Source organism: Pristis pectinata, chromosome 33 (genome assembly GCF_009764475.1).
Source record: "Pristis pectinata isolate sPriPec2 chromosome 33, sPriPec2.1.pri, whole genome shotgun sequence".
Lineage (NCBI taxonomy): Eukaryota > Metazoa > Chordata > Chondrichthyes > Rhinopristiformes > Pristidae > Pristis > Pristis pectinata.
This window is the reverse complement of record NC_067437.1, coordinates 613,544-757,722: the sequence shown is the minus strand read 5'-3', so window position 1 is coordinate 757,722 and position 144,179 is coordinate 613,544. Positions and strand designations below refer to the sequence as shown.

Genomic DNA, 144,179 nt, shown 5'->3' with positions numbered 1-144,179 from the left:
TGGTCTTTTCTCAGAATTCTTCAAATTACTATCCCTTCAAGTGCACATGCATTTCTTTCTTCCTTATTATAACACGTGACCTTTCAGCCCATCGGTCCATGCTGGATCTCAACACATCAATTCCATCAGGCTTACCTTCCTGTGGCCCTGTGACTTATTCTCTCTCACATGCCATCAATTCCTCTTTGATTCTTTTGTCACTTAGCTACACTGAGGGTCAATTTACAGTGGCCAATTAACCTGCCAGCAAGTCTTTGAGATGCGGGAGGAGACTATAGGAGAAACAAAGGACTGCAGATGCTGGAATCTAGATGAAAAACACAATGATGCTGGAGGAACTCAGCAGGCCAGGCAGCATCTGCGGAGAAAAGCAGGCGGTCAACAGTTCGGGTCAGGACCCTTCAGGACTGAAGATAGGAAAAAGGGAAGTCAATATATAGGAGGGAAAAGCAGAGCAGTGATAGGTGGACAAAAGTGGGGAGGTGGGATGGGCACAAGGTGGTGACAGGGAGGTGCAGGTAAGAGATAGTGATAGGCAGGTGCGGGGGAGGAGGAGAGAGCAGGTCCAGCAGGCGATGGGTCAAAGGTAAGGTGAGAAAGTAAAAAAAGGGTAGGAAAAGAGAGCTAGGCCAGGAAAGGGAAGAAAAGATGGTGGGCGGGTGGGGTTGTGGGGAAGTGGGGTGGGGATTATTTAAAGTGGGAGAATTCAATGTTCATGCCATTAGGCTGCAAGGTTCCAAGACAGAAAATGAGTTGCTGTTCCTCCAGTTTGTGTTTGGACTTCTCCCAGCAGGAGGAGGCCGAGGACTGACATATCGGTGATAGTGTGGGAGGGGGAGCTGAAGTGACTGGCAACAGGGAGATGCAGATCGCAGTTATAGACAGAGCGCAGGTGTTCTGCAAAACAGTCACCTAGTCTGCGTTTGGTCTCACCAATATAGAGGAGGTCACCTCGTCTCCCCACCTCCCCTGCACCTGCCTATCACTGTGTCTTACCTGCATCTACCTATCACCACCTTGTGCCCACCCCGCCTCCCCTCTTTTGTCCAACTATCACTGCTCTGCTTTTCCATCCTATATATTAGGGTCTATATTTCTCCACGGATGCTGCCTGGCCTGCTGAGTTCCTCCAGCATCACCATGTTTTTCATCAGGACCTGGCATAAACCTGCACGGTCACAGAGAGAATGCAAAACTCCTCACACTGACCCCAAAGTCAGGATGTAACCCAAGTCCCTGAAGCTCTGATGTAGCCGTGCTGACAGCTGAAGCAACTTATTGTCCTTGTGAAGCCTCGCTGGCTTTGCTCCCACCAGCGCCAGAGCCAGTTCACTAATTTTATAAAAAGATACAAAAAGGAAATTACACCAACAACTATTCACATCCCCTTGTATTTTTATCCTTCATTTTAAAATCTGTCTTTTCTGAGGAGAGACTAAAGGAGCTCGGGCTTTACTCATTGGAGAGAAGGAGGACGAGGGGAGACATGATAGAGGTGTACAAAATATTAAGAGGACTAGATAGAGTGGACAGCCAGCGCCTCTTTCCCAGGGCACCAATGCTTAATACAAGAGGGCATGGCTTCAAGGTAATGGGGAGGAAGTTCAAGGGAGACGTCAGAGGGAGGTTTGTCACCCAGAGGGTGGTTGGTGCATGGAATGTGCTGCCTGGGGAGGTGGTGGAGGCTGATACATTGGTCAAGTTCAAGAGATTGTTAGATAAGCATATGGAGGAATTTAAGGTAGAGGGATATGTGGGAGGAAGGGGTTAGATAGTCTTAGGAGTGGATTGAAGGTCGGCACAACATGGTGGGCCGAAGGGCCTGTATTGTGTTGTATTGTTCTATAGTTCTATGGTTTTCTGGTCCTTGAAGCATCTGCTGGTGAGAAAATCCTCTATTTACCCCATTTCTCCCTGTTTATTTACATGAAGATATAAGATTGATGTTGGAAAGACGTTAGCTTTTCACTAGTTCCTCCCTAATGGACGCTGACTGTTCATCGGTAGTATTTTAGTGAATGGAAAAGGCGAGGGTCCAAATAAAAAGACATATTTTGGGTGTAGTTGGATCCAGGAGGTTTACAGCGATCGGACAGTTTGTGGCTCACAGCTATAAATTAGAGGCATAGAGAGAAACAACACAGAAACAGGCCCTTTGGCCCATCAAGTCCATGCTGACCATCAAGCACACACTTTAAATATCTATCCCACCTTAAATCACTTTCTCACCACATTTGTATCAACTCCCCCAGATTCTACCATCCCAGGAGCAATATACAACGGCCAAATAACGCAGCAACCTGCACGTTTTTGGGATGTGGGAGGAAATCGGAGCATCTGAAGGAAACTCATGGCATCACTGAGAGAAAATGCAAACTCCACACAGACAGCAACGGTCAGGATTGAACCCAGGCCACTGGAGCTGTGAGTTAGTAACCCTATCAGCTGCGGCAGTGTTCCATCCGAAACAGAGAACTTCTGCTAACTATTGGTGTGCAGTGGAATGCAGAAGTTTTACACAGAGTTTGGACTGATAGGTCTGCTCTGAATATTGAAAATTAATCAAGAAATAAACAAACACAACTTTGAGAAGGTTGATGCAAGCCATGAACTACCCAAACATCTCCGTCATCATCCCTTACACGAAAAACAAGCTGAAAGATTGGGATTGGTTTATTATTGTCACATGTACCGAGGTACAGTGAAAGACTTGTCTTGCCTACCGATTGTACAGATCAATTCATTACACAGTGCATTGAGGTAGTACAGGTAAAAACAATAACAGAATACAGAGTAAAGCGTCACAGCTACAGGGAAGTGCATTGAGGTAGACAATAAGGTGCAAGGTTACAACAAGGTAGATTGTGAGTCAAGAGTCGATCTCATCGTATAAGGGAACCATTCAATAACCTTATCACAATGGGATAGAAGTTGTCCTTGAGCCTGGTGGTACGTGCCCTCAGGTTCCTGTATCTTCTGCCAGATGGGAGAGGAGAGAAGAGAGAATGACCCGGGTGGGTGGGGTCTTTGATTATGCTGGCTGCTTCACCAAGGTAGCGAGAGGTATAGACAGAGTCCATGGAGGGGAGGCTGGTAACCGCGATGTGCTGGGCTGTGTCCACAACTCTCTGCAGTTTCTTGCGGCCCTGGTCAGAGCAGTTGCCATGCCAAGCTGTGATACATCCAGATAGGATGCTTTCTGTGGTGCATCGATAGAAGTTGGTGAGTGTCAAAGGGGACATGCCAAATTTCTTTAGCCTCCTGAGGAATAGAGGCACTTGTGAGTTTTCCTGGCCACAGTGTCTATGTGATTTGGCCAGGACAGGCTTTTTGACAGACACTCCAAGAAACTTGAAGCTCTCTACCCCCTCGACCTCAGCACCGTTGATGTAGGCAGGTGCATGTACACCGCCCCCTTTCCTGAAGTCAATGACCAGCTCTTTTGCTGACATTGAGGGAAAGGTTGTTGTCATGACACCATGTCACTAAGCTCTCCATCTCCTTCCTGTACTCTGACTCATTGTTATTTGAGATACGGCCCATGACGGTGGTATCATCTGCAAACTTGTAGATGGAGCTAGAGCAGAATTTGGCCATGCCATCATGAGTAGAAAAGGAGTAGAGTAGAGGGCTGAGGACGCAGACTTGTGGGGCACCAGTGTTGAGAAGAATCATGCTGGAGGTATCGCTGCCTATCCTCACTGATTGCAGTCTGTTGGTCAGAGAGTCAAGGATCCAGTTGCAGAGGGAGGTGTTGAGTCCCAGGTCTTTGGGTTTGGTGATGAGTTTGCTTGGAATTTTAGTATTGAAAGTGGAGCTGTAGTCAATAGCCTAACATAGGTGGGTTTACTGTCCAGATGTTCCAGAGATGAGTGTTGGGCCAGGGAGATGACATCCACTGTAGACCTGTTTCGGCGGTAGGCAAATTGCAGTGGGTCGAGCTTGTCTGGGAGGCTGCAGTTGATGCATGCCATGGCCAGCCTCTCAAAGCGCTTCACGATGGTGGATGTCAGAGCCACCGGTCGGTAGTCATTAAGGCATGTTACCTTGTTTTTCTGATGTACCAGGATGATAGTGGTCTTCTTAAAACAGGAGGGAACCTGAGATTGAAGCAGGGAGAGGTTAAATATGTCTGCAAGTATCCCCGCCAGCTGATCTGTGCAGGATCTGAGGACACAGCCAGGGACACCATCCGGGCCAGATCCTTTCCTCAGGTTCAATCTCCAGAAGACTGATCTTACGTCTTCGATGGTGACTATGGGTTCAGTTGCACTGAAGGCTGTCAGGGTGGCTGGTGACAATCCACTCCCCTTCTGTTCAAAACGCGGATAGAATGCATTAAACTCATCAGGAAGGGATGCACTGTTGTTGACTATGCAGCCTGTCTTAGTTTTGTAGCCCATTATAGCATGTAAGCTGTGCCATAACTGACTGCTGATCTGGGACTCTTATTTTGAACCGGTATTGTCTCTTGGCATCTCTGATAGCTTTACGGAGGTCGTATCTCAATTTCTTGTAAAGGTCAGGATCACCTGATCGGAATGCAGCAGTCCTCGACTTCAGTAAGGAGTGGATCTCCCAGTTCATCCATGGATTCTGGTTTGGGAACACTCGTATTGAGCTCTTTGGTACACAATCCTCAACACACTTGCTGATAAAGTCCGTGATGGTGGTGACATACTTGTTAAGGCTGACAGCTGAGTCTTTGAACATGGACCAGTCAACTGACTCAATTGTGTAGAAGCTCATCTGTTTCCTCAGAGCAGCACTGTACAACGTTCTGTACCGGATCCTCCCGTTTCAGTTTCTGTTTGTATGCAGGGAGGAGGAGCACAGCCTGGTGGTCTGATTTACCAAAGTGAGGAGGAGGGGTGGCTCGGAAGGCACCTTTGATAGTTGTATAGCAATGGTCAAGGGTGTTAGGACCCCTGGTGGGACAGGAGATGTGCTGGTAGTACTTTGGTAACACAATCTTGAGGTTGGCCTGGTTGAAGTCACCTGCAATAACGAAGCAGGCCTCAGGGTATCCTGGTTCAAGGTTGTTAACCACAGAGTACAGTTCACTGAGTGAAAGCTTCATGTCTGTCTGATCACGGCCAATTTAAAAACTCAGATGCACAAGCTATCAATTTTACCCAAGAAGTGAAACCAAATTGAACAGACAACTTCAACAAAAACAGAATTGGTAAATTGGTTTATTATTGTCACATGTACCAAGGTACAGTGAAAAACTTTGTTTTGCATGCTATACATTCAGATTATTTCATTGCAACAGTGCACTGAAGTAGTACGGGGAAAACAATAACAGAATAACAGATTGGTATTAACTTGTTGATTCAGTTGAATTATAAGTGTCAAGGTCTGTATCTGATTCACAGGCAGAGCTCTGGCAAGCAGTTCCAGGCGAAAGCAGAAACTATTCAAGTTCCACAGATGAATCATCTAAAACCATGCCACTGTACAGAAATATGTCAAGTCCCATCAAATACTGTTATCTATATTTCTGCTCAAGAAGGTGTTGGACGTAAGTTGGTAGCTGCACTCTTAATTTGAGAGCTTGTCCTGATCCAGAGACCAGATTCCAGTGCACCACCAACAGAGTGCTGCATTGCAGAGACGCAGTCTTTCAAATGAGATATTAAATCGAGTTGAATATTACCTTCAGAAATAAAAGATTCCACTACAATATTTTGAAATAAAAACAAAAGAATGCTTTTCAGTGAATAAACACCCCTCAAACAACATCACATTGAAATTTTTGGGGAGCTTACTGTACACTCACTGTGTCTCACCCATTGGAATAATGGCTGTCAAACAATTATTTGATAAGGGTTGTCCTGAGTTCATGAATGCCACAATCTGAAAGTTTCTTTTCCTTTTTTCAGAACAACAAACAATAAATCTGAAACATCAATAGGTTAGAAATTCAGACACAGTGCCGTTTTCATCAATGCTATGCATAAGATTATATTTTTTCTGGAGTGGAACATGATCATGGTAATCTCCTGGCTGAATTGCACTAATCCGGGAGCTCATCCAAGCAGACATGGCCACATATCACACTTGCATGGATGACAAGTTTTCAGTGTCAGACACACATATAATGATGTCATTCTCCGTGCAATGGTCCTGCAGAAAGTTGCCAGGGAAATTTGTCGGCATTGCTCCAAAGCACATCTGTCTTCTGGAACTCTCAGTCCAACCAAGTTTTAATAACGCTGCAGCAGTGTGATTTAAAGGGGCCTCCTTGAACAAGTAACAATTTGGCACTGAGGACCAAAGTCAGGTACATCCCCTTTAATTTATCCATTTTCCTCAGGCACTCCACTTCCTCTAACCCGTATCCACCATTCCTCCCCACCCATGCTTACAAAGCCCAGGGCGAAGCAGGAACTTAAGAACTACACACAAGAGTAGGCCACATAGTCCCTCATGCCTGCTCCACCATTCATCATAGCTTATCCTTCATCTCAGCTCCACTTTCTTGCACTCACCTCATATATCCCTTGACTCCCTTAATATCTAAAAATCTATCCACATCTATCTTGAACTTACTCTGTGATTGAGCCTCTTGGGTAGAGAATTCTAAAGATTTATTACCATCTAGTTGACCAAATTTTTCTTATCTGTCCTTATGGGCACTGTTTTACTTTGAGATTGTGATCCCTGGTTCTGGACACACCAGCAGGGGAAACACAATCCACATATCTGTCCCATCAAGTACCATGAGAATTGTGTATGTTTCAAGAGGTCACTTCTCAATCTTCCAAACTAAAGGAAGTACAGGATCTACCTGCTTAACCTCTCCTCATAACAAGCTTGACAACCAAGTAATCAATCTGGTGAAGCCTCATTGTCATCTCCATCACAACCATGTACTTGGGGCACAGGCTTAAGATGAGAGGAGAGAAACTTAAAGGAGATCTGAAAGGCAGGTCTTTTGCCCAGAGGAGGGTGGTGATCTGGAACGAGATGCCAGGGATGGTAGAGGCCGATACAGTTATAAAATTTAAAATGCATTCGGACAGGTACTTGGAGAGGAAAGGGATATAGGTCTAATGCAGGGAAACGGGACTAGCGTACTTATGCATCATGGTTGGCACAGACGAGATGGGCCAAAAGGATATGATACCATGCTGTACAATCCTATGATTCCAAGGTAAAGAAACTAGATCTCCATGCAATATTTCATGTCTGATCTCAACTGGAGTGAGGCAACTCTACTCTGCCACTCTTGCAACAAAGGCAAACACACAACAGTCTTCCTAATGCTTTCCTGCAACCATTCCCAGGCCTTTTTGTCCGATGCCACTTGTCTCCTCGTCCACCAAGTGTAGCGTTTGCAGGTTTCTTACCTTCGCTGCTTGAATAAACAAATGAACAGAAGTAGAGCTACAAGCCAAACATCACTCAAGGTCGTAACTCTCAACTGAACTACAGTGTCTGGGTATCAAAATGGATCAAAAGTTGTATACAATATGATATGGGGTAACCTTCATATATATTTATACACATCCAGTCACCACCCTAGCCTGATGACCCAACCCCCAATTGCTAGTCCTCTCTCCCTCACCTCCCATGCCCACTCCCACTGTAGATGTATGTGGGTCCATTCAGTAGTGCCCAGAGTTTGGGCACTGTTGAATTTTTCAGTGGTGGCCCACAATCAAGCTCATCATTTGTCCATTGCAGAGCATTCATTCACCAATAAACTTCTTCACCAAACTATTTTCAACATGCATTTCTCTATTTATCTCGAAGGCGGTAACATTTGCTCAGCATTCCATTGGGTCCAGCACCTCATCAGGCTGTTCTTAAATAATCAGCGTTGACAATCGTGGATGAATCAACTCAGCCTCTGATAGACAATTCACAGAGGGTCACATCCACTCTCTCCACATTAGGGCACTTGGACCATGCAAAGCAACACTGGCTCCCAATAACTCACGGGCAGTAAGCTCAGGAAATGCTGGAAACACTTAGCAAGTCAGGCAGTATCTGTAAGGAGAGAAACAGAGTTAATGTTTCAGACTGAGTACCCTTCAGCAGAATTTGGAAAATTATGAAATGAAGCATTTTATATTGCAGAGAGGGAGGGGGAGGGGGAGGGGGAGGGGACAGAAAGGACAGAATGGAAGATCTTTGACTGAATAAGGATGGAAGAGGCTGAATGACAAATGGTAGTAAGACCAAAGATGGAGGACATGCAAGTAGGAAGAGCAGGCAAGTCACCCAGAGGTTTAGGGAAGAACTCCAGTTTCTCCTCCTATTTACACTTCCTCCAGATTAACCTTTACCAGCAGCACCACTTGTGTCCGTCACTCACTCCTGGTCTCCACCACATGAGACACCTTCACTGTTGCTCTCCCTTCACTTCTGTACTCCCAACGCCCACACCTTCCCTGCAGTTTAAAACTTATTTTATTTCTAACTTTTCCCAGTTCTGATGCAACATTAACTCTGCTTCTCCCTCCACAGATGCCACCTAACCTGCTGAGTCTTTCCAGGATCTTATTTCGAATTTCCAGTTGCTTCAGTTCAGCTTTAATGTTAGCTCAGTTGTTCCTGATTAATTAGAGTATCCAGAGGGGTTATGTGACAATGTTGGATATTCAGCTTAAGTAACACCTGTACCACAGTAAATGTCCCAAGGAACGTTATGTGTCACCAAGCCACAGAAGGAGACATTAGGACATAACAGAAGACTTGGTCATGATGATAAGTTGTAAGGAACATCTTAAAAGAGGAAGTAGGTAGGAGATTTAGTGAGGAATTTACAAAGCTTCTGCTCTCGCTAGCTGAAGGCATGGCCATCATCAGGTAATGATTACATTTGTGAAATTGCAGGTGGTTTAGTTGTAAAATCCAATGTTTCAGATCAGTGGAGTCTTCCGCTCTCTGATAATGTCCAAAGAACAACTGACCCATTCGCAATTGAAAGAGCACAGGAGCTCTGAACCAACTTAGGTTGAATTAGGGAATATTAAGACATGACACAAGGGCTTGCTTTTCCAATGAGATGTCAAACTAAGGGCATTTGCTGTCTCAGCAAATGTGAAAGATTCCATAGCACTTTTATTCCCACAATCCTGGCCAATATTTATCCCTCAGTTAGGATTTCTAAAGCAAGTTGTCTGTAAGTTTCACATTGCTATTGAGAGAGTATGCTGTGTGCAAATTGTCTGCCTTGACAACAGTGATTAGACGTCAAAACGTGCTTCATCAGCACTTTGGAAATTAATGAAAGGTGCTACAGCAATTCAGTTCTCTTCTCTAAGTTAGACCTTTTAAAAATAATCTTATTTACTCAAAGATTGATAAATATTTGGGATAAATCTTCTATATAATAGTAATTGTGACAAATGAATTACTAGCATTTGTTATAGAGTTTGGGGGTTAGAATGGAAGTGATGGGGTGAAAGAGAGGTGAACATCAATGAACTGAATCTTCTAATGTTTATCCTTTCTTAGTAAGCTATGAATCAATTTCCACATGGGATTTTGAATAATTGTCCCAGTGCTTTAAATTCCTGGGCATTAACGTATCTGATGACCTGTCCTGGGGCCAGCACACAGATGCAATCATAAGGAAGGTGCACCAGTGTCTTTATTTTCTTTGGAGGTTAAGGAGGTTCGGTTTGTTGCCAAACACTCTAATGATCTTCAGCAGATGTACTGTTGAAAGTATCCTGAGTGGTTGCATCACGGTCTGGTATGACAATTTGAATGCACAGGGACGTAAGAAGCTGCAGAGAGTAGTGGACTCAGCCCAATACATCATGGGCACATCCCTCCCCACCATTGGGAGTACCTACAGGAGGCGCTGCCTCAAGAAGGCAACATCGATCATCAAAGATCCCCACCATCTGGGCCATGCCATCTTCTCGCAGCTACCGTGGGCAGGAGGTACAGAAGCCTGAAGTCCCACGCCACCAGGTTCTTCCCTTCAATGACTGAGTTCTTGAAATATCTGACAAAACACTAATCACTACAGTTTAGCAACACTGTGACCACTTTGATCACTTTGCACTAAAATAGATTTTTTTTGTTCTAATTGTGTTCTTTCTTGTAAAAATTGTGTATAATTTATGTTTATGTTTTTCTTGTGAATGCTACTTATCTGATGCCATGTGCCTGTGATGCTGCTGCAGGTCAGTTTTTCATTGCACCTATGCACACATGTAGATGTGAAGATGACCATAAACTCAACTTTTATCCTCCAAAGCATTTTGTTTCCATAGTGGGACTGCTGCCTCAGTAATAACGAGGTACTGTAAATAATAAACATCCTGAAACAATTTGCTGTTAACTTTGGAAGTGTGGTTAGTGCTGCAATACAAGAAAGAGACACGAGCCATGCACTATCTTCTCTACTTCCAGAGCAAGTATCTGGATTTTCCCAATTGTTGGCATGGTACATCACCACTATTGTCTCCACCAGCACCCAGCACACCTTCAATGCATCTCCGTCAAGTTATTCATTGCACACAAAGAACCTGGAATTGGAGACTGAACAAACTTTATAACTAAAAATGCAACCATTTCCTTTTGACTCCTTATCAACCACAGAAGTTCCATCAAAAGTGGATCTCCTTCCATGATTCTGATCCCTGTTTAATTACCTCCCCACAGCACCATCAGGTTCAGAAATCCCGGAGCAGAGTTGAAGCCAAGCCTCATCTTCCCATTCTTTGGGAGAAGAGAGATCAACATTTTCCTCCTGGAGCATTTGTAACCATGCAAGGAAACCATTAAATAAAGAACAATAAACCACAACAGCTCAGCACATCACAAAAACCAGCCTCCCCTCCATATCTACATTTCTCGCTGCCTCAGTAAAGCAGCCAACATAATCAAAGACCTGTCCCACCCTGGACATTATTCTTATTTCGGTTTTAAATGGCCTACCCTTATTTTGAATCTGGCACTACTAGTTCTAGGCTCCATAGTCAGAGAATACTTGCTCCCTGCATCTATCACATCCAGCGCTCTAAGAATTTAGTCCAGTTTAATGATATCACCTTTCACTCTTCCACCCTCTATTCTCCAGAGTTTTCTCTCCCCTTTTCTCTCCCTTTGCCTCTAACCTATTCAATCTGCCCTTTGAGCTGCCAACCAAGGAATCAGTGTGGTGAATCTCCCTCTCCTTTATACAAGGAGACCAAAATTATATGCAGTGCTGCAAGTATGGTCTCAGCAAAGTCAAAGATAATTGTAGGAAGGCATCTTTACTGTTGTACTCAAGACCTTACGATAAAGACCAATATACTATTTACCTTCCTGATTGCCCACTGGACCTGCCTGTTAGCTTTCAGTGACATGGACATGGGCCTGAAAAACATCAACATCTCCTAATTCTTCACCAATTAAAAAAACTCAGCATTTCTGCTTATTCTACTGTAGTGGGTCACCTCACATATAGCCACGCTGTTGTCCACAAGCTTAGCTTGTCTATAGCCCCTCTTCTAACCCCCATCACTATTCACGTTTACCCTTGGTGTCATGTCATCAACACGCTTAGGAACATTATATCCGAGACTCTCAGCCAAATTGCCCATATAGATCGTGAATATCTGGGGACCAAGCACTGATCCCTGCAACATCCCACTATCCTCAGCCTTCCAGCCAGAGAAGGACCCATTTATTCCTACACTAGGCTTGCTCATTGTTAACCACCACTCAACCTATGCTAGTACATTACACACCGCCATCTTCTTCCCCCCAATCATTTCACGTGCTCCAACCTTATTCAGCTTCTTCCTGTGTTGGATCTTATCAACAAACTTCAGAAACATCACATCCACCTTTCCCCTTCATCGACTCTACCAGGTAATCTTCAAAGAACTCCAATAGATTAGTCAAACATGATTTCCCTTTCAGGAATACATATCCACCCTGCTTACTCTTATTATTATTTCTAAGTGTCTTGCTATCACATCCTTCATTGTAGATTCCAGCATTTTCCCTAAGGCTGACATCAGACTAACACATCAGTAGTTTCTGGCTCCTTAAGCAGTGGGGTCATACTTACTACCTACAATCTGCAGGAGCCATTCTAGAATTGACAGAATTTTGGAAGATGATTACCAGAGCATCCATTACCTCTATTGTAGCCTTCCTCAAAACTCTGGGATGTAGATCAAAAGATCTCTGGGATTTATCAACTTTCAGACATCAACTTTTCTAGTGGTATTTCTTTACTTGGCACATTTGCATTGGACTCTTTATTCTCCATTATTTTTGAGAATTTTATTTGTATTTTCTTCCAGGAAGACAGACAAAGTATTTGTTTAATTTCTCTGCCATTTCATTAGGTCTAAAATAGCTGGTTCCCTAGCAAGTTCCTCAACATACTGATCTAGGAATCCATCTTGTATACATTCCAAGAGTTCATTCTCTACACAGTTTGTATTAACTTGATAAACCTGGGTCAGAATACAGAATAAAGTTCCTCATGTTTACTGTATGCTCCCAGTACAAACACCTCTAATTTCCTCACTTATAAACTGCCTACATCAGAACAATAATTCAGAGAACTATAAACAGCTGCCAGCACTGTTTTCTGTTATCTGATACTTCCTAGCTTCACCCAGACTGATTTTAATTCGATATCACAATTGCCAAGCCAAGAAGCCAAGATCCTTTCCGACCACTGCACTGATTTAATCTCTTAACCACACTACATCACATCCTTTTCCTTTCAGCCAGTCCTTCTCAAACATCTAATAAACTGGAATATTTTGTGTACCCAGCTTTGGACACTCTTTGACTATGTTCCCACAATGGCAGCTGGACCCTGCCCATTTACGATTATTTGTGCTGTTAATTCATCCATCTGATTGCAGATGCTGCATGTGCTAAGATATATGCCTCTGATACTTAACCCTGACTTTTGCCTTTTCTGTTGCTCACCTAGGGGTAACTCGTGGATGTGATGTACTTTGCTTACTAAGTTTCTAAAATCCACTTCCAGCTTAGTTTCTTTCCTTCCTGGCTCTTCTCTCAGATCCCCATTCTCCTGCCACACTGTTTTAAACCCTTCCCAAAAGGACTAGCAAACATCCCCGAGAAGATATTAACCGCAGTCCTGTTGAAATGTAACTGTCCCAATTTGTACAGGTCCCGCCACCCTCTAAAACAGTTCCAAAGCCTCTGCATCCTTTCAAAGATACACTTAACAGGGACAGGAAAATTGTTTCCACTGGAACTAGGGGATATCGCCTCAAGGTTCGGGGGAGTAGATTTAGGATGGAGATGAGGAGGGATTGCTTTTCCCAGAGAGTAGTGAATTTGTGGAATTCTCTGCCCAGGGAAGAGGTAGAGGCTATCTCATTAAACATACTTAAAACATAGTTAGATAGATTTTTTCATAGTAGGGGAATTAAAAGTAATGGGGAAAAGGCAGGTAGGTGAATCTGAGTCCACGGCCAGATCAGCCATGATCTTATTGAATGGCGGAGCAGGCTCGACAGGCCAGATGGCCGACCCACCTTTTATTTTCTTAGCCCAGGGAGGCAACATGCTGTCCTGCAGTCATGGCCATGCCACAGGAATGCCTGTTGGTATTCTCAACTGCTGAATCCCCAACTCTATTTGCTCTTGCATACTTCTTCTTCCCCTCCAGTGCAGCTGAGCCACACGGTAACACACTCACCGGTCTGGCTGCACTCCTCCAAGAACCATGATCTTCCGTTATTCAAAAGCAAGATGGACTCAGGGGTCCCCTGGACTACCTGCCTACTCCTGACGAGCAGTCACCCATTCCCTCTGTTTGCATACTCTTAAACTGCAGTGTGACCAAATTCCCCGGGTATGCTATCTCCAGCCTTGTGGATGGAGCACAGTGGCTCCAGCCATTAGTCCAGCATTGAACCCCAGAGTTCAAGCTGCTGCAACTGGAGACACCTCCTGAGCACATGGTGCCTTGGACACTGGAACGGTCCATAACTTCCATATGGCATGTTCGACTCTGCTGGGCTGTCCTGCCATTCACTGATAACTTTATAAAGTAGAGTTTTGCCAATTCTCATCACCAATCAGCTACCTGCCTTCTGCCAACAACACTTTTGAACTGTAGCATACTCTCAAACCGATGCCAGTGTTGTTGCTCCTTCCAATCCCATGTACCGTCACCCCATATCTCACCCAAAGTTCACACTCAGGAACGTGCACTCACAGGAACACTAGACTTACACCAAGACGTCCTCCAGCAGCTTTCTGCTTTGTGCATCCAAGTACCGCAAGCTGAGTCAGCTGACTTCAACTAATTGATAGCCAATAGGAACTGGGTTCCAAGGTACACCCCACCAAGGTTCCTTGCCTTGCTTAGCACCTCAATTAAAAGTGAAGGGATGTCACTTTAAAACTACGTTACCTTGCTTCAACTATTACATTTAAAAATGATGTAAACACAAGCCTTTATTCCCGAAAGTGTGCATTCAGATGACCACTGAGTTGAATTGTGACTAAACTGTATAAAATAACTTTGCAGAACTTTTGACAGGCCCCTGCCACAGGTTTGAATCAGAGATCAGTTCTTTATGAGGCTTGATTACTTAAATTGTTAAGAGGCAAGTACAATTTATCCCACACAAGTGCCAGCCATTGGCCATTTCCAACAAGAGAAACCTAAATAGCTATCCTTGACATTCAATAGCATTACCAATTTTCTACACCGTCAGAATCCTGTAGACCAGAAACTCATCTGGACCCATTATTTGGATACAAGAGCAGATCAGGGGCTGGTATCCCATGGAGAGTGATTCACCTCTTGATACCCCAAACCCTTGCCACCATCTACAAGTTCAAATCGAGTGCATGGTGGAATAGTTTCCACTTAATTAAATGATTGCAGCTCACCCAAACATTTATTCCCACACCACCAATGCACCGTGGCTGTTGTGTGGACCATAAAGTGTCCTGCAGTTGCTCATCTAGGCTGCTCTCCAAACCCACAACCTCTACCATCATGGCAGTATGCAAGTGGAAACACCACACCTGCAGGCTCCCCCCGAAGCGCACACCATCCTGACTCGGAAATATATTGCTGTTCCCTCATTGTCATTGGGCCCAAGTCCTGGAAGTCCCTACTCAAAAGCACCGAGTATCTGCATCAGACCCAGTGCTTTGGTTCAGGCTCACCACCACCTTCTCAAGCACCATCAGAGACGGGCAGTAAATGCTGGGTCTTGCTAATGATGGCCATATTCTATAAATGAATAGACACAAAAGGGAGATTTTCAGCAATAAATGGAAATAAAAAAATACTTCAGATGGTGGAAACACTCATCAGGGGAGGCAGCATTTGTGGAAAAGGGAACCAGTTAACGTTTCAGATCAGAGCTGGGAAATCTGATTGGGTGACCACTTTGCAGGGCACTTACAGTCTGCAAGGGCTTGAGCTTCCAGTAGCACATCACTTCAACCCTCTGTTGTTTATTTTCCCTATCTACAACAACCCATTTTCCCACAGATGCTGCCTGATAGCATTTTCTACTTTTATTTCAGATTTACAGCATCTGCAGTTTTTTTCCTGTTTCCACCTCCCAACTTTGCTATTTCTCATGCTCACAGCTGCAGTGTTTCAACCTATGGGTAACAATATGTATCTGAAAGATACCCAGGATGTCTCTCATATCCTTTCTGATCTCTCACCTGATATCCAAGACCACCCAATTTACCTCCTTGGCATCCACAGGCGATGTTGATCAGTGGGAATCAACCTTTCAAATGGGATTATCTTCCACGCAGTTAGGATCAGTTTACTGATCTAAATACTTACTAAAGTTCTTGAAATGCACAACATCTGATAAGGTAAAAGAGTAGGCAATGTTTTTGATGGAGATTCTTGACATGGAGGTCCAAGAAGCCTATTAAAGTATTATTTCATCATTTCTGTGTGTAACACTTCAAGATATTTCAGAATCAGAGTTAGACATTATCACTGATTTATATGATATGAAATTTGTTATTCTGCAGCAGCAGTACAGTACAAAGATATAAAATTACCATAAATTACAAAATAGATAAATAGTACAAAAGAAAATGAATATCAGGGCAGTGTTCATGAACCGTTCAGAAATCTGATGGCAGAGGATAAGAAGTTGTTCCTGAATCACTGAGTGTGGGTCTTCAGGCTCCTGTACCTCATCCACGATGGTAGTAACGAGAAGAGGGCATGTCCCGGATGGTGAAGGTCCTTTGTGTCAAGGGTCTGAACTAAGGAGGATTATTTGTAGGTTCAATACACAGAAATGTTATTCCAAACTAAAAGTAGATCGATGAGAAATGAATAGAGCTTAAAATTCGAGACTATTTTTTTATGTGGATCACCAAAGGGACAGACAGATCAGATGGAATATCTTTATTTCACTTTTTTTCTTAGCTTGTAGCAGCACGCAACGTGCTACTCAAGGAACACACGGAGGCAGACAGTACTGAACTCAAAAAAACCTTTACTCATTCCACAAAGCATGCGAAACTCCATACCCAGGGGCCCCTGCAACCCGCGGGGCAGAAGTCACGTCCGACTGTCCCCGGAGGGTCCGCCCCAAGCGGGTAGTTCAAAACGCACTACCGCATGTTTGCCCGTGGCTCCCGATGGCGGTTCGAGTCCCGCGTGTGCGGGCCACCACACCAACCGCCCCCCAGAAACGTCCATCGGGGGAGTGGAGCCCCCAGTCCATGTGGCTTGCCTGGGTGGCCGGCCACGCCGGCGTGGTGCGGGCACCCTCACTGGTTGCTCAATGTCCAAGTGCGCCGGTTTGAGGCGGTCCACTGTAAAAGCCTCTTCCCGGCCACCCACCTCCACGACACACGTGGATCTATTGTGCCGGATCTCCTCGAAGGATCCTTCGTATGGCCGCTGTAGAGGTGACCTGTGTATACCCCTGCGAATAAAAACGTACTCACAGTCTCGGAGGTCTTTAGGGGTGAAGGATGGCATGGAACCATGCCTGGAGGTCAGGACTGGTGCCAGCGTCCCTACCTTGTCCCGCAGCCTCGTTAGTACCACTGCTTGAGTTTCTTCCAAACCTCGGGCCTCTGGTACGAACTCGCCTGAGACCGTCAGGGGGGCGCCGTAGACCAATTCCGCCAAGGAGGTGCCCAGGTCCTCCTTGGGGGCTGTGCAGATGCCCAGTAGGACCCAGGGAAGCTCATCTGTCCAGTTGGAGCCCCTGAGGCGCGCCATCAAGGCCGACTTGAGATGCCGGTGGAATCGCTCTACCAAACCGTTGGACTGGGGATGGTACACTGTGGTGTGATGCAGCTGGGTGCCCAGGAGCCGCGCCAGTGCTGTCCACAAACCAGACGTGAACTGCGCTCCTCTGTCGGAGGTGATGTCCGCTGGGAAGCCAAACCTGGCGATCCAGTTTGCAATGAGCGTCCTGGCGCAGGACTCAGTGGACGTGTCTGCGAGCGGTACGGCTTCCGGGCATCTGGTGGACTTGTCTACCATGGTAAAGATATACCCCTGCACCCCGGGAGACCGGCAGGGGGCCGACGATGTCCACGTGGATGTGTTGGAACCTCCTGTGCGTCGGCTGGAACTGCTGGAGGGGAGCCTTCATGTGCCGCTGGACTTTGGCGGTCTGGCAGTGTACGCAGGTCCTGGCCCAGTGTCCGACCTGTTTGCGCAAACTGTGCCAGACAAATCTGTCCGCTACCAGCTTGATGGATGCCCGGATGGACGGGTGGGCCAGGTCGTGCAGCGTGTCGAACACCCGGAGCCTCCAGGCTGCTGGTACCACGGGTTGGGGTTTGCCGGTAGACACGTCGCACAGGAGTCGATCCGCTGCCGGGCCGATGGGGACGTCCTCCAACTGGAGCCCCGAAACGGCGGTGCGGTAAGCCGGGATCTCGGTGCCCAACCGTTGTGCTTCTGCCAGTGCTGCGTAATCTATTCCTGAGGACGATATGCCCGCTGAGTGGAGGCAGGGACGAGACAGTGTGTCGGCGACGACGTTGTTCTTCCCTGCGATGTGGCGGACGTCCGTGATGAATTCTGAAATAAAGAACAGGTGCCTCTGCTGCCGAGCCGACCATGGGTCCGATACCTTGGCCAGTGCGAAGGTGAGGGGCTTGTGGTCCGTATACACGGTGAACTCCCTTCCCTTGAGGAAGTACCAGAAATGCCGGACAGCCAGGTAAAGCACTAGCAACTCTCTGTTGAAAGCGCTGTACTTCACCTCTGCTGCCGTAGGTGCCGGCTGAACAAAGTGAGCGGTCGCCACTGGCCCTCGACGAGCTGCTCCAGGGCTCCGCCGACTGCCATGTCGGAAGCGTCGACTGTGAGTGCCATGAGCGCGTTGACTCTCAAGTGCACTAGGAGGGCAGCCTTTGCCAGCGCCTCCTTGGCCTGCTCAAACACCTCCATGGACTCCGCGTCCCATGCCACCTCTTTGGCCTTGCCAGCCATCAGACTGAACAAGGGTCTCATGACGCGTGCCGCCGCCGGCATGAACCGATGAGAAAAGTTGACCATCCCTACGAACTCCTGCAGGCCCTTGACCGTGCTGGGCTTGGGAAACTGGCAGAAGGCCTGGACCTTGTCCGGTAGGGGAACTGCACCATGTCGGTTGACTGTGGCCCAAGAAGTCAATCTCCGTCAGCCCGAGCTGGCACTTCGCCGGATTGATTGCCAGTCCGTGGTTGCTCAGGCGTTGGCAGAGCTGGTGCAAATGTGCCACGTGCTCTTGGTGCGAACTGCTGGCCACCAGGATATCGTCCAAGTAAATTAAAACGAAATCCAGGCCGCGTCCCACCGAGTCCATGAGCCTTTGGAAAGTTTGGGCTGCATTCTTGAGACCGAAGGGCATCCTCAAGAATTCGAACAAGCTGAACGGGGTGATGAGGACTTCTTTGGGCATGTTGTCAAGGTGCACTGGGATCTGATGGTATCCCCTGACCAGGTCGATTTTCGAGAAGATGGTTGCCCCGTGCAGGTTCGCCATGAGATCCTGGATGTGGGGTACCGGGTATCTGTTGGCGGTTGTGGTGTCGTTGAGCTTTCCGTAGTCTCCGCAGGGCCTCCATCCTCCTGCGGACTTGGGCACCATGTGCAGCGGGGTTGCCCACGGGCTGTCCGAGCAGCGTATGATTCCTATCTCTTCCATCTTACGGAACTCCTCCTTGGTGAGGTGGAGCTTGTCGGGTGGGAGCCTGTGAGCTCGGGCATGCAGTGGCGGTCCTTACGTGGGGATGTGGTGCTGAATGCCGTGCTTGGGGTCGGCCGTGGAGAACTGCGGGGTTAATATGGAGGGGAATTCTGCCAACTCCCTGGCGAATTCGTTACCCGAAAGGGTCACGGAACCCAGGTGGAGGGCCGGTAGCCTGACTTCTCCTAGCTGGAAAGTCTGGAACACCTTGGCGTAAACCAAACGCCGGCCTTTTAGGTCAACCAGGAGGCAGTTGGCTCGTAGGAAATCTGCCCCTAGTAGTGGCTGTGACACCATTGCCAACGTGAAAGTCCAAGTGAAACGGCTGGACCCGAAACACAGTGGGATAGTTCGCGAGCCGTACGTCCGAATACTGGTGCCATTTGCAGTGGTGAGTTCGGGGCCTGGGACCGCGTTACGAGTGTCCATGTTCGAGGGGGGAAGTACGCTGACTTCGGCTCCAGTGTCTACCAGGAAGCGCCGCCCAGAGTGTCGGTCCCAGAGGTACAGGAGGCTGTCTCGGTGACCAGCCGTCGTAGCCATTAGCGACGGCTGACACCGGCGTTTCCTGGAAAAGCACATGGCGGACGGCAGTGGCGCGTGCCTGAACCCCATCTTTGGTGATAAAAGCACCATTGTTCCGAACCTTCGTCCTTTTCCCCCGTGGGTCTCGACGGCTTTGGTTGCGGGGCCTGGGCTTTGGGGCGCGCGCTCGTGGCTAGGTCGATGGAGGCTGCTCCATGTTGCTTACTCTACCAAAGGACGTCTGCTTTAGCCGCGACCCTGTGTGGGTCACTGAAATCCTCACTCGCGAGGAGTAGGCAAATATCCTCTGGCATTTGCTCAAGGAACAACTGCTCAAATAAAAGGCACGGCTTATGGCCGTCCATGAGTGCCAGCATACCATTCTTGAGCCTGGATGCCGTGCGGTCGCCCAGACCGTCCATGTGTAGGAGCCGCACGGCTCATTCGCGGCAAGAGAGTCCAAAGGTACGGATCAGGAGCACCTTAAGCTTAGTGTACCTGTCCTCCAATGGTGGCTGGTGTAGGAAGTTGATGACCCAGCCTGCCGTGTCCTGGTCGAGCGCGCTTACCACGTAGTAGTACCACATGGCGTCGGCTGAAATGTCTCTGATATTGAACTGGGCCTCAGCCTGCTCAAACCAAACGTGGGGCTGAGTGGCCCAGAAGGTCAGGAGCTTCAGAGAGACCGCGCTGTGCGAGTTGCTCGAACTCATGGCTGGTCGCTAAGTCGCCAGCTCCAGATGCCGTCTGGAACGTCGGGGTCACCAATGTAGCCGCACGCAATGCGCTACTCAAGGGACACACAGAGGCAGAGAGTACTGAACTCAAAAAAAAACTTTACTCATTCCACAAAGCGCATGAAACTCCCTACCCAAGGGCCCCTGCGACCCACGGGGTGGAAGTCACGTCCAACTGTTCCCGGAGGGTCTGTCCCAAGCTGGTAGTTCAAAACGCGCTACCGTGCGTCTGCCCGCAACTCCCGATGGCGGTTCGAGTCCCACGTGTGCGGGCCACCACGAGCTCTAAAAAATGCCAACCTTACAACTTGTGCAAGAAATGAACATAATCAATCAATATCTATTGCTATCAACTGTTTTTCCGAAACAACTTAATTCTTCACCTGATTTGTTTACATTCCTCTAACAAGTTTTCTCTAGAACAAATTCATGCCCGCACTTTTGCCTGAATTTCAAGCTAATGTGTCACATTACCAAGAAATTGATGCAGAACATAATGCCAAGTTAAACAAAATTTCAAAATATTTTACTGCAAGCAATTATGAATAATTATATTTCATAATCTTCTGGACATCTTAACATAATATTTCAAATTAACAAAGACGTTGAAACACTTCCATGCACACCTGTGTACTCATTTAATGAGATTTTCATATGCAAGAATTGGCTGCGCATGCAGCCATTGAGCACATGCAAGGATTTTCTTTTTCAGAATGGCACATTTCAAATGCACTTTGCTGTTCAGGTAAATCCTAAAATCATTCAGAGGAAGGCAGGATCAAGGGGACATAATCAAAAGTAGAACCAACCTACAGCATATCAGGGAGCACTCAGCTCAGGGAGAACGGTTGTGCTGCTAGTAAAGCTTCTGCCTCACAGCTCCAGTGACCCAGGTTTCAACCTGATGGCTGGTGCTGCCCAAGTGAAGTTTGCACGTTTTCCCTGTGACTGTTTGGGTTTCCCCAGATTCTCCAGTTCTCTCCCACTTCCCAAAGATGTTCAGGTGGATAAGTTAATCGACTGTTGTAAATTCCTCTAGGGTGCAAGTGTGTAATAGAATATGGGGAGAGTTGATGGGAACACGGGGAGAATAAAGTTGGATTAGTATGGGATTAGTGTAAATGGGTGTTTGAAGTTCAGTACAGACTATAAATTGAAGGGCCTGTTTCCAGGCTCTACGATACTTTATGCAAGGCATTCATAAATCAAAGTATTGAGTATAGGAGTTGGAATGTTATGGTGAGGTTGTATAAGACATTGGTGAGGCCAAATTTGGAGTACTGTGTGCAGTTCTGGTCACCTAACTATAGGAAGGATATCAGTAAGATCGAAAGAGTGCAGAGATTTACTAGAATGTTGCCGGGACTTCAGGAGTTGAGTTACAGGTAAAGATTGAACAGGTTGGGACTTTATTCCTTGGAGCAGAGAAGAATGAGGGGAGATTTGATAGAGGTTTACAAAATTATGAGGGGTATAGACAGAGTAAATGCGAGTAGGCTCTTTCCACTTAGATTAGGAGAGATAAGTACGAGAGGACATGGCTTTAGGGTGAAAGGGGAAAGGTTTAGGGGGAACATTAGGGGGAACTTCTTCACTCAGAGTGTGGTGGGAGTGTGGAACGGGCTGCCATCTGATGTGGTAAATGCCGGCTCACTCTTAAGTTTTAAGAATAAATTGGATAGATACATGGACGGGAGAGGTGTGGAGGGTTATGGACTGGGTGCAGGTAAATGGGACTAGCGGAATAAAGTTTCGGCACAGACTAGAAGGGATGAATGGCCTGTTTTCTGTGCTGTAGTGTTCTATGGTTCTATGGTTCTAAGGGATAGAAAAATCTTGTACTTCCCAAAAATGCTGGAGTCCGGCGCTCAGCTTACAATTTAAAAACTGACTTTGGTAAGAATTTTGTTTGGGAAATTATACTGAGGATTACGCCCAAAGAACGGTAAAATGGAGTTAAGATGCAGATAAGCCATAATTTAATTAAACAAGAGACAAGGATGGGTACATGACTGCTCCTGACCCTATGTTCTAACTACACAATTTTGTTTTTGGGATCTGGGCATCGCTGGCAAGGCCAGTATTTATTGACCTTTCTTGATTGCCCCCAAGAAGGCGAAGCCTTTTTTGAAGCACTTAAATTCATTGGATGTACTGGTTCTCGTACAGCTGAGTGGCTTGCTAGACCACTTCAGAAGGCCCTCAAAAGTCAACCTCACGGGGTGGATCTAGAGACACAGTCAGACTGGCCCAGTATTGCAGCTTGAAGGATATTGGTGAATCACATGGATTTTTAAATGATCATTATCACTAGTTGCTTTTGTCTTCCAAATGACAGATTATTAACTGAATTTAAATTACCATTGTGGGATTTGAACTGCGGTTTGTTAGGCCAGGTCTCTGGATTACTTGTCTACATATCTGAGAACTGTCAGTGATGCAGTAATTACCATATATAATCGACATTAACTATGGGGTTTCAGTGAATGCACAGCAAAAAAAGACATGACCCATCTCTTACCTCGAGGTTTGAGTTGAAGGAGACACACTATTGGTACTTCCTGTCTCAAACTTAAGTTATCTCAAAATTGAAAGTGGAATCGATTTAGAAAAGTCTACCTTCATGCATGGGTAACAAATATAATTCAGAGCAAAGTTCTTCAAGTCTGGGACTATGTTTAACTCATAACATCTGTAGATTAGGGAGGAATTCTGATTGCAAAAAAAGATTTTATGTAAATATTTACTAATACCAACCTGAACTTAATAATCCCCTCAGCTGACTTTGAATGAATTTATGGAAATTCTTACCTTGTGGCAAAGTAATAAATCTGCCACCTGGAAGTTGAAGGTGTCACCAGGTTTAATCTTCATTAATAAATGTTCACATAACCTTATTTAACAAGCTCTTTCATCGTCCCTTGACAGGTGGTGTTGAAGTTGGAAGACCCCAACTTCAGGACCAGGGTTGTGTTGAACTTGTTATGGCCTCAGTAAGAGTCGTGGCTTATTCAGAGCAGCTTAGCCTGGAGGGAAAATAAAATCAGCCTAGTTTCCCACTTTTTAAACACAATCCATGAAAATGTAGAGAAACTTGGTCATGCTTAGCTGACAGATATATAAACAGGCTGTCAGCATACAGTCTAGATTGAATATGATGATATTTTAGTGGTTGTTGACCTGATAACTCCAAATCTTTCCTCCCTCAGGCCTTGAATCCATCCATTCCAATGCCCATTGGTGTAATTCCAGACGAAATATTAACCCTCTTGTGAAGCTTCTTATGATAACTTACAATACTGAAGGCACCACGTAAACATACTGGAAGAAAAAATTGAGAAAATTAAACTGAATGATTATACATTAATCCAACTATGAGTTTATTACTTTCTTTATAACAACTGTTAATATTATGCTTGATAAACTCTACAGATCGACGTCTGCTGAGATCTCAATTTAGAAGTGTTTTTTGTAAACTCTCTATAGCATCATACCTCGCAACCTCTGTAACCTCCTCCAGTTCCTACAATCCTATTAAGAGCTCCTCCACCCCACCCTCCAGCTTTCCCAATTTTAATCATTCCACCACCATGGCTGAGCCTTCAGCTGTCAAGACCTAAGCTTTGAAATTCCTTCCCTAAACCTCTCCATTTCGCCTTCCTCCTTTCAAACCAACTTCCATCCATATCTTCTAATGTGCCTCAAGCTAAAATATGGTTTGTCAAGTTTCCTGTGAAATTTCAGATGATGGTTTGAATCTTTAAAGATGCTATATAGATAATTCTTAATGCAGTGAAAGAGGGGCTTCATATATCTAGGGACAGATTGGGAGTCAGAGGCCTCGTGGATTTAAGGGCAGCACAGGAGAGAGGCCCTGTGAAATTAGGGTACTTTGTACGCCAGGTGAGATGGCAGCAAAGTGAGATGGTCAGGAAGAGCACTCTGGGCATACCAGCCCACGCGCAGAGCACCAGGAGGCTGCTATCTGACATTATTCAGCAGCACCAATTGGGCAGCTCCTTAGATTTACCAGGACAGGTTCAGGGGTTGGGACCAGAATACAGGTTTAAGTCAACACTGCTGCTGGGACTGGCGATGGGGTGCAGAGGGAGGCGGCACTCAAGGGATAGTGAGAGTGGCAGTGCTCTTGTCTGTTGACTGCTAACAAGCAGCTGCTGGAAAATGGGGGAGTCTGGGGTGGGGGGGGGGAAGAACAGGGGAACCAAGAGGGAAAGGAAGATGGGAGGGGCTAGGAAGGGTGTGTGTGAAAAGGGTCAGAGCTGAAGGAGGGTTTGACTAAGGGAGTGGGTGACAGAGATGGAGAAGCAAGAGAGGGGTGGCTGAAGTATGGAGGGAATAAGGGTAGAGGCGTGAGGGAAGGTAGCGAGGAGGAAGATGGGGACAAGATGGGCAGGCACGGTTAGCATAATGCCATACCAGCACCAGCGACCCAGGTTCAGTTCCGGCCGCTGTCTGTAAGGAGTTTGTATGTTCTCCTGTGACTGTGTACTCTACTTTCCTCTCACATTCCAAAGACATATGGGTTAGGACGCTGTGGGCTTGCTATGTTGGCATCAGAAGCATGGCAACACTTGCGGGCTGCCCCCAGAACATTTTACGCAAAGGTGCATTTCACTGTGTGTTTTGATGTACATGTGACTAATAAAGAAATCTTAGATTAAGTGCATCAGTGTGTTTAGTTTTTGTGTGTGTGTCAAGTTTGTGCAACAGAGTCTGGTCTTCAGTCCACAACCACGTCTTAGCTGGTATGTAAGACCACAATTAAAGAATTCGTGCTCGACAGGCATCTTTTCTCAGAACTGGAGTGGAAACAAGTCATCCTGGATCCCGACAGACTGTCCAAGGTGACGAAAAGTGAAAGTTGGGGAAGGAATGATAATGTGATAGTATAAATAAACTAAATAAAAATACAGAAATCTGCAAAAGTAAACACTTCTAGTTCATTACAAAAATCTGTGTCACGTAAGGAATGAATTTAGTATTCATATTACTGAGTTTCTGTGTGATGTGTCATTAGGATTGCATACATCACACTTCCTGCTCCTAAACACAGGTTTGGTGTCTGCATGTCAAACATTGCAGAAATATTTTTACACTTTGCATATTATTTCTAAACTCCACTTTCCTGAGGGGCAAACCCTTCCCAAAAAAGTCAAACTGGTTTTGTTACTATTTGGAATTCTAGGCTTTCAGGTCAGGCTTTTTGGACTTTCCCAAATTTCCCAAAATCAGCAACAATTCAGAGAATCAAAGGTGACAAAGAACTTTCTTTTGTGTCCCTAGCCCTTGTCGTGTGTGCATTGCTGGATGGGCCTGCATTTATTAACCATCCCAGCAATTTCTCTCTCTCAGATTGAGTGCCTTTCTGGGCCATTTCAAAGCACAAGTTAAAAGCTAACTGCATTGCATTGGGTTTGGGTAAAGGCAGATTTCCTTCCCTGATGAACATTAGTGAATCAGTAAGCATGTTATTAGATGCGGCGTTATGCCAATCTGAAAGTTTCACGATTTTTGATTGTGATCCTACCTTTTTAATTTCCAACTTATTTAATTACCTGATTTTATTTCTCCTGGGGGCCATGGTGGGATTTGAACTCGTGCTTCCAGATCAATACTTTAGGCTGTCAATGCAAGTCCAGTTGCAAAACCACTATGCTACTGCACCATGTTACCACTTGCAGATTTTCAGCAATATTTTTGAACTGTGTTTTATACCTCTCCAACAAGTTAATTTTTACTCCTCCAAGATTATCACCACATTACTGCAGACCTGATGAGAGATATGTTGTCTCATACCATCACCAAGTTGTTGAGTCCAAACACTGAAATGACTAGTTACAAAACCTATATTTTCCAATGAGTGGCACCTCATTAAAAGAATACCAGATACCACACAAAATACACTTTCCTCGGATCAGTGCCTCTCTGCAGATCTAAATCCTGTTTGAAATTCTGAATGCTTTATACTGCTGATAAACATCAGTGCACTATAGCCAAACAATTCCATGTAATACACATATCAACAATTTGATAAAATTAGCATTCAGTAGATAGGGAGATGCACTGGGAGCTAACATTTCAAGTCAATCACGTCCACAACCATTTATCAATCAGAGATGCCTCACGAGACTCCACACTGGGTTCATTTTAAGCCAGTGCTCCTATTGACCATTTCAAGATGCACAATGTGGCATATCTGTTGAAACGTCAGTGGTAGAAGCACAGAGATTCATTCAGCTCTCAACAATTTGATCTGACACTTTACTGCATAAGCCATCAATTTTCACTAAAGTTTTCTCCGTAATCCTGCCCCTTTCAATCCTTCCCACAGCAGGAACTCCCGAGAAAAAGGGCAGAGTGGAGCAGGTCCATGTTCTCTCTCTGTTCTAGGAGTCCCTCCCTCAGAGTAGACCAAGTGGGGAAGACAAACTACAAGATAATAACGAACTCTGCATTAGGGACACATGCAATCATTGATTGAACAACATGGCAGCAATGTAAATGGCCTTCTCAGGGCAGACCGTGAAATATGAACTAAGGAGGCAATTAACAGTCAACTACATTGGTTGGTCTGGATTAAGGGCAGCTGATTTTTTTTTCTTGACAGACATTAGTGAATCAGATTGTTTTTTTACAAAAATCTAGTCTTATGTTTACCATTATTGAGTATTAATTACTCAAATTTAAATTCCTCAGCTGCCATGGTGGTATTGGTGGATCAGTGGTCCAGTAACAAACATTATGCTACCATACTCCAGGGATGATGGATATTCCTACTTTAGGAGGGACCACACAGAGAGCAAACTAGAAATGAGCCAAAACAATTACAGCTTTAAATACTTTAAGACCCATTACTTTCTTTCTCACTCATCAAACTGTTCAATTTAAGCATGGAACTGCCACACAAATGAGCTTTCAGAAAAATATCATTCTACACTCTCAAAACTAAGTTTTATGCAGTAATTGTGGGAAATTTACATCGACCGAAATCTCCAAAGTTATTAATGTACCTCTCTGTCAGCATCAGTAGCCTTACAGGCTGGACTCTGGTGACAAGGATTTTCTGGCCTCCAGATAATACTGAAGGGGAAAATCTCAGATAACCATGCTGCTCCAAGAGCCAAGCACATTCAGCTGCACAAAGGGAACCCCTGATGGAAGCACAGTAGTGCCCCCAGAACACTCTACGCAAAGATGCATTTCATTGTGTGTTTCGATCTACATGTGACTAATAAAGAAATCTTAATCTTAAAAAGGCGTTGATTGCATCCTGTTGATACGGCTGAATGGCCTTCTGTGTTGAAACAATTTGAAGTGAACATGTGTGGAACATGGCTGGGACAGTGTGATGCAGCTCAATAAACTGAGAGCTGGATTGTAAACCTTCAGGTACCAGTAATATTACAGGGGCTGTCTCATGTTCCGTCTTCCAGCTCAGGTTTCTCGTTTGCCTCCTTAAAGGAGATTATGAATATTAATCGATTTCTAATCCACAGTGTAAGTAAGTGATATCTTTGCCTCAGCTGTTCATTGCAACACACAATAATGTAACAAGAGATCCTTAAATTCAAATTTTGTCACAGTTTCATTGTCCCAGATGGTCTTTGAAGTTGAAATATTTGAAATGAATTGATAGCAGTGATACCTGTGAACACCTGGACACTGCTGGGATAACCTTTTAAAAGAAGGTATCTATTTTCTGACAATGAATAGCGTGGATTTACAAATATTTTCCTTTCTCTTTTGTCCACCGCATGGAAGTTCTGGGGAAAGATTTTTTTTCCTTCATTTTCCATTCCAGAACCCAGTGACATCACTACTCTGGGCCAGATGTGGCATGCCACTATACACCTGGATTGTAGCTTGTTTAGTGATGTGCTTTGATTGGCTAACACAAGAGCGCTCCCTCTTAGACAAGATGTGTAATCAATATTCCAGCACGCTTGATCTCAGAAACTCTCACAATATGCATTAAATACCACCATTCATGGAATTGGGGAAATGTAAAGCACCAAAGGAGACTGTTGGACCCATTGTATCCATGTTGGCCAATCCAGCTTTCCATCTCTTGCGTTACAATTATTCAAGTGTCTTTCAATTATGTCCCAATCTGGTTTGCAGGGACATAATCAGAGTAACCTTGACTGGGTAAAAATAGAGGAAGGCTGTTCCATCAGTGGATGGTTCAAGGACTAGAGAGCACAGATAGCCAAATTGTACAAGGGTGATGCGAGTACCTACTTTTTTATGAAGGAAATGTTTTTAGAACAAATTCACTGCCTGTAGGGGTGGCAAAACAGAATCAGTTCCAAAGTTCTAAGATTTGTCACTGAGATTAACACGAAGATATGAGGCCAAGTGAGCTACAGTTTGTCAAATTAGGTTACCTGGAGAGACTTAAAAGGAACAAACAGTTAGAGAGGGAACTCAACTACTTATGACCTAGACTTTGGAAAGTACATCCTCTGTGATGCGAAGAAATGCCAGAGGAGCCAAAGTCAAATGAAAGCTTTAATCTCGCATCTGTAAAACCTAGTACAAGATCGATTCTCAGCTAATAGTCGTGAATCAAGTGCCACTGTGAAGATGGGTACATTGGGCTGTCTTGAGAAGCCTTGCCAACTCCAAATCCATTCATTCCTTACTGTTAGAACATGAACTAGGAATCAGCCTATTGAGTCTGCTCTGCCATTCAGTAGGGTAATTCCCTCTTCTCGGGGTAATTTGCTATTTTGCGGCAGCAGTGCAGTGCGAAGACTTAAGATTACTATAAAATAAATAAATAGTGCAAAAAAAAGGAATAACGAGGTAGTGTTAATGGGTTCATGACCGTTCAGAAATCTGATGGTGGAGGGGAAGAAGCTATTTCTGAATCGTTGAGTGTGGGTCTTCAGGCTATTTCTGAATCGTTGAGTGTGGGTCTTCAGGCTCCTGATGGGAGTAACGAGAAGATGGTATGTCCTGGATGGTGAGGGTCGTTACTGATGGATGTCACCTTCTTGAGGCACCACCTCTTGAAGATGTCCTCGATGGTGGGGAGGGTTGTGCCCCTGATGAAGCTGCCTGAGTCTACAACACTCTGCTGCCTCTTGCAGTCCTGTGCACTGCCCCGAGGTTGACATTAAAAAAATTGAAATCTTAATTGAAAATCTTAATCCTTCAGCAACCTGACTGTGGCAAAATTACATAGTACTGTCTTAATGGTCTGATTTCATGGATGAATTTCTCAGCCTTAATTCATTTTTGTTGGACAAATAGATTTACTTTACAGATTTCTAATTCCCTTTATAATTTCAAGGGAATAACTACGGTAGCGTAGTGGTTAGCGCGACGCTATTACAGCACCAGCGATTGAGGTTCGATTCCCGTAGCTGTCTGTAAGGAGTTTGTACGTTTGTCCGTGGGTTTCCTCCAGGTGCTCCAGTTTCCTCCCACATTGCAAAGACGTACGGGTTGGTTAATTTGGGTTTAAAATGGGTGGCGCGGACTCATTGGGCCAGAAGGGCCTGTTACCACGCTGTAAATAAAATTTAAAGAAACAATTTAAAAATTTAAAAGAAATGAACACCAAATATCTCCAGGGTAGTTGCTTCATGGCAACCATGACACAGAGTTCAGAAAACAGATGTAGGAGTAGGAGCCACCCAAACCTTCTCTGCTATTCAACAAGATCACAGCTGATTCCCATAACCTCGATTCCTCAGCAGTCCAAACATCTATCCAAGCCTTTAATATACATGATTCACAGATATCTAGGATGGAGAATGCCATCACACTTATCTGAGGAGCTCTCCTCAGCATCTGGGCCAGTACTTATCCCTCAGTCAACACCACTTAGGCTCAGTTGCCCTGAAATTCCAGGGCAGCCTTCACTCTTGGGGGAGGACACCATTCTAAGGGTGTACTGGTGGGAGATGGTCTGCCTTTCTTTGGTTGAGGAAGGGGAGTTAATCATATTAGCATTGTTGGGTGATAGGAAGGGGGATGGAAATCAGAGTGACGTTGTTTGAAGGGCATTTTTTGTTGGATTGGGGATGGGTACCAGAATGTGGCCATCGGGATGGAGGAAGGCAAGCAATGGAATTGGGAAGATTGTGGATCAGGTTGAGATCAGGGTGGTGGAAGAGTGTGTTGAAGATTGGTGCACAAGGGATTGCTGATCCACACCATCCTCAAATAGGATAAGACTGTTACTTACACAGCAGGGGATGTGCTGGTAAAACTGTGTCATCTAAATTCCCCAGCGGTGCTCCAGTGCATGCATGGGAACTACATCATCCTATACCTCGATGTCACAGCAGGGGTGCAAAGGTGACTCACCCAGAAGCACTTACTAAAATTTCTGCAGTACCTTGAAGTGACCTAGAAATGGTCATCACTTCTCAATCCAAAAAAAAGCTTTACATTTGCGTAACGCAGGAAAAAATAGCTACAGAATTTCTAGGCAATGATGTTGATGATTGTAGGGCATCAGAGGTGGCACAAAGACACAGCTGGTAGAGCTGCTGCCTCACGGCTTCAGTGAGTCAGATTCAAGCCTGTGTGGAGTGTGCACCTTCTCCCAATGACTGCATGGGTTTGCTCTGGCTACTTTGGTATCCTTCCACATCCCAAAGATGTGCATGTTGGTAGGTTATTTGGTCACTAGTGTGTAAATTGGTAAATTATCCTCACATGTACCAAGGCACAGTGAAAAACTTTGTTTGGCATGCTATCCATACAGGTCACGTCATCACATCAATACATTGAGGTATTACAAGGGAAAACAATGATAGAATAAAATGTTACAGTCACAGAGAAAGTGCAGGGTAGGCAGAGAATAAGGTGCAAGGTCATAACGAGTAGTACGTGGGTGAGTGATAGAGTCTGGGGGGGGGGGATAGGTTACAGTGGGGAGATAGGATTGTTCTGTGAGGCAGCATCCACTTAAGGGGCCAACGTGGGCTCCTGAGGAAATCCGAAGCCATGCTCTGCATTCCTTCCACAAAACCCACTGGAGCTGCAAGTGTAGGAAGTGGAAGCTATAACCAACCAGAGGGACGGTCACCGTGGCTCCAGTGTGGAAATTATGAAATAAATCCAGAGACTGCTGAAAACACTCAGCAGGTCGGGCAGCCTCTGCGGAGAGAGGAACAGGGCAGCCGACAGGTTACGGGAGAGCCCGAGTGACGCAACCTCACCCCGCCCACCGCCACCCTCAGCCCCGCCCACCGCCACCCTCAGCCCCGCCCACCGCCACCCTCAGCCCCGCCCCGGCTGCTGGCCCCACCGCGCGTGCGCAGGCACGGGACCGGCCGGCAGCCGTCGCGCGCACGCGCGGTTTCCGGGTCCGTGTCTGGCGCATGCGCCGTTGTCGAGTAGCCGAGGGGCCGTCAGAGCGCATGTGCGGTCCGAGCCCGCGGAAATTTAAACCGTCTTCAGGAAGTAAATTCAAAGAGCGGAACAACACGGCGATATCGGGGGCTGGGCGGGGAGTGTGACGGCAGTCGGTAGGTATCGACACCGGGGCCGCCTGCTACCGAGGAGGCATCAAACATCGGCCGGGCCTGTGTGCTAGGCCTCGGGATGGGGGCCGTTGGCCCCGGGAGGCGGCGGTTCTCCCGCCCGGGGCCGGGCTCAGGGACGGCGGGCCGGGCCGGGACCGCACCGGGACCCCAGTGATCCAGCATCACCTCAGCCCCGGGAACTAAATGTACGGCTCTCGGCGGTGACGGTGACCTGGTCCCAACGCCCCGCTCAGGGCGACGTCTGTCACCTCCTCTGTGCCCACTCACGGCGGTGTGGCTGTCCCCCCCCCCCCCCCCCGGGCGGTGTGGCTGTAGCCCCCCCCCCCCCCATTTCCTCCCCCCGGGGGCGGTGTGGCTGTAGCCTCACAACAATCTGAAAGTGCCTGAGCAAACCCCTCGTCCCAGGAACGAATAGACTTGGGGAGGAGGCACAGGAGCCTGAAGACCCACACTCAACGATTCAGGAACAGCTTCTTCCCCTCTGCCGTCAGATTTCTGAACGGTCCATGAACCCAACTTCATTATTCCTTTTTGCACTATTTATTTTTGTAATTTACAGTAATTTTGTCTTTGCACTGTACTGCTGCTGCAAAACAACACATTTCATGTCATTTACGTCAGCCATAAAAATTCTGATTCCTAAAATAATCAGGTTGCCTGATGCTTGTCTGAGATTCTTTGCAACTGCTTTGCCGAGCTGAGCTTCCGGTCTTGGTGATGTTGTGACCAGGCCCAATCCACAATGTATTGGTTTATTATTGTCACTTGTACTGTTGTACAGTGAAAAACTTGTCTTGCATACCATTTGTCCAGGTCAATTCATTACACAGTGCAGTTACATTGAGGTAGTACAGAGTTCATTGAGGTAGTACAGGTAAAAACAGTTACAGAATACAGAGTAAAGTGTCACAGCTACAGAGGAAGTGCATTGCAGGTAGACAATAAGGTACAAGGTCACAATAAGGTAGATCGTGAGAACATAGACCATCTCATCGTATAAGGGAACTGTTCAATAGTCTTATCACAGTGGGATGGAAGCTGTCCTTGAGCCTGGTGGTATGTGTCCTCAGGCTCTTGTATCTTCTGCCTGATGAGACAGGAGAGAAGAGAGAATGACCTGGGTGGGTGGGGTCTTTGATTATGCTGGCTGCTTCAGCAAGGCAGCAAGAGGTATAGACAGAGTCCATGGAGGGGAGGCTGGTTTCCGTGACGCACTGGGCTGTGTCCACAACTCTCTGTAGTTTCTTGCAGTTCTGGGCAGAGTAGTTCCCATACCAAGCTGTGATGCATCCAGATAGGATGCTTTCTATGGTGCATCGATGAAATTTGGTGAGTGTCAAAGGGGACGTGCCAAATTTCTTTAGCCTCCTGAGGAAGTAGAGGTGCTGGTGAGCCTTCTTGGCTGTGGCATCTATGTGATTTGACCAGGACAGGCTGTTGATGATGTTCACTCCCAGGAACTTGAAGCTGTCAACCCTCTCGACCTCAGCACCGTTGATGTAGACAGGTGCATGAACACCACCCCCTTTCCTGAAGTCAATGACCAGCTCTTTTGTTGACATTGAGGGAAAGGTTGTTGTCATGATGCCATGTTACTAAGCTCTCTATCTCCTTCCTGTACTCTGACTCATTGTTATTTGAGATACGGTCCACTATGGTGGTATCATCTGCAAACTTGTAGTTGGAGTTAGAGCAGAATCTGATCACGCAGTCATGAGTGTATAGGGAGTAGAGGGCTGAGGATGCAGCTTTGTGGGGCACCAGTGCTGAGAATAATCGTGCTGGAGGTATTGCTGCCTATCCTCACAGATTGTGGTCTGTTGGTCAGAAAGTCAAGGATCCAGTTACAGAGGGAGGTGTTGAGTCCCAGGTCTCAGAGTCTCAGACGAGTTTGCTTGGAATTATAGTATTGAAGGCGGAGCTGCAGTCAATAAACAATAGTCTAACGTCGGTGTCTTTACTGTCCAGATGTTCCAGAGCTGAGTGTAGGGTCAGGGAGATGGCATCTGCTGTAGATTTGTTTCAACGATAGGTGAATTGCAATGGGTTGAGGTTGTCTGGGAGGCTAGAGTTGATGTGTGCCATGACCAGCCTCTCACAGAACTTCATGATGGTGGATGTCAGATCTACTGGTTGGTAGTCATTAAGGCACGTCACCTTGCTTTTCTTTGGTGCAGGGATGATAGTGGTCCTCTTAAAACAGGTGGAAACCTGAGATTGAAGCAGGGAGAGGTTAAATATGTCTGCAAATAATCCCGCCAGCTAATCAGCATAAGATCTGAGCACTTGGCCTGGAACACCATCTGGGTCAGATGCTTTCCTTGTGTTCACTCTCCAGAAGACTGATCTTGCGTCCTCAATGGTGACCATGGGTTCAGTTGCATTGGAGGCTGTCTGAGTGGGTGGTGACAATCTATTTCCCTTCTGTTCAAAACACACATAGAATGCGTTAAGCTCATCAGGAAGGGATGCACTGTGGTTAACTATGCAGCCCGTCTTCGTTTTGTAGCCCATTGTAGCATGTAAGTCCTACCACAACTGACGGTTGATCTGGGACTCTATTTTGAATCAGTATTGTCTCTTGGCATTCCTGAGCTTTCCAAAGGTCATATCTTGATTTCTTGTACAGATCAGGATCACAAGATTTGTGTGCAGCTGTTCTCTACTTTGGAGGTGAGTGGATCTCCTAGTTCATCCATGGTTTCCGGTTTCGGAATACCCGTATTGTCCTCTTTGGTACACAGTCCTCAACACACTTGCTGGTAAAGTCCATGGTGGTGGTGACGCACTCATCGAGGCTGTCAGCTGAGTCTTTGAACATAGACCAGTCCGCTACCTCAAAGCAGTCGTGTAGAAGCTCATCTGTTTCCTCAGACCAGCACCGCAGGACTCTGTTCGGGATCCTCCCATTTCAGTTTCTGTTTGTATGCAGGGAGAAGGAGCACAGCCTGGTGATCAGATTTACCAAAGTGAGGGCGAGGGGTGGCTTGGAAGGCACCTTTGGTTGTATAGCAATGGTTAAGGGTGTTTGGGCCCCTGGTGGGACAGGAGACATGCTGGTAGTACTTTGGTAACACACTCTTGAGGTTGGCCCGGTTGAAGTCGCCTTCACTAATGAAGCGGGCCTCAGGGTATCCTGGTTCAAGGTTGTTGACCACAGAGTATGAGGGAATGACAATGTAAGAGGGAAAGGAGCTTGGTTTTACTGGGGACTGCCGTTTAACTCAAACCTGAACACAGGAGATGTCATTCATTCCAGATGGAAACAAATTATGTCCTGAGTTCTCAGCATTTCGGCACAGCTGGGGTATCCCAATGACTCTATCTTTGGTTTGGCCTATCACTTCTGATTCCAGAGGGCTTTTTTAGAATTGTAAGTGTCCCAGTGAATGTTATCAAAATTTGACACCAAGCCATATTCTGATATGGACTTTGTATTTTCCGTTTGCAGGTGTGGTCATTGAGAGTTTTTCTTCATGGTGGATTTAGACAGCAGTGTGCAGTAGCAGAATGGCAGCTACTGAAATAAAATTGTCCCACTTTGTGTGCAAGCCCCTCTTGTTGTAGGAGAGATAAAATGGCCTTTCCAGTTTCACTTGTGTGACACGTCAAATTAAGTTTATTGTCATATGCACAAGTACACGTCTGCACAGATGCAAAACTTATTTGCAGCAGCAGCATCACAGACAAACCCTTCATCAACCCAATAGCAGCATCGGATTTATTATCACGAGATAATAACATGAAATTTGTTGTTTTGCAGCAGCAGTACTGTGCAAAGACGCAAAATCTACAAATTACAAAAACAGATAAATAGTACAAGAAAAAGGAATAGTGAGGTGGTGTTCTTGGATCGTTCAGAAATCTGATGGCAGAGAAGAAGAAGCTGTTCCTGAATCGTTGAATTTGGATCTTCGGGCTCCTGTACCTCTTCCCTGATGACAGTAACGAGAAGAGGGCATGTCCTGGATGGTTAGGGTCCTTAGTGATGGATGTCACCTTCTTGAGGCACTGACTCCTGAAGGTGCCCTGGATGGTGGGAAGGGTTGTGTTTGTGATGGAGCTGGCTGTCTACAACACTCTGCAGCCTCTCTCAATTCTGTGCATTGGAGGCTATATACCAGGCTGATATTCAACCAGTCAGGATGCTCTCCACCATGCATCTATAGAAATTTGTAAGAGTCTTTGGTGACATACCAAATCTCAAACTCCAAACAAAGTAGAGCTGCTGGCATGCCTTCTTCATGATTGCATCAATTTGTTGGGCCCAGGACAGATCCTCTGAGATGTTGACGTGGAACTTGAAGCTGCTCACACTTTCCACCGCTGACCCTTCAATGAAGACTGGTGTGTGTTCTCCTGACTTCCCCTTCCGAAAGTTCACAGTCAGTCCCTTGGTCTTGCTAACATAAAGTGCAAGGTTGTTGTTGTGACACCACTCAACCAGCTGATCTATCTCACTCCTGTACGCCGCCTCATCGCTGTCTGGCATTCTACTAACAGTGGTGTCATCGGTGAATTTCAAGATGGTGTTTAAGCTGTGCTCCGCCACACAGTCATGAATGTAGAGAGAGTAGAGCAGTGGGCTAAGCACACATTCTTGAGGTGTGCCTGTGTTGATGGTTAGCAAGGAGGAGAAGTTATTGCTAATCTACACTGACTGGGCTCCTGAGAAGGAAGTCGAGGATCCAGTTGCAGAGGGAGGAACAGAAGCCCAGGTTCAGAAGCTTGGTTATTAGTACTGGGGGAATGATGGTGTTGAACGCCAAGCTGTAATTGATGAACAGTAGCCTGGCGTATGTCTTGCGGTTGTCTAGGTGCTCCAAAACAGTGGAGAGCCAGTGAGGTTGCATCTGCTGTGGACCTGTTGTGGCGGTAGGCAAATTGCAGTGGGTTCAGGTCCTTGCTCAGGCAGAAGTGAATTCTAGCCATAACCAACCTCTTGAAGCATTTCATCACAGTGGATGTGAGTGCTACTGGGCGATAGTTGTTGAGGCAGTTCACCCTGCTCTTCTTGGGTACTGGAATGATTGCTGCCCTTTTGAAGCAGGTGGGAACCTCAGACCACAGCAATGGGAGGTTGAAGATGTCCTTGAACACTCCAGCCAGTTGGTCGGCACAGGTTTTCAGTACCCAGCCAGGTACACTGTCGAGGCCTGACTCCTTGCGAGGGTTCACCCTCTTGAAGGACGTTCAGGCAGCAGCCTCCGAGACAGATCACAGGGTTGTCGGATGCTGTGGGGATTTGCACAGGCGTAGTGTTATTCTCCCTTTCAAAGTGTGCATAAGAGGCGAAGAGTTCATTGGGGAGTGAAGCATCACTGCCATTTATGCTGTTAGGTTTCGCCTTAGAGGAAATAATGGCATGCAAACCCTGCCACAGCTGTCATGTATCCAATTGTGTTTAGCTTCAATCAGAATTGCCCTTTCACTCTCGTGATGGCCTTTCGTAGGTCATACCTGGGCTTGTAGGATTCTGGATTGCTGGTCTTGAACGCCATTAATCTAGCCCTCAGAAGACTGCAAATTTCTTGGTTTGGGACAATTCAGTATGTTCTCAAAGGCATACACTCGTCCACGCAGGTCTTGAAGTCAGTGATGGCTGTGGCATATTCATTCAGATACGCAGATGAATCCCTAACTATGGACCAGTCCACCGATTCAAAGCAGTCCTGTAAACGCTCCTCCGCCTCCCCCGACCTTTTGTGGTCCTCACCACTAGTGCTGCGGTCCTCAGTCTCTGCCTACGTGCTGGGAGTAGAAGTACAGCCAGGTGATCGGACTTGTCAAAGTGCAGGCGTGGGATGGCACATAGGCGTTCTTGATGGTGGTGTAACAGTGATCAAGTGTGTTGGCTCCTCTGGTTCTGTAGGTGATGTGTTGGTGGTAGTTGGACAGAGTTCCTCAAATTAGCCTTGTTGAAGTCCCCCACGATGATCGGGAAGGCATCAGGGTGTGATGTCTCGTGACTGTTGATCACGTTGCTCAGCTCCCCCAGTGCCAGCTTGACGTTTGCCAGGAGTGGAATGTACACCGCCAGCAGGATGACGGCAGAGAACTCCCTCAGCAGGTAGAATGGACGACACTTGACTGCCAGATGTTCCAGGTCAGGGGAGCAGGATTGAGACAGAACCACCACGTCTGTGTGCCATGAAGAGCAACCTCTTCTCTCGTCTTGAAGTTAGAGCAACAAAGAGCAGTAGTAACTGCCATTTGTCAAGAAATCTTTCAGTTTACTGAAATGATTGTGGGGTTTGACTGAGGAACAGAACCCTTAGATATTTAAAATTTGGGCATAAGAACTTAAGAAATGGGAGCAAGAGTCGGCCATCTGGCCCGTCGAGCCTGCTCCGCATCGTGGCATATCTGGCCATGGACTCCGATCCACCTACCTGCCTTTTCCCCATAACTTAATTCCCCTACTATGCAAAAATCTACCTTTGCTGTATAGATGACCTAAAGGAAAGTAAACTCTCTTAAATATATTTAATGAGGTTGCTTCCCTGAGAGGAGAATTCCACAGATTCACTACTCTCTGGGGAACAGCAGTTGCTCCTCATCTCCTTCCTAAATCTATTCCCCTGAATCTTGAGGCTATGTCCCCTAGTTCTAGTCTCACCTACCAGTGGAAACAACCTTCCTGTCTCTATCTTATTTATCCCTTTTATTATTTTATTTGTTTCTATAAGATCCCCTCTCATACTTCTGAATTCCAGCAGGTATTGTCCCAGGCAACTCAGTCTCTCCTCATAGACCAACCCCCTCATCTCTGGAATCAACCTGGTGAACCTCCTCTGCACCACTTCCAAAGCCAGTGTATCTTTCCTCAAGTAAGGAGACCAGAACTGCACGCAGTACCCCAGGTGCGGCCTCACCAGTACCCTGTACAGTTACAGCATAACCTCCCTGCTCTTAACTTCAATCCCTCCAGTAATGAAGGCCAACATTCCATTTGCCTTCTTGATAACCTGTTGCACCTGCAAACCAACCTTCTGTGATTCACGCACAAGCACTCCCAAGTCTGTTTGCACAACAGCATGCTGCAAGCTTCCACCATTTAATTTTTTTTTTATTTATACAGCACGGTAACAGGCCCTTCCAACCCAACGAGTCCATGCCACCCATTTAAACCCATGTTAACCTACCTGTACGCCTTTGGAATGTGGGAGGAAACTGGAGCACCCAGAGGAAACTCACGGGGAGAACATACAAACTCCTTACAGACAGCGGTGGGAATTGAACCTCAATTGCTGGCACTATAATAGTGTCACATAACTGCTACACTGCCATGCCATCCTATAATAATATGATCTTCTATTTTTCCATCCAAAGTGGATGACCTTGCATTTACCAACATTGTACTTCATCTGCCAGACCCTTGCCCACTCACTTAACCTATCCACATCTCTCTGCAGATTCTCTGAACAATTTGTTTTTCCACTCAGTTTAGTGTTATCAGCAAACTTAGATAAGCTACACTTGGTCCTCTCTTCCAAATCGTTAATGTATTTCATGAACGGTTACAGGCCCAACACCAATCCCTGCAACACCCCGCTCATCACTGATTGCCAACTAGAGAAACACCCATTTATCCCAACTCTCTGCCTTGTATTTGTTGACCAATCCTCTATCCATGCTAATACATTACCCCCCAACTCCGTGCATCCTTATCTTATGGATGTCTTTTATGCGGCACCGTATTGAACACCTTCTGAGAAAGAGTTACTGTATGTTTCAAGTTGTAATGAATAAAGTTTATTGGAAGCCAGATTATCTTTCTCCACTTCCTACTTTGTTGATGGAATCAACCTTATTCTGAATTTGAGCAATGCCATTCAAGATATTTCCAAACAAAAAAAAGATTATTTTGCATATTATCAAAAATAGTGAAATTATCATGTCTAACCAGCGATTAACTATTCTTGATTATGTGTTATTTTGATGATAATCTCTAATACTAAAATTAAACAAGAAGTATTTCCCCACAAGGGCGAAGTTGACAATCTCTAGATTGTTTGACTGTATAAAAAGTACAGTTACATTTATAAAATTAAGAATTTTTAAAAATGTTTTACTAAAGTAAACAATTCTTATTAAGAATGTTTTTGGGTGTTTTCCATTGCGGGTTATGAACAATCTGCTACTGCATAAGGTCTATTCCCCAGATACTGACTTCATTCCTCTCCATCGTACTGTCTGTAAACTGAACTAGATTGTTTGTAACCTCCTCAACCTTGAGCTGAGTACTTGATTCTACATTCTATCAAGCACTAAGGCTTCGACCTGTGTACCTTATCATCTCCACCCAAACTCAGTTCATCTGCTGCTGATACGCCCTCTTCTAGGACATTCTGACCTCTGAATGACTTTGTGATCTCCTGGGCATCCACTGGTTAGGTAAACACTGTGAAGCAATGAGGTTTTAAGCAGACTCTCGGAAATGTCATCCAAAACTTGTGTGCTCAGTTCCTAAATTGCACCAACCCCAATTCACTCATTGATCACTGAACTGAAAATGCTTTCAGTTTAAAAATCTCATTCCTATTCTCAAATTCCTCTGTGACCTCGTCTTCGTCTCCCCCTCCCTCTGTAATTTCCTTCAACCCCACAACTCAGTTATCTACTTAGTCTTGGCTTCTTGCATATCCCTGATATTCATTATCTCATCAATGGCACCTTTGCCAAAATCTTGGTTTCTGAAATTCCTTATGAAACCTCATCAACACACCTCCTTTTAAGGCTCTCCTATCTTAAAGTTTCATCAAGCTGCTTACTTAGGAATGTACATATGTAAGAAGCACGTGGCTTTAATTTATTTTATTATACTTTTGTGAAGATCTTACAGGTGCTTTACTATGTTGTAAATGTTTTATAAGTGCAAGCTTTATATAAGATGAAATTATTCATTAATTCTGACAATTTTTTAAACTATGGGCAGTGATTCTGCAGCTCTATAATTTGGTGCTTCAAAGTATCAAACCAACGATTTAGTCAGAAGGGGCATGATTTAGAATAATGGTCAAAATATCGTTGCCAAATCCACAGATGAGTTGATTCAATCAAATGACGACCTTGGCGTGCGACAGGGACAGTATTGGTATTTCCATTGGTATGACATTTTTGATATTTGTTTCTCATGCTCAACTTTTCTGGATGAAATAGATGCATGGATTACTTGCAGTATAAAGCTCCTTAATGGTTTATCAGGTTTTAGCTTTATGTTTCTGCTGTAGTCAGCCTTGTGTTTTGTCTTAATGAGACTTAAAATTAGTCTGTCTTGCTGTGGAATTGATGCTCACTAAGATTCATGTTGCACTGTTCTTGAAGTTATTGCAGAATTTAATACATTCCTTTTTGGATATCAAGACTGCTTGCCTCATGTTCTTTGATTAGATTCCCTCTGCCATATTTCTTCCTGGAGGGAAGCTGCAATAATCTGGTTGAAATGTTAATATTATCCCCTAATTATAAAGTAAAAGTTATTGTTGGGTTGAGGAACTGTAATATTAAGCCTTTGTAAAAATGTTGGATGGCCAGTTAAAGTAATTAAAAATGAAATATGACAGGATTAATGCATGGCACATTTATTTTCTGGTAGTCAGTCCTTGATGGATGAAGTGATGTACGATGGAAAGTAGTCAGAACACTCTCTCTAAAATATGGTGTTAAACTAGACTTGCCTGGAGAATGTAATGGAGTTTGTTGCAAGTCAGCAGCTGTTTAATGAGAATGGTTATTGTGGAGTGTAAATGCATAATGAGGATGCCCTATTGGTTTAACCTGTACAAAGTCAAAATGGTCTGAAAGTATGGAAACTTATTGTTGGTTTATTTAGAGTGAGATTGTATAATGAATATAATTTCCTCAAAGTTCGGGGGAAAAGGTCAATTGGCTTTTGCTGTCTAAATACTACATACAGGAATGCTATCATTTATTTGAGAGCAAAGTAAATGAATGGCAAGGCCACATTTCAATGTCGTCTCATTTGAAAGATTGCCAATCTTATATGAAAGAGGTAAAACTTACTTAGGAAGCTTTACCTGTCAGAGGAGCATTTTGCTTCAGTAAAGGTAATTATATGCCTAGTTATTGCATTATTGATCTTGCTATAATTATTGGTGAACCAAAGGACTGTTGGCTTATTGTCATTACCTGAGTTAAAAGGATAACACAAAGGAGCTAGTTTCCAGTGCCACATCCTGAGTTTTTTGTGGGTACATTGGTTAAAGAGAGTAATCACTTTGATTTTCAGGCACTTGGTTGTCATCTCATTCTGATCCTGTGACCATTCTTCAGTGAATGATTGAAACATACAGAGTGCTTCATGAAAGAAGTGAGCTGTAATTGTGACTATACCTTAAAGCAACTGCAGATTAAATTCTAACCCCCTTTATGTTGTTGAGGCCAAGCCATATCTTTCCCAATAGTTAAAGGATTGTGGTGATCCATTTTCTCCACAGCAGCCAGATGCCTCCTTTTTTCTTTGCTGGTGTCTTTTCCTTTTCCATCATGAACACACTCTCACACTCACCCTACTGAGATATGGATATGGACAGTCAAAGACACAATCTCATATTGAGTATGCTATTATTGACTGGATTATAAATGTATATGCTGTCCTGTACATTCAAAGTCTAAATATTCATTCCAGTTTCTTTTTTTATTACATTTGCTTCAGCTGCAAATACAAGAGGAGGCAGGCCCAGAAGGAATTATAATCTATGAATGTGAATCATGCCAGAGGAAGAAGGAAATGTGACTGTAGTTGTCCGAATAAGACCCCAGAATCGTCGGGAGTTGGACAGTGAAAACCACATAGTTGTGCACGTGGTGGATGAAAATGTCCTGGTCTTCGACCCAAAGGAAGAAATTAATGATGATGTGTTTTCGGAAGCTAAGTTCAGAGATCGGGATGTAACACGTCGAAAAAGGAAGGACCTGAAGTTCGTGTTTGACAGAGTTTTTAATGAAAACTGTACACAGCAAGAAGTGTTTGAGTACACAACTAAACATATTTTGGAAGGAGTTTTGAATGGATACAATTGTTCAGGTAAGAGTTAAAGCTGCAGGTATTGTTTGAAAGCATTGAACCAGTATAGCTCCAATGCTGATACGAATCTGTATTTGTACTGAGTGAAGTTATCCAGCTGAAGCTCATTTATACAGAACTGCAGAAAGGCTTTTTTTTGATGTGAACAATTTGCAAACGTGTTTGTGCAAAGTGTATATATTTCTTACTTTACTGTAAGCAATTGTCCTCATTATTTGACTTCAACATTTATTATGCATTGTAAGAGATAATGGCTTAATATTATAGTTTGTCATTTTAATTCCAAGGATAATGGTCTCTTCTACACTGAATTTTTGTTGAACCTTAAATTTGCATGCAGTGCAAAATATGGTATGATGTTGTGTAGTCTAGAGTAAATCAAGTTCTTTGTGGTTATCTACAGAAGTCTTGCAATTGACCTGTTAGTGTGTCTGGGCCATTTCCCTCAGGGTTGGAAAATCTTTGTAAATCAAACCAAAATACTGAGATGCAAAGTGAATACAGCTGAATAAACCATAGCCATATTGAGTGGTGCTCAGAGCATTCTGCGTATTACCAGAATGATGTGTACAACTAGTACTTTTATTAATGATACTTCAGGAATATCTATTAAGGCCTTTACCTGCTGAAGGTCACCATAAAATTGATGTGGAACAAAAACATAACTATGGAAGAACTCAGCGGGTCAAGCGACATCTGTGAAGAAGTGGGTGTGGGAGTGGTTACCTGAAATTGGTAAATTCAATATTTGTATCATTAGTTTGTAAGCTATCCAAGCAGAATATGAGATGTTTATCTTCCAATTTGCGTTTGGCCTCTCCGTAGCAATGGAGAAGGCCGAGGAGAGACAGGTCCGAGTGGGAAGGAGAGTGAAAATGACACAACTGGAAGCTCAAGATGGCCGTTGCTGACAGAGTGCAGGTACTCTGCAAATGGTCGCCTAGTCTATGTTTGGTTTCACCAGTGTAGAGGAGGTTGAGAACACCAATTGCTGCAGACCAGGTTGGAAGAGGTGCAGGACTGTTTAGGTCCCTGGATGCTGATGAGGAGGGAGGTGAAGAGACAGGTGTTGCACCTCCTTCGGTTGCAGCGGAAAGTGCCAGAGGACGGGGAACTGTGGGGAAGGATGGGCAGACCAGGGGTCCCGAAGAGAGTGGTCCCTGCAGAAAGGGGAAGAGGCTGGGAGAAGGGAAGGGGTGACCGGTGATGGGATCATGTTGGAGCTGGAGGAGGTAGTGAAGGATGATGTGAATCAGAGTCAGATTTATTATCACTGACACATGACAAGAAATTTGTTGTTTTGAGGAAGCAGCACAGTGCAAAGACATAAAAATCTATACAAAAATAAATCACGCAAAACAAAAAGGAATAATGAGGTGGTGTTCATGGATCGTTTAGAAATCTGATGGAGGGGAAGAAGCTGTTCCTGAATAGTTGCGTGTGGGTCTTCAGGTGCCTGTACCTCCTCCCTGATGGTAGTAATGAAAATAGGGCATGTCCTGGATGGTGAGGGTCTTCAGTGACAGATGCCTTGAGTCACCACCTCTTGAAGATGTCCTCAATGGTGGGGAGGGTTGTGCCCATGATGGAGCTGGCTGAGTCTATAACCCTCTGTAGCCTCTTGTGATCTTGTGCATTGGAGGCTCCAAACCAGGCTGTGATGCAACCAATCAGAATGCTCTCCACCGTGCATCTATAGAAATTTCTAAGAATCTTTGGTAACATAACAAATTTCCTCAAACTCCTAACGAAGTAAAGCCGCTGGCATGCCTTCTTTGTGATTGCATCAATGTGTTGGGCCCAGGAGCGATCCTCTGAGGCATTGATACCCAGAAACTTGAAGCTGCTCACCCTTTTCACCGCTGACCCCTCAGTGAGGACTGGTGTGTGTTCTCCTGACTTCCCCTTCCTGAAGTTCACAATCAGTTTCTTGGTCTTGCTGACGTTGAGTGCGAGGTTGTTGTTGTGACTCAACCAGCCGATCTATCTCACTCCTGTACGCCTCCTCATCGCCATCTGAGATCCTACCAACATCAGTGGTGTCATCGGTGAATTTATAGATGATGTTTGAACTCAGAATCAGGTTTATTATCACTGACAGATATCATGAAATTTGTTGTTTTGTCGTAGCAGTACAGTGCAAGACATAAAAATTACTATAAATTACAAAAATAAATAGTGCAAAAGAGGAAAAACGAAGTAATGTTCATGGGTTCGTGACCACTCAGAAATCTGATGGTGGAGGGGAAGAAGCTGTTCCTGAAACATTGAGTGTGGGTCTTCAGGCTCCTGTACCTCCTCCCCAGTGGTAATAACGAGAAGAGGGCATCATCCAGATGGTGAAGGTCCTTAATGATGGATGCCGCCTTCTTGAGGCGCCACCTTCTTGAGGCACCACCTCCTGAAGATGTCCTCAGTGGCGGGGAGGCTTGTGCCCGTGATGGACCTGGCTGAGTCTACAGCCCTCTGCAGCCTTTTCATTGGAGCCTCCATACCAGGCGGTGATGCAACCAGTCAGAATGCTCTCCACTGGACATCTGTAGAAATTTGCGAGGATCTTTAGTGACATACCAAATCTCCTCAAACTCCTAATGAAGTAGAGCTGCTGACATGCCTTCTTCGTGACTTGTATCCATGTGTTGGGCCGAAGATAGATCCTCTGCTTAGACACAGTCATGAATGTAGAGAGAGTAGAGCAGTGGGCTAAGCACGCATCCTTGACATGCACCTATGTTGATAATCAGTGAGGAAGAGATGTTATTGCCGATCTGCACTGACTGTGGTGTCCCTATAAGGAAGTCGAGGATGTAGTTGCAGAGGGAGGTGCAGAGGCCCAAGTTTTGAAGCTTGTTGATTAGTACTGAGGGGATGATGGTGTTGAGCGCTAAGCTGTAATTGATAAACAGTAGCCTGACGTATGTCTTGTGGTTGTCTAGGTGCTCCAAAGCAGAGCGGAGAGCTAGTGAGATTGCATCTGCTGTAAACCTGCAGTGGCGGTAGGTGAGTTGCTGTGGGTCCAGGTCCTTACTCAGGCAGGAGTTAATTCTAGCCACAACCAACCTCTTGAAGCATTTCATCACAGTAGATATGAGTGCTACTGGACGATAGTTGTTGGGGAAGCTCACCCTGTTCTTGGGTATTGGAATGACTGCTGCCCTTCTGAAGCAGGTGGAAACCTCAGACTGCAGCAGTAAGAGGTTGAAGGTGCAGAAGCTGGTGGGATGAAAGGTGAGGACCAAGGGAACTCTTGTCATTCTGCTTGGGAAGATGGAATGGGTCAGAACAGACTTGCAAGGAAACGGGGGGGCGAGAGCTTCATTAACCATGCCAGAGGGGAAGCCGTGATCCTGAAAGGAGGAGGAGGACAATCTGGACCACCTGATACTTTTCCTTTTCTGGATCTCTCTCTATCTCAGGAGACAGATGCCACTGACATCCTCTATAAACCCACGACTCTCACAGCTATGTCAACTATACCTCCTCCCACCCTGTCTCTTTTAAGGATCCCATCCTTTTTTTCTCAATTTGTCTGTCTCTGCTGCATCTTTTCTCAACACGAAGTCTTCTGCTTCAGATCTTTTGAAATGTCCTCTTTCTTCTGAAGTGTGGCTTTCCCCCTGCCATAGTTGATGGAGCCCTCATGTGTTTCCTCCATTTCCTACATGTCTGCTCTCTGACCCACCTCCTCTCCCCAGGCAGAACAGCAATGGGAGTTCCCTTGGTCCTCACCTTTCATCCTCGCCATTCTCCACATCCAGCACATCATTCTCCACCATTTCCGCTAGCTCCAACACAAATCCAACACCGGTAACATCTCCTCCTCTTCCTCCCCTCATCTTTCTCCAGTCCTTGCTCTCTTCGGAGCTTCCTGGTCTCCCTATCCCCTGGCATTGTACCCTGCAACCAAAGGAGGTGTAACACCTGTTTGTTCACCTTTCCTCTCACCACCATCCTTGGACCTAAACGGGTGCAGCTCTTCCAATCCAGTCTTCTGCATTCAGTGCTCATGGTGTAGCCTCCTCTGCATTGGTGAAACCAAGCATAGACTAGGCAACTATTTACAGAGCACCTGCACTCTGTCCACGACAACCATCTCCATTTTAATTCTCCTTCCCACTCCCACACTGACCTATCTGTCCTCTGCCTTCTCCATTGCTTCAGAGAGGCCAACTGCAGATTGGAAGAACAACATTCATATTCCACTTAGCTTGCAACCCAATGTTATGAAAATTGAATTTCCCAATATCAGGTAACCCACACCCAGTTTGTACTCGTACCCCAATATACCATGTGTTCTGTAGGAGTCAGCATAGTCTTGGCAATCTTATTAAACAAAGATCTTGTCATGCATTCCACCCACTTGAGAAGTGCACTCCTCCCACATACATTCACAGATCTGCCTAGTTTTCTTCTCCCTTTGTTCATCCCATCCCTTCCCTTCCATCCCATCCCCTCCACCACATGATTTGCATCTGCCCATCGTCCCCTCCCCATCTGGTTCCACCTACCAGCCCTTATTCCAACCCCGGCAATCTTTTCTATTTGCCTTCAGTCCTGATGCAGGGTCTCGACTGAAACATTGACTTGCACCTCTTGCCTCCACAGATGTAGTTTGACCTGATAAGTTCTCCCAGCATTTTGTTTCTGTTCCAGATTCCAGCATCTGTGGTCTCTTTTTTCTGTCTTCATGAAATTGATTTGGCACATTTAGCTGCAGCATTTTTCTTGCATTTTAATGGTGGTTTCTATTTCTTGAATGTTAAATTGGTATCCTTCTACCCTCCATCTTTTCTCAACACCCATTTCCCTCCTCAACCACCCTGCCCCAATTTTGCCATTTTCCCCTCTCTCTGCCTTCTATCGCTCTGATTAGTTTGATGAGACTGGCATTTGCAGATGGATAAATTCATTCAGCTGATGTTGGGGATTGTGTTACTGAACTGATGTTCTTTGTGAATATTTCAATCTTTTTCATGTCATCTTCCCTAATCTCCTAAACACCAATTTATAAAGCTATGGCCAATCCCCTGTTTCTAATCATACTCCAATGTACCACATGTTCTGTGGGAGTCAGCATTGTCTTGGCAACCTTGTAAAACAAAGATGTGTCATGTATTCCACTCACTTCAGTAAGCGCTAGTTTTAACTCAATTAAATAGCTAAAATGACTTGTGCCATGCATCAAAGACACTAAGAGAAAGTAAAGGCCGTAAGAAAATTTTGTGCACATTTATTTTTAAATTTAAATTCAGTTTGGTCAAAACTGTTTCAATTTAGTAATGACCTTTGTAATACAGTCTATCAATGATCAGCAGTATAAATATGTTTGCAATTAATACTGGAATGTTGGACTTTTATCAAATGTTAACCCTTGCCATATTACTGCTTCATGTTTACAACCCTAAGGCACCGTTACAATGGAAATGATTATTGTCTGAAAGTAGTTTAAGCAGATAACCTGCAACTCGTCACACAAATACTTTTTAGCTTCTGTTGTTTTGATATCTTCGGTCAAAGTAGTGCAAAGTTTATTCCTTATTAATTAATTCAAAACTTACCAGCAGAATGACAACACTTCTACAGAGTTTTATAGAGCAGCTATCCATTACTCACAATAAGCATAAATTTGGTGATGAAAGCTACAGGATTTACTTTTAGTTCTAGAGCTACAAGACACAAGTAATCACTGGTGCAATTTTTCTCCCTTGCTTGAAGAATACTCCTCTCTGAAGGGTTTATTAGTAGAACCTATAATGTTGTCTTTCACTTGAGCAGATTGAAATGTGATGGAGTTCATTAATCTAAAGTAATCTACATGTCCATTGAGTTTGCTGCTTCTGGAAAAGCAGGTACAATTTGCACAGTTTATGCTTCTGATCACCATACAATATCACCTTTTCTGTTGTATGACATAGGGTGTTGCTCTTTGAACAGAGTATCATGCTGGGTAAGGGCTTCTTCTGACCTTTCCAAGAATATTCACCAAAGACAGACAAGAGTAACTTCATAAAGAAACTATAATTAGGTGTGAATTTCTTTACTCTGCGCCTCTGCCAGTAGCACTCCAGCTCTTCAGAAGATTCAAACCCCATTCTGGAACTCAACTGCACATGAAACCAGTGGTGCACAAATCTTTTTGAGAGAGGATCAGATTTATGATTCAAGCTATTTCCAAGAGTCACTCAGGCAGGTTCACTGGAGATATTTAAAACTTAACGTCAATAACCTTTTCACAGAAACAATTTTTTAGCATCTTCCATTTTTATTTCAGATTTTCAGTATCTACAAGGTTTTGCTTTTGGATTTCTAATCTTTAATCTTGTTTAAAGACACAGATGCCATAGTTCTTGTTGCTCCAGCAGCCCACCAATTTCACCTCCCTCCCCTTGGCACATCTCTGGTGCTCCTTTCCACCTTGCCAATAATTTCTACACCTCTCATAACATAAGAAAATTCCTGAAATATCCAGTGGGTCAAGCAGCATCCATGGAAGGCATAACAAAGTTATCTTTTTAAGCCTGTGACTTTCAATTAGAACTTGCATCAAAATGTAACAAAACTGAGACAACCATATATTCCAAATTCATTCAGCAATGAATTTTTGAAGGGAAAAACATTTCTGTTTTTACAGATACTTCCTGGCTTGTTCAGCAATTCCAGCAGTTTGTTTTATTTCAGCATCTGTAGTGCTCTGCTCTTCATCATTTCCCTTGCTCTCTTTAACAGTTCTTGAGCCTCCCTCTGGTTAGTGAGAAGGGGTTTTTAATCTGAAAGGGCCAGTCAACAGTCACTAGCACTCTGTGGAGTCAAGTGTATGCAAGAAGCCAGCAAGAAGTATACTGAGGGGGAGAAATGAAAAAGAGAATTAGTGTAAAAAAAATGAAAACAAAAAGGGTCTCAGATCTTAAATTTTAATCTGTTCCTCTGTTCACAAATGCAGCCTGACCTGCTGAGTGTTTCCAGCATTTTCTGTTTTTCAGACTTCCAGCATCCATAGATTTTCTTTATTTTCAAGTGCTCTGCCAGAGCTGTTTTGATGGTTGTCCCTATTCGCTCACTGTATAGCTGTGCATACATTTGTCTGACAGTAAGATACAAAGTTCTGGATTCTCTCACCATAGTGGCTTTGGTAGTTTGCATGATTCCTCTTCACACAATTTTCAGACCTCTTACTTTTCTGGTACTCTCATCGTGACTATTTAACAGATAGAACAATATCACAGTTTAAATGAGTGTCCTCAAGAAAGGAAAGGCATTGGAAAAGAATGCCAGTATACTGTATAGTATTGAACAATGGTAATATATTACATAATTATTTTTGATCTTAGAATAGTATCTAATGGTCTGGAAGGCTAGTTCCCATGGAATTGGTCTGGAAGGTTAGGTCCCATGGAATCCAGTGAGAACCAGTTAAGTGGATTCAAAATTGGCTCAGAGGTAAGAAGCAGAGGGTGGTGGTTGAAGGCTGGTGACTAGTGGTGTGCCACAGGGGTCGGTGTTGGGACCCTTGTTATTTGTTATTTATATAAACTATTTGGATGCAAATGCACAAGGCTTGATCAGTAATTTTGTGGATGACACGAAATTAGGAGGTGTGGTTGATAGTGAAGAATGCTAGGACATGTACTATGTAGATTATAGGGGGATCTTGTTCAATTGGGGAAGTGGGCCAAGGAGTAGCAAATAGATTTCAATACAGGTGAGTGTAAGGTGATGCATTTTGGAAAATCAAACCTGCGTAGGAATGGTAGGGCACTAGGGAGTGTAATGGAACAGAAGGATCTCGGAGTGCAAGTGCATAGCTCATTGATAGTGGCCTCACAGGTAGACAGGGAGGTGAAAAAGGCGATTAGCACATTGGCCTTCATTAGTCAGGGAACTGAGTATAGGATTTGTGACATTAGGCTTAGTTGCTGGTTGTTAGTTGTTGGTGAGGCAGCACTTGAAGTACTGTGTAAGGTTTTGCTCACCGTGTTACAGGAAAGATGTGGTTAAACTGGAAAGAGTGCAGAAAAGATTTGGGAGGATATTGCCAGGACTACAGGGCCTGAGTTATAGGGAGAGGTTGGCCATTCTAGGTCTTTATCCCTTGGAACGGAGGAGAATGAGGGGTGACCTTGCAGAAATGTTTAAAATTATGAGAGGCATAGAAAAGATGGATGGTAACAGTCTTTTCCCCAGGGTAGAGGAGTCCAAAACTAGGGGGGCAGAGATTTAGGGTGAGAGGGGAAAGATTTAAAAGGGACCTGAGGGGCAACTTTTTCAAGCAGAGGGTGGTGAGTAAATGGAACGACCCATCAGAGGAAGTGGGTGAGGCAGGTACAATAGTATCACTTAAGAAGCATTTGGATAGGTACATGGAGGGATATGGGCCGAACGCAGGAAATTGGGACTTTCTGGGTGGGCACTATGGTCAGCCTGGGCAAGTTGGGCCGAAGGGCCTGGATCCGTGCTGTATTGCTCTGACTCTCGTATTATAACTGGTCAAATTAAACTGAAAGAAGAGATTATGATATCTTTCCAGAGGACAGTTTTTCTGTAGTAATTCTGTAATGCAAGCATTTAATTCAGATTTACAATTTCACATTTATCCCATTGTACAGCTCCAACCCACCAAATACACACGTAATATCTGATTGTTGATGTTTAAATTAATCAGCAGCTTGCTTCTAGATTACTTCTAGAACAACATTTGCCCTTTTGCAAAGCTGCATTTCCTTAACATTCCGCAATCAAGGGAGAAATCTGTAATCTGTGGTTAACCCTAAAAAAATGTATATTAAAGCAAATAAGATCAGTAAAGTTGATTGTGTGAAGATGGATAGGTGATGGAATTACTGAGGAAGGAATAGTAGAAGTTTATTTGTGAAATTGAACATCTTGTATACAAAAATATAGTATTACAAAACTGGATAGCAAATGTAGCAGAGCTGGGTTTATCATTTCAAGAATATTTCATTGCCATGATATTCAGGATTATATTCCAGCAATAAATCGCCCAAGGGAAATTTCTCACTGCTTTCATTCCAAGACCCAGACTGAGTGAGGGACCCTGTTCCTTCCCAGATCTCTCTCATTCTGTCATTCAGCACTGCAACCATGAAAAATCTCAACAGATTCCAAATTCTGAGTAGTGCAATGAGGCACTAGCTTCATCAATAAATTTGTTGGAAGTTTGCAAGACGCCCATGCTGATATAGCTATCTTCCAACCAGAAAAGTAGGTAAATACCAGCAGTTCTGGCAGGAAGTACAGCTTGAGGTTAGATATTCTGGGAACTCCACTGAGAATAAAGTTCCATAACAAAGCTCCAGAATAGAACTCACCAAGTAGGATTCAGGAGCATCCCAAGGTATTTTATACATATATTAGGATCAAGAAGGCAACGAGAGAAAGCGTAGGTTCACTCAAGGATAAAGGAGGGAATTTATGCATGGAGTCAGAGGAAGTGGGTGAAGTCCTTAATAAGTGCTTTGCATCAGTATTCACCAAGGAAGAGGACATGGAAGATGGTGAGATTGTAGGGAGGGGTATGTTGATGTTCAAGGGCATATCAATATTAAGGAGGAGGTGGTATCAGGTGTCTTGAAAAACACTAAGGTGGATAATCTGCCAAGTCCTGATGGGATCTATCCCAGGTACTGAGAGAAGCCAGGGAGGAGATTTCTGGGGCCTTGACAAAGACCTTTGTGTCCTCTTTGGCCGTGGGCAAGATCCAGAAGACTGGAGAATAGCCAATGTTGTTATGTTTAAGAAGGGCAATAGGAACAAGCAATTGTAGACTGATGAACCTTACATCAGTGGTGGGGAAATTATTGGAGAAGATTCTTAGGGACAGGATTTACTCACATTTGGAAAATAATGGACTTATTAAGGATAGTCAGCGTGGCTTTATGTGGGATAGGTCCTGTCTCTCAAATTTGAGTTTTTTGAGGAAATATAAAAATTGGGCAGTGGATGTTGTCTGCAAGGTCTTTGATAAAGCATTTGACTTGGTCCTTCATGGTGGACTGGTCCTGGTCTGACATCTGTGGTGTATAAGTTACTGGAGGCGATTCTGAAGGACGTGGAATCCACGGTAAATTGGATCCAAAATTAGCTTGGTAGTAAAAGAAAGGATAGTGGCAGAGGAGTGTTTTTCCGACAGGAGGTTTATGACCAGTGGTCTTCGGCAAGGATTAAGGCTGGGACCTCTGTTGTTTGTAATATGTATCAATGATTTGGATGAAAAGGATGGCTAGGGAGAGAATAGGTCCCCTTAAAGATCAGCATGTCAGTCTAGGTCTGGAGCCATAGGAGACAGGCAAAATTTTTAATGAGTATTTCTCACCAGTTTTTACTGTGGTAGAGATCATTGATGCTAAAGAATTTGAGGCAAATGAGTTGTGATGTCTCGGACCACAGAGGGATTACCGAGGAGGGGGCATTGGCAAGCTTAAAGCACGTTAAGGTTCATAAGCCCCTAAGGCCTGACCAAGTGCATCCTTGAACCTTGTGGGAAGCTAGGGAAGAAATTGAGGAGGCCCTTGCAGAGATATTCATTTCACCTTTAGCCACAGGTGAAGTTCTGGAAGGCTACAGGGTGGCTAACGTTGTACTGTTATTTAAGAAGAGCAGCAATGACGAGCCAGGGAACTACAGACCGGTGAGTCTGACATTAGTAGTGCATAAGTTACTGGAGGCGATTCTGAGGGAAAGTATCTATCAGCATTTGGATAGACAAGGGCTGATTAGGGGTAGGATAAGATAAGATATCTTTATTAGTCACATGTACATTGAAACACACAGTGAAATGCATCTTTGCGTGGAATGTTCTGGGGGCAGCTCACAAGTGTCTCCATGCTTCCGTCACCAACATAGTATGCCCACAGCTCCTAACCTGTAGGCCTTTGGAATGTGGGAGGAAACCGGACCACCCAGAGGAAACCCATGCAGACATGGGGAGAACGTACAAACTCTTTACAGACAGTGGCCAGAATTAAACCTGGGTCGTTAGCACTGTAATAGCATTATGTTAACCACTACGCTACCATGCCACCCCAGTCAGCATAGCTTTGTGTGTGGGAAATCATGACTGGCAAATTTGTTAAGAGTATTTTTGAAAAGATGTATAGATGAGAGCAGGGCAGTTGTCTATATTTAGCAAGGCCTTTGACAAGGTACTGCATGATAGACTAGTCTGGAAGGGTAGATCACAAGGGATCCAAGGAGAGCCAGCTAACTGTATCCATAATTGGCTTGATAGTAGGAAGCAAAGGGTGATGGTAAAAGGTTATTTTCTCGGATTGGAGGCCTGTGACTAGTGGTGTGACTCGGATCAGGGCCGTGACCTTTGTTGTTCATTATTTATATAAATAATTTGGATGAGAATGTACAAGGCATGGTTAGTTAGTTTGCAGATGATACTAAAATAGGTGGTATCGTAGACAAGGTTATCAAAAATTACGGGGATCATAATCAGTTCAGTAAGTGGGCCGAGGATTGGCAAATGGCATTCAATTCAGATAAGACAAGGCGTTGTATTTTGGGAGTCAAACCAGGGAAGGACTTGTACAGTGAATGGTAGAGCCTGAAAAGTGTCATAGAGCAGAAGGACCAAGGAGTACAGGTACATAGTTCACCGAAAGTGACATCACAGATATGCAGGGTGGTCAAGAAGGCACTTGGCAACCTGGCTTTCATCGGTCAGGGCATTGAGTATAGGAACTGGGGCATGATGTTGCAGTTGTACAAGATGGTGAGGCCTCACTTAGTGTATTTCAAGAGTTTTCTTACATTATGAGGGGAATAGATTGGGTGAATGGTCACAGATGGAACCAAAGACTAGACAGCATAGGTTTAAGATGAGAGGGGAAAGATATAAAAGAGACCCAAGGAGCAACTTTTTCATGCAGAGGGTGATGTGTCTATGGAATGAGCTGCTGGAGGAAATAATTGGGGCAGGTACAATAATGACATTTCAAAGATATTTGGATAAGTATATGGATAGGAAATGTTTAGCAGGATACCGGCCAAAGCTGGGCAAGTAAGACTAGTTTAGGTGGGCACCTTGCTGCGCATAGATGAGTTGGTTGAGTGGCCTGTTTCTGTGCTTTATTACTCTGACTCTAAAATGTAGATCTGATTAGTAATTTTGCAGATGAGATGAAAATTGGTGGAGTTGTGGATAGTGAGGAAGGTTGTCAAAGGATTCAGCAGGATATAAACCAGTTGGAAATATGGGCAGGGAAATGGCAGATGGAGCTTAATCCGGTCAAGCGTGAAAGTTGCATTTTGGGAGATCAAATGCAAGAGGAAAATATATAATAAATGGCAGGTCCCTTCGGAGCATTGATTTACAAAGGGATCTTGGGGTACATCCATAGATCCTGAAATTGATGACACAAGTATGGCATGCTTGCCTTCATCACTAGGGGCATGGAGTATGAGAGTCAGAAAGTCACGATGCCGTTGTACAAAACTTCGCTTAGGCTGCATTTGGAGTATTGTGTGCAGTTCTGGTCGCCCATTGTGGGAAGAATGTTGAAGCTTTGCAGAGGGTGCAAAAGAGGTTCACCAGGATGTTGTCTGAATTAGAGTGTATTAGCTATTAGAAGAGGTCGGACAAACTTGGATTGTCTTCTCTGGAGCATTGGAGGCTAAGGGGCAACCTGGTAGAAGTATATAAAATTATGAGAGACATAAATAGGGTAGACAGTCAGAACCTTTTTCCAGGGTGGAAATGTCAAATACTAGAGGGCATAATGTGAGAGGAGGAAAGTTTAAAGGAGATTCAGAATTTTTCTAGCAAGGAGGAAGCAAGTTTTTTTTAAACAGAGAGTGGTAGGTGTCTGGAACACACTACCATAGGAGCTGGTTGAAGCAGATACAATAGCAATGTCCAAGAGGTATTTAGACAGACGCATGAACAGGCAGAGAATAGAGGGATATGGACTATGTGCAGATAGATGAGATTAGTTTAATTTAGCATCATGGTGAGCTGAAGGGCCTGTTCCCGTGCTGTACTATCCTATGTTCTACAAATATATGAAGGTGAAGATATTCTCACTTGATGGATCAAAAATTGGTCTTCATCACAATTACCTTTCTCTTGAATTTTTGCACAGGGCCACTGACAAAAAGACTTAATGGCTTGCTACTGTGCCATTGTGATTTAAGCAGTTTCTAATATACATTCTATTTTTCAGTCTTTGCTTACGGTGCAACAGGATCTGGGAAGACGCACACAATGTTGGGCAGTGTGGATCAGCCTGGAGTGATGTATCTCACAATGCTGGAACTCTATGAGAGAATCGAACAAATGAAAGATGAGAAAATCTGTGAAGTTGCTGTCTCGTATTTGGAGGCAAGTTAAAAGCAAATGGTTTTGAAAAGTTCGTTTTAAGTATAGCAGCATAACGTTACTTTACATTACATCCTTTATCATTTAAGTTCTAAGCAAATCAGCTAGTTTCCCATCAAGTGTTTGTACAGCAATGGTACAGATTCAGCAGGGAGATTTTCAATACGTGATACTCAGAACTCCACCCAGTGCAGCATAAGTGTTCTGGAATTGGGACTTAGTGGGAGCGCAGTCAGTAAGGATAGGCAGCAATACCTCCGGCATAATTATTCTCAACACTGGTGCCCACAAGGCTGCGTCCTCAGCCCTCTACTCTACTCCCTATACACTCATGACTGTGTGGCCAGATTCTGCTCTAACTCCATCTACAAGTTTGCAGATGATACCACCGTTGTAGGCCGTATCTCAAACAGCGATGAGTCGGAGTACACGAAGGAGATAGAGAGCTTAGTGGAATGGCGTCATGAAAACAACCTTTCCCTCAATGTCAACAAAACAAAAGAGCTGGTCATTGACTTCAGGAAAGGGGACGGTGTACATGCACCCGTCTACATCAATGGTGCTGAGGTCAAGAGGGTTGAGAGCTTCAAGTTCCTGGGAGTGAACATCACCAACAGCCTGTCCTGGTCAAATCACGTAGATGCCACGGCCAAGAAAGCTCACCAGAGCCCCTACTTCCTCAGGAGGCTAAAGAAATTTGGTTTGTCCCCTTTGACTCTCATCAACTTTTACCGATGCACCATAGAAAGCATCCTATCTGGATGTTTCACGGCTTGGTACAGCAACTGCTCTGCCCAGGACCGCAAGAAGCTGCAGAGAGTTGTGGACACAGTCCAGCGCATCACGGACACCAGCCTCCCCTCCCTGGACTCTGTCTTTACCTCTCGTTGCCTTGGTGTAGCAGCCAGCATAATCAAAGACCCCACCCTCCCGGGACATTCTCTTCTCTCTTCTTCCATCGGGTAGAAGATACAGGAGCCTGAGGGCACGTCCCACCAGACTTAAGGACAGCTTCTACCCCACTGTGATAAGACTATTGAACAGTTCCCTTATACAATGAGATGGACTATGACCTTGCTTCACTTGTTGTGACCTTGCACCTTATTGCACTGCACTTTCTCTGTAGCTGTGACACTACTCTGTTTTCTGTTATTGTTTTTACCCTGTACTACTTCACCGCACTCTGTACTAACTCAATGTATCTGCACTGTGTAATGAATTGACCTGTACGATCGGTTTGTAAGACAAGCTTTTCACTGTACCTCTGTATAAGTGACAATAATATACCAATACCAGAAGGCTGGACTTCCATGTCCAGGTTGGAATCCCAAGCTTCGCTAACTTCTGTGGGCTCTGGAGTTCCATCAGATTTTAAGTGAAAGGTTGGGTCCTCTCACTAGCCAATCACCCTCTGCACCATTATCATCTAAATATTCTGAACTGATGATTACTGTTGTTGCATGGTTACATTCAAACTGAAGCCTTAATTCTGAGCACACAGACTGTTGCTGTTGGCTATGATGGCAACTATTACCAAACATTTGAGCCGATAGAATAAATTGATTTCTTCCATTCAGAATTTTTCTAACAAAAAATGATATCTAGGAGTAATGGGCAGTAGTTTTTTCTAGGAGTTCAGATGATGATTGAAGATTTGTCCCTCTGTAACCTCTGATAGATCCCTGCCTTATAAAGTACTCCAAGTATCCACTCATGTATCTAGGCTCCTCTGTCTCCTAAAGAAGCAAAATAGGAACAATGCAACATTGATGGTGCACCACTGTATACAGTAAGTATAATATGGTGTGTAGTATGCCTCAAGCTGCTGGCCCCAAAACAATGGCAGTGACAGAAATTCTGCTGCAAGAAAATGTATGTGAAGTTCTTAATCTTTCAAAGAAAACAAAGCAAAAAAAAACTACTAATGCTACAAATCTGAAATTAAAACAAAGTGCTGAAATTACTCTGGTTCCACAGCATCTGTGGAGAGCAAAGTAATGTTCGGGACACTGACTTTTCGTTAGGAAAATAGAATGGAAACAAAGTTTAAATTGTTGAGAAGAGGAGAGAGGTGGAGAGAGACAAAAGGAATATCGGTGTTTACATGGTGGAGACGGTGAACGATACAAGTAGCGGTGGTGCCTGCTGAGAAAAGTTGATGAAAGCTTGTTAATCACAGCTGATCTCTCTGGAGGAGGTGCAAGTAGAAGATGAATAAAAATGGAAGGGGATAAGGAAACTCATGCTGAAAATTCTGAGAAACACTGCAGGTGCTGGAATTCTGGAGAGAAAAACAGTAAATATTACGTTGATGACCAATCAGAAGATGACATGCTATACTCGAGTATATGTTGGATTTTATTGGAATAGTGTAGGAGGCTAATGAAAGAGAGGTTAGAATGGGAGTCGGATATCAAATTGAAAAGTCAGGTAACTGAAAGCTCAGAATTACTCCTGTGGACTGAATGGAGGTTTTCTGCAAAGAAGTCGCCCAGTCTGTGTTTGGTTTTCCCAAACTTGAAGGGACCATTTTGTGAGTGCCAAATACAATACGCTAAATTGGAAGAGGTACAAGTGAATCACTTCTTCGCCTGGTGGAGTGTTTCTGTTCCTGATTTGTGAGAAGATCAGAGTTAAGTGGGGAGGTGTTGCGTGGAAAGGTGCTGTGAGAAGGGGAGTGGATGTTGATGGAGCTAGAAGAGTGAACCACAAGGTTGTGGAGGGAAAGCTGAAAGGGGAAGGCATGATGTGTTGAAGGTGGCAGAAGTTGCATCGGATGATCTGTAGAAGATAGAAGTTGGCTGGGACAAGGAAATCCTATCCTTGCTGTGGGTGGAAGGAAAGTGGGTAAAAGCAGAAGGGGGGGGAATGGACCAGGCACACTTCACGTCCATTAACTACAGGAGGGTGGGGGGGGGTGGTGGTGGAAATTATGGTTAAGAAGAGGAAGACGGTGCAAGATGTCATCATCAGAATGGATATTGAGTTGAGAAACTGGGGAAAATGGAGTTCTCAATGGAACCAGGGTAGATGTAGATGTAGTCAGGGATGTTGGGGCTGATGATAGACGTTGCTTACTAACCTATTCCGTGAGATGGTTACGGAGAAATCAAGAAAGAGTCAGAGTTGAACCACATGAAAATGAGAGCAGGGTGGAAGTTGGATTATGTGCTCGTGACAAATTGAGCCAGTTGGGACCAGGAAGTAGAGAGTGGGCATTAATGGGTCTTTCTCTGGTTGGCTAGATGTAACAAGTGATGTACCACAAGGACTGGTGATGGCACCTCTGTATTTATAACTTATACAAATGACTTGGTGAAAGCATGAAGGGTATGATTTATAAATGTGTTGATGATGCAAGGATAAGCAGGATAGTGAGTTTGCAGAAAATGTAGGGAGACTACAAAGGCATGTGGACAGGTTAAGTGAGTGGGAACGTGCAATTGTATGAGTGCATGATTTGTGAAAAGCAAGATTTCAAGTATGGCTAGTAATTAGTAAGACTAACAATGTTATTGTTTATTGCTAGTGGAATTGAATGCAAAAGTAGAGAGTTATATATGATGTTGGTGAAACCACATATAGAATAGGAAAAAAAGCAAGTTCTCAGTGTGACATTTCACCCACTCATGGAAGTCCCTTTCTTCCATTTTTATTCATCTCTATTTATCTCTCCTCCAGACAGATCAGCTGTGATTAACAAGCCTTCATCAACCTTTCCAACAGGCACCAACACCACTTGTATCAGACTTCTCCCTCTCCCCTCCCCCCCTTCTCCCCTCCCCCTCCCTCCCTTCTCCCCTCCCCCCCCCTTCTCCCCTCCCCCCCCCATTACAGATATTCCCTTTGAATCCCTCATGCAGTGTCTTTGATGTGATGAAAGCTCCAGTGCAGGATTGTCACCCTCAACCTATTGGCCTCCCTCCTCCTCCTGAACTCATTCAGTGTTGCTTTGTTGATTGATAATTTCTGCTTTTCACTCTATTATCTGTTTCAGCTTCTATTTGCATACAGTCTGTTATGTTTTTTTTGTCCTCCACCATGTACCAACTTGATAACTTGATGGAGGTACAGCTTGTACCCATCTTCAATTAGTTAAGCACACTCTGCACATGGGTTTTTCTTTGAAGAAAAATAACTGGTTGTAATCCAATATTGATTTGTCTTTCTGATTATGCAATGGGTGAATGTTGATATCTGATTATTCAATGTTCAAAAAGGGGAATTGAATGTTGGACCATTCAGTAGGAGGCTTACTATAAGTTTATAAATGCAAAACATTTAATTGGCCTTTCAGCTTGATTTCATGGCTTTTAAAGACGTGGATATGTTTGTGTTTGATTATGTAGCCCAAATTTCAAGCTGCAGAGGGTATTGTCTAATGTCAGCTTCATGAGGCATAGTACAAGGATAGAGCTGCATAACCATTTTGATGTTATCAGTCCTGAAATAATTTGCAATGTAGTGACATTAGTCACTGCCGAGGTCAGGCTATAGCTGTGTACCACTAAGCTATAGCACTTTTGACAGGTTTTTACCTGTTTAAATTATTATGCTTAAAAATTTGTCTAAACTAACTTTTCTGAGGAAAGGAAATAGTGTTATGTGCTCACATCTTCACATAATATGCACACATTGATTTTATGTATGCACCATATACTTGTGCCTTTTCTATCTCAGACTTCTAAAGTGACCATAGAACTAAAAGATGTGGCCATGCATTAGTTTAACAGTGTTCAATAGAATACATTTATTTTTAATTGTTCTGGACACTCCTCATCATATTTCACCAGAATTGTATTTTCTTCCCTTTGAACCTTTGCTCTGCAGCTATGCTAAGGTACATTCCTCCATTTCCCGCACGTCTGCTCTCACTCACCTCCCACTTCCTCAGACAGAACGGTGATAGAGTTCTCTTGGTCCTCACCTTTCACACCACCAGCCTCTACATCCAGCATGTCATCCTTTGCTATTTCCCTCCTCCAATGTGGTCCCACCACCACCACCACATCTTCCCCTCTGCCCCTATCTTTCTGCTTTCCATGGGGGTCACTCTTTGCTACCTCCTGGACAACTCATCCCTTCCCACCCATCCTTCCCTGTCCCCTCCTTGCCCCCCCACCCCACCTCACCTGGTTCCACCTATCACCTCTGTCCCACCCACTCTCCTCCCTTGTACTGCTGTAAGCTGGCAATCTCTCCCCTCCCCTCTCAGTCCTGATGCAGGGGCTCAACCCAGAATGTCATCATGCGTCTTTTGCTCACTTTCTTCCAGCATTCTATTTCTTGTTCCAGATTCCAGCATCTGCAGTCTCTTCACTTCATGTTAGGTTCATTATTGGGAAAGTATTTATTGAAAAGTTCCTAATAAGGGAATCAGTATAGCAAATAATGTTTTATTTTTAACTGTTTATTTTGAATCACTATTCCTATGCACTCCAGTGTGTATTGGTCTTCCCACTAACAGCTGGGATGTAGTTTAGCCACAGCTCAAGGCCTTAATCTATTTGTTGCCTTTGCCTCAATAGCTTGAATCCATCCTACACAGAACCATAGAGTTATACCACACGGAAACAAGCCCTTAAACCCAACTCGTCCATGCCAACCAAGTTGTCTACCTAAGCTGCTTACCTGCTACCTACCCTCCATTTGCCTGAGTTTGGCCCATATCCCTCCAAAGCTTTCCTGTCCATGTATCTGGCCAAGTGTCTTTCAACCATACTTGGACCTGACTCTACCACTTCTGGCAGCTTGTTCCATATACACACCAGCCTCTGTGTGAAATGCCTGCCCCTCTGGTCCCCTTTAAATCTTTCTCCTCTCACCTTAAACTTATTCACTATAGTTTCAGACTCCCCTACACTGGGAATAACACTCTGATGAACAATTATCACAAATAAATCTGGTTACTTTTAAATTGCTTGTTTGAAAATTTTTAAGAGCATGACTTTTAAGTCCTATTCTGTATGTTTCCTTTTTCTTAGCTCTTAAAACGGTGTAAATTATATTATATTTTTTTCCATGTTGTCAGGTGTACAATGAACAGATTCATGACCTGCTTGAACCTAAAGGCTCACTGGCTGTGAGAGAGGATCCTCAGAAAGGAACGGTTGTTCAGAGGCTAAGTTTCCATCAGGTGGGAGTCACAATCTCAATGATGTTCATTGGCACTCTACTGCCGATTGTCATTGCTGGATAGCATCATTGTAATTATTAACAAACCATGTTATACATCCATTGATGGTTAAGGGAAAATGGAAATTATTCATTAATCTTTAACTGAAAATATGTTATTGCATGTCAGGAGATTTATAGGCAGTGTTAAGTCGTCATCAAGCAATGCTTTCCAAGGTTTTGCAGAACAAGATGAATTTCGGATTCTTTTTGTATTCTTACAAAATACTAACTTTCACTTATGGTGGTTATAAGGTCAAAAAGAATTGGCTCTTATCTGGAAGGACTGCAAATACGTTTAATGTTTTTCCTCTTGTCTTTTAAACTCACGGCAGAACCTTGATTAGACCACATGTTGAACAGTTCTCATTTCCGTGTTATAGAGATATTGGAGGAAGTGCAAAGAAGATTTACAGGAAAGAGACTGGAGCTTATCTCTATTAGAAAATGAGTTGGGGCTCATTTTTCTCAAAAGAAACTGAGACAGACCTAAATAGATGCTTTAAGATTCTGAAGAATTGATGAAGTAAATATTTCCCTTGCAACTGATGACAAAACGACTAGCCATATTTATTAAATAATCACTAATAAATCCACGAGAACTCAAGCGAAACTTTTAAACGTATTTATAAGGTACAACTGCTGCCATGTAGAATAGTTGAGGGTAAATCGTTGGGATGCATTTGTGGAAAGCTCGTGAAGCCCATGAGGGGAAAGGTATAGAATTAAATGTTGGTGACATTAGAGGAAGAGGGAGGAGGCTCCTGTGAAGAGAATAACATTAGTCACAAACCAATTTCGACAATGTCCTTTCTCTGTGTTGTAAGTATTCCGTTGCATTTCCCAAATTTTCAGTGAGTTGCACTTTCAATGATCAGACTCCTGACTCTGCTGCCATTTGTGACTTTTCAGAGATTGAAGTGTGTAAAACGATGTGGCCCTCCTTACATCTCCACTATAAAATTTTGCTTTTTCTTCTCATTGATCTGGTGTGAATTGGGCAGGATGCACAATTGAAGACTGCTTTTTTACCAGTTAGAGAGATTTATGGCACGTGTTCTAACTGCATTTGAAGCAGCCATTTATTGATTAGAATGTGGCCCTTAATATTGTAGGTATACGGCAACTTGATAATTTAAGGATCATAAGATGTTCAGTGAAATGAAACACAAATCACCCATGATGACCAATGTGAATTGTGAAAGTTACAAACATGACCATATTTGTGCAATGAAATTTTTATTCAAATGGGAATAAACATTGCCGTTGGTCACTGTGGGAGAACAGGCAACAGCATCCACACCTAGCTGTGTCCCAAGTGAGTAAGCCTTTAAGGAACTACTAAATTGTTGCTTTACTTATAATAGATCAGAGAAATTGGTGTTTAATGTTTATTAAGGGAGTTCATATGGACTTTTATAAAATAACACATCAACCTGATGAGATGAGTTAATCGGAGTTAATATTGTAGGTAAGATATTATAATTGATGATATCAGTGACGATACAATGGGGGGGGGGGAGATCGAGTACTAGTATTAGCTACTAATTCTCAAACATGTATTAGAGGTAAAGGGTGTATGACAGTACCTTGCAATATCTCATTTAAAGGTAATATATGCCACAAGTTACATAAAATCTTTTGGGAACGGAGGAGACACGGATCTATTCATTGTTAAGATGATAGGAACCTGGATCTCGTCCAAGGGTTGGTTCCAAACCATCTGAAACCCTAGGATCTATTGAGTGTTGAGAGATAGGATAGAGATTGAGCTGTGTGTTGTCAGAGTACGTGTGAAAGCTGACACTGTGTCTCCAGATGATGCCACGATGGCAACAGAGGAAGTGAAGGAGGCCTAGGATTTGCCACCTGGTGATCACTAGGAAGAGAAGTTACTACTACAGGGGGCTGGAATTACAATTGGACAGCAATGATTGGAACCAAGCAAAGGAAATCTAACTGAACAAGATATGGATGAGAAATTCTGGCATGTTAAAAGAAATAAATTCACCATAGGCATTGCCACAGATAGTTTTATTACTATGATCAGGGCAATTTTGGAGCAACAGCAGGGGCAGAAAGTTGGAGAGATTTAAACATGGAGTCAAAGGAACGATGGCAGTGGATTTGAGAGCTGACAGTATTCAGACTGGAGGCAAGTGATGGGTGTAATGTAGTAATTTGGAAGGACTGAAAGGTTGAAAATAAACTTTTTCAAGGAGGGTTGTTGATAGTGGATTTGAAAAGCAGAGACAAGTGCCTGAGAAAAGAGCTATTTGCAATGTCAACCAGCAAAAGGGCCAAGAAGGGAGGTGGTAATCTGTCATTAAGGACCAAGAAATGAATGTTGTGAACAGGATGAGCTCAAGGTTTCCATGACTGTAGATAGAAGATAAACTGGAAGGCTGCAGGTGAAATACTGTACTAGACAGTAAACAAAAACTGGGACTTCAATTATTCATTTATTTATTTTTGATTAGGCTTGGAGGTATTTTCTCAGTTTTTGCCTTTTTTGGCAAAATGGACTATTTTCAGGTATTAAAAAGGTTTAAGCATATGTATCAGTTTTCGATTTCTATAGTAAATTGCCAATAATGATATCTGCACATAAATACTGGCCTGCCCAGCTGTATCTATATCCTGTTAATGAATATATTTATATAAAAAACTTTGAATCCTGGTCAGCAACCCACCAAGCAACACTAAAGTTCTGGTCTTTATACCAGAAGGAAGCGTAGTTTGCTCAGTTTAAAAAGTTGACTTTTCTGTGTTTTGTTTTCTCTGTCCTTCAGCCCAAGACTGCTAAAGAGCTTTTGGAGATGTTGGCAAATGGAAACCAGAACCGGACCCAGCATCCCACTGATGCCAATGCCACATCGTCGCGGTCCCATGCTGTCTTTCAGGTCAGAACTGCTGAGACCAAACTCTCGGGACTGAAATAACTTTTTTTTTATTAATATTTGAAAGTTACATGCTATCCACAAGACCTAGTTTGTAGAAGTGTACATGTACAACAAGATTTGGGAGCACGTTCACCTCATGATTGTAAATGAATCCAGTTTATTTTAATAGCTTTTGCACACCACAATTTGCTTCACCAAACCATGTGAATTCAATTAGTCTGGGTTTACCGCACAGCAGAGTTATTCTAACCTTGCACGTTACACAGTGGCAAACAGAGGTATGTGCTGCCAAGTGCCCCATCAAGGAACATTTAGGTGCTCACCAAGTTTCAGAGAAGGCAGTTAATTCTGCTCTGCCTGTCCTTGCATAATGAACAGTAAGCTCAAATGGGAAAGCCAAGGCTATGAGTATGGTACATGCAAAAGTATTTGGAGCTGAGAAAATTATATTATTATCAAGATGTAGTAGTGACTTTAAAACCAATGTAAGCCATAATTGGGAATAGTTTCAGTGCATTGTGTTATGGATAAGCAGTTCTGAGGAAGGACTGTGTTCAGAATAACTAGGAAGAAAGTACTGTGATTGCGTTTAATCAAACTTTTTTCACATTGATGTATTTTCTTGTTTTAAAATAGGTGTATGTAAAACAACAAGACCGTATTGCTAGCATCAGCAAGAACTTGCGGGTGGCTAAGATGTGCCTGATTGACTTGGCTGGATCAGAACGTGTCACTGCAACCAAGGCCCAAGGAGCACGGTTTAGGGAGGGAGCAAACATAAATCGCTCACTGCTTGCATTAGGAAATGTGATTAATGCACTGGCAGATGGCAAGGTAAAACAGTTTATACCCTTTGAGCAGAAAGAGCACAGTAATTTTGTTTTGAAAGAAAACTCACCACAAATTAAGTTGTATTGGACCGCATATTGCCACCTCTCTGCAATCATGGTGAAGTGTGGCTTCTCTCATTTCTACCAAGTAATTACAGGCTGGCCAGATATTCTTTTCATTGAAATCTGTGCTCCCTCAAGAGTGGTGGCAGAGTTCTGCTGAAAATCACTCAGTTTTATTAATTTGTGTATTTTAATGAATGCAGATACCAGATCCAAATAAAAATTGGCTCAATATTATTACACTGCTGATTGTGTGACTTCCTACGTATTTAGCAGAGGCTGTCATACTCCCACAGGGCTGTCTTGTTGTGCCTCCCAGAACACAGCAGTACTGCAGCACTACTCGTATCCCACTTTTTGCTAGAGGATGCCATGCAGCCAAATCAGTTATAAATAAAAACGCAAATGCTCGGGTGGATAGGGATGTCAGATTGAACTGATGTAAGTGTTTACGTATCAGAATCAATAAAGTGATTCACTAGTTTTATTCTAAGAACTAGCCTTTCATCCCACAAAGAAAGATTGAACAGAATGTTTTATGTTTCAGAATGTTTCAGGAATTCACCATATTTTGCATTACTTTTGCAGAAGAGTTTGGATTGCAAGTTCCATGAAAGTTTCTAACTGATGCTGTTTTCTTCTGTTCCTTTACCTGCTAAGGGTAAAAAGTCTCACATCCCTTACCGAGATAGCAAGCTAACCCGCCTACTTAAGGACTCGTTGGGGGGGAACTGTCGTACGGTGATGATTGCCACTGTGAGCCCTTCAGCCAGTAGTTATGAAGATACATATAATACCTTAAAGTATGCAAATCGTGCTAAGGATATCAAATCCTCTGTAAGTTTATCTCGCTATAATGCAAAGAATGTCAAATTACAATTATTTTTTGTTTTACCATTTTCTGCCAGTCTTATAGTATTAATGAAAAGGTAACAGCAACTGTTTTCTTGATTGGGTTTTTAAAATACCACTTTCATCCTAGGATCTGGATTTGGTCCCAATTTAGGTAAAGGACAACTTCAAACAAATTCTAGGGTGGAATGGTCCTTTCAGTATTCCTCCTTGCAGCAGTAATGTAGGACACTAGTTCATATCTGATTCCTAAAGGTCAAAATTTTCAGGTCTAGAAGATTAAGGCACATGGGATCCAAAGACTAGGTTAATTGGATTCAAATTTTTTTTGGTCATAGAAGACGGGGTAGTGGCATTATTCTGACTGCAAGGATCAGTGCTGGGACCTCTGTTTGTGATATACATAAACGATTTGGGTGAAAATGTAGATGGGCTGATTAGTAAGTTTGCAGATAACACCAAACATTGGTGGAGTTGTGGATAGTGAGGAAAGTTGTCAATGGATTCGGCAGGATGTAGATCGGTTGGAACTATGGGGAGAGAAATGGCACATGGAGTTTAATCTAAACAAATGTGAGGTGTTGCATTTTGGGAGGTCAAATGCCAGAGGAAAGTGATGGCAGGACTCATAGGAGCATTGATATACAGAGGGATCTTGGGGTGCAAGCCCATAGCTCCCTGAAAGTGGCAACACAAGTAGATAGGGTGGTAAAGAAGGCTTACTGCTTACTCTTAAGGCAAATGAGTCAGGAAATCATGTTGCAGTTGTATGAAACGTTAGGCAAGCGTTAGTGTGTTGTGTGTATTTCTGGTTGTCACATCACGAAGGATGTGGAGGCTTTTGAGAGGGTGCAAAAGAGGTTCAGCACAATGGTGTCTAGGTTAGAGGGTGGATTATCAGGAAAGGTTGGACAAACTTGCACTGTTTTCTCTGGACCGTTGGAAGCTGAGGGGCAACCTGATAGAAGTATATAAAATTATGAGAGGCGTAGAAAGGGTAAATATTTTGTGTCTTCTTTCCAGGGTGGAAATGTCAAGTATTAGAGGGCATAGATTAAAGGTGAGGGAGGAAAGTTTTAAAGGAGATTTCCAAGGCAAGTTTTTTTACACAGAGGATGGTAGGTGCCTGGGACAAGATGCCAGGGGAGATGGTGGAAACAGATACACTAGTAACATTTAAGAGGCATTTAGATAGACACATGAACAGGCAGGGATTAGAGGGATTCAGACCATATGCAGGCAGAAGGGATTATTTTAATTTCACATCATGATCAGCAGAGACGTTTTGGGTCGAAGGGGCCGTTCCTGCTGTACTGTTTTATGTAAAATTCCACTCAACTGTGCAAATAAGAACAGTGTACTCTTTTCCTCCTCCAAGAGGACAACTTGAGCAGTTTCTGGTTGAGCCCTGCACCAGTCTGATGTTTGTCTAAATGCTGGGGTGCGTCTGTGGAAATAAAAGAAAGCAAATGTGAAACAAAAAATAAAGCAAGAAATTCCTTGGGGCATTTTTGTGTGAGATCTGGTGAGTGAGTTACTGGGAATGGGAAATATGCTGGTGCAGTTGAGACCTGCTTTAATGAAGTTAGGGTTGAACTGCATTGTAAAGGTCCATCAGCTTAACTGCTAACCTGAGGCGTGCGTGATATACAATGCACCTGATGTTCCCTGTGTACAGAGTAGAAAAAAAATGCTTTAATCCCCGGCTTTGTGATCCATTAACTTGCTGAATGGCAAGCAGAATAAGGCGTTCCTTATTTTCAGAGCAGTAATTTACAGTGATTGAAAAAGTCAAATCTATTTTCAATCATGAAATTTAGAATTTATACTTGTGATTTGTGGAACACATTCTTCTACATGAAAATTGAAAAACAAACAATTTTTTAATGTGACCTGCTCCTGAAGATATAATTTTCACAAATTGAAAGTAAATGCCAGAACAGAATTAATTAATCCCTTAAAGAGGAAGAGAGGTAAGTCCACTTCAGAAACTTTTCTGGTGTTGCTTAATCCATTTGTACACTTGTTTTCTTTACTTTTCTCCTTAAGTTTGATTATCTCAACGTGGACAAGGGCTAGCAATCATTTTCAGACTTAGCTGTTGATATTTTCTCTTTAGGACTTTTTCTCCTGTGAAACCTGCAAGGTTTCTGTTTTTAATATTAGTCATCTGTTTTAGGAGGAAAAAGAAATTATATGTGCATACTAATTTATAGTTTCTGTTACAGCTGAAGAGTAATATTGTGAGCTTGGACTGTCATATAAGTAAATATGCAGCCATATGCGAGGAACTACGGAGAGAGGCAAGTACTTTGCTTCCTTCTAATCATCTATAAGCTTTAAATTGGATGCTCTATTGTGGGCTAAACAGTCCAGAATCTGATTATCAGAAGATTTATATCCAGAACTGGTCAGCAGTGAGACAAAAGCCTGTATCTCTTTGCCAGAGTCGAAGATTGTAGCCTTTGATTGTACAGGTGTTAATGTAGTTATAGTTCCTTTTTTTAAAAAAAAGCAATGAGGCAGAGCTTGGTCATTATGCCTATTACTTTGAATGCTAATAAAAAAAAAGCTGCTCAATGGTATTGTAGGATTCCCCATTTAGAAATGGCAGATGAACATTTTTTTTTGTAAAATCTGTTGTGTGTCATTAATTTGATGGATTTTGTTTTGAAGAAATTACTCAAATTGTGGTGTGGACATTCCCCACATGGAATTTCAGGATACCTCTGATTATTTACATATGATAGTACGTGAAACAGGAGAATGAGATGAAATACCAGAAATGAATGGTTGTAACTATCAGAAAAGAAGTATGAAGGTTGACCTGATAGAAGCCTGTAAGACAATGAAAGTGTTTGATAGAGCAGATGTGGAGAAAATATTTCCAGCTTTTGGGGAAGACCAAAATCAGAGCATAAATGTAAAATAATATTCAATAAGGAAGCAAGGAAGACATCTTTACACAGAGTGAGGTGAATGTGGAACTTTTTCTCACGGAGAAGTTCAGGCAAACAAGATAGAGGAATTTAAGGGGGAACTGGATAATTGTATGAAGGGGGGAGAAAACAATAGAAGGGTATACTGCTATGGCTAAGTGAGGAAGGACAGAAGGAGGCTCCTAAAACAACAACCTATTGTTCCCAATAGCTTGTTATGTGGGGAAGACTTGATCCAACTTGAGAAGCAATTGCAAATCTTACCTGTCCCACAAAGTTGCACCACTTGATCAGTCATGATATAGATACTCCCTACAAATCCAGAGCCGTTTTATCTCCATGGAAGTCCATTAAAACTTAACATCCAAGACAAATCCAGAGAGAAAAAAAATCAAAGTCCCTCTTCAACCTCCTTTTAGGTAATCAACACTAACGGGTTAGATATGCCCCTCATTTATATTAGAAAGTATCTACCTTGTGCAATCTCCATCCAGAGAAAGATCCAGCTGTCTCTTGCTGGAATATGATGAAGCAGCATTCATTGCGTGGGCTGGTAACCTTCTCCACAGTTGCATTGTTCCTTTGGATGAGGAATAGCTTATCCTTTTTGCTTGGTGCTTTGGTTGCACCCTTGACTCCAATTCTTTTCGCCCCATCCACTTGATATCCATGTAAACAGTTTATTCCCAATAAATTCTAGAATCAGAATCGGATTTATTGTCACTAACTTGTACGATATGAAATTTATTGTTTTGCGGTAGCAGTACGAAGACATAGTACAAATTACTAAAAATATATAAATAGTGCAAAAAGAAAAGGAATAACAAGGTCGTGTTCATGGATCATTCAGAAATCTGCTGGCGGAGGGGAAGAAGCTGTTTTTCAATCATTTGAGTGTAGTCTTCAGGTTCCTGTACCTCCTCCCCTGATAGTAGTAATCTACGTTATAAATCACAACAATGCCTATACTTAAAAAGTACCCGACTGGCTGTATGGTGCTCAGGGTGACCTGAAACCATCAATGATGCTAAAACACCTTCCATGATTCTATGAATGATCTCTGTCTTTGACCAGTGTATTTAGTCTTGGCCAACTGAGTGTCTCTCAGTAACAAAGGTAGTTTAAACTAAGAATGAATTTTGTGGTACACCATTGTAGCCTTTTCAAAATCTAAAATATTATCCAGCATACAAAGAAGCTGAAAGGAGGCAGTATTTTAACTAAGGTTTATACAGACACAAACTAATGTGCTTACCAGATGGCAGTGGGCAATTAAAAGTAGTCGGCTGCAGCCAATTAAGAATTCCCTGGAAGTCCTTGGCTGAACATGTCAGTTGATTTGAATCTGGTGGGAGACGGGGCTGCCTGTATTATCCCACAGATATCAGTATTAGGAGTGCTGCTCTCTAAAGTCATCAGGAATTAGCTAGTTGTAGGTGTTGAATGATCTGCAAGAATATAAAGTGTACAACTGTAGAGGATGTTAAACTAGTACCATCATATCTTTTGTGTGTTGGGGGAAAAGGTCATTACTTAAAAAGGTGTAGTGTTGTGCATTTAGGCTTATCCAATGTTAAGTATACATCCACCTTAAAGACAATGAAAGGAAAAGGTCCAGCTGTCATAACCTCTATGGATTCTTGATAAATGCTGTGAATCCATAACTGAAACATATAAAGGATTTGGTTGTGTTCACCACAAACAAAGCATACCATTTGTCCGTGATTTGAATGATGTAATTGAGCATATTTTCCATTAACCGCACACTTTACACTTCTTTAACTTCAACTTTCCTTGCCCTCTCTTTTGTTAACCCATCAACCAATCACACCCTGCCCCCCCCCCCCAACCCTGCCTAACCACCTCCACAATTCTTGTCCTCCTATAGAAAGTTAGCTAGTTCAATTGTGAAGCCTGGAAAAGAGTTAAGAAAATACTTTTTAAAAAATCAGTGTATAGTACAATTTCCATATTACAGTAGATTGTAGTTTTGGTTCTCGAGGGAAATTATGTCCAATATTTAGCTCCAGTGTAAAAAAGTTGCAACATCCTCTGACTGTTTGACGAAGCATGATTATCAGGTGAATCCCGAATGCAAGGTTAATTCATATTATTTTTCCTCTGTTTTCCACACGTGATTCTTGTTCCATCTGCTGTAAAGATGTTCTTTCCTCCAGTGAGAGATGTTTCTCTCCATCAGCATTGGGCACTTTCGCTGCCACTTCCTACAGGGAAAATTCTTGATTCACTTTTCTGTACTTGTAAACTTCAGAGGACTGTGTCAGTTGCTCTTTGTGCGTCTTGTAATGCGTTATAGCAACAATCTCTGATGGACTACTTGCGCTGTTCTCTTATTATCCTTTTGCTCAGACTACTGTGTTTTCACTCCAGTATTCCGACATTCTTACTGCAAGCTCTAGTTTACAGATAGGGTCTGCAGACATTATAGTGCTATTCCTTAGCTGATAAAGAGCACCATGTTGCTTAAACTTGTGGACCTTTCTGAATGTCATGATCTGGTTTGAATTTGTTATTTAAAACAGGGTCAGATTTGAATATTTTTTAGCTGTTCATTTCTATCTCCCCATCTGGAAAAACTATGTAAAATTCTGTTCAATTTAACCTTTGAACAAGATGAATAGGTGGAATTAAGTTTCAGGCTTTAGTCTCTTCTATGGGAGGTGTGTTTTCTCTGTTAAAGGTGATATCATAAACGGTCTGGTTAACTAAAGTACAGCAGATTAGAAGTGTTTGTTGTAAAGGGATTGTAAATTGTAATAAAGAACCTGCTCATTTCTTTAATGTTTTATTTATTGATGTTTTATTTCATGGAGCAGATTCAGTTGTGCTTTGGAGGAGATCCCTTCTCTAAAACTGCATCTAATGTGTTTCAGTTGAACTGCCATTACCAGATAAGCAGTAATCCCCACAATCAAGGAGATGATTTCTGTGAAGTTTCTTCATAGTATTGCTGGACCAAATGGATTTTTTTCTTCCTTGGTAATGTCAGCATTAAAATTAAGCCCAGCTATCAAGCTTAAACTAGATGCTCTGCTCATCTGTACTGCTGTCATTTATTATATCCTTTTTGAGATGAGAAACCTCAGTTCTTGGGTGTGCCTGAGGGAAGGGGAGAGGGAGGGATTGTGTGTGGCTGCCCTCTGTGGAATTTTGTTCAGAACATTGCCTACAGCTCCTAGGCAGTAACAAATTCCTACGTGATTAGCCACAACCAAACTGAGTTAAATGGACAGTGACTGACTCTTTTGGAATCTTATTTATCCGCAGGTCACACAACTGAAAGACAAGCTGAAGACTTATGAAGAAGGGAAGTCTACCATTACCAGGAATGACCCAAGTACAGTCCAACCTGTGCTGTCCAGTCAACAACAGGGGTAGGATGCCTGGTTTTGCTTAAATTTGACTATCAGATCAATTGAACAGATTGATTTTAAAGGTTGTTTCAGGCTACAAAAGCAGTTGACTGCAAGCTAGCTAAGTGTTACTAATTCTCCACACCACTAATAATTCTATTAGCTTATGTAATGCTAGGTTATTTCAGGAGCAATGTAACTCACAAAGCATCAAAATAGTAATGGCTATGGCAAAGAAGACGCTTGAGAGGAATCCATTCGATTGGATTTCATGCTCGTAATTAAATAATTTCATTATCCTAATACGCTGTTCGTTTTACTCTCCAGTTAAAGAAATAAATTATACCTCTGCACACACATTGTTTGTATTAAACCTCACAGACATCCCATAATCCATAACTCAGTTGCAGCATAGAGTCGTGTGTAGATGAATAGTTTACTCTATTGCCTATCATGTGTATTTTGGAAGTGAACATGTAAGATGTGTATCAAGAATTTACAACACTTGTCTTATACTTGGGTTCTTCTGAGATGCTCAACAACATTAATTGGTTTACCCATCACCAACAGTAGACACTGCTTTCTGGTGCTATATGTTGTTTGTGAAATGGTGCTCTGCTGTTGGTGGGGGAGCAGCTGATGTCTGAGAACAAGATTATCACAGAAGTGTACGGTACAAAAACCGGCCCGTCCATACCGACTGAGATGCCAATCTACGCTCATCCCATTTGGCCACAGTAGGCCTGTATCCCTCTGCTCCTTTCCTATCCAAGCACCTATCCAAACGTCCTTTAAACGTAATTGTGTCTGCCTCCACTACACTCTCTGGCAACTTGTTCCAGATAACCACCACCCTCTGTATGGAAAACCTGTCCCTCAGATCTCCTCTAAATTTCTCCCCTCTCACCTGAAACCTCTGCCCTTTAGTTCTAGACTCCCCTGCCCTGGGAAGAAGACCCTGACTATCTACCCTCTATAAGGTCACCCATCAGCTTCCTGCCTTCCAGTGAGAATAAACCAGGCCTATCCAATCTCTCCTTACAACTACAGTCATCTATTCCAGGCAACATCCTGATGAATCTCAATTGCTACCACATCCTTCCTGTAGTGTAGCATCCAGAACTGTACACAATACTCCAAATGCAGTCTATTTATGTTTTGTACAGCTGCAACATAATGCCCCAACTCTTATACTCAACACCTCACCCTAGGAAGGCAAGCATACCAAATGCCTTTTTCACTACCCTATCCATCTGTGTCACCACTTTCAGGGAGCTGTGGATTTGCACCCCAAGGTCTCTCTGTACATCAGTGCTCGTAAGGTCTCTGCCATTTACTCTCTATTTTCTACCAGAATTTGTCCTCCCAGAGTGCATTATCTCACACTTGTCTGGATTAAATAAATATTAATAGGATTTATGTTTCAAACTTCACAATCAGACAACACAGCTGTGTAATTTACAGAACGCTCTCCGTTAGAATCACCTGCAGTTTGAATTGTGGATGAAACCAGATGCAAGTTTTAATTGGTGGAATGTATATAAATAAACAACAGTTTGCATTTACCTGGCACCTACCGTGACGTCAGGACTTCTCACCTCCACCACCAGCAACCATTTTACAAAAGCACATGCCCACAAGCAGCAAGTGACGATGACCAAATAATGTTTTTTTTTGTTCCTTAAGAGGTAAATATTGGCATAGAATACCTGAAGTACTATCTGCTGTCCTTCAAAATGGTGCCTTGGTAACTTTTATATCCAGCTTGAAAAGGCACAGACTCTGCATAACCTCATCCAAATCAGGACCCCTGATGATACAGCAGTCCTACGATGCTGTACTGAAATGTCAGCCTGCATTTGTGCTCATGTTTCTGGAATGGGACTTGAACCCATAACCTTTTACCTCAGGGGCAACTGCTACCCAGCTGATGTAAATGTGGAAAGCACCATTGCTTCACTGCAAAAAACAAAGTTGTGGATCCAGACGTGTGTACCGTTCTCTAGAAGATTTGTTGAGTTTATTTCCTGTGTTCTCATAAAGGGTGAGGCAAAGTTTAAAACATGCTGAGAAAGTAAATACAGAGCATTCTTCAGTAAGTTAAATGGCATTAAACTACTTGTTTTCAATGTAATATGGTGTATTGTTGATAAATTAATCATTAGCTGAAATCCATTTTAAACTATCAACAGTGACACTTTGATGATAGTTCTGCCAATGGTAGAAGTAGAAAGAGAGGATTCTTGGCAATTACATTTTTGGTTCCAGTTTAGTACATTTTCTGTTTGGTAAGAAAATACTTAATTGTATAAAAAAATTGTCCCCACTGAGGACTTGCCTTCCTACTGCTTCCCACTGACATCTGACCTCATAAATGAAAGAAGGGATGTTTCAAAACTCCTGCAGTGGAGAAACCTATAAATCATGAGACAGCAACCTATAAAAATCTACGAGGAACTGGAAATTTCACTGAACATTTCAAGTTTTCTTTATAATGCAGAATGTTTCATTTGTGCTTTGGAACCAAAGGGTAATAAGCTGTGCTTGTTCAATTTTTGTTTTTAAAAAAGTATAATTCTGAGGGTACAGAGCACAGGGATAGGCACTCAACCCCCATCTACGCCAGTGTTTAATAAAATGATTATTGATAGGATTGCATCCTCAACTCTGCATTCCCATCTATCCACAGTAACCTTTCAACCCCTTGTTCGTCAACTATATCGATTAATCAATAAAGACAAGTTGATATTTATCAGAAGGCTGAGAAGAGATTTGATAGGGGTATTCAGGACCATGACTGGGTAAAGGAATGTTATTCCCAATAACAGAATATACTGTATCAAGAAGTAGAGGATATAGATGTAAAATTTTTGGCAAAAGATACAAGGGGGATGTGAGGAAAACCTTATTTACACAGAGAGCAGTTATGAACTGGAATTGACTCCCTCTGGGAATGGAATTGAGTAGGCACTTGAGAGAATAGTTTTCAAGGCAGTGGGGAAAGAGCTGAGGAATAGGACAGGTGGGATTACTCTGTTCTAAGATTTGGCATAGTCTTGAGATTGAATAACCTATGCTGTAACAGTTCAATCATTCAAAGTTTTAATGCTTTCTTAGGAAACATCCTCTGAACCCAATGCACAGTTCCACCAATTTCTTATATCTGAGTGTATTTTTCACCTCCGTGGAATTCAGTCCCGTGATAAAAGCAAATAGCACTTTCTAAATGCAAACCAAGATTTTATATTTTTAAGCAAATAAACTTAAATGAACACAAGAAATGGATATTATTTCTATAAATTATGGGTTAAGATGTTGATGTGAAATTGCTCAGTATCTAAATCCTAACCAAATGTACAGATGGCACAAAGCAGAGGAGTGTGACAATCTAAGAGGAGAACAGTAGTCAAAGACATGATCTGGTGGAATGTGCAGTCATGTGGAAGATGAAAATTGATGCAGAGAAGTGGAAAGTGACTTATTTGCCAGAAAGTTTGAGGACAGCCAATATACACTAACTGATACAGTTCTGAAGGAAGTACAGGAACACAGCTGTAAAATTTTTGGTAATAGGGCAGATTGAGAAAGTGATTTATTAGCCATAAGAGGCCCTGGACTGCTTATATGGATGGTACATAGAATAAAGTGAACATGTTGTATTGCATTGGCTAGGTTACAGGTAGATTATTATATCCAATATATGGTAACAGAGTGTTTAAATTACTGAACCATTGGCATGTCAGAATCCCATCATACCAGCTGAGGTATCATTACTTCATCTTTTTTCAGAGGGTGGTGAATAGGGTGGTGGAGGCCGGATCATTAGATATAGTTAAGGTGGACTTAAATAAATATTTGAAAGATCAAGGAATTGAGGATGATGGGGAACTGGCACCCTGGAGAGCTGAGGCCAGCATAGATCAGCCACGATCATATTGAATGGCAGGGCAGGTGTGAGGAGCCTGTGGCTTACTCCTGCTCCTGTTTTCTTCTGCTCTTGTGTGTTCATCTAGTCCAAATGTTACTCCAGAACAATCAGTACCATTAATTAACTGCTTCTTTATTTGGCATGGACAGTAAATGCCATCTGTATCTCTGAGCAAACAAAAAAAATCCAGCCACCATCCTTTAGGAAAGAGGTGGAAGCCCTAGAGAGGATGCAGCAAAGATTTACTGAAAGGTTCTGGAGAAGCTGAGCTTATTCCCCTTTGAGATTTTGTACACCTCGATCAAATTTCCAAACCTTCGTTGCTCAGAGTCCTCAAGGGGTACAGCATGGAACCAGGCCCTCTACCCCACCATCTCTGCCAAAAACTCTGTAAAATTCAAGGAAGGAAATAAATATTGGCCTTTCCTTTATTAGCTGAAGCATAGACTACAAGAGCAGGAAGGTTATGCTGGAACTGTATAAAACAATAGGGAGGCCACAGATGGAGGACTACATACAGGTCTGGTCGCAACTATGCAGGAAGGATGTGATAGCAGTAAAGAGGAGATTTATGAGGATTTACCAAGAAAATTTCAACCATGAAGGATGATTAACTAGACTGAGTTGTTTTCTTTGGAACAGAGGAGGCTGAAGGGAAATTTAATTGAGATATGCGAAACTGAGGGCCCTAAATGGAAAGGAAGAACGCATCTCTCTCTCAGAGGTAAGTAGCTAGAGGCATAGATTTAATGCAATCGGTATAGGACTAGAGAATTGTGGAGATTCTTTCTTATCCGGAAAGAAGGTGGGGGCGGTAAGGGTCTGGAGCTCACTGTTGCAAGGAGACAGAAACCTTCAGTCTAGCTTAAAGTACATAGATTAGCCATAACCTTCAAGGCTGTGGACCAGGGGGTGGACATTGGTAGGCACAGTAGTGTAGCGGTTAGTGCAACGCTATTACAGCGTCAGTGACCCGGGTTTGATTCCGGCTGCTGTCTGTAAGGAGTTTGTACGTTCTCCCCGTGTCTGTGTGGGTTTCCTCCAGGTGCTCCAGTTTCCTCCCACATTCCAAAGCCATACAACTTATAAAGTTGTGGGCATGCTATGTTGGTGCCGGAAGCGTGGCAACACTTGTGCGGTGACGCCAGAACATTCTACGCAAAAGATGTATTTCACTGTGTGTTTCATTGTACATGTGACTAGTAAAGATATCTTGTATCTTATCTCTTACCCTAGATAAACCTCTGCAAGAGGTCCAGATCAGATACCAAGAATCAGGCAGAGAATGAATAGTAGTCTGTTCTATCTGCTCTCTTCTGCACTGTTCAGCATAAACATAGGCACATTAAAGACTTTACACCATCAGATAGTGATCCTTCTATTCCAATTAACGCCACTTCGTGTCTCATTGTTTCTTTGTTTGCTCCACTGCCACCATTTGCATTGCTGTGTTATTGTTCTCTTGCATTCCTAACATAGACCGTTCTTTCCATTCACTCTATCTCCATTTGCATCGTAAAAACATATTTTCAGTTTGGGTAAAGGCCATTAGCTGACCTGCATAATGTTTCAGGCATTTTGTTCATTATCCCACCAAGTTTTCCAGCATCTACAGTATTTTGCTTTTGCGTTACTTGTTTCCTTTCAGGTTGATTGTAACGCTGTCCTGCATTTTGAATTTCTCAGTTTAATCCTGGCAGTACTAAAGCTACAAAACATTAGTAACGTAGCCAAATGCTAGTCTTGCACAGTCAGTGCCAATCCCAATATAACTTTCCTGGATTCTGTTCAGTGAACATGGCTGCATGCCAGGCAGCTTCAATTTAGTAGGTCTACATTTGGATTTCTCTGGAGATGGCAAGCCTACATCCCACCAATAACCAATGTAAAACCAGCTAGAGACAGGAGTTCAGTATAGTTGCAGGTCAGAACAGCTCTGTAGTTCACCAAGTATTTAACTGCTAACCATAGAAGGAGAGTGGGACGCCACCAGACTGGTGACTTGTTGCACGCTGCTCTCTGTAGATCTATTCATTACTTCTATTATAATCATTCTACTCTTTTAAATCTACCTCAATGCACTGTTGTAATGAAATGATCTATATGGACTGCATGCAAAACAAGTTTTTCACTGTACTTCAGTACATGTGATAATAAACCAATTTACTAATTTAGTAATGCTTTTTGTCATACAACCCTAAGTGCCCTTAAACTGAGGAGACAGTTAAGAGTTGACCACATTCATAGGTCTGGTGTCATGTACGGGTTAGATCAGGTAAGGACAGCAGATTTCCTTTCATGAAAGGCTTGGGTTTTTATAGCAATCTGGTGGTTTCATAGTTATAGTTACTGAGATAAGCCTTTACTTTAAGTTCCAAATTGATTTAATTACTTAAATTTTTGTGTCTGAATCAGTGGCTCATATTTCTGGCTGCTAGTTCAATAACTTAACCACTAGCCTACTGTACCCTTTCTTAATATTTGACGCATACAATGGCAGCCATGACAATGGGGAATAACAAATTCTTTCCAAACTCGTATAAAATGATCCCTAATGAAAGCCCTGAGTAGTGTAGTGCTCGCGTAGTAATGAACCTAATGTTTTCAAATACAGTCAAACCAAATAAGAGATTGTTTCCATTCTCTTTAGCTGAATGCAGTGGTTTTACAGGAATGTGCGGCTCAATGGAAATCGGCACATTCGATCTCTTTGAAGACGATGCCTATTTGGATGGCATTTTGAGCCTGGGGAAATGTCATTAGGCTGAGGTGCTTCTGTTGTGAGTTGGATAGAAACATACTGTTTAGTAATGTAGTGAACACTCTTTCAATGTGGTCTGTCATTCAAACTGTTGAATACACTCTTTCCCTGTGTTCTTTGTGCTCCAGAATTAGATTGCACTTGTTAGTTATGTCTCCAAATAATTTCAAACATGCTCGTAACACATAGTGGTTGATGGCCAAAGGCAAGCAAATGGGAATGCAAATTAAAATTTTTCGCTCCCATTTGTACCTATCAAAAAAGAACTCTCTCCTTGTTCATCATCTTGCTGGCAAACCTTTTGGGTAGCTGAAAAGAGCCTGGAACCTGAGATACGTTTCCTCCCATCCCCCTTTTTTTCATAAAGTATGTTTGTTCAACAGTGTAAAATGTGCAGAGAAACTGTTGAAATTTCAAACAGCTGCTGGACAGCCTTTGCAGGAATTTGTCATTTTCCTTTTGATACCCAGGACCACAATTCATCAGACAACTGTGGCCTGTGCATTCTTTATTTACAAGGGCCTTTCAGTTCACTCTTCTCAGACAGTTAAATCTTCTTGTATGTCTCTCTTTATGGCATAAAAATCCAATAAGAAAAAGGGTCCAATTGTGGCCAACAAAAGAATTTGAAGATAATTTTGGATGAAAGGAAAAATGCTTCTAACGTTGCCAAAAAGAGCAATAAGCCTGGGAATTGGGAATCTCTAGAATTCAGCAATGGACGACCAATTCTTAATAAAGAAAGACAAAGAAGAATATAAAACTATTTTAGCATCAAACATAAAGGTCAAACTACAATAGCTTGTACAGACATGTAAGAAGCAAAGAAGTCAGCAAAAGTTATTGTGGGTTCCTTGCAGACTGAAACTAAGAGAAATTATGCTGATGCTTATGGAAACATCAGACAGATAATTTGTCAAAAGAAGTCAAGTTTGTTGTCATGTGTACAAGTGCGGTGAGATACAGGTACAATGAAAAACTTGCTTGCACAGGCATGTAGATTCAGACAACACACAGAACGTTAATTATAAAAGATAATTAAATAAAACATTATTTTTGTCCATGGTAGTGCAAGAGGTACGGTTAGGGTTAGGGTCCATGGTGCTGCTCCATTACCGGGGTAGGGTTGGGTTTGTACAGATCGGTTCAGGAACCTGACAGGAAAAGAAAATTCTGGAAAATAAAGATTGTAACATATCAAATCTAACTGCACTATTTGAGAAAGGAGAGAGAGAGAAAATGGGGAACAGACCAGGTAGCTTGACATCAGAAATGGAGAAAATGCCAGAATCCATTATGAGGGATGTGGAGACATAGCACTTGGAACACGATAACAGGAATGGGCAGAGTCAGCATGGATTTACGAAAGGGGAATCAAAGTTGACAAATCTGTTATTAGTTTTTTTGAAGATGTAGCCAGTGAACCTGGTGGTGTGGGACTTCAGGCTTCTGTACCTCCTGCTCGACGGTAGCTGCGAGAAGATGGCATGGCCTGGATGGTGGGGATCTTTGATGGTGGATGTTGCCTTCTTGAGGCAGCGCCTCCTGTAGATTCTACCGATGGTGGGGAGGGATGTGCCTGTGATGTATTGGGCAGAATCCCCTACTGTCCGCTGCTTCTTGCATTCTAATTGCCGTACCAGACCATGTTGCAACCAATCAGGGTGCTTTCAACAGTACCTGTAGAAGTTTGTTAGACTGTTCAATAGCATTACAGTGGGGTTAATGCTGCCCCAACGAAACCACACACACACATAAACCCCTGGAATGGATTTTATCTTGGATTTGAAACCACGTCAGTATTTCCCTCTTTAACCTAAAGGTATCAACAGCAATTACAATTTCCTAGCTATGACTAAGTAATTGAGTGCAAACCAGAATTTAATCATTCTCACCTATAAATGACGCAAACACTGGCTGTGATGAAAATTATTCATTTATTTTAATCTGTGTAAGAATTCTACTTCTTTTCATAGATATCAGAATAAAATCTACACTATTACATTAAAAAATCACATTAGCAGCATTTAAAAGCCATCTAGATAGTACATGAATGGAAGAGGTTTAGAGGGCTATGGGGCAAATGCAAGCAGATGGAATGAGCGTAGACTAGTTGGACCAAAGGGCCGATTTACATGCTGTATGACTCTATATCTTAGAACAGTGGAATAAATAATAAGGAGCCAGTGGATGTGGTGTATTTTCAGAAGGCCTTCGATAAAGTGCTGTACAAGAGAACGTGGGGTTGGCGCAGTCTACTGCTGTGTATTGAGGATCTGTTTGTGTACGATAAACAGATCGTTTTCAGGTTGGGATATCTTGACTAGTGGGTGCTGCAAGTTTGGCTGCTTTCCTCCCTGGGTGGAGGTGAGGGAGGAGTGCAGGTACAAGTGTTGCACCTCCTATGATTGCAGGAGAATGTGCCCGGGGACAGCGAGGGGTCAGTTGGTAGTTTTGAGCGAACCAGGGAGTCGTGGAAAGAGTAGTCCCTGTGGAAAGCAAAAAAAGGGTGGGGAGGAGAAGTTGTGACTGGTGGTGGGATCCCATAGCAGTTGGCAGAAATGATGAACGGTGATGTGCTGGGCGGGAGGGTGAACGGTGAGGACTGAGGAACTCTACCTCTGTGCTGCCTGACAGGAAGGGTGGGGGTTAAGAACAAAAGTCTGGGAAATGAAGGAAATGCAAGCGAGGACTCCATCAACCACAGTAGATGGGAAGCCACATTTCCTGAAGAAGGAGGACATTTCAGATGCCTTGGAACAGACAGCCTTGTCTTGAGAACAGATGCAGCAGAGGTGGAAAACCTGAGAAAAGGGGATGGAATCTTTATAAGAGACTGGGTGGGAGGAGTTGTAGTCTGGGCCAGTTGTCAGTAGATAGTTGGTCTCCTGCAATGGAGACACAGATCCAGATAAAGAAGGGAGATATCAGAAATGGTCCAAGTGAATTTGAGGGCGGGAAGGAAATTCATAGCAAAAGCGAAAAGCAGGTGAGAAATTGAAAGGTGTAGGTGCTCAGAGGGACCTGGGTCTTTTTGCACAGATCACTGAAAGGTAATATGCAGATACAGCAAGCAGTTAGGAATGGAAAAGATGTGTTGACCTTTATTGCAAGAGAATTTGCACACAAGAGTTGAAATGCCTTATTAAAATTAGATACGACCCAGGTGAGATTCTACCTGGAGCATTGTGTATTTGTGATACGCAAAGTGTAGGGAAAATTCACCAGATTGATTCTTGATGAGGGTTGGGGGAATTATGCTGTGAGGAGAGGTTAAGCAGACTCTGCCTATACTCCAGATTTTAAAATGTTGAGGGGCAATCTCCTTGAAACATATTTCATATTATTTTATATTTTGTTATAGAAAGAGTCTATGCAGGCTCTCAGACCAATCCCATTCCTCAACTGATTTCCCTGTAAACTCTTCCCTCCCACATGCCCATTACCCCACCCCCTATCTACACCAGGGGTAGTTTACAGTGGCCAACTAACCTACCAACACATGAGACAAAACCAGAGCACTTGGGGAAATCCACACAGTCGCAGGGAGAACAAGCAAACTGCACGTACAAAGCACCAGAGGTCAGGATCAAAACTGGGTCACTGGAGCTGTGAGCCAGCAGCCATAAATGCTGCAGCTTTCTGAATCCAACAAAACTTAGGATGGGATTGCTCCAAGAGCCTGCGTAGATGTCTCTCTAAGATGGGATTCTAGAACTAGGGATCACAAGTCTCACAAGGAGGGTCAGCCATTCAGGGCTTGAGATAGAAGAAATTTTCTCATCCAGTGTGTAATGAATCTTTGGAATTCTCTACCCCGAGGGTTGGGGCCTATACCCGCTTCCAGCTCTTATGATGTTCTTGTGCAGCCTAGGATATATTGGGTTGGAGGAACAGAGAGAAAAACCTTATGGTCTTGTCTTCTGGGTGTCCACTCAGTAGTCTTATAGAGGACTCTCTGCCCTTGTTTGCCACTTTCGTGGAGGCTGAGACTTGCACTGGTTTGATGCCCTCGAAATGAGGCTTCCCATTTTTTCTCTCATTGAACAAATGGGCAGGTGTACAATTTGCAGTAACTAACCTGCTGCGTACTGTGAAATGCAAGAGATAACTTCACTCGGTTGGCTTGAAAAATGTAAAGAACATTTCATTAGTTTGCTCAGCTGAAAAAATTATTTTGCTTGAAGATTGTTAAGGTGAGTTGGAAATGAACCCTGAAGAAATTGGTAATCGGTTTATTATTGTCACATGTACCAAGATACAGTGAAAAGCTTTGTTTTGCATGCCATCCATACAGATCATTCCAAAACATCGAGATAGTACAAAGGAAAAGACAATAACAGTGTAGAATATAGTGTTACTGTTACAGACAAAGTTACAGAGAAATAAGTAAAATTACTAGAATTGGTGTTACCAATTTCTGAAGGCCTTTGGAAGAGAAAGTCATTCATTAATGAACTGTCTACTCTTTCTTTCCTTTGTCCAATTTTTGGGTGGTCATTAGGGGCTGTTACAGTTACGAATAAAGCATGGGCCCAAAGTTTATTTGATTCTGTGCAGGCATTTCTTTTCCACGTCAGGTTGGATGACAGCTCAGGAGGAAGCCACACAAGCTGCAGTTATGTTTATTTTCACCAGTTGATGCAGTTACAGTGCACCTTGGAGGGCAGGGGCGGGTGAATTGACATTGCATATTGCACAACTAAAAAGTTATTCACCTCTTACATTTCTTGAATGTTGTCAGCTTTTCTCAACTTCTATCCCATGTAACCATGATCAACATTTAGGTCATGGGAACGTGACTGCACATATTTTTGTAAATGGCTGCAGAAATGCTAAAATACCTGCTTAGATACTTGGTGCTGTGCCATTTGGCAGGGCTATAATTGGTGTAGTACTTGAGGTGAAAATAAGAAGTATTGACCAAGTTTAGGATTTCAATCCAAATTTCTCAAAAGTGTGACGTTATGGAGCATTTTGCTTTAGAATCATAAATGTATTTTTTTCATTGAATTCTTTAGTGTGCAGCTGCTGGTAGTAATTCATTTTCATGTTGTTGGCAACTTCAAGAGCATACGGCAAGTTATTCAGAACATGGAACTATTGCAAGAATTTCATTTACAACAGATTTTTTAGACTTAATGGTATGCAAAACACTCCATAACATTTTGTTTAATAATGGACTTATACTGTTGAACATGAACATCAATGTCAACACAGGAGACAGCAGATGCTGGAACTTGGAGCAAAAAACAAACTGCTGGAGGAACTCAGCAGGTTGAGCAGCATCTGTGGGGGGGGAGGGGGGAAATTGTTGACCCCTCAACCTCTCCTCTTTATAATGAGTGTCTTCCCTCTCAACTCTCAGTCCTGATGCAGGGTCTCGACCCCAAACATCGACATTTCCTTTCCCCCACAAATGCTGCTCGACATAGTGAGTTCCTCCAGTAGTTTGATTTCTGCATGTAAATCAATGTCCCTTGCTACTTCGTGTCGAGCTTTTTCTTTTCATGTGTGAACCTCAACTAACCATTGGCCCATCCCACTGAGAAGTGTCATTTGTAGCTGATCCTGGCTTGTCTGTAGGCTCGATCAAATGTAATGCATCAATCCTTCCACTTCCCTTCCCCTCTCCTCCCTGATAATGCTGAGACCAATACTTTCACAGTTTTGTTCATGAGCTACTTAAGGATGATCAGGAAAAAATATAATTTTTCTTTTGCTATTCCATATAATTCCCAGGATCTCTGCTCCCTTCTGTGCATTGATGGCATCTGGATTTTGTCTCGCACTGATGGGCTGGCTGCACCTTTCAAGATGCTGTATTTTGGAGAAGATGCTAAACATTGATTTTATCTAACAAAATTACTAAAAAAAAAAGCTGCTGCCAAGTCTACTTACCTGGTCTACAAAGACCAAGGAAACGTCATATTCAATATGTCACTAATCATTTGTATTTGAGTTTACAAGACCAAAAGTTCATCAACCACACAATTCTTTGCATAGAAAAATTTGGCTTGGCAGAAATATTCACTGTTTTAAAAAGGCTGACTCGCTGATTAAGGCAATTGTTTGTTTTTCTATGTCCAGTTTGGAGAAGTCTTTGAGGAATGCTCTTCTCAGTCGCCAAGTGATTCAAACAGACTACTTGGAATTGGAAGCTCATGCTAAAGAAATGGAACTGAAGGCTTTCTTTCGACTGCGGGACCAAGAACGTATTAAAATATTGTGTACTGAGCAGCAGTTGGAACGGGTAAGATGCTTCATTTTAAATTGGTACAGACCTGTTTGATGCCAGGGCCTAAATAATTGGGTGGTTTAGGTCAATAGTTTACTAGGATGGCTTTTGTGGGGATGGAGTCATAGAGCAATACAGCACGGATACAGGCCCTTTGGCCCAACCAGTCTATGCCGACCACAGTGCCCACCCAGCTAGTCTCAATTTCCTGCATTTGGCCCATATCCCTCTAAGTGCCTCCCCTCCATGTACCTGTCCAAGTGCTTCTTAAATGATACTATTGTACCTGCCTCACCCACTTCCTCTGGCAGCTCGTTCCATATACTCACCACCCTCTCTGTTCCGTATACTCACACCACACCTATATAATAATGAAGCTTCATATTCGCATTTAATCTAGATAAAAAAAATAAGATTGCTTTATCAGTCACATACATCGAGACACAGTGAAATGCATATTTTGCGTAGAGTGCTCTGGGGGCAGCCCGCAAGTGTCACCACGCTTCCGGCGCCAACATAGCATGCCCACAACTTCCTAACACATATGTCTTTGGAATGTGGGAGGAAACTGGAGCACCCGGAGGAAACCCTCACAGTCGTGGGAAGAATGTACAAGCTCCTTACCGACAGCGGCCGGAATTGAACCTGGGTCGCTGGCGCTGTAAAAAAGTGTTACGCTAACCGCTACACTACCGTGCCAGCCCATGGAAAAGATTGAAAGTATTTTTCACATTCATAGTTTTTGTCATGATTAAGAATAAGCTATAAAAATCAAATGCCTGTGTACAATTCCTGTCTACAAACCTCTTGCTACACATTTTTGTCACACTTGACAATGATTTTGATTGTAAGTTCCAAATATAAATGTATAATGGTAACATTCTGTATAAATTTGTCATGCTGCAACTGGGCCTCTATGTGTCCCTTATAGCTCTTCAAACTCTATTGCAGAGAAACTGCATGTGTAACCAACTCTTCATCAAAATCATTGCCAGACTTTGCTGTTTTAAAAACATAGAAAATGGTATCAGGAGTAGGCTGTTCGGCCCTTCTGCCCTGCTCCACTATTCAACACAGTTATAGCTGATCATCAACTTCGTTGTGATGTTCCTGCCTTCTCCCCATAGCCTTAGGCCCCCTTAGCATTAAGAAATGCTGCATTGCCTTTTGTGGTGGAGAATTCCACAGGTTCACTACTCTCTGGCTGTGACCCCTGTTTCTGGACTCACCACCCATCGGGAACATCCCCCCTTATCTTGTCTGTCTAGTCCTTCTCCTCTCTTTCTTCTAAACTCCAGTGAATACAGAGCTAAGCTAACCAATCTCTCCTCATTCATCTATCCTGCTATCCCAAGAATGAGTCTAATAAACCATGGCGTGAACATTCTTCATAAGGAGACCAAAACTCCACACAAAATAGCATCTCAACCAAAGTCCTGCACAGCTGCAGCAAGACATGGTTGCTTCTGTACTCAAATCTTCTTGCAGTGAAGTTCAGCATATAGTATGCTTTCCTAACTGCTTTCTGCACCTGAACAACTGCTTTCAGCGACTGATGTACAAGGACTCCCAGCTCTCATTGCACCTTCACTTCTTCAAATCTAGCACCATATGTCTTTCTGTTTTTGTAGCTCAAAGGGGAAGATAGAAATCACGGAGGTCAAAGTCTCCCTTATAAAATCCTAAATCATTTTAAAACAGTGAAGATGTTCTAATACAAAATGGCTGAATACTATGCCTGTAGCCCAGTCCCTGCTTCAGGTGGTTATTCTTCTTTGCCTGTGAGCAATGCCACAGAACATCAATTACATTAAACATCTTAAGATAAAAAGAGTCTACGAGGTAAATGCGTGCTTCACATACTACTGGGATATGCCAGCCTCTCAAAATTCCAGTGCCTTGTCTGAGCCTCGTGTACAGAGCTGGTGAGCAGTATTCAAGGTTCTGCACTGCTCTGGATTGGTTGCTAAGCTTTACATTGGAGACAGAATGTGACTTGCCCTCCATTTTAGGAAACAGCTATATTTTATTGCAAGGAAAGCCACTGATCCCGGAACATTGTGACACTGTCATATTAATATTTTATCAAGCGATATGTTTTCTTTTTTGTTTAAGATTATTTTTATTTTCTAAAAGCTGTCATAGAATATCAGAATGTTCTAACAATGAACAAAGCTAAATTATGACAGACCATACGCCTTCATTACATGTTCTTTCCTAATTCAATTACTTTGCTGGATACTAGATTTGGGTATTCAATCAGGTTTATTGCTTTGGACATGACAGTTGAGGTGGTAGATGAGTCTCTACGTGTGCTTGTGAGTTTCACATTGCAGAGTCAGGAGTTGGAGCAAGATTTGAAGCGGGAACTTTGAAGAGATGAGTCTCTGTGCATGGGCTTGTGAGTTTCACCTTTCAAGAGTCGAAAGGAGGCACATTTGCAAATTGTTACCAGTTGATTGGCTAATTAACAGCAGCGAAGAAAACGATGATAGGTATAAGTAGAGCGGCCACTGTGAGTGAGTCAGTGTTAGAGTGGGGGACTGAGGCTTTGGCTCAAGAGGCTTCAGTGAGAGGAGGCAGAGGCTAAGGTAAGTCTCTGGTAAGTTCCTTCCTTTCTTTCTTTGGTTTTTTCTTTAGTTCCAGGCCAGAGTAGTTAGAATGGCTCCAGGGTCAATGGCGTGTTCATCTTGTGAGATGTGGGAATTTTGAGAGACCTCCAGTCTCCCTGATAGCTACATCTATACAAGGTGCATCCAGCTGCAGCTCCTTACAGACCGTGATAGGGAAATGGAGATGCAGCTGGATGACCTTCAGCTCCTATGGGAGAGTACATAGACAAGAGCTACAGGGAGGCAGTCACTCCTAAGCTGCAGGCAGCAGATAACTGGGTGACTGTGAGGAGAATGACTGAGAATAGGCAGGTAATGCAGAGTACCCCTGTGGCCATTCCCCTCAATAACAGGTATACCGCTTTGAATACTGTTGGGGGGGGGAATCTACCAGGGGGAAGCTGCAGTGACCAAGTCTCTGGCACTGAGCCTGGTTGTGTGGCGCAGAAGGGAAGCGGAGAGAGGAGAAGAGCGGTAGTGATAGGAGACTCAATAGTGAGGAGGGCAGACAGGAGATTCTGTGGATGTGAAAGAGACTCCTGGATGGTATGTTGCCTCCTGGGTGCCAGGGTCAGGGATGTCTCGGTTTGGGTCCACAGCACTCTGAAGGGGGAGGGCGAACAACCAGCAGTTGTGGTACATTTTGATACCAGTGACATAGGTAGGGAAAGAGATGAGGTCCTGAAGAGGGAATGTAGGGAGTTAGGTAGGAAGCTGAAAAGCAGGACGTCAAGGACAGTAATCTCTGGATTGCTGCCTGTGCCACATGCCAGTGAGGGTAAGAATAGGATGATTTGGCAGATGAATGCGTGGCTGAGGAGTTGGTGCAGGGGGCAGAGTTTTAGATTTGTTGTTCATTGAGATCTCTTCTGGGGAAGGTACAATCTGCACAAAAGGGACGGGTTACACCTGAACTGGAGGGGACCAATATTCTTGCTGGTAGGTTTGCTCGGGCTGTTGGGGAAGGTTTAAGATAGTTCAACTGAGATGTGGGAACCCAAGTGATAGGTCAGAGGTTAGTGCACTTAGTGTAAAAGTAGATATAGTGTGTAGAAAGACTGTGAGGAAGGATAGGCAGTTGAAAGGGCAAAATTGCAGTCAGTTAGATGGGCTGAAGTGTGTCTACTTTAATGCAAGAAGTATCAGGAACAAGGATGATGAACTTAGAGCATGGGTAACTACATAGAACTATGACGTGGTGTCCATTACAGAGACTTGGTTGTCACAAGGGCAGGAATGGCTGCTGGATATTCTAGGGTTTACAGAGGGTAAAAGAGGTGGAGGAGTGGCTTTGCTGATCAGGAACAGTGTCACAGTTGTAGAAAGGGAGGGCATCCTGGAGGGATCATCTACTGAGTCAGTGTGCGTGGAAGTCAGAAACAAGAAGGGAACGATCACTCTATTGGGAGTATTCTACAGATGCACCCCACCCCAAATAGCAGCAAAGACACTGAGGAGCAGATCGGGAGGCAGATTTTGGAGGGTGGTGGAAGACGGAGTGTATTCTGGCTTGAGGTCAGTGACCAGTGGTGTTCTGCAGGACCCCTGCTCTTTGTGGATTTTTATAAATGACTTGGATGAGGATGTGGAAAGGTGGGTTTGTAAGTTTGCTGATGACACCAAGGTTGGTGGTGTTGTGGATAGTATAGAAGCTTGCTGTATGTTACAACAGGACATTGATAGGATGCAGAGCTGGGCTGAGAAGTGGCAGATGGAGTTCAACCCAGAAAAGTGTGAGGTGATACACTTTGGAAGATCAAATTTGAAGTCAGAATACAAGGTTAATGGCAGGACTTTTAGCAGTGTGGAGGAACAGAGGGATCTTGGGGTCCACGTCCATAGATCCCTCAAGGTTGCCGCGCAGGTCGATCAGGTTGTTAAGAAGCGTATGGTATGTTGGCCTTCATTTGTCAGGGTATTGAGTTCAACAGCCACCAGGTAATGCTGCAGCTCTATAACACTCTGGTTAGACCACACTTGGAGTATAGTGTTCTGTTCTGGTTACCTCATTATAGGAAGGATGTGGAAGCTTTGGAGAGGGTGCAGAGGAGATTTGCCAGGATGGTGCCTGGATTGGAGAGCATGTCTTATGAGGATAGGTTGAGTGAGCTGGGGCTTTTCTCTTTGGAGAGAAGGAGGATGAGAGGTGACTTGACAGAGGTGTACAAGATGATAAGAGACATAGATCGAATGGACAGACAGAGACTTCCACAGGACAAAAATGGCTAACACGAGGGCATAATTTTAAGGTGATTGGAGGAAGGTATAAGGGGGATGTCAGAGGTAAGTTTTTTTTTTACACAGAGTGGTGGGTGTGTGGAATGCACTGCCTGCAGAGGTTGTGGGGGCAGATACATTAGGGACATTTAAGAGACTCTTAGATAGCCACATGAATGATAGAGAAATGGAGGGCTATGTGGAGGGGAAGGGTTAGATAGATCCTGGAGTAGGATAAAATGTCGGCACAACATCGTGGGCTGAAGGACCTGTACTGTGCTATAATGTTCTATGTACTCATATATGTTTGCAATCACCGTAACCCCTAATGGCAGCTTCGTTGCATATGAATCTGACTTGAGACCCATTGTATTATCATTAATCCAGAGGGACTAGGTTAGAAGAATGAGCCTCCAAGCTTCTGCATAATTACTGTGACCATTTCAGTTAAATCATTGCATGAGGTAAAATCCTACAGTTTCATCAAACTCTGGGATTGCTCTTGTGCTTTTAGAAAGAGGCACTGAAAGGGAGGGCAAAGCAATTTCTCAAAGGGGAAATGGAAATCACTTGAGGTCAAAGCCTTCCTTGTAGGCCAAGCCTATTTGACAATTTGTTTAAGAAAATAAAACAAACAAAATATCAAATGGTATTCTTATAAAATATCTATGATAATTGCACATTACCGAAAATAATCCAAAAGGGCATCTTGAATTGGTGGATAAACACATCCATAAGCTATATTTCCAGCTGCTGAACTACTACGAATAGCTGCTGGAAATGCATCAGAACTAATAAATAACAGATAAGTGGTATGAAAAAGACAGATGAATAGTCATCAAAAAAGTTTATCTTTTTCATATTACACTGCTTCGGAGGCTGTCTCCCTGCCTGAAGCCACTTCGTATCATAAGAAACCTGCATTTAAGTTTCCTTCCCTGCAGGAACACGACCAAAGGTTGCCAGGAGGGTAACATAGACTGCACACTTCCCAAGGTAAGGGTAAGTGCATCGGAGAGGAGAGTGGCAGGATCAAGGAAGGCAGGGGCAAGGGTCTCTCCTTATTAATCATCCAAAAGAACAGGAGTTATGGACGCACTCTTTTACACAATGATACTAAGGGCGCTTGTGCCCCTCCAAAAGCCCAAAGGCTATTTATCAAAGCTATTTTCACAAACCAAATTGGTACTGAGTAAGTCCTGCACAGTCAGAGGTGATACCTTTGAAATGGAGCCTTAATCTGTAGCTCTGCCTACTCTTCTAGGTAAAAAGACTCGGTAATTATTTTCGAAGAATACCACCAAAATTCACATGGGTCCAGGCCAAGAATTATCCTCCAGCCACTCGCACTAAAGTAATCAGATTATTTAGTTGTTTGCCAACAAATTGGCACGCATTTTGCTAATAATCGCTACACTTCTAAAGTACTTGATTGACAGCGAAGAGGTACATAAATCCTGTGTATTTGGAGTGATAAAAAATGAAAGGTTCTTAAAGTTATTGCAAATGTGAAGAATATTCATGAAGAATGTGAATGGGTGGGTTAATAAGTTGCTGACGATACAAAGATTGGTGGCATGTGGATAGTGTAGAGGATTGCCAAAGGATACAGCGGGATATAGATCAGTTGCAGATATGGTCGAAGAATTGGTAAATGGAATTTAATCTAACCAAGTGTTGCACTTTGGGAGATCAAATGTAAAGGGACTGTTAAAGGCAGGACCCTTAACAGTGCTGATATACTGAGGGATCCAGGGGTCCAAGTCCATAGCTCCCTGGAAATGGCTACACTGTTTGATAGGGTGGTAAAGGAGGCACATGGCATGTTTGCCTTTGTTATTCAAGGCATTGAGTTCACGAGTCAGGAAGTTATGTTGCAGCTTTATAAAATGCTAGTTAGGCCGCATCTGGAGTATTGCATTCGGTTCTGGTCGCCCCATTATAGGAAGGATGTGGAGGCTTTGGAGAGAGTATAGAAGAGGTTTACCAGGGTGCTGCTTGGATTAGAGGGCGTATGCTTTAAGGAGGAGTTGGACAAACCTGGGTTATTTTCTCTGGAGTAGCGGAAGTTGAGGGGAGATCTGTTAGAAGTTTATAAGATTGGGAGGCATAGATAGGGTAGACAGCCGGTATCTTTTTCCCAGGGTTGAAATATCTAATACTCGGAGGCATGCATTTAAGGTAAGTTCAAAGAGATGTGCGGGGCAAGTTTTTTTTACACAGAGTAGTGACTGCCTGGGATACGCTGGCAGGGGTGGTGGAGGCAGATACGATCGAGGTGTTTAAGAGGCTGTTAGTTCGGCACGTGAATGTGCAAAGAATGGGGGGATATTTTGTTACGTACCAGCAACAATAGAAACACACTGAGACATGTATAAGTGTTAAAAACTATTTTATTAATAACTACTTGTAATGATAAGAAAAGTAAAAATGTTCGATATCAAACATAATCCCCAAAACTAAACTCGAAGTGTGTGTGTGTAGCAAATTACCAAGCCCCAAGTCTGGGAATAATTCTCAAAGTCCAGTTCAGCAAGTCATCAGGTGAAACGTGAGCAAAGGCTTTTACAAAACCACCGTTGACTGAAGAGAAAATGTAGAGAGAATATAGGGAGAAATTACGAAATCCACATGTTCCACGATGGAACCCATACGACACCTCAATCTCCGATGATCTCCATTGCTTTGTTCCGAAGTATCTGCCACCCCAAAGGCATTCGATACATGGCTGCCCACAGAAATACTTGTTTCCCACTATAGTTTAACGACAAAGTGGACTCCACTTGTTTGCTCCAAAATTCCATACGTGGATTGTAGTGACAGACACAGCTATTGTTCTTCATCCCTTGATACAGAGACCAGCAGTAAGTCGCCCTCCCCCTCACCCCGACTCACTGAGCAAAACCACCAGAACGTTGTTATCTTCTTGCTGTCTTGATGACACCATCACACACACACACACACACACACACACACACACACACACACACACACACACATACTACTACTACTACTACTACTACTACTACTACTACTACTACTACTACTCTACTGTCCAGGTTCCTTAAAGGGACCTTCGCCAAATAGCAACCTGGCTCGTAACAATGGGCATTTTGGAGGCAGAAGGGCCTAGTTTAGCTCAGCATTTAATTGCTGGTTTAATTAGTTCAGCACAATATCATAGGCCGAAGACACACAAAATTCTGCAGAAGCTAGAATCTGGAGCAATACACGAAAAGTGCTGGAGGAACTCAGCAGGTCAGGCAGCATCCATGGAGGGAAATAAACAGTCGATGTTTCAGGCCGAGACCCTTCATCCAGCACTTTTTGTGTATTATCATAGTCCGAGGGGCCTGTTCCTGTGCTGTACTCTTCTATGTTATATTTCTCAAGCTAGTCATTCAAATAAAATTGCTTTCAAAGTTATAGAAAATGCAGTGCATTTGGTTTGTTTAGATATTCTGTTGACAGGGCAAGGAATGCCACGTGACAATGCAATGCATGAACCAATTACCTGTCACCATAATTTTATTCCTAATTGGACAGGCTTCCTGTAAATTTGAACGCAGCCAGGCATCTTCTGGTCGGCGCCATGACCATCTACTGGAGAAAATGCAGCAAGTAGAAGAGAAACTCAAGGAGAATGGGGATCTCATATCCCAGTTGGGAACTAAAATTGGTTCAGATGGTAAAACCATATCATTCCCTCAGGTAAGGGAGGGATTAAGTTCTGGAATGTATATCATCCTTGTTCCTGCTGGGCATAATGTCTGAGTTCAACACATTTTAGTAACCCTTTTCTGATCTTTTCAATTGCTTTGTTTTAAAATAATTAAAAGTAACATCGGTATTAAATTTTCTGGAAAATCTATTTTTTAAAATTGACTAAAGCTCAGCAAGCTACATGACCTTTTAAGTTTGAAGGCCATGTATTGGGTGATGTAGTTTAGCCTTTCTGACTTCTGTTGAATGAGTTCAGATTTAATCAGTACTGCTGAAAGGAGACCTCACCAAAACACATCAAGGTTACTAACCTCTGCAATTCCACCTGCCAGCTAATTACAAGCATTAATAACAACAGTTCTGGAGAAGATCTTGATCCAGATTCCAGATAATCCTTCCCCCCGAACGGAATGTGTGGACTACATGAGAGGATAGAACCTGTGGAAAAACAATTAGATGTTCACTGGGTGAAACGTTACAATAACTATTGTATTAGTTTGTAAATGTTCCTCTTTTCTTTTAAATTATTTATTACTGAACAGATCCTGAAACTGAGTATGCAGAACCTTCTATTAGAGGCTGAAGTGAGTAATTGCAAGCAACATAGCAATTATGTGACCCGCCTGGTGACATTGCAAGACCGAGATAGTCAACAGACGGAAAAGTAAGAAGCTGTTTCGTTAACTCAGATAAATCCAGTTTAAGAGTTCTTTCGCTGTGGCTGAATCACCATTTGTCCGTGAAGTGTGTGGTGTACTAAGTGATACAGTTGGGGAGTGTGCTGGATTTGATTCCTACCCTGTGCTGTGTTGGCTGACGTTCAAACTTAATGGGTAGTTGGGCCTGTGAATTTGTCCTCAGTCAATGAAGGGGAGGGGGAGAAAAATAGCCAGTATTTCTGCTTTAATCTGTTGTTGTAAGCTTCTGGTTATGTCCACATGAGCAGAGGGCAAGATTGACCATGCTTGTATTTGTTTCCAGGACTGATTAAAATGCCAAATCTCACTCTTTGCCAGTTATTTGACAGCCATAATTTATGCAGCAAGAAGTGGTAACGTAAATGGTGTGGAAATTGGAATGGGAACTATCAAAAAAAAGCATGTAATTTAGAATCAGATTTCCCCACCCTGTAATTGGGGCAGGACTCTGTACTGTGCTGGTTTAAACACATCACTTTCACCTCACATAGAAGAGCAAGCAGTTACTTACTTTGCTGTACCAGCTTCCTAGCTTCTGCACAAAGATGATTTCCAAAGCAGCAGTCAGGTGTCAACTTTCACCAAGTGGTCAAATATCTGAACTGCTGCCTGTTTTGATGGCACATTGATGTGTTTTTATTTGGATTATGGACTGATTGTGTCGTCTTGAGAATTCTTGGGCAAAAGAATTTGTTTCCACCAAAGTTAGACAAAGAAATATGCCATCAGCTATGCTAATGTTCTTGAGCTAGGATATTGTTGATTATGATATCACAGCTTCAGGACATGACGGAAGCACTGCTTGCTCAGGACATACAATTGAGCTCTGTATCCCAAGATGAAGGGTCTCGACCCAAAGCATCAACTATCCATTTCCCTCCATAATGCTGCCTGAGGCCGTCTATGAATTCATCGATGACAAACACCACTGTTGTAGGCAGAATCTCAGATTGCAATGAGGAGACGTACAGGAGTGAGATAGATCAGCTGGTTGAGTGGTTTTACAACAACTTCACACTCAATATCAGCAAGACCAAGGAATTGATTGTGGACCGGGAAGGGGAAGTTGGGAGAACATGCACCAGTCTTCACTGAGGGGTCAGCGCATGGAAAGGGTGAGCAGCTTCAAGTTCGTGGGGTCAACTTCTCAAAGGACCTATCTTGGGCCCAACACATTGATACAATCACAGAGAAGGCACACCAGTGGCTGTACTTCATTAGGAGAAACAAAGGACTGCAGATGTTGGAATCTAGATGAAAAACACTATGATGCTGGAGGAACTCAGCAGGCCAGGCAGCATCCATGGAGAAAGGTCCTCAACGTTTCGGGTGAAGACCCTTTCTCAGGACTGACGACAGGAAAAGGGGAAGCCCAATATATAGGAGGGAAAAGCAGAGCAGTGATAGGTGGACAAAAGAGGGGAGGTGGGGTGGGCAGAAGCTGGTGATAGGTAGATACAGGTAAGAGAGAGGCACTCTCACCATCCGGTACATGCCCTCTTCGCGTTACTACCAATCAGGGAGGAGGTGCAGGAGCCTGAAAACCCACACTGAACATTTCAGGAACAGCTCATTCCCCTCCGCAATCAGATTTCTAAACAGTCCGTGAACCTCCTTATTCCTCTTTTGCACTATTTATTTAACCATAGAAAATCCATAGAACAGTACAGCACAATACAGGCCCTTCGGCCCACCATGTTGTGCCGACCTTTAAACCTCGCCTAAGACGATCTAACCCCTTCCTCCCACATATCCCCCTATTTTAAATTCCTCCATATGCTTATCTAACAATCTCTTGAATTTGACCAATGTACCTGCCTCCACCACCACCCCAGGCAGCACATTCCATGCCCCAACCACTTTCTGTGTAAAAAAAAATCTCCCTTGAACTTCCCACCCATTACTTTAAAGCCATGCCCTCTTGTATTGAGCATTGGTGCCCTGGGAAAGAGGCGCTGGCTGTCCACTCTATCTATTTCTCTTAATATTTTGTATACCTCTATCATGACTCCCCTCATCCTCCTCCTCTCCAAAGAGTAAAGCCCTAGCTCCCTTAGTCTCTCCTCATAATCCATACTCTCCAAACCAGGCAGCATCCTGGTAAATCTCCTCTGCACCCTTTCCAACGCCTCCACATCCTTCCTATAATGAGGCGACCAGAGCTGGACATAGTACTCCAAGTGTGGTCTAACGAGAGTTATGTAGAGCTGCATCATTACCTCGCGGCTCTTAAACTCAATCCCACGGTTTATGAAAGCTAACATCCCATAAGCTTTCTTAACTACCCTATCCACCTGTGAGGCAACTTTCAGTGATCTGTGGACATAAACCCCCAGATCCCTCTGCTCCTCCACACTACCCAGAATCCTGCCATTAACTTTGTACTCCGCCTTGGAGTTTGTCCTTCCGAAGTGTACCACCTCACACTTATCCTGATTGAACTCCATCTGCCACTTCTCAGCCCAGCTCTGCATCCTATCAATGTCCTGTTGTAACATACAGCAACCTTCTATACTATCCACAACACCACCAACCTTTGGTGTCGTCTGCAAACTTGCCAACCCACCCTTCTACCCCCTCATCCAAGTAGAGGTCCCAGAACCAATCCTTGTGGGACACCGCTAGTCACAGCCCTCCAATCTGAATGCACTCCCTGCACCACAACCTTCTGCTTTCTACAGGCAAGCCAACTTTGAATCCACACGGCCAAGCCTCCCTGGATCCCATGCCCTCTGACCTTCTGAAGAAGCCTACCATGTGGAACCTTGTCAAACGCCTTACTAAAATCCATGTAGACCACATCTGCTGCACTACCCTCATCAATCTGCCTGGTCACCACCTCAAAGAATCCTATCAGGCTTGTGAGACATGATCTGCCCTTCACAAAGCCATGCTGGCTATCCCTAATCAGACCATGATTCTCTAAATGCTCATAGATCCTATCTCTAGGAATCCTTTCCAACAGCTTGCCCACCACAGACATAAGGCTCACTGGTCTGTAATTCCCTGGACTATCCATACTACTTTTTTTGAATAAGGGGACAACATTTGCCACCCTCCAATCCTCTGGTACCATTCTCGTGGACAACGAGGATTCAAAGATCCTAGCCAATGGTTCAGCAATCTCCTCCCTCGCCTCGCAGAGCAGTCTGGGGAATATTCCATCAGGCTCCGGGGACTTATCTGTCGTAATATTTTCTAACAGCTCCAACACATCCTCTCTCTTGATATCTACATGCTCTAGAACATTAACCTTACCAACACTGTCGTCAGCGTCATCAAGGCCAAAATTTATTTTTGTAACTTACAGTAATTTTGATCTCTTTATGTCTTACACTATACTGCTGCTGCAAAAACCACAAATTTCATGAGATGTGTCAGTGGTAATAAACCTGATTCTGATTCTGACCTGCTGAGTTCATTTGCAGTCTCTCTTGGTCTAGTATTACCTTTACTGGGTATGGAGGATTGATGGTGCAAGGCTTGCAGTAAACTCGCAATAGCTTGGAAAGAGCCCTGTGTGTATCTGTCTTTGATTCACTGACCCATTAGATTTGATACTCAGTCTAGCAAATGCATGGATTTTGGGTCAGAGAACAACTAATTATAGTGCCTCTTCCACAAACATAGTTACAATTTTGATCTCTGTCTCCACTCTGAACTCTGCTAATGCCAGAAAGCATCACAACCTCAAGTGATTTCCAGGACCTTTACCTTGATGGAGGATCTATGTGTAAACTGTCACAACCTGTCTTTTCTCACTACAGAGGCTGAGTACCTTCTGTGTGTTTCTGGTACATTCTCAAGCCAGAACAGGCCTCAGTGCATAGCACCCTTGGTGCAATCATCATATAAACAAGAAAACTGCAGACACTGGAAATCTGAATCAAATGTTGGTAATACTGCAAACAACATGTGTGGAGTGAACACAAATTTTTTCAGGAATGGCTAAGACAAAGATTTTTTTTGTGATAAAACGAACATTTTAAAAAAACAATGACATAAAGAAAGATAAATAAAATTCCCTGAAAGGAGCTTTAAAGTAGATTCTTTAATAGAAGTAATTTGTGCAAAAGACCAGAGGGATGATAATAAGAAGGGCAAGTTATATGCCAGCAGCACTTCACAGTTAAATTTAAACCAAGTATGTAAAGATAGTTGGTGAAAGTTTACTAAAGGAAGGGAAAGGAGTATTTCACTGCTACTCAGTCACACCGAGTGTTGGATGCCAAAATACTGGCAACAATTTACTGATTACAAGCAAAAATTTAATCCAGGTGGAGTTGTTCCAAGGAAAAAGTCCTCCTGTCCATAGACTGAGTTGTCACAATACTTAAGGAGTTAAACTGTTTTGCTTCTTTTTGCAATTCCAGGTTAGTGACCACCCTACTTCAGATTGTACGGAAGCAGTTTAACACACTGAAAGAAGCTAGCCTTGCAACTGCAGACACGGTATCACAGTTCAATGAGCTGGAGCGTCTTGTGCGAGGAGAGAAAGCTGTCCTATGGGCAGACCAAATAAACACAGAAGAATCTAAAGAGAATCAGCATTCAGAATTAACAGGTCTTACTACATTTTCTAAACTGCATCTTCTACCTGAGAACCTATTTGAATTTACTGGTAAGCCTGTTTCCTCCTTACTTTGTGTCCTGTAGTCATATAAGCGGACACTCAGAGACATTGTTTATATAACTGAAGAACTTATCTCCTTAGAACCTACTGTCATCATTAAAAAAGCTTTTTTTCCCCCATTCTTGAGAGTTTTTCACCATTTGACACGAACTGCATTTGACTTGTAATTTAATTCTTGTAAATTTACTGATAGCACAAAGGGACTTGGGAATACAGATCCTTCATTCCTTGAAAGTGGCATCACAGGTAGATAGGGTAGTAAAGAGAGCTTTTGGCACTTTGGCCTTCATAAATCAGGGCATTGAGTACAGGAGTTAGGATGTTATGTTGAAGTTGTATAAGATGTTGGTGAGGCCAAACCTAGAGTATTGTGTGCAATTCTGGTCACCTACCTACAGGAAAGATATCAACAAGCTTGAAAGAGTGCAGAGAAAATTTACACAGATGTTACCGGAACTTGAGGACTTGAGTTACAGGGAAAGGTTGAATAGGTTAGGACTTTATTCCCTGGAGCTCAGGAGAATGAGGGGAGTTCTTACAGAGGTATACAAAATTATGTGGGGTATAGATAGGGTGAATGCATAGAACACTACAGCACAGAAAACAGGCCATTTGGCCCTTCTAGTCTGTGCCGAAACTTTATTCTGCTAGTCCCATTGACCTGCGCCCAGTCCATAACCCTCCAGACCTCTCCCGTCCATGTATCTATCCAATTTATTCTTAAAGCTTCAGAGTGAGCCCGCATTTACCACGTCAGCTGGCAGCTCGTTCCACACTCTCACCGCTCTGAGTAAAGAAGTTCCCCTTAATGTTCCCCCAAACCTTTCCTCTTTCACCCTAAAGCCATGTCCTCTCGTACTTATCTCTCCTAATCTAGATGGAAAGAGCCTACTTGCATTTACTCTGTCTATACCCCTCATAATTTTGTAAACCTCTATCAAATCTCCCCTCATTCTTCTGCGCTCCAAAGAATAAAGTCCTAACCTGTTCAATCTTTACCTGTAACTCAACTCCTGAAGACCCGGCAACATTCTAGTAAATCTCCTCTGCACTCTTTCAATCTTACTGATATCCTTCCTATAGTTAGGTGACTGGAACTGCACACAATACTCCAAATTTGACCTCACCAATGTCTTATACAACCTCACCATAACATCCCAACTTGAATACTCAGTACTTTGATTTATGAATGCCAGGATGCCAAAAGCCTTTTTTTTTTACAACCCTGTCTACCTGTGACGCCACTTTCAGGGAATTATGTGTCTGAACTCCCAGATCCCTTTGTTCCTCCGCACTCCTCAGTGCCCTACCATTTACTGTGTATGTCCTACTTTGATTTGTCCTCCCAAACTGCAACACCTCACACTTGTCTGCATTAAATTCCATTTGCTATTTTCTGGCCCATTTTTCCAGCTGGTCCAGATTCCTCTGCAAGCTTTGAAAGCCTTCCTCACTGTCCACAACACTTCCAGTCTTAGTGTCATCAGCAAACTTGCTGATCCAATTTACCACATTATCATCTAGATCACTGATATAGACAACAAACAACAATAGTCCCAGCACAGATCCCTGAGGCACACCACTAGTCACAGGCCTCCAGTCTGAGAAACAATCATCCACTACCACTCTCTGTCTTCTCCCACACAGCCAATTTTGAAGCCAGTTTACAACCTCTCCATGGATACCTGGTGTCTGAACCTTCTGAACTAACCTCCCATGTGGGACCTTGTCAAAGGCCTTACTAAAGTCCATGTAGACAACATCCACAGCCTTTCCTTCATCTACTTTCTTGGTAACCGCCTCGAAAAACTCTACAAGATTCATTAAACACAATTTACCACGCACAAAGCCATGCTGACTATCCTTAATCAGCCCTTGGCTGTCCAAATACTTGTATATCCGATCTGTCAGAACACCTTCCAATAATTTATCTACTACTGATGTCAGGCTCACCAGCCTGTAATTACCTGGTTCACTTTTAGATCCTTTTTTAAACAACGGAACAACGTGAGCTACCCTCCAGTCCTCTGGCACCGCACCCGTGGCTAAGGACATTTTAAATATATCTGCCAGGGCCCCTGCAATTTCTACACTAGTCTCTCTCAAGGTCCAAGGAAATATCATGTCAGGCCCGGAAGATTTACCTACCTTTATTCGCTGTAAGGCAGCAAGCACCCCCTCCTCTTTAATTTCTATATGTTCCATGACCCTACTGCTTGTTTCCCTTCCTTCCATATACACTATGCCAGTTTCCTGAGTAAATACTGATGTAAAAAAACTGTTTAAGATCTCCCCTACCTCCTGAGACTCCACACATAAGCAACCACTCTGATCTTCTAGGGGACTAATTTTGTCCCTTACTATCCTTTTACTCTTAATATACTTGTAGAAACCCTTCGGATTTATCTTCACATTATCTGCCAAAGGCTTTTTCCCCTCAGGTTGCATGAGACTAGAACTAGAGGTCATAGGTTTAGGGTGAAAGGTGAAATATACAAGGGGAATCTGAGGGGGAGTTTCTTCACTCAGAGGGTGGTGCGAGTGTGGAACGAGCTGCCAGGGGAAGTGGTAGATGCGGGTTGAATTGTAATATTTAAGAGAGGTTTGAATAGGTACATGGATGAGAGGGGTTTGGAGAGATATGGTCCGGGTGCAGGTAGATGGGACTGGGCAGAAGATCAGGTCGGCATGGATTAGATGGGCCAAAGGGCCTGTTTCTGTGCTGTATGTATGTAAATTTGTTCAACACTTTTTAATGAGCATTTGCTACTGGGTTTATCAATTTTTATCACTAACAGACAGCTCAGATGTCAGGAGTACTGTTTCTTTTTGTTTGGGAGGATACATCCCCCAGGCCATGCATTCACTCATGTTCATGTCACCCTCACTTGTCCTGCATTCCCAGGGCCAGAATGAAGACTTGCCTGGTGAGTAATACACTGCTTACGCCAGACTGGATCGACCAAGTTTCAATTCATGATCTAAACTAATTTAATTTTAATATTCTTGGAGGTGGAGTAGGAAAATCAGCCAAAATTCACATTTCAAATTGCCTAAAATTGAATCTGCGCTGAAAGTCTGCTCATTGTGTTTGAGGACCCAATATATCTGTGTTTTGATGAATACGTATCTGTCACGTTAATCATAGCTAGCTAGGAGGTGTGTGCATCAGTAAATGGCTAGTCTCCTGCTGTGACAGGGGTTTATAGTAATCACAGGCCAGATTTTCTTTCAAGTTATTCACTTAATAGATTCTGTATTTGCATAACAAATTTGTGAGGGTCAACAGTACCCTGAAAAGTAAATTGTATCTCATTTAGAAGTGGGAAATCTGTTTTCTGTTAATCAAGAAAACTGCTTTCAGTACAGGCTTGTAATATTTTAAAGTATAACAATGGTGCGGTAATTATTTAACTAATCTGGATCCTTCAGATCCATCACCTGACAGCAGGAGAGATGTTTTTACCACTATAATTTAAGCTCGCATTGAGTCTAGATATGCAATGCAGCAACAGGTAATAATTACTTGAACTTTATTACTTGTTTATAATTTTCAGACACTGCTCTGTACAAATTGTACGAGCAACATAAGGAAGACTGCCTGATATACAGTAGATTTAACTATTTAATGCTGCCTTTGCAATAATATTGACCTTGTTGATGCTTAAAGATTTTTTTCCCAGGTATGTCTGTCTCCAAGTTAACTTACCCAAATTTGCTTTTAAGTGTGAAAATTCACTTCCTATTGAGACTGTGTTGCATTTAACATCAATAGTGGCAACATTAACATTGTTCTTTTAGTGAATGTTTTGTACCATCTACCCCTTCATTTCGCAATACCACAACACTTAAAACCATGCTTAACATCATCTAGTCATTTGGTTATCATGTGATTCATTCTTAAGATAGGCATGGAATTGAACTTACTTGAAAGGTTTGAGAAAATTTGTCCAATACTTCCATGGGTGCATGAACAAAATACTTGCATTAAAATGAATTATTTCAGAAAATTATGTTAATTGTTCACATGGAAGTACAGAGCAGCAGGCCGGTACATACTCAGTTTGGCTCACTGCCTGCATTCACTCATCATGTTTTTCCCACTTGGTCAATTGGCATGGCTGCCTCAGCCAGCTTGCGATCTGCTTTGCCTTGCGAGGGATGACTCGTCCTCAGGCTGCATTTCCTGAGGCATCCTCCCCGATGATCTACTGACGCCTCATTGGGAAATCAGGGATATGTTGATCTTCGAGGAGGACATTGCCTGGGGCCCTCTATTAGACCAATAGAAAGTTGATGTTTTAATCTTACTTATCTAATATTGATGGTAATGGATATTGTATGGTGAGTAGTGTCTGGAATGGCAGTTTATAATTCTAAAGAAAAGTTTGAAATGGATTTTTTTTATTATCATAGAGTATTATTTAAATTTGATCTCTTCTGCAAAATTGCTTCTAACCATAGGCATCAGGAAGTAATCTGGCACTTCAACAAGCAGCCTAGTTTAATTTTTCCCATTGCTTCTGCCTCATTCTTCTAATTAATTGAGATGTCCCTTTTAACAGAATTCCTAATTTAGGAAAGTATATTTTGGTGGTCTTCCCCATTGTTAAAACAGGCAATTTTTAGACATAAAAGCAAACAGCCTCTGCTGTGTCCACAGCAACTTTGATGGTATGTCCTTTTTTCTGATTTGGTTCCCTACTGTGTTTCTGTCTTCTGTAAACATTATACCATGATAATTTATTATTCATGATTTTACAAAGTCCATTCAATTAAGAAAATTGAGGGGAAAGCATTAAGATCATTCAGAATATAATTGGATGTAGTGATGGGGGTTAATGTAGAGGAAGATTTAGTTCAGGCTGAAAATGTCCAGTCAGTTTTATTAGTTTTGTTGGCAACCCCCTTTATCAATCCTTCTTATCCAACAATTATATTTTTTTCAAAAAATCATTTCCTACATTATTTTGTGGACCCCAGATAAAAGGAAAACAGTCTTTTACCATGGTCCAGTATTCTGTCACTGCTTCAGATCCCAATGTCCCTACTTGTAGATTGATCATCTTTGCAGATCATTGAAATGTTTCAGAAGAAGCTTCCCATAGAATTAAACATTGAAATAATAAAATTGATTGCAACCAATGATTAAAGGAGATACTAAAAGGATAAACTGACTCTTAACCAGAGATTACCTTACGATTTTCCATTCCTTTATCGATAGGGAATCAGAGGCAGCAGTGCAGGAGCCCATGGATGCTCCTGTAAATTAATTACAACAACAAGCTACATGCATGGAACATATAGAGATTAATAAGGAGGAGGTACTTGATGCTTTGCAGCGAATAAGGGTAGATAAATCCCCCGGGCCTGACAAGATATTTCCTCGGACCTTGAGAGAGACTAGTGTAGAAATTGCAGGGGCCCTGGCAGATATATTTAAAATGTCCTTAGCCAAAGGTGCGGTGCCGGAGGACTGGAGGATAGCTCATGTTGTTCCATTGTTTAAGAAAGGCTCGAAGAGTAAACCAGGTAATTACAGGCCAGTGAGCCTGACATCAGTAGTGGGTAAATTATTGGAAGGTGTTCTGAGAGATAGGACATATAAGTATTTGGACAGCCAAGGGTTGATTAAGGATAGTCAGCATGGCTTTGTGCATGGTAGATCATGTTTAACGAATCTTGTGGAGTTTTTTGAGGAGGTCACTAAGAAAGTAGATGAAGGCAAGGCTGTGGATGTTGTCTACATGGACTTTAGTAAGGCCTTTGACAAGGTCCCACATGGGAGATTAGTTCAGAAGGTTCAGTCAATGGGTATCCATTGGAAAGGTTGTAAACTGGATTCGAAATTGGCTGAGTGGGAGAAGACAGAGTGGTTGTGGATGGTTGTTTCTCAGATTGGAGGCCTGTGACTAATGGTGTGCCTCAGGGATCTGTGTTGGGGCCATTGTTGTTTGTTGTATATATCAATGATCTAGACGATAATGTGGTAAATTGGATTAGTAAGTTTGTGGATGACACTAAGATTGGAGGTGTAGTGGACAGTGAGGAAGGCTTTCAAAGCTTGCGGAGGGATCTGGACCAAATGGAAAAATGGTCCAGAAAATGGCAGATGGAATTTAATGCGGACAAGTGTGAGGTGTTGCATTTTGGAAGGACAAATCAAGGGAGGACATACACAGTAAATGGTAGGGCACTGAGGAGTGCGGAGGAACAAAGGGATCTGGGAGTTTGGATACATAATTCCTTGAAAGTAGAGTCACAGGTAGACAGGGTTGTACAAAAAGGCTTTTGGAATCCTGGCATTTATAAATCAAAGTATTGAGTATAGGAGTTGGAATGTTTTGGTGAGGTTGTATAAGTCATTGGTGAGACCAAATTTAGAATATTGTGTGCAGTTCTGGTTGCCGAACTACAGGAAGGATGTCAGTAAGATTGAAAGAGTGCAGAGGAGATTTACAAGAATGTTGCCGGGTCTTCAGGAGTTGAGTTATAAGGAAAGATTGAGCATGTTAGGACTTTATTCCATGGAGCGGAGAAGAATGAGGGGAGATATGATAAGGGTTTATAAAATGATGAGGGGCATAGACAGGGTTAATGCAAGTAGGCTCTTTCCACCTAGATTAGGGGAGATAAGTATGATAGGACATGGCTTTAGGGTGAAAGGGGAAAGGTTTAGAGGGAACATTAGAGGGAACTTCTTCACTCAAAGAGTGGTGGGAGTGTGGAATGGGCTGCCATCTGATGTGGTAAATGCGGGCTCGCTCTTAACTTTTAAGAGTAAATTGGATAGATACATGGACGAGAGAGGTCTGGCGGGGTATGGGCTGGGGGCAGGTAAATGGGACTAGCCGAATAATGTTTCGGCACAGACTAGAAGGGCCAAATGGCCTGTTTTCTGTGCTGTAGTTTTTCTATGGTTCTATAGTATACAATTTTAATTAGATCTTTAGGAACATATCATAAATCTTAACCAATCATTAGTGCTAAGCTTCAGGGCTTACTTTTCTAGTTCAGAAAGGAACATTTACCAAAACAATAAAATAAGCTGCACCTCTCAATCTGTTTTAATTGGTTGCTATGATTTTCTGAAAGCTTGGATAATCTTCATCATCTTCAACCCAGAAGAATACCCAAATCCTTGCTCATGTAGGGAGAAATGAGGATGTATTACCAATCTAGCATTGTTGTATGATCCAAAGCTAGGTCTTTCTTTAACTTTGCACATGGATCACTGCTTTCTGCTGCTTGTCCGCTGTGCTACTGTTGAGCCTTATTTGCCAGTCAAGTATTTGGACACAAAACTTATCAGAATTAGGATTTAAATGAGGTTTTTCTATTTATATGCAGTGTTGTAAAAACTATTCTTCACACACCCAGGAGCTGAGTTGTGGACTAATCACATTTTATAGTGGAAAGAATAGTAAATGCTGTTTCTTTCCTGTGGCTGCATTTCACAAGATCGTTATAGAATCATAGAGTACCACAGCATGGAAACAGGCCCTTTGGCCCATCTAGTCCATGCCGATGGTGCCTGGAATGAAGGGCTGTAGTTATAAGGAGAAATTGGATAGGTTGGGTTTATTCTCACTGGAACAGAGGAGGCAGAGGGGTGATCTTGTAAAGGTTTATAAAATTATGGGGGGCGTAGAAAGGATGGATGGAGTCTGCACCGGGAGACTAGAACTGGGGGCATGTGAAAGGTGGGAGTGGAGAAATCTGAAGAAGATTTGAGGGGTGAGTTTTAACACAGAGGGTGGTGGTTATCTGGAAAGAGCTACCAGAGGAAGTGGTAAAGGCAGATACAATTACAATGTTTAAAAGGCATCTGGACAGGTACTTCGACAGGAATGGCACAGAGGGACATGGACCCAGTGGGATTAGTGTAGATAGGCATCACGGTGGGCATGGATGAGGTGGGCGGAATCTCTGTGCTGTCCGATTCGACCATGATCCTATTGAAGAATTGCAACCTTAAAATTAAAGTTACTTAAATCATTAGCATTAAAGAAATTATTGAAAATAGGGCTTCAGCTGAAACATTAGCATTCCTTTACAACTATGCACAAGGATATAAGATTAAACAGTACAAGTTGATGGTGACTGAGCCTATGTAAGCCAGGTAGTCCTGAGAACTAAAAGTAAACATAAAACTAAGGAGACCCAAGAGTGCAAATGCTGGAATCTGAAACAACACAAAAGGAGGAATTCAGCAGGTTGGGCAGTATGTATGGAGTGAAATAGTCGATGTTTTGGGTTGAGACCCTTCATCTGGACATCTATATGTAAAACTACACTTGATTGCAAGTTTGAAATACCTGAATTGTAACAACTACCTAAAAACAAAATCAGTGAGTTTACACTCTTTGCATGAAGAGGTATGATATGTTACCCACCTATACTTGCCTGTATACCTCAACCCTTTTATGTTGCAAAAGGCCACATTATTCCAGTCATCCAGATAAAAGGACATTGAAATGTCCATCCAGATATCACCTTGAGCATCTTCTCAATTTGCTCATGTAACTCCTTGTCGCACAAGGTTACAATGCAGAAGGAGGTCGTTCTGCCTATTATGTCCATTCTGACCAAAAGTTTTCCTCAATCCCCGAACTCTACCAATTAACCAACTCTGCAGGCCTTTCCTGCTCACCGTGTCTGTGCATCTTATAATTTTGCATATTCAATTAAATCTCTGCTGTGTTTCCTTTGTTAAAAGAAAACAACTGAATCAGAATCAGGCTCATTATCACTGACTTCTATGCTGTGAAATTTGTTGTTTTACGGCAGCAGAACAGTGCAAAAACATAAGGCTACTATAAATTACAAAGTAATTAAATAGTGCAAAAAAAGAAAGAATAACGAAGTGGTGTTCACGGATTTATGGACCATTCAGAAATCTGATGGCGGAGGGGAAGAAGCTGTTCCTGAATTGCTGAGTTTCGGTCTTCAGGCTCCTGTGCCTCCTTCCTGATGATGGTAACGAGTAGGCGGCATGTCCCGAATGGTGAGGGTCCTTAATAATGGATGCCATCCTCTTGAGGCACCACGTCTTAGAGATGTCCTTAGTAGAGTGAAGGGTTGTGCCCATGATAGAGCTGGCTGAATCTACAACCCTCTGCAGTGTCTTGCGGTCCCATGCATTGGAGCCTCCATACTAGGCTGTGATGTAACCAGTCAGAATAGTCATACAGCATAGAAACAGGCCCTTTGGCCCATCTTGTCCATGCCACCTGATCTTCTGCCCAGTCCCATCTACAAGCACCCGGACCATATCCCTCCAAACCCCTCCCATCCATGTACCTATCCAAACCTCTCTTAAATGTTACAATTAAACCCACATCTACCACTTCCGCTGGCAGCTCGTTCCACACTCGCACTGCCCTCTGAGCACCAATCCCTGTGGCACACCACTAGTCACAGGCCTCCAGTCAGAGAGAACAACCATCTACTACCACTCTCTGGCTTCTCCCACTAAGCCAATGTTGAATCCAATTGACTACTTCATCCTGAATGCCAAGCGGCTTAACCTTCTGGAGCAGCCTCCCATGCGGGACTTTGTCAGAGGCCTTGCTAAAGTCCATGTGGACAATGTCCACCGCCTTTCCCTCATCGACCTTCTTGGTAACCTCCTCAAAGAACTCTAAGATTGGTTAGACGTGACATACCATGCACAAACCCATGTTGACTATCCCTAATCAGGCCCTGTCTATCCAAATACTTACATAACCTGTCCCTTAGAACATAGAACACTACAGCACAGTACAGGCCCTTCAGCCCATAATGTTGTGCTGACGTTTTATCCTGCTCTAAGATCTATCTAACCCTTTCCTCCCACATAGCCCCCTATTTTTCTATCATTCATGGGTCTATCTAAGAGTCTCTTAAATGTCCCTAACGTATCTGTCCCCACAACCTCTGCAGGCAGTGCATTCCACGCACCCACCACTCTGTGTAAACCAAAAAAAGCTTACCCCTGACATCCCCCTTATACCTTCCTCCAATCACCTTAAAATTATGTCCCCTCATGTTAGCCATTGTCACACTGGGAAAAAGTCTCTGACTGTCCACTCGATCTATGCCTCTTATCATCTTGTACACCTCTATCAAGTAAGAATACCTTAGAATACCTTCCAATAATTTACCCACGACTGACATCAGACTCACTGACCTCTAATTTCCTGGCTTATTCTTAGACCCTTTCCTGAACAACAGAACAACATTAGCTATCCTCCAGTCCTCCAGCATCTCACTCGTGGCTAAGGACATTTTAAATATCTTTGCACTTTCTCCCACAAGGTCCAAGGGGACATCTTGTCTGGCCTGGAAATTTATCCACTTTCATTCGCCTCAAGACAGCCAGCACCTCCTCTTCCATAATCCAGATACGGTCCATGACCTCACTATTGTGTTGCCTCAGTTCTGTAGTCTGTATCTGTCTCCACAGTAAATATGTATGCAAAACATTCATTTAATATCTCCCCCATCTCTTTTGGTTCCATGCATAGATGACCATGCTGATCTTCATGAGGACCAATTTTGTCCCTTGCTACCCTTTTTTTCTTAATATAGCTATAGAAACCCTTGGTATTCTCTTTCACCCTGTCTGCCAGAGCAACCTCATGTCCTCTTTTTGCCCTCCTGATTTCTCTCTGAAGTGTTCTCTTGCATTTCTTATACTCCTCAAGCGCCTCATTTGATTCTAACTGCCTATACCTGATGTGCACCTCCTTTTTCTTTATTAGGGCCTCAATGTCCCTTGGTAAGCAAGGTTCCCTAAACCCGTTAGCCCTGCCTTTTATTCGAACAGGAACATATAGATTCTGTACTCTCAGTATTTCACTTTTGATAATTTCCCACTTAAGAAGCATCTATCTGACAGAAAGCAACCTATCCCAATCATGCCTGCCGGATCCCTTCTGATGCCATCAAAATTGGCTTTACTGCAGTTTATAATCTCAACCTGAGGACCAGTCCTATCCTTCTCCATAATTATCATAATGCTCTCCAACATACATCTATGGAAATTTGTAAGGGTCTTCAGTGACATACCAAATCTACTCAAACTCCTAACGAAGTAGCTGCTGATGTGCCACCTTCGTGATTGCATCAATGTGTTGGGCCCGGGATAGATCCTCTGAGATGTTGACACTCAGGAACTTGAAGCTGCAGCCTAGTCATCCTCTCATTACTGTAGTTCTCCAGCCCTGACAACATCCTCAAACCCTTCTCTGCATCTTCACTGGTGCAATGCTATCATGTAAATAAAGGCCTGTATCCAGAATGCCACCTTAACCAAATTTTCTGCTTGATCCAAAGGCAAAATACTGCAGATGCTGGAAGTCTGAAGTGAAAACAAGAAGTGCTGGAAACACAGCAGTTCAGGCAGCATCTGTGGAGAAAGGAACGAGGTTAAACTTTTCAGGTCAATCACTCTGTTCTCTCTCCTTAGATGCTCTCTGACCTGTTTAGTATTTCCAAAGTTTTCCAATTTTGTTCTGTTAACTTCAGTTCCCACTGGAAATGAATGTGGATACCCTTGCAGGGAAGGATTCTGTCCACCTGAAGCCCTCCACTGTCACATAGCTTGTTGACTGGCACAATAAATACACCTGCATTACGAGTTGGTACTTATGAGACATTGCAAGATACTGGAGCAATTTACTTTAAGGGTAATTATACTTGTAGCTACATCGATTTATACAGCACTGTATTATCGATAGTGACACCAGTTATGTTTTAAAACTAACATAATGCCAGAAATCAGAAATGCATTGCCTGAGTGTAGCTTTTAGCTATTTTACTCTAGAAAGTTTTACATCTTTTTGAAACAAAGTTAGCTGATTATTTTGTCCCCTTCTGAATGCACAGCCCTCTTTTTGTTTATAAATTTGTCATGAATGGGCTGTACTCAGTGGTTGATGTTAGTAATGATACAAAAATGTATGGTTCTGGCAGACAAACAAGATTAAGTTATCTTTTTACTCAATGTACATTCTATATTTTTTAACCGATTCTTGTGCTAACTGGTCCATCTGTGTTCATTTTTAAATACCAATTCCAAGTGGTGGAAACATTTTTTCAAATAGAAACATTTTAAAGATATAGATCTTGACAGTTGTGTTGTAATAGTTTAGCACAGCAAGTCCTCAGTGCTGGAATGTATATTTGTATCCAGCAGAGACATTTCTAACCAAGTTCCCCCCTCCTTGCTGTAAATGAAAACCACCTAGGGCATTATTAGCCCCGTTCGAAATATGTGCAGACTTAAGATGTAAAGCTGCAATTAATTTGCGGAACCAGTCAGTGGGAAACGTGCTTTTTTGCAGCACTTCCAACACACATTTCATCAAATGGTAAACATTGCTGTCTTAAGAGTTGTTGGGGCTGGCCTTCATTGTCTACAAGTTGTTTCAGGTAAGGTATGACATTATCAGTTAAAAAGTCAAATTTCTTCTATCTTAATGTTTTGCTTCATCCCCTTTCTTAGACCATTGTGTGGAACACTGCAGTGGGGTCTTCCACATTAGCCAAATAGCATTCCCAGGAGACGTTTACTAATGCCTTGTGATGTTTGCCCCATCTGACTTCTTGGAGTCTGAACAAAATTTACTCTGCAGTCATTATCAAGAAATCTGATAATCAGGACACCACATCATTGCTGTTTGAAAGGCTGAGTGAAAGTCAGTCACCATGTTTCCTGTACTTTAGAAAGTACTTGCTTGATTGAAAATACTTTGTGATGTTTGGTCATGAAAGGTGCCATATAAATGCAAATTTTCTTTTTTGTTTGGGTCCTGGTTTGAACTTGTTCAAACTCAGTTTATTTTTGCTGGGATTTGTTTGAAAGGTAACAGTCCCCTATCCAAATCTTCACATCACTGATTAGGAGGAAAGGCTGTGCTTATTTTTAGAGCAGGTACACTTTTAACACAAGTAAAGTCAGGGGAAACTTCAGTTTAATTTCAGGGAAACTAAGGGCTTCCTATTGTAACAAATCTTACTGATTTTAAATATGGAAATAACTCACTGTGTTTCTGTGAAGGTTAATTACAAAAGAAGCTATTACTTTTTAAAAACATGTAATTAAATAGTAAAATTAGAAGACCCATCACACAGTTATAACACTCATCTCAGGTCTGCTTTCTTGTATCACTGAAATATGATGGCATGTTTTATGCAGGGGTATGACCAAAGAATTGATAAAATGAGACAGCAATATTCTAATCTGGTGCAGCATTGCCCCTTCATGAAGCATGTTAGTACATGTAATCATGAATGGCTTTTTTGGTCAGGCCCTCACTATAGACCAAAAGTAAAATGTAAAAGCTTTTGTGACCTCAGGACAACCCATAGTGAAGTCTGAAGTGCAGTCATTATTGCAGTATAGACAATGTGGCGGCAATTTGAGTGCAGCAGCTCCCACAGACTCCAATTTAATCATGTCCAAAGCATCTGTGTAGGTGATATTGATTGAAGAATAGACATTATCCAGGGCACTGGACAGAAATGCCCTGGTTTGTATCCTCCTGAAGGACATATTCATTTTGAAATCCAATTTCAAAGATGACCCACCAACAGTGGACCTCTCCTTCACCATTCCACTGGATTTTATGGCCAAGGGCGCCAAGTAAAGCTCAAACACACAGCCTCCAATGCTGTGATATCCTTTCTTAAATAAGACAAGTTCTGCGTGGTATTCCAGGTGTGGCCTCAGCATTTCCCATGTACATTAGTGACAATGCTTACCTATTCCTAAACTCCAATACTGTTGCAATAAAGGCCACTCTGACACTTGCCTTCCTAACCAGTTGCTACACCTGCTCTGCTCACTTTTTGTGATCTGTATACAAGAACACCTGAATCCCTCCACGCTTTGCTCATCTGTAATCCTTCTCCATTTAGATAAAAGTCTGCCTTCGGATTTCTCTTACTAAAGTGCATGACTTCACAATTTCCCACATTAACTCCATTCGCCAAGTTTTTGCCACTCACTCAAACTATCTGCAGTCTGTCGTAGAGTCCAGATATCCTCTTCGCAACTGCCCTCCCACCTATTTTTATGTCTTCGGCAGACTTGGATATCTTGCACTTGCCCCTCCTCCAGGTAATTAATGTAAATCATAAACAATTGAGGTCAAGATCTGATCTCTGGGACCTATTTATTCCAACTCTGTCTTCTATGTGATAATCAATCTTCAATCCATGCTAATGCACTCCCCAATACCATAAACTCTTATCTTGTGCACCAGTCTTTTATTTGGTACCTTGTCAAATGCCTTCTGGAAATGTGTCCTGCAACTTCTTTTCATTGGTTTTTGTATCTATATATGAAGATTTCTCAACATTAATTGTAAAGGCTGTACTATCTTAAAAGCAAATCAAGGGATTTAGAGGTTTACACCAGACATTCAATGTGCTAAAACCATAGGGAAATGCTTTGGATTTTTAATTTGCAACAGACCTTAATTGTTTTCAACAATATATTCATTAAGAGCTAGCCTTTCCTGCCCCTTAATATGTATTTATCCTGTTAGCTTTGCCACATTTAGTAACACTAATGTGTTTAGTAATCCTGACAGGAGCTCTCTAAATACCAGGCAAGCTACATGTAATTAAGCAGACCCGAGTAGGAGGAGTTGGAATAAACTGGTTATACAACATTTGCAGACTTGCTAAGCAGAAAGCCCTGGAGGAATGGGAAGCAAGTAAAGGCCTTCATTTTTAGTGAGGTCCTCTTAAGCATATATATAATTTAGGTAGATTTTCAACTTGCGATTCATGCACAAAGCTAGAGTTGTAAATTGATTAGCCAATCATTTTCCACAAAAAAAACTCATTTCCATTCAGTTCCTATGTATCACCAGCAGACAATGTGCAACATAAATTTTGATAAGATTTTTTTATTAGTCACACACAAAGATTAAGAATCTACTCCACACAATTAGGGAAGACTTGCTGCTTATCAGAATTGGATCTCCTTTAAAAGGATTCCATACAGGAAGGCTGAGGTGGCGAAGCTGGCCTGCGGTGTATTTTTCATCAAAGCTGTGGCATTTGTTGCATAGTAGGCTGAATGATATGTTATCTGTGGGTAGTCTGAGGATGCGCAGTCAGCCATTCACAAGTGAGAGGAGAAGTTTTTTTTGTAGAGGGTTGCAAATCTGAGGGATTCTTTCCTGAGTATATTTAAATCTGAGACTGATTTTGGATACGAAGGGAATTGGGGCTTGTGAAGATCAGGCAAGAAAGTGAATGAGACAGATAATCAGCCAATACCATATCGTACGGTGGAGCAGGCTCGAAAGCTGATACACCACACCTCTATTACTTATGTTATTGTTCAACATTTAGAGCACTCTTCGTTCCTATATAGTGCAACTTATGGCTTTTACTTTCCCTCAGCACTTTTCGTTCCCCTTCAAGTTACATCATTGGGGTCCTGTTAATGGCTGCAGTAGAACCTGTATCCACCAGGCAGAAGCAAGTCAATTTCTGACCACCTTGTCGTCAATCAGGCCCAATCTGGCCTTCACAGTTTTTTTTTCTCCTTTTAAAACACACAGATTATCAGATAATTGCAATTAGACGTGACTCAGATACCAAAGAATTCTATTATCAGCAGATCAAGAAAACCACAAACACCTTATTACTGTTGGTCTTTGTGAACATATCAGAAAATGTTGAGCAGAAAACATAATTCATCCCAATAAGTAACAGTATGGAAGTATTTTTTTGTATTTTCTGGATTTAATATTGCTAGCAAACAGCCTTGTACAACCACAAGTATCCCCAGACATTATGAATTACACAATGACCTCATATGGATTTGTTACAGACATCTAGAACATCAAGTAATGCTACAAAATCAACCACAGATTCATGAAAAAAATCATTTAAATAGGCTTAACTTTTTAAACCATCTCTTCTCGAAAAGGAGCCAAAACCATAAGTTGCAGTTCTGTGGGTTCTGGAAGCTCTACATCCCTTGTGGTCTTCATGTATAAATCTAGACAGAAGAGCAGGAGCAGCCCAAAATTCCTTCAATCTGCACTGCCACTGATAAGGTCTTTCCTCAGCTGTTCTTTCTTGCTAATTTGTGGATTACGTAATGGCTGAAAACAAAAGACCTATCTCATCCTTCGATATACCCAATCACTTAACTTCCCGGGATAGAAAGTTCTAAAGATTCACAATCCTCATGAAGAAAATCCTCCACTCTTCAGTCACCTAACCTCTTGCCCTGAAACTTTGCCCTCTGCTTTAGGCTGTCCTTCCAAACAGTCATTCGTACTGCATCTACCCGGTCAAGCCTCGGAATAATCTAATGTTTCAAGAGATTACCTTTCATTCTTCTAAATGACAGAGAACATTGGCTTCAGCTGCTAAATCTGTCAGCAGTTAGACAACGATGAAGGGAATCTTTTTGACCTTAGGGTGGGTTTGTGCAAACTACCACTCACCTGATACTCTTCTATTAGGAACAATAAACTTCATTTTTTGGGGGGGATTTGACAATGTTTGATAGGTTAGGTAATAGCAGGAAAGTTTTAGAAGGATATGGGGCAAATGGGACTAGCTTAGAGATGGGCATCTTGGTTGGCATGGACCGGTTGGGCCGAAGGGCCTGACTCCATGCTGTACAACTGATCTGTGTAGAGAGAAACCAAGATACTGTTTCAGGTCAATGAAATGTCAGATGAAAGGTCATCGACTTGAAATGTAATTTCAGTTTCTCCCTTCAATTTGTTTAAATATTGAGGAAGTGAATGTTCTAATCCTATTCCTCTGTTTAGTTATGTTTGGATTATTGGAATACCAACCAAGATGTAAAAACTTGAGTGTGGCTGAGCTGAACAATCCCACATTTTAAGCACAGGAGAAATGTTGGAAATGATAGTACTTTGCAAAATAATATCTTGTTCGGATTTTTTAACGCAAAGCCTTACTTTTGTTCTTCTGTTTCCTAGTGCCAAAAAAAGCTGCAGCTTCAAATTCAACTGCACAAGCTCCAGCAGAGGCTGCTCCAAAGAGGCGGCTACCCACAAAACGGTGCCTGACAGAGCTCAGACCACCACCTAACCTTCAGCAGAAGGAGCAGTCAATGCCATTAAAGAGAAGGAGAACAGAAATTGAGGTGCACACAGATGTTCCTTCGATATCTGAGTTACGAAGGGAGAACAACTCATCCCGAATCGACCAAGTCAACGTTGTGCCAAAAACCTACACGAAGGAGACTCAGCCATTTTCAAATCGGAGCAATACTCTTGGTAACAAAGGAACTAAATTTGTAACTTCAGCTGAAAGCATCAAAAGAAGCTTCACACCAACTATCTCAAGGAAGTGGAAAGCTCCAGCCAGCACCACTCCCATCAGCTGTAACCTCTCAACAACGTCAAGTAATCACGATCTGAATGAAACCTTTGAAACTGCAGAAGTGAATGATCAGACTGGCCTAGATACTACAGTAATTCTTGGCCCTTCAGCTGCTCAAAGGTCTGAAGTTACCATGAGCCATGACATAATGCCACAGACCAACAACTCCTTTCTGCAGAGGTATGACTCTTTATTCTTATTTTTTCTCATTCTGTTGTCCCAATGGAATTTCTTTTAGATATCACTGAAATGGAGAATTACATCGCACAGTTGCCTGTTAACAACTTTTATTTGTCGCTGCTTCGGTTCCCGATGTATAACTTTCACAGGATTTCCTTCCATTATTCTTGTGTTAGCAACAGCACTACCTTTCAACCTAGAAAAGGATATTGCATTGCTTTTAATCTGTATCTTTATACATTGGACATTTCCAAATTCCATTGGAACATGGAAGTGCAAATCTTGCTGAGATTTCCCAGCTTTTACATTGAGGTGATCTGCTTCTGCATCCTGCACCATCGATTTAATTGGGAATTATCTGGTTGTGAGGCAGAAAAGGAAGGATAAGACTGCTTTGTCTTAATTTTTTTTTAATGTGTTTCATTGATTTAATTTTTTAATTAATTTTAATTATGTTTTAATTCTAAAAATCTATTAAATGAGCAAGTTGAGCCAAAGGACCTGTTTCCATGTTGTATTACTCAAAATTAAAAACCCTTAAAAATTTACAAAAATCAGAAATATTTAGAAACAGTTAAAAGATCCGGAGATACTTGACAGTCAGGAAAGCTGGGGCAGTCTTTGTTGGCTGACAAAGACTTGAAGAGGAACTTTGTAGGGGGGACTTGTTCTGCCTGATCCACATCATTCCATTACATTGATCAATGCTGCCCATGACCTCATACATGAGTTTCAGACTGTGTGGGCATACAAGAGCAGCGCCTTGGTTGTTTAGAAGAGTTGTGATTCCAGGCACTGTGGATGGCTGGCAGGCCCAGCTGTAAAAGCTAGGCTACTAAGTTAATTCTTTTAGCACAAAAATTTCAGCATAAGCAAATGTGAACTCATCCATTTTGGGCTTGAAAGGGACAGAATAGTGAAAAGCTTGCAGCGGTGATGATCCAAAGAGACTTCTATGTGCACATAGATCAATAAAATAATAAATGGTGATGGATTGCTGCCCTTTATATCTGAAGAGCTTAATTACAAAGAAGCATCCATAAAAAGCCCCAGTGAGACTACACCAGGAGTATTGTGAGCAGTTCTAGGCAGTGATCTGTTGGTTCTGGAGGGTTCACAGCATTACCAGAATGAAGTCTATACCCTTAAAGTAAGACGAGAGTGCAGAAACTAAAGTATTCCCTGCAATTTAACAGGTTAATGAAGTGATCTTGTTGAAGTTAAAATATTGTGGGGAACTGGTATTTTCTCTCTGTTCAGCCTGCTTTTGCTAGTCATAGAACATCGGGGAGCGTGCTTTAAAAAAAATTAGATGCAGACCTTTCAGGAATGAAGCACAGAGTGGTTGAAAATTGAAATACACTTCTGTAAATATTAGTTGGTGCCAGATCTGTTGTTAAATTAAACTTGAGACTGAATGATGTTGTTAACCAAAAGATACAGGCAAAGGGCAGGTACATGGAGCAAGGTTGCAGATCAGCTATGATCTCATCACATACAGAACAGGCTCAATACCGCACTCCTTTCCTATCTCCCTCTGCCTTTTTAATGAGGAATAAATGTTGTGTTGTGAGTTTTAGACAATTGTATTCACAACCCCATCTAAGCAAACATTTCCATTCCATTTGCTTCAGAAAGTATTGGTACCTAAGTTCGACCCAACACCAAGTTCCACAAAAATCAAGTTCAAAGTTTGTTGCATTGATTTTGGTCTTAGTTTTCACCAAATAAATGATCTGCTCTGAAAGTAAAACATCTTGGACAGTAAATGTATTTATTTCTCTGTTCTGGAAATGGATCATAAACTTTGAAGCCAGTATTTGAAAGGGTCCTTGTATCTCCTATCTGGAGCAGACTCTAATCTTGTTTCAAGCACTGTTTCTTTTTCACCAGGAGATGGATTGTTGTGAATCCAGAGCAAGGTTTTATTTTCAGAGTTGGAGAAGAGAAATTTCATGGTTGTTGTGTGAAAGATTTGGAGGGATATAATGTTGTAGATCTAGTCTGTATTGGGGTGACCAGGTTCTGTCATGCATTGAGAATCAAAAAAACTTCAGATGCTGGAAGTCTGAAATAAAAACAAAAAATGCTGGAAATTTTCAACAGGTCAGGCAGCATCTGTGGAAAAAGAAACAGTTAATATTTCACATTAAAACTTACTTTGTCAGAACCCAGAAAGAGAGAAAACAAGTTAGCTTTAAACTGAACTATTAACTGTTTCACTTTTCACAGATGTTGCCTGACCTGCTGTATTGCTCCAGCTTTTCTGCTTCTGTTTCTGTTAGGTCACGTTGAAGTGACTCAGAGAAAGAGAAAACCTGCAATAAATCTTTTAATGTAGTGTACTTTCGTTGCTTAGACTTTCTTCTCCTGTTTTAGAACATAGAACACTACAGCACAGTACAGGCCCTTCGGCCCACAATGTTGTGATGACATTTTATCCTGCCCTAAGATCTATCTAACCCTTCCCTCCCACATAGCCCCCTATTTTTCTATCATTCATGTGTCTATCTAAGAGTCTCTTAAATGTCCCTAATGTATCTGCCCCCACAACCTCTGCAGGCAGTGAGTTCCATGCACCCACCACTCTCTGTGTAAAAAAAAAACTTGCCCTTGACATCCCCCTTACACCTTCCTCCAATCACCTTAAAATTATGTCCCCTCATATTAGCCATTGTCGCAACTGGGAAAAAGTCTCTGACTGTCCACTCGGTCTATGTCTCTTATCATCTTGTACACCTCTATCAAGTCACCTCTCATCCTCCTCCTCTCCAAAGAGAAAAGCCATAACTCGCTTAACCTCTCCTCATAAGATATGCTCTCCAATCCAGGCAACATCCTGGTAAATCTCCTCTGTACCTTCTCTAAAGCTTCCACATCCTTTCTATAATGAGGTGACCAGAACTGAACACAATACTCCAAGTGTGGTCTGACCAGAGTGCAACATCACCTCACGGCTCTTGAACTCAATACCCCGACTAATGAAGACCAACACTCCATATGCCTTCTTAACAACTCTATCGACCTGCATGGCAACCTTGAGGGATCTATGGACGTGGACCCCAAGATCCCCCTGTTCCTCCACACTGCTAAGAGTCCTGCCATTAACTTTGTATTCTGCATTCAAATCTGATCTTCCAAAGTGTATCACTTAACACTTTTCTGGGTTGAACTCCATCTGCCACTTCTCAGCCCAGCTCTGCTTTCTGTCAATGTCCTGTTGTAATCTACAACAAACTTCTACACCATCCACAACACCACCAACCTTCGTGTCATCAGCAAACTTACTAACTCACCCTTCTACGTCCTCATCCAAGTCGTTTATAAAAATCACAGAGCAGGGGTCCCAGAACAGATCCCTGCGGAACACCACTGGTCACTGACCTCCAGGCAGAAAACGCCTCATCTACAACCACCCTCCATCTTCTATGAGCGAGCCAATTCTGAATCCACACAGCCAAGTTTCCCTGGATCCCATGCCTCATGACTTCCATGAGGAACCTTATCAAACGCCTTACGAAAATCCATGTACTCCACATCCACTGCTCTACCTTCATCAATGTGCATTGTTACGTCCTCAAAGAATTCAATCAGGCTCGTGAGGCACAACCTGCCCCTCACAAAGCCATGCTGACTGTCCCTAATCAGCCTATGCTTCTCTAAATGCCCATAAATCCTGTCTCTTAGAATCTTCTCAAGTCATTTGCCCACCACTGAAGTAAGACTCACTGGTCTGTAATTTGTTTAATGTTGTTCTTTATTTCATACTTATAGATTGGGCCTGCCGAGACTTGCAGTTAAAAGTCAGCCCGGAACACTGTTCATTGCGAGAAACCCATCCGTGGCTGTCAGCAGATCTGCCACCAAGGCAAACGTCAGAGCAACAGGGCAACGGAAGAAAAGATACTCGAGGTCAGTCTGTTGCAGTTTAAATTCATAATAGGAAGGAGCACGATAGAGCGGTGGGGTATAATCTCAGACTCTCCCTGCCTGTCTATCTCTTGTTTCTGTGTGCCCCCACCCTTCTTCCCCCTCTTTCCAGCCCCCTCCTCACTCCTCACTCCCCCTCCTCGCTCCCCCCTTCCTCCTCCCCCTCCTCCTCCTCCTCCGACCCCACCCCCGCTCTCCCCTCCTCCTCCGACCCCACCCCTGCTCTCCCCTCCTCCTCCGACCGCCCCCTCCCCTCCCCCTCTGATTTTTGCAGCTGATGAGTGAGGTATGATCAATCCCAGACCCGACCTATTCTTCTAGTGTGAACTTTTCAGTAACTGTTACCGAGCTCTTTAACGATGAGCCGGACAGTCTTCAGTGGTGAACAAGAAGCTGGAATTGGAAGAATGTATACATCCGAGTGTATTGGACTGGGCATTGTTCAAAGATTGGGAAACACACAGAGGTGTTTGATTATGATGAGAATTTTAAATTATAATTTTAGAGATTATCAAGGAAAAACATTTTCCATTGAGCCATTCATTTGAAAAGGCAAAAATATTGGTATTCTTTTATTATTTAATGATATGGTTAGAGATGTGATTAACAGAATGATGTGTTGTAAACACTTAGTGATGATAATGTTTAATATTTAAAATCAGATTGCTGCAGGTTAACAACCTTGGATTATAAAAGCAAAATAAAGTACTGTTCAGGGTAAGAATTTGTTCGCAGTTAAGGATGCACGTTCCCTCTTTGAACCTCCTGAACTGTAAAATTCACCATGTTTGACTACTGTCCTGAGTTTTATTTGGAATGTGAATACTGTTTACAGAGCACTGCTGAGTTTTGAACAGTGACTATCTCTCTCTGCAAAGTTTTGGGATGAATTGAAAGCTAAGAACGTCCCTGGCACCATTTCTATTTCATACAAAGTCTTTGGGCATTAAACTGCATTCTATCAGCAGAATTCTATAGACTCTGGTGTATGGAGCAAGTGACTCATTTTGTTTATCGTTTGCAAAAATTGCCATTCAATCAAAGCACTTAAAAAATTGTTCACAAAGGAAAAAGTAACAAAATTGTAGTTGCTATTTCTCTCATTTTGCTTGAAAAAGATGTCTCTTTATAATAAAAAAAACGTTTAATATAAGAGAAAGTTTCTTAAAGTAAGAAGTTAGTTTCATCATGAATCAGTAAGATGAAGGAAGATAAATGTTTATTTCTTTACAAACTATTTCTACCAAGAACAAAAATGAGTGACTATTTGTGTTCATCCTGCCTTAATTCAACGTTTAAATCCCTTAAAAACAACGTTATTAAGTCAGAAGCTACACGTATGCCAATTTTGTGTGCAGCTGATTATATTTGTTGCATTTGTGCCCTTCTTCATTTTCAATTTGCACTCAGCTGTGACTGTGGTTACAACATGATTCTGAGCCAGGATAACAGTCGCAGATCAGAGTTCACACTGATAATGAAGGCAGCTATTGACTCACTCTTGACTTTAGGAATCACTGCCAATTCATCAGAGAATTTTCCATAGAAGTAAACAGCCTATTGGAGTAAAACAGATAATGCTGGAAATACTCAGCAGGAGAGACAGTCCATGTGGCGAGGCAAACACAGATAACATTTCAAATTCATCATCAGAACTCTGAAAAGTTAGAGAGGTACAAGTTTGAAATTGCAGAGAAGGTGGAGGAGGGACAGGTGGAGGAACGTCTAGGCTGGAAGATGAGGGATAAAACAACAGGAGGTAGAGGCTAGTAAAGGAATCGATGAATGTCAGAAGGTCAATCTGAAGGAGTTGTAAAAGGGAGAAGCAATTACTTATTTGCATTTCCTCAAAATGGTATTACTACATTTTCTACGTCTGCTTATGTTGATCAAAACATAAGAGGAAAAGAGGAAACTAAACACAGATGAAATGTTAACTGTTTCTCCACACATGCTGCATGTCCTACTGAGCATTTCCAGCATTTTCTGTTTTATTTCAAGTTTCCAGCTTCTGAAATATTTTGTTCTTGGAGTTGTTCATTTTATTGAAACAAATTTATTTTTGCTCAACCTTGCTCTGATTTTTCACATTGATTTTTACAACTTTTATAAACCTCACTAAACAATGCTGAGGGAATAAAGAGAGAGCTGTATATTGAGCAGATAATGGTCTACGGTGAAGACAGAAGACCTATTAGGGCTGCTCTCTTTCCAGTTTTCATTTGAAGAGCACCTGATTGTGTTGTTACATCTGAAAAGTAATTTTGTATTGAGAAAGCAACACAGTGAATTTTCATATAGTGCTGATCTGTGATCATTACTTTGGTCATTGATTTCAATGGAAGAATAAGTAATCCATCAATTGAAACTTAATATTACAAGTACCAAGAGCAGATAAAGGTTTAATGGAAAACGCCTCCAAGCTTTAACTCTGAGTTTCTGTGTTCATTGGTAATTGTGCTCGTCCTTGCTTCACAGTGGCATCTCATCCCGTATGAGTGGCCGGCAACTCCAGAACAAATCCAGGAGGTCTCCAGCCTGCAAGAGTCAACTTATGTCAGGTATTTGAGAAGAACCTTTTATGCCTAACATACAAAACCTGGAAATGTAAGTTCAGGGATGGACATTAAATGCTGATGTTGCTGGCAATGGTCATGTAAACCATGAAAAAGTTACCCCTCGTAGAATTCTAGAAGATTTTTCCTTTACATTCCCTTAATTTGTCATTTACAATGGGCTATGGGTTATATGAATACTGCTTTCTGAAACAGTGATTAACATTCTGCCTCTTGGTACTGATGGTGGGCAAAGGAGATGAACACCTGCTTCTGATCATACTGGATGCAGTGGTAATCTTGCCATTTACTTTTCCCTTGCCCTTGGTCAAAATGCTTTCTTAGTTGCAACAGTAAACACGAAAATAGGAGCAGGAGTAGGCCACTCGGCCCTTCAAGCCTGCCCTGCCATTCAGTATGATCATGGCTGATCTGCCCAGGTTTTTAACTCCGTTCCCCATAGCCCTCAATTCCTCAGACTCCTCTCATGGTACAGTAACTTACACAGTTCCAGGGGACATTTTCTGTAGCTCTTTGGCCATATCCATTTTTAATATACGACTTGTGCAACCTCTTAGACTTTTTTTAATTGTATTTATCCCGGCCAACCTGTGTTACTAACCAAATTTCAGACGTATTTCATTGTACTGTGGTCGACGAGGTCCATAATTAATGCTGTGTTTCTGGTCTCACAAGATCCATTCTAGCTGATATCGGAGAGAATCATTTCCCATGAGTATTTCAAGCCCCAAATATAGAGGTTGTAGGGTCTGGGTCTGCTGTGCCATCAATCAAATGCTTCCACCTTTACCCATTTTTCTTCAAAAGTACTTAACTTCCCCAAACCCTTCCCAAATTTCAGCAATCTTACCTCAGTTAGTGTTGGTCCAGGGTTGTGATGATCTGATGTTTCACAGAATGACTTCCATCAGCCATTAAGAATTACTCAACAACTAAAAAATGATTAAGTTGAAATGTTGGGCAACTCTGGCCATTTTATAACGATGTTGGGGTTATGGTGTCCTTTTGGCTTTATGTTCAATCTGCAGCATTTGCACATTCTATTAGGAACCATAGAGCCTCTGCCTGCAAGAAGAGGTTGTCTTGTCAAGCAACACTGAAATATGAGCTATAAATAGTTTGTATGCACAGATGCAAACATTTATTCCTTCCCAGGATAAGGGTTGGGATCTCCAAGGAAGGAATAAATGTTAACATATGTATTTACTGTTCTGAGGTTGAAAATTGATGGTTTAATTTCAATCAGTATAACGAGGAGTTGAGAATTGGCCTAATCTTAGACGTAGTGAACCTTAGTCTATTACTCTGTCGTAAAATAAAAGTTTCTATCTAAGTTTCCATATTAATACAAACAATGATTTGGTCTGATACATATTCAGAATTACATTGGGAATCTAGTTCTGATGTGGGCCCACTTCTTGTATCAGAAATTTTGCAGTTGCACTGAGCTGCGTTCACCATTTCTAGCTGTGTGTTTCACTCCTGGATCTTCAGCAGGTCCTGTCTCTAACCACTAATTACCCACACTCTGAAAACTGTTCTAATCCCACCAACATACGGAGCTTGTTAGTCCTCCTTCCACCGTCTAGGTGTCGTCAACTGTTAAGGTTATTGAATTCTGAACCTTTGAATTCAACTTTAAAGTGCAACACCTATTAGTATAGGAAATATTAGACATGATTTTTGATCTGTGCACAATTCATAGAGCCATAGATCCAGCATGGAAACATGCCCCTCAACTCACAGTTCACACCAACCATAAACCACCCATTTACACTAATCCTACAATAACGCCTCAACACCCTCACCTCATCAGCTACAGTGCCATTTCAAAGTACAAATGTAGTTACCCAAACGCTGTCTCTTATCCCTGCCACCTGTTGTGGGCTCCAGCAGGTTAGTGAGCTACGGGTCTAACTGGCCAGAGAATACATCACCTACCTGCCACATTTTTCTCAGGAGGATTAAGTGATTTTTAAACCTAGCTGCAAGTACTTAACTACAACCAAGAAGAGCCGGACGTCACCTGGAGGGCCAACTGCTGAGTACTGGTCTGGAAACAGAAATTTTGATGCATTTCATCAGTTCTAATGCTACTTAACTCTACTATCCCACCAGGCAAGAAGATTAACAATAACTCCATTGACTGATAACACCAAAATAGTCCAATGCATTGATATGGGATTGATTAGGAGCAATCAGCATGCTTTTGAGCAGGGGAAATCCAGTCTCACAACTCTGATCTGAGTTTTTTGAGGAGGTAACTAGGAAAAGTGATGAAAGTAGAGCAATAGATGTGGTTTATGTGGACTTTAAGGCTTTTGACAAGGTCCCACCTGGTAGACTGGTCCAGAAGGTTAAGGCACAAGAGATTTGAGGTGTTTGTCAAACTGGATCTCATGATTGCCATTTGATAGGGTAGAGCTGGATGAGTGTTTTTCTGACTAGAAGTCTGGAACAAGTGGTGTACCATAGGGATTGGTGCTGGGACCATCTTTGTTTTCAATATATATAAATGACTTGGATGAGAACATAAAAGAGGTCTGATGAATAAGTTTGCAGATGACACGAAAATTAGTGGAGTCATAGGTAGTGAAGAAAGTTGCCTAAGGATGCATTGGGGCATAGATCAGCTGGAAAGTTGGGTGGAGCAGTGGAAGATGGAATTTAATCTGGATAAGTGTGAGGTAAAGCACTTTGGGAAATCAAATTCTGGAAGGGCATTTAGAGTTGATGGCAGCATTGATGGGCAGAGAGACCAGGAAAATGGCCACTCGCGTGGATAGGGTAGTGAAGAAGGCATTTGGTTTGCTTGCCTTCATAGGTCAAGGCAAAGAGAATAAGAGTTGAGACATCATGTTTCAGTTGTATAAGGCATTGGTTTGACTGCACTTGGAGTATTGTTCTAGTCACCACACTGGAGGAAGAATGTGGGAACATTAGAAACAGTGCAGAAGAGATTCTCCGGGATGTTGCCAGGAATAACAAACAATCTGCTGGAGGAACTCAGCAGGTCAAGCAGCATCTGTGGGGGGATTGTCGATGTTCTGGGTTGAAACCCTACATCAGGTCTGAGAGACACAATGTAAAGAGGAGAGGGGGAGTGGTGAGGCAAGAGGCCGGAGGTGGTTGGTGGACTGAGGGGGAGGTGGAGTGTTGAAGAATGATGGAGGCGGAGAAAAAAAAACAGTAATATGGAGCCAGGAGGGGGCTGGGGAGGGTGAAGGTGGAGACAGCTGCTGAAGGCTGTAGGAACACCAGGCTACCTGTGTCCCTCTGTTGCCTGGAATAGGTGGCTGTAGTTATAAGGCGATTGGATAGGCTGGATTTATTCTCACAGGAAGGTAGGAGGCTGAGGAGTGACACTGAGGTTTACAGAATTATGATGAATAGATGCAGTCTTCTTCCCAGGGCAGGGAGTCTAGAACTAGAGAGCTCAGGTTTAAAGCAAGAGAGGAGAAACTTAAAGGAGATCTGAAGGGTAAGTTTTTCCACATAGAGGGTGATAGGTATAAGGAATGAGCTGCCAGAGGAGGTGATGGAGGCAGGTACAATTTCAAAGTTTAATGCAGGGAAATAGGATGAGCATGGTGAGGCTTTACAGTCAGCATGGACAGGTGGGCTCTGCGGTTCTGTGACATCAGTTCACAGTTCTGTTCATTACTGTTTTACATAAAGAAATAGTGTAGGTTTCAGTTAGAATGTGTGGCCTAACAATCCTTTCTCTGCACAGCACCATACTCCAGCCCAAGGTTTCGTTCGGTGGGCAAGAGAAATGGAATCAGCGGAAACTTGCCTGTCACCCAGAGCTCTGAATTCCTGTCACATTCCAGTTTGAAGAATTCAAGTAAAACACTTGCTTTCTGACCAGAGGATGTTCGAGAACATGATACGGGAACTGCATTTGTTTGCTCTCACTTGGATTGTCTACATTTGAAATTAGAACTGTGTTGACAACATTGATTATTGAGCAGCCTGATGTTGTTTCCAAGCAAACCTGAGGCTGAACGTACAGTATTTTGAACACTTAACCTTTTAGTATTTTTGCATTCATTCTTTTCATTCCGTCATAATTTACTGTACTTCCCGTTGGGGCAATGGTGCTTTGGTTCACGGATAGCCCTTTCAATATTCTCCACTTCACTCTGTGCCTGGTCAACAGGAAACATGATTGTTTTAGAGTATTATTATTCTCCCTAATGGGATTGAGTTCTGCAATCTCATCCTGTGACAGTGCTGAGTTCTGTGACTTCTTCCCAATTAATGCAGAAAAGCAATGTGTTAACTTCTGACAGTTGTGCGTTTGTACAATTACCTTACATTTCTATTCCTAATTATATCACCACCTGCTTTGCTGTGAATCTGTTCTCTATTAGTTTAAATAGAATATGATTTTTTAAATGATTGGAGGTTTGGGGTGTGCTCTTTATATCTGCTTGATTTTGGTTGTTGTAAAGACACAATCTGCTGACATGCATGTGGAAAATTGTTAAATGGCTGAGAAGTTAAACTCTTTACAACATGATAAAGGCATCATTAAACTTATTTGTTGCCTGTTAAGAGATGGCAGGAGTTCTAATGGTGCCATTCAGATGAAGACCACTGGGCCCAAAAGGAGGTCGCATTCCCCAATTCTGCGAACCTAATGAGCATTGAATTCCAAGTTCCTGTTTATAGGTTGTGTTTCTCTGGAGTGCATCGTCCATACTGCTATGGTAAACAAGTTTTGCTTTTTAACTTTGCCATTACTAACATTTTTGAGCAGAACATATTGCCTTTCTATTGGAAGTTTGTGGTGCAGTGCACCTTTAACAGAAGTGAACGTAAAGTCCTGTTTTGTCAGTTTTGGTTCGACTGCCTTTGTCAAGATGCTTTGATCTTGTGCTGTGCAATTATCCTCCTCTATGACACTTTTTCTGAGTGCAGAATGCAGCAATATCTAGCATGAGGAGAACAACGTTCCTTTTATGTCACTGAGCCACACCTTTCTTCGTGCATGGTTGGAAATGGAAGTAACCCTTCCACTTTTTAAGAACATTGTGTTCAAATTGATTGCACAAGCCACAACAATCTTTTGTTTCACAAATTGATGGCTCTGAAGGCACAGTTAGTGGGAACAACATTAATTCTTCATGCAGGCAAAGGAAGGTTCCTTCAGACAAAAGTAAGTTAAGTCAGTATTCTAACTAATGTCCAACAAAAGGGCAAAGTCGGTGCACTGCCTTGGAAGAGAGTATAAGTGAATGCTTGGGATCAAGGCAACCATGCAACCAACTGCTAGCTGAGGCCCTTCCCCATCTGTGACATGTCGCAGATGGTGCAAAGGGAAGAGATTTATTAGTTTTATGATTTCTGGGGCAGTCTGTCAGAGTGAAACCTAATTCAAACTGTCTCAGGATTACTGAATGTGATTACAGGAGGATGTAATATTTTGAGGGTAAAGACTGGCAAACGTCTTTGTTTTGTCACTGGTCTCTTTCACAATTCTTCAATCTCCATTTCCAACATTTCTACATGTAAAAAAAAATCATTTAAACATAAAAGCTCTTTGTTCCTTTAGAAACATTGAATTAAAACTCAACTAAAGATATAATTTAACCTGCCTCTTTTATCTGAGACCTGTTTCTCAGAGCAATGTTATTGGTCCTTAGACTTTATAATATTCTAAGTCAGATCAGAATGAACACAGGACAGGAAATGGCAGTATTGCACTGGTGCTCTGTTGTTGGTTTACAATAAGTTACGTGCTGTCCTACCAGTGGATTGCTAGTCTCAGTTACAATCCCCAGACCTGTAAAATACAAGATAATGATTGGAGTAATCAGATCGCAATGATTCTGTTGTGCTTCAGTGATTGTATTCCTGGAATTGCAGTAACACTTTGGAAGTTGAATTACTGTTCAGAAATGTGACTTTATGAAAGAGCTAAATGTATTGCACTTCATTTAGGTTTGTAAATTGTTGTTTTGCAAAGCAGTGTTGGCTACTGAACCTTGAAAGGGAGATTTCTAATATTTTGGAGCAGATATTTTCGCCTGTTGCAATCTGAAACAAGATTAATCAAACTAGATAAGTCTCCAGGGAATGGTCACAGGTAAAGATTTTCTCATTGCAGAAACCCTCATGGATTACGCCTAGACCATTAAATGCCAGCGATATGTGCAACAGTTTGCATAGAGCAGGTTTGCAGTGATTCCTAGATCTTTCTTTCCATCCCATAAACTATTTCCTGAACTCTTAAAATTAATTTGAGGTAAAATGTTAAACTCTTAGTCAAACAAAAATATTTTAAAAACACAATGATCATTTGCAAGTTACTGCTATTTAAAGGATTCTTCTGAGGAGAAATGTAAAAAAATTGTATGTTAAATCAAACTCAATTCACATTTGCAGCACTGTTTTTATTGAGAAATATCGTATTTTGAACTTCTACGTTACTCGAGATATTCATCTCATAAACTGAAATACTCAGCATCTCAGTAGCTTTGCAATTTGTAGTTGTGGTATTGCATCCAGCAAGTGCTGTTGCCATTGCAAATCTTTAGCACTTGTTTTTGCACTTATTTTCCTGTCTGTGTTTGGCTATTTGTTTTCAGCTGATGTTGGGCGGCCAAGCAAGATGGGCAACAGAATTGCCACCAGCACTCCCTAGAGTTACCCCTGTCTGAAACAAATAAAAGGTGTATTGTAAATCGGCCAAGGAGTTCAGAGTGAGGCAACAGCAGTAACTGCTTTATGGCTTCATTGCTGAGTGGAAGTGGCTGTCTGAACACAGGCTAATTGTATGTATATAGCTCAAAGAACGTGGTAGTCTTGTTATGAGCTTCCATTAATCTCAGCTTTGTACATCGCTTCATTTTTTAACTCTGTATGTTGGGGGCAAATCTGTTGTCCCTTATTATGTTTGAAATATAAAAGTAATGATTTTATTCGTGTTCAGAGAGCAGCCATAAAATGCAAACCTAAAGCTTGCCTCTCGCAGTCAGATAATGCAGAATCTATTCCACTAATAATCATTTCAGATAAGGACTAAACTGTATGAGTAAAATATCATGCAGCTTATACAAAGCAATACTGGTTTCCTTTATCCCGCTGCTGCACATTATGCTCTTGTACAGAGCTCTCAAATCATGACTCAAATACACTGGAATTTAAAGAGCTACCCAACCCAAATCTGTGGAATGGCACTGTCCTGACTAGAAGCTATCCGAGGTTTTGTGGTTTACCACCTGGAGTAGATGCAGCGATCCAGAGCCCAGTTCGCATCACTAAGTCATGGTGCTTCTCAGAACCAACTTGATGCCCAACAGATGGGTTCTGTGGAGACTTGACTGTGTCCGTAAGGCACTTCAAGTTCTTCTCAAGTGTGAAGCATCTCCTGCCTGATGTCTGATTCAACAGCCATGGTGGTTGACTGCAGGGACACCGGATTCTTCAAATTTCAGAGAAAGCCAGAAGGTTAGAAATTTTTTCTGATACATGTTAGCTAGAATACAAGATCCTGTTGCTTAAAAGACTTGGTTGCATCAAGCAAATATAGCTTTTGCCGATCGTGCGTCCAACGTCACCCTAACTTGTATAAACAGGCCTAATGTAGTGCAAAGGGTCTTGCAATTTCTTGGAATTGAATTTCTAAACTGCATTGTAAATGGGTCATGATCTTATCACGTACTCTGAATGTGACAAACCTAGGCAACGTTAAGTTGGATTTAGTGGCTGCTTCTCTTTCTTGTCTCATCAAATGTTATACTTAATTATTAAATTGTTTACTAATGACTAATGGGTGTGTGTGTGTATTTTTGTGTAAATGGAGATTACTTTTTTTGCTCTTTTTTTATCATATTCACTGCTTCTTACTCTAGCTGAAAGAACAGTATTCAGAGAACAGATAATCCAGTATTCACTTGTTCAAAATTCCTCATGGTTCTTGCATCTGGCCATTGATTAGTCTAGAGTATCAGCCAGGGGTCTGGAGTGCAAGTGAGATGTGTGGCCAGAGCAAGGATCCAGATTGTGGGTTGTGTTGGCCAGCCAGGGTTAGGAACACTGGGGTCAGGAATGGGGGCAGGTTTGCAGCTGGAGTTGGGAGTGAAGTGCTTGTATGTTTCAATTTGTTTTGTCAGACTGAAACTTACAACCTGAGTCCCACTGTTCCCACTCCCAGTAAACCCACCAGGTTCAATGAAAATATTATTATACCATTGTACAATGTAAAAAAAAATTGAAAGAAATGTGTATCAGGGTTATTCATAGGAGTAACATCCAGCAGTCCAGAAAATCAGATAGTCCACCAGCAGGATCTCGTGTGTTCCAGACAGTTGGATTTATACTGTGGTTTAATTTCTGAGTCACTTTGTTGTGTCCATTTAAACACATCCTAATGCATAATTTTGTGCTTCTAAATATAATTTGTAAATAATAGAGCCTTGACTTTCAAATTTCTCTTTGTTTTCAAATCCTTCCTTGCCCCATCCCTTCCTCTCTCTCTGGTCTGTCAGATTTCAATTCTGCCTTCTAGGTCAACACTGGGTTTAACTGCCCCTCTCGTGGTCGCTCTGCCTCAATTGCCGAGGCCATAAGTTCTCCTCCCCACCTAAACATCCCTGTCCTGCTTTAGGAGCTTCCTGAACTCTTCTTTTTGACCAAGACTTTGGTCCCCTGTCCCAGTCTCCTGGGGCTCACTGTTGAAATTGTGAAGCACCTTGGACGTTTTGCTTAGTTAAAGGTGCTATATTAATACAGGTTGTTGATGGAACTGAGCAGCTTTATTACGCATGTAAGGCTGGGTCCTCTGGTTGGACTCCAGCTGGCATTTAAATTGCAAAATCTTGGAAATTGACTCCTGACTAAAAACTTGGAATCTGAGGATGTGACGCCATCCACAGTGTTTGGGAGGGAGTAAGACCAGTTCTTGGCTGAGACTGTGAAACTTGAATGACTTTACAGAAACCACATACTGCATGTGATTCCCTGGACTGGTTTTGATCGCTTCGAGCAGTAGGAAAGAAAGATTATATTTCCCTTTATAGTCCCAAGGTTTCTTCTGACCTTCAAGCTGATTACATGACTACAGGGAAGTGTCTGTTTTTGATGCTGCAGGCAGTGTTGTGCTGCCTTGATGGAAACATTGGTCTAATCCATCGTTCCATTTTTTTTGCTTATGGAAGACTGATTAAATGCTGATGTTTCAGAGCAAGGTAGATTATCGAGAAACATGCAGTGTTTTAACCATTGCAGTCTTATTGCAATCCTTTACCCATTGTACCTTTTGCATGTTCTTGTGACTCCTGTTAAAGACTCTGAGATCCCCATTTCTGAGATATTTGACCCTGGAAGAGTAAGTGTCACCAAGGAAGAGCCAATTCTGTCCTCAATCAACATTCCATTTATGCTGAAATACATAGAACGCTACAGCACAGTACAGGCCCTTCAGCCCACAATATTGTGCTGACATTTTATCCTGCTCTAAGATCAATCTAACCCTTCCCTCCCACACAGCCCTCCATTTTTCTATGATTCATGTGGCTATTTAAGAGTCTCTTAAATGTCCCTAATGTATCTGCCCCCACAACCTCTGCCGGCAATGCGTTCCACACACCCACCACTCTCTATGTAAAAAAAAAACTTACCCCTGACATCCCATAGAACAATACAGCACATAAAACAGGCCATTCAACCCTTCTAGTCTGTGCCGAAACGTTATTCCGCTAGTCCGACTTACCTGCACCCAGTCCATAACCCTCCAGACCTCTCCCGTCCATGTATCTATCCAATTTATTCTTAAAGCTTCAGAGTGAGCCCGCATTTATTACATCAGATGGCAGCCCATTCCACACTCCCACCAATCTGAGTGAAGAAGTTCCCCCTAATGTTCCCCCTAAACCTTTCCCCTTTCACCCTAAAGCCATGTCCTCTCGTACTTATCTCCCCTAATCTAGGTGGAAAGAGCCTACTTGCATTAACTCTGTCTCTGCCCCTCATAATTTTGTAAACCTCTATCAAATCTCCCCTCATTCTTCTGCGCTGCATGGAATAAAGTCCTAACCTGTTCAATCTTTCCCCTTGTAACTCAACTCCTAAAGACCCGGCAACATTCTAGTAAATCTCCTCTACACTCTTTCAATCTTACTGATATCCTTCCTATAGTTAGGTGACCAGAACTGCACACAATACTCCAAATTTGGCCTCACCAATGTCTTATACAACCTCACCATAACATCCCAACTCCTATACTCAATACTTTGATTTATGAATGCCAGGATGCCAAAAGCCTTTTTTACAACCCTGTCTACCTGTGACGCCACTTTCAGGGAATTATGTATCTGAACTCCCAGATCCCTTTGTTCCTCTGCATTTCTCAGTGCCCTACCATTTACTGTGTATGTCCTACCTTGATTTGTCTTTCCAAAATGCAACACCTCACACTTGTCTACATTACATTCCATCTGCCATTTTCTGGCCCATTCTTCCAGTTGGTTCAGATCCCTTTGAAAGCTTTCCTCGCTGTCCACGACGCCTCCAATCTTAGTGTCATCAGCAAATTTGCTGATCCAATTTACCACATTATCATCTAGATCATTGATATAAACAACAAACAACAATGGCCCCAGCACAGATCCCTGAGGCACACCACTAGTCACAGGCCTCCAGTCTGAGAAACAATCATCCACTACCACTCTCTGTCTTCTCCCACACAGCCAATTTCGAAGCCAGTTTACAACCTTTCCGTGGATACCTAGTGACTGAACCTTCTGAACTAACCTCCCATATGGGACCTTGTCAAAGGCCTTACTAAAGTCCATGTAGACAGCATCCACAGCCTTTCCTTCATCTACTTTCTTGGTAACCCCCTCAAAAAACTCTACAAGATTCGTTAAACACGATCTACCGTGCACAAAGCCATGCTGACGATCCTTAATCAACCCTTGGCTGTCCAAATACTTGTATATCCGATCTGTCAGAACACCTTCCAATAATTTATCTACTACTGATGTCAGGCTCACCGGCCTGTAATTACCTGGTTTACTTTCAGAGCCTTTTTTAAACAACGGAACAAAATGAGCTACCCTCCAGTCCTCTGGCACCGCACCCATGGCTAAGGATATTTTAAATATATCTGCCAGGGCCCCTGCAATTTCTACACTAGCCTCTCTCAAGGACCGAGGGAATATCATGTCAGGCCCGGGGGATTTATCTACCTTTATTCACTGTAAAGCAGCAAGCACCTCCTCCTCTTTAATCTCTATATGTTCCATGACCCTACTGCTTGTTTCCCTTCCTTCCATATACACTATGCCCGTTTCCTGAGTAAATACTGATGCAAAAAAACTGTTTAAGATCTCCCCCATCTCCTGAGGCTCCATATATAGACAACCACTCTGATCTTCTAGGGGACCAATTTTGTCCCTTACTATCCTTTTACTCTTAATATACTTGTAGAAACCCTTCAGCTTTACCTTCACATTATCTGCCAAAGCAGCCTCATGTCATCTTTTTGCCTTCCTGATTTCCTTTTTTAGTATTTTCTTACATTTTCTATACTCTTCAAGTACCTCATTTGTTCCTAGTTGCCTATGCCTGCTAATCACCTCTCTCTTTTTCTTAACCAGAGCACCAATATCTTTTGAAAACCAAGGTTCCCTATGCTTGTTAACTTTGCCTTTAATCCTGGCAGGAACATGCAAACTCTGCACTCTCAGAATTTCGCCTTTGAAGGCCTTCCACTTACTGAGCACATCCTTGCCAGAAAACAACTTATCCCAATCCACTCTTCCTAGATCCTTTCTCATTTCCACAAAATTGGCCTTTCTCCAATTTAGAACCTCAACTCGAGGACCAGACCTGTCCTTATCCATAATTAACTTGAAACTAATGACATTATGGTCACTGGACCCAAAGTGCTCATCTACGCATACTTCTGTCACCTGACCTGTTTGGTTCCCTAATAGGAGATCAAGTATTGCATTTGCTCTCGTCGGTACCTCTATATATTGATTTAGAAAACTCTCCTGAACACATTTGACAAATTCCAAGCCATCCAGCCCTTTCACAGTGTGGGAGTCCCAGTCAATATGTGGAAAGTTAAAATCCCCCACTATGACTACTTTCTGTTTCTTACATCTGTCTGCTACCTCACTACAGATTTGTTCCTCCTATTCTCTCGGACTATTGGGTGGTCTATAATACAACCCTTTTAGTGTGGCCACACCTTTCCTGTTCCTCCACTCCACCCATATACCTTATATTCCCATCCCCCTTATACCTTCCTCCAACCTTAAAATTATGTCCGCTCGTATTAGCCATTGTCGCCCTGGGAAAAAGTCTCTGACTGTCCACTTGACCTATGCCTCTTATCATCTTGTACGCCTCTTATCATCTTGTACACCTCTATCAAGTCACCTCTCATCCTCCTCCTCTCCAAAGAGAAAAGCCCTAGCTCGCTCAGCCTATCCACATAAGACATGCTCTCCAATCCAGGCAGTACTGGTACCGCTAACTGCTAAATACTGCTAACAGCATGATTGATATTTTATCAGGAATTTTATTCTCAGAGCAAGATTCTTCTTTGATTATGACATGTCTTGAAGCTTATTTTATCCTGTATAAAAGTAAATTAATAAAATGATCCTCAATTACGCTCTGCCACCAATGGGTAAGAAATCTGAAGAATGTTGCTGTGTTTGCAAACATCTGCCAATAATGTTACGTTAACCATACTTAAAACTCATTAAACCTGCAGCTCGGTAAGGTTTCAAACATGATCTTGATACTTTTGTCAACACTGATTATGTTTTTACAGTTGCTCGTTGCTGTGATTATGTTTGAGAAGTATGGTGATCAAACACCAATAGATTCTCTGAGGTGACGGGTAGTACCTTGTTTCCACAAACTGGGCAAGGACAGGTCCTTTAACTCCCAAGGAAATCATTACCTGAAATGAAATTAATAATGTTTTTAAAAATCCTTTCATCTCCCTGCAGCAGATTCAGGGTCTTTGACACCAATTATTTTTGACTGCTGTTTGCTTTTGAAAACCATGTTTCAGAATATTTTGTCCCCGTAGCTGAGTTCTTCTGGAGATTGGACAAACTACTTCCTCAGAGTTGTGCTGTTGGTGAGGGGCTCCAATGGAAACCAGTTTTCTCATGGCTCATTTGGTTTCTTGTGTCAGGTTTGGATATCTAATCATCTTTAATCCTGTTTTGCCAGGCCTTTAGTCAGGCTGTGTAAGCAGAAGAGGGCAGAGCCATTAGGAGCATAACCCTTACTGGACTGATTATCGAGAGGTCTGGACTAATCTGGAGCCATGAGCAAGTCCAACCACGGCAGTCGGGGTTTTGCATCTAGTTAATTAGGTACATTTGGAAGTATTAATAATGGTAACCTTCATTTTTGAGGGGTAAAGTCCACCTGGTTTTGCTGCTTAACCCTTGGCTCCCCCCGATGTGGCTTGCTCAGGAATTGTCCACTTCAGGACAAGCAATATATCCCGGCCTTGGTAGTAACATTGAGTGAATGTAAAGTGAGAGTCAATGCCTCCTGCTCCGTGAACTGGCAGAGCCCTGGAACTACTTGCTCATGCTCCTCATGTGGATGTGTGGTGTGAGGAGATGTAAACACTGGGCAGGTAATGTGTGAGGTGGCAACAGGAAGAGTCAAACGTAACCTGGTACTTCAGAACTTAGATTTTCTGGCTTTGTGTATGAGCTGCCTCTGACAGGAGAGTCGATCTGTACCTGTGACAGGTGCTCAGTTGGAAGCTGGCTCAGAAGATTGGGAGTTCAAGTCTCACTCCAGGTAGAATCATAGAGCACTACAGCACAGAAACAGGCCCTTCGGCCCACCTAGTCCATGCCAACCTGGTATTCTGCCTATTCCCATCTACCTGCACCCAGACGATATCTGTCCAAACCCCTCCCATCCATGTACCTATCCAAACTTCTCTTAAACATTACAATTGAACCTGCATCTACCACTTCCCCTGGCAGCTCGTTCCACACTCGCACCACCCTCTGAGTGAAGAAATTTCCCCTCAGATTCCCCTTAATATTTCACCTTTCACCCTAAACCTATGACCTCTAGTTCTAGTCTCACCCAACCTGAGGGGAAAAAGCCTGCATGCATTCACCCTATCTATACCCCTCACAATTTTGTACACCTCTATAAGATCTCCCCTCATTCTTCTGCGCTCCAGGGAATAAAGTCCTAACCTATTCAACCTATCCCTGTAACTCAGGTCCTCAAGTCCCAGCAACATCCGTGTAAATTTTCTCTGCACTCTTTAAAGCTTATTGATAACCTTCCTGGCTCTATCTTGTCTATCCCTTTAATAATTTTATATGTTCTATAGGATCCCCTCTCATTCTTCTGAATTCCAACGAGTATAGTCCCAGGCAACTCAATCTCTCCTCATAGACCAACCCCCTCATCTCTGGAATCAACCTGGTGAACCTCCTCTGCACAGCTTCCAAAGCCAGTATACCCTTCCTCAAGTAAGGAGACCAGAACTGCACGCAGTACTCCAGGTGCGGCCTCACCAGTAGCCTGTACAGTTGCAGCATAACCTCCCTGCTCTCAAATTCAATCCCTCCAGCAATGAAGGCCAACGTTCCATTTGCCTTCTTGATAACCTGTTGCACCTGCAAACCAACCTTTGGCAATTCATGCACAAGCACTCCCAAGTGCCTCTGCACAACAGCATGCTGCAATCTTTCACCATTTAAATAATAATCTGATCATCTATTTTTCCTTCCAAAGTGGATGACCTCACATTTACCAACATTGTGCTCCATCTGCCAGACCTTTGCCCACTCACTTAACCTATCTATATCTCTCTGCAGACTCTCTGCATCCTCTGCTACATCTATTTCTTGGTTTATTGCCTGTGCCACTGTAATGTTATTATTTAGTGGCCTATAGACAACTCCCACCAGTGATTTTTTCCCTTTACTGTTCCTAAGGGCAGGCACGGTAGTGCAGCGGTTAGCATAACACTATTACAATGCCAGAAACCCAGGTTCAATTCCAGCCACCATCTGTAAGGAGCTTGTACATTGTCCCCATGTCTGTGTGGGTTTCCTCCCACATTCCAAAGACATACGGGTTAGAAATTGTGGGCATGCTATGTTGGCACCGGAAGTGTGGCGACACTTGCGGGCTGCCCCCAGCACACTATGCAAAAGATGCATTTCCCTGTGTGTTTCGATGTACGTGTGACTAATAAAGATGTCTTGTCTTGATATCTTTCCTGTAGGTAGGTGACCAGAAATGCAAACAATACTCTAAATTCAGCCTCATCACCATCTTGTACAACTTCAACATAACATCCCAACTCCTGTACTCAGTGCCCTGATTTATGAAGGCCAATGTGCCAGAAGCTCTTTTTATGGCCCTATCTACCTCTAATGCCACTTTCAAGGAAATGTGGACCTGTTCTACTGCACACCTCACTGCCCTACCATTCATTGTACAAGTCTTACCCTGGTTTGTCCTCCCAAAGTGTGACACCTCACACTTGTCTGCATTAAATTCCATCTGCTACTTTTCAGCCCATTTTCCCAGCTGGTGAAGATCTGAGAAGGCATTCCGGCACAGTGCAGTGTCAAAGGTGCCAGCCTTCAAATGCATGGAGAAGCTGGGCTTGTGTCATATTTTGAATTTGCACAGAAGGTACGCCGGCCCTCGTTATCCAGTGCCATGACGACCATCCCTGCTTCTGCAACATCACCGTATACTGGTCAGTATCTTCACAGCTGTGCTCACACATAATTGTTGCCATAATAACCCATATAATGACATTTGCTCTGCTTGTGAAACTAATTTGTGAGAAGTCCTCTGTCCACTTTCAGTCACCAAGTTGTTCACAATGCAGTAGTTAGAAGATTGTGAAGCACTCGTCTATGGGTTGGCACTCCAGCTCCATGAGAAATGGTGATTTAATACTCTTCCGGCTGGGAGCTGCCACTGCAGGACCTATACATGCCAGACTGAAATCTGTGTGTTAGCTGTGCCAAAGGTCCAGATTCCTGCAACACAGAAAGGACCTCTCCTGCCTTTGAAATCGATGCAAAAAGTCCCACTCCTCCCTTCCTTCTCTGGAGCTGTGCAATTTTCTCTGTATCAATATATAATTTCCTGTTGCTTCAAATTGCTTCCACAACCTTCCTGGCATCGAATCATCATAACAAATTGCTTCATTAAAACTAATTCTCATGTACCCTCTGGTTCTTTACCAGCTATCTTCAATTTGTGCCCTCTGGTTATTGACCTTGTTCCCAACTCCATCCAAAACCTCAATTATTTTGAACACTTCTGTCAAGTAATATTTAAGTTTTTTTATATATAAAGAAAAGGAACATGCCAGCTAAGTTTAGCTGTATAAACATGCCCAGGAATTTCTATAAAGATCTGATGCTATCTTTCAGAGACAGGTGTGGTTTAATAGACATCCTCAGGGTTTAACACAAATGACAAATAAAACTTGTGTGAGGATACTTTAAAATAGTAATGTCCACTGTTGAGTAAGAGTAAGGGCTTTGGAATATTTCATTATTTGGCTTTTTCCTTCAGGGGTTTAATTCTGTTTTATTTGTGTTTACTTTGGAGTTAACAGTCATTCTGAAGGCACAGAATTTTACAGTCAAAAACAGGTCAGTCAGTCAGTTGGTCCATGCATCTGTCAGCATTCCACAAGCCCCTTCCACTCGACTTTCCTTAAATTTATTCATCTAACTTTCCATAAGCACCCTATTAACATAATCTGCCTTTCTCCCTCATGCCTCAAGGATTCCATGGAAGTAGCAAGTTCCAAATTCTAACCACTCTGAGCAACAGATTTCTTCCTGAATTTCACATTTGATTTACTCTTAACTGTTTTGTATTTTGGAAACTTAATTTAGTTTATCTACACAAATGTTTTCTCCATATCTACCCTATATCGTGCAGCTTTGTAATTTTAAAGACTGTTATTAGATTGCCCCTCTTTATAAAGTCCAAGCCTGTTCAGTCTATCAGGCATGAAGCTTTCTGCCAAAGACGTTGTAATAGTGCCTCAAGCTTATCTAATTTAATCTACTGGAAAAGTGAAGTAAAAGCTGCTTTTATGTTTATACCAGATGGTTGCTGTATGATTATCAGTGTAGAGTGTTGCTACAAAGCCTCTGTAAGATTGCCTTAAGAGATCAGTAATTGTCACAGAGGTGGTGAGTACAGGCATACAGCTACATTGTGCATGTGTCCTCTGTGCAATACATCAGTCTCCCAGTTTAAGTGAATACAATGTGTTGACTAACAAAAAAATTGCAATCCTAACAAGTTATTGAGGAGTTATCTCTTCGGGTGGCAAACATTCTTTTGGGAATCACTTTAAATTTTACAGGAATTATGATAATGCAAGTCATAGTTGTACAGCACAGGAATGGCTTTTCAACCCAACTTGTCCACACTGACCCTGCTGCCTATCTACACAAATCCCATTTTCCCGCATCAGGGTCACATCCCTCTGCCTTTCCTATCCAAGTACCTGCCCAAATGCCTTTTAAACATTGTAATTGTACCTGCCTCCACCACTTCCCCGGCAGCTCATTCCACACACCCACCACCCTCTGTGTGAAAACCTGTCCCTCAGATCTCCTATCAATTTCTCCCCTCTCACCTTAAGCCAATGCCCTCTAGTTCTAGACTCCTTGCCCTGAGGGAAAAATGCTAACCATCTGTCCTATCCATGCTCCTCATAATTTGATAAACCTCTGTACAGTCACCCCTCAGCCTTCTACTTCCCATTGAGAACAAACCCAGCCTGTCCAATCTCTCCTTATAACCACAACCTTCTGTTCCAGATTAATTTTCCAGCTCCAGACATCTTTCCAGTCAGTGTTAAATTGTATAAAGACTGCAGAGCAACATGAGAGCAGAAGTCTGAAATTATGAGTTTTCTTTTAATTGACACCTGTTACATCCCAATGAAGTCCTTGAAGGCTGGGCACGGTTGCAATGTGACAGTCAATTGGTTTATCGCAAGCTCCTACACACAGCAAAGTGTTAATAACCAGGTAACGTTCTCTGGTGGTTAATTGAAAGATAAGTACTGATATGGACTGATTTCCATGTCCAAAGAACAGCAAAAAAAACTATCTTGTGTGTGTGGATATCGTGTAGTTGGAAAGTCAAACCTGAATATAGTAGCCCAACTGTCCAAACCTCTACCTCAAGGCTCCAGGTTACCCTGGCAAAAGTTTAAATGGCTTGAAGCTTGTAGTTTCTTGGGATGGGGGAGGTGGCGGTATGAGTATGAAAAGGTGTCGATTGCATCAGATTATCTCAGGAGCAGAAAGAGGAGTTGATGGAGTAAATGAGAAAAAGGTTTAACTAATGGGATATTAACTAAAGATTACAGACTTACGGCAGCTGTGTCAAGCACCAGAACAAAGTAGTTTTAACTCACTGAGGTGTTACAAGTTGGAATGTATTTAGTTGGTAAGGTAGTGAAAGTAGATTCAGTAACATCTCTCCAGAGGAGGAGAATAAAGTTCCAGGATTCAGGTGAGAGAAGAAGGATTGTGCACTTGTGAACAGCTGATTCAGACAAGTTGGGCGAAATGATCGCTTCACGTTTGAACAGATGTATGTTGTTTTGAGATATTTGCAACTTAAATTTATATCATATTTTATTCACAATTTTCACTGGCTCTATAAAATCAATATGATGGTTATTTGTGGAAAAAGCTTTCAGAAGGTGGGCATCGTTTAAACTAATGAACCAATATATCATACCTGATAGAACATTGAAACATGATTTTCAAAATATCATTTATTTCTCCTTGGATAAATATTTACAGTTGCAGATTATTTAATATTGCTTAGCGACTGCTTGTGGTGAATGTTTTCAGCTTCTACATTTGAGGTTGAAGAGGCTTGTACATGTTGACAGCAAGGGTGCAGACAGAGACAGGTGTGACTGCACGGGCTGACATCAAATATCTCGATAGGTCGGGACAAACGAGAGACTGCAGATGCTGGAATTTGGAGCAAAAAATAAACCGAGTCTGAACCTGAACATCGACACATCCCTTGGTGTTTGACCTGCTGAGTTCTTCCAGCAGTTTATTGTTTGGACCTAGATAGACTAGGCTGGTGTCCACCAGAGTTTGGAAAAGTGAGAAGGTAGTTGATTGAAACATATAAGATCCTGAGTGGCCTTAATGGCGTAGATGTGGAGAGAACGTTTTCTGTTGTGGGAGAATCTAGTAGTAGAGGCTTCACATTAAAGGGTTAAACATTGACCTGGAAATTTTGTTTCTCCATGAATTTTTTTTCTCCCAGGGTTGTGAGGCTTTGGAATTTTCTTCCTCAAAGGGCATGGAAAGACAAGTCTTTGGGTGTTTTTGTTTTTGTACAGAGGGAGATAGATTCTTGATGGGCAAGGGAATTAACTCCCTCTGCAAGTGGATCCTCGACTTCCTTATTGGAATACCACGGTCAGTGCGGATCAGTGATGACATCTCCTCCTCGCTGACAATCAACACAGGTGCACCTCATGGATGCGTGCTTAGCCCACTGCTTTGCTCTCTCTACACTTATGACTGTGTGGTTAGGCACAGCTCAAACACCATCTACGTATAAATTCGTCGATGACACCACTGTGTTGGCAGAATCTCAGATGACAATGAGGAGGTGTACAGGAGTGAGATAGATCGGCTGGTTGAGTGATGTCACAACAACAACCTCGCGCTCCACGTCAGCAAGACCAAGGAATTGATTATGGACTTCAGGGAGGGGAAGTCGGCAGAACACACACTGACCTTTATTGAGGAGTCAGCAGTGGAAAGGGTGAGC

At 42.6% G+C, this 144,179-nt stretch overlaps 1 protein-coding gene across 4 annotated transcripts; it reads left to right on the top strand.

Annotated features, from left to right (window-relative positions):
* Positions 1-31,780: 31,780 nt before the first annotated feature.
* LOC127585453 (kinesin-like protein KIF18A) lies at positions 31,781-132,122 on the top strand. Of its 4 annotated transcripts, none has more exons than XM_052042909.1 (17): positions 31,781-31,929; positions 42,626-42,997; positions 56,185-56,342; positions 62,371-62,475; positions 65,306-65,416; positions 66,053-66,250; positions 66,970-67,146; positions 69,390-69,464; positions 73,389-73,495; positions 86,254-86,416; positions 94,777-94,941; positions 95,496-95,617; positions 100,025-100,272; positions 117,255-117,840; positions 121,615-121,752; positions 124,249-124,331; positions 128,080-132,122. In XM_052042909.1, exons 2-17 carry the CDS (start codon positions 42,682-42,684, stop codon positions 128,211-128,213), a joined length of 2,886 nt encoding a protein of 961 aa, XP_051898869.1. In that variant the 5' UTR covers positions 31,781-31,929; positions 42,626-42,681; the 3' UTR covers positions 128,214-132,122. The 4 variants fall into 4 exon arrangements, with proteins under 4 accessions (XP_051898869.1, XP_051898872.1, XP_051898868.1 ...); XM_052042912.1 differs by lacking the exon at positions 31,781-31,929 and adding an exon at positions 34,576-34,620 and having other exon boundaries at positions 100,025-100,215; XM_052042908.1 differs by lacking the exon at positions 31,781-31,929 and adding an exon at positions 34,576-34,620.
* Positions 132,123-144,179: the final 12,057 nt, after the last annotated feature.

Bases quoted from the DNA above. Each gene is read 5' to 3' on its own strand.
- LOC127585453 (XM_052042909.1), top strand. From the start codon at position 42,682: ATGCCAGAGGAAGAAGGAAATGTGACTGTAGTTGTCCGAATAAGACCC. The intron at 65,417-66,052 runs GTCAGAACTGCT...GTTTTAAAATAG, and splicing joins GGTCCCATGCTGTCTTTCAG to GTGTATGTAAAACAACAAGA. The intron at 95,618-100,024 runs GTAAGAAGCTGT...TTGCAATTCCAG, and splicing joins GATAGTCAACAGACGGAAAA to GTTAGTGACCACCCTACTTC.